The sequence below is a fragment of the Pan troglodytes genome, chromosome 7 (genome assembly GCF_028858775.2).
Source record: "Pan troglodytes isolate AG18354 chromosome 7, NHGRI_mPanTro3-v2.0_pri, whole genome shotgun sequence".
Classification (NCBI taxonomy): Eukaryota; Metazoa; Chordata; class Mammalia; order Primates; family Hominidae; genus Pan; species Pan troglodytes.
The window spans coordinates 154,366,412-154,489,687 of NC_072405.2; the positions used below are offsets into that span (position 1 = coordinate 154,366,412).

The 123,276-nt window shown below is 55.9% G+C and overlaps 10 protein-coding genes and 1 long non-coding RNA gene across 55 annotated transcripts; 9 read left to right on the forward strand and 2 right to left on the reverse strand.

Moving 5' to 3' along the window:
• The first annotated feature begins 5,123 nt into the window (after nucleotides 1–5,123).
• On the forward strand, nucleotides 5,124–40,163 carry SPATC1 (spermatogenesis and centriole associated 1). 4 transcript variants are annotated; one of them, XR_010159129.1, is made up of 7 exons: nucleotides 5,124–6,400; nucleotides 33,034–33,588; nucleotides 33,693–34,220; nucleotides 34,345–34,484; nucleotides 34,951–35,055; nucleotides 38,239–38,427; nucleotides 39,761–40,163. XR_010159129.1 is itself a non-coding variant. In XM_016958962.4 (6 exons), exons 1-6 carry the CDS (start codon nucleotides 6,190–6,192, stop codon nucleotides 40,088–40,090), a joined length of 1,869 nt encoding a protein of 622 aa, XP_016814451.2. In that variant the 5' UTR covers nucleotides 5,124–6,189; the 3' UTR covers nucleotides 40,091–40,163.
• A 1,635-nt stretch (nucleotides 40,164–41,798) lies between these two features.
• Nucleotides 41,799–44,779, forward strand: SMPD5 (sphingomyelin phosphodiesterase 5). Its single transcript, XM_054656483.2, has 4 exons — nucleotides 41,799–41,934; nucleotides 42,081–42,142; nucleotides 42,237–43,034; nucleotides 43,121–44,779. Exons 1-4 carry the CDS (start codon nucleotides 41,799–41,801, stop codon nucleotides 43,463–43,465), a joined length of 1,341 nt encoding a protein of 446 aa, XP_054512458.1. The 3' UTR covers nucleotides 43,466–44,779.
• LOC129135800 (sphingomyelin phosphodiesterase 5-like) lies at nucleotides 43,690–44,339 on the forward strand. Its single transcript, XM_054657603.2, has 3 exons — nucleotides 43,690–43,761; nucleotides 43,928–43,991; nucleotides 44,075–44,339. The coding sequence occupies exons 2-3, from the start codon at nucleotides 43,981–43,983 to the stop codon at nucleotides 44,337–44,339; spliced, it is 276 nt and encodes a 91-aa protein (XP_054513578.1). The 5' UTR covers nucleotides 43,690–43,761; nucleotides 43,928–43,980.
• OPLAH (5-oxoprolinase, ATP-hydrolysing) lies at nucleotides 44,399–57,260 on the reverse strand. 8 transcript variants are annotated; one of them, XM_016960067.3, is made up of 27 exons: nucleotides 56,918–57,260; nucleotides 53,058–53,281; nucleotides 52,795–52,986; nucleotides 52,171–52,270; nucleotides 51,964–52,087; nucleotides 51,687–51,882; nucleotides 51,430–51,595; nucleotides 51,201–51,339; nucleotides 51,047–51,114; nucleotides 50,639–50,904; nucleotides 50,399–50,511; nucleotides 50,139–50,309; nucleotides 49,809–49,946; nucleotides 49,576–49,714; nucleotides 49,338–49,450; nucleotides 48,978–49,129; nucleotides 48,161–48,321; nucleotides 47,942–48,043; nucleotides 47,691–47,865; nucleotides 46,342–46,526; nucleotides 46,116–46,262; nucleotides 45,899–46,033; nucleotides 45,582–45,731; nucleotides 45,302–45,459; nucleotides 45,049–45,209; nucleotides 44,862–44,959; nucleotides 44,399–44,605 (listed from the first exon to the last, which is right to left on the reverse strand). In XM_016960067.3, exons 1-27 carry the CDS (start codon nucleotides 57,150–57,152, stop codon nucleotides 44,459–44,461), a joined length of 4,155 nt encoding a protein of 1,384 aa, XP_016815556.2. In that variant the 5' UTR covers nucleotides 57,153–57,260; the 3' UTR covers nucleotides 44,399–44,458. The 8 variants fall into 8 exon arrangements, with proteins under 8 accessions (XP_016815556.2, XP_016815557.2, XP_016815561.2 ...); XM_016960068.4 differs by having other exon boundaries at nucleotides 53,058–53,272; nucleotides 56,918–57,249; XM_016960072.3 differs by having other exon boundaries at nucleotides 52,171–52,326; nucleotides 56,918–57,217.
• Nucleotides 57,261–71,808: 14,548 nt separating this feature from the next.
• On the forward strand, nucleotides 71,809–74,219 carry EXOSC4 (exosome component 4). Its single transcript, XM_001154573.8, has 3 exons — nucleotides 71,809–72,320; nucleotides 73,361–73,567; nucleotides 73,660–74,219. Exons 1-3 carry the CDS (start codon nucleotides 72,150–72,152, stop codon nucleotides 74,017–74,019), a joined length of 738 nt encoding a protein of 245 aa, XP_001154573.1. The 5' UTR covers nucleotides 71,809–72,149; the 3' UTR covers nucleotides 74,020–74,219.
• Nucleotides 74,220–75,971: 1,752 nt separating this feature from the next.
• Nucleotides 75,972–79,642, forward strand: GPAA1 (glycosylphosphatidylinositol anchor attachment 1). Of its 2 annotated transcripts, none has more exons than XM_009456088.3 (12): nucleotides 75,972–76,232; nucleotides 76,552–76,731; nucleotides 76,817–76,928; nucleotides 77,139–77,286; nucleotides 77,364–77,465; nucleotides 77,559–77,755; nucleotides 77,838–78,034; nucleotides 78,147–78,300; nucleotides 78,468–78,563; nucleotides 78,714–78,904; nucleotides 78,983–79,168; nucleotides 79,307–79,642. In XM_009456088.3, the coding sequence occupies exons 1-12, from the start codon at nucleotides 76,159–76,161 to the stop codon at nucleotides 79,548–79,550; spliced, it is 1,881 nt and encodes a 626-aa protein (XP_009454363.1). In that variant the 5' UTR covers nucleotides 75,972–76,158; the 3' UTR covers nucleotides 79,551–79,642.
• A 354-nt stretch (nucleotides 79,643–79,996) lies between these two features.
• On the forward strand, nucleotides 79,997–86,506 carry LOC134810695 (uncharacterized). Its single transcript, XR_010159343.1, has 3 exons — nucleotides 79,997–80,133; nucleotides 85,066–85,162; nucleotides 86,267–86,506. It is a non-coding gene; the product is annotated as an uncharacterized LOC134810695 (long non-coding RNA).
• Nucleotides 86,507–88,366: 1,860 nt separating this feature from the next.
• Nucleotides 88,367–90,881, forward strand: CYC1 (cytochrome c1). 2 transcript variants are annotated; one of them, XM_528263.8, is made up of 7 exons: nucleotides 88,367–88,584; nucleotides 89,189–89,385; nucleotides 89,480–89,606; nucleotides 89,693–89,850; nucleotides 89,940–90,100; nucleotides 90,390–90,490; nucleotides 90,588–90,881. In XM_528263.8, exons 1-7 carry the CDS (start codon nucleotides 88,456–88,458, stop codon nucleotides 90,690–90,692), a joined length of 978 nt encoding a protein of 325 aa, XP_528263.3. In that variant the 5' UTR covers nucleotides 88,367–88,455; the 3' UTR covers nucleotides 90,693–90,881. The 2 variants fall into 2 exon arrangements, with proteins under 2 accessions (XP_528263.3, XP_054513576.1); XM_054657601.2 differs by lacking the exon at nucleotides 88,367–88,584 and adding an exon at nucleotides 88,686–89,029 and having other exon boundaries at nucleotides 89,167–89,385.
• Nucleotides 90,882–91,990: 1,109 nt separating this feature from the next.
• SHARPIN (SHANK associated RH domain interactor) lies at nucleotides 91,991–97,690 on the reverse strand. 3 transcript variants are annotated; one of them, NM_001280415.1, is given in 9 exon segments: nucleotides 91,991–92,142; nucleotides 92,220–92,348; nucleotides 92,435–92,559; nucleotides 92,645–92,798; nucleotides 92,878–92,986; nucleotides 93,071–93,212; nucleotides 93,297–93,437; nucleotides 96,405–96,579; nucleotides 96,907–97,690. In NM_001280415.1, coding segments are annotated over 8 exon segments (1,164 nt in total). In that variant the 5' UTR covers nucleotides 97,108–97,690; the 3' UTR covers nucleotides 91,991–92,142; nucleotides 92,220–92,231.
• Nucleotides 96,954–100,956, forward strand: MAF1 (MAF1 homolog, negative regulator of RNA polymerase III). 2 transcript variants are annotated; one of them, XM_001155989.8, is made up of 8 exons: nucleotides 96,954–98,200; nucleotides 98,985–99,111; nucleotides 99,213–99,341; nucleotides 99,420–99,585; nucleotides 99,687–99,808; nucleotides 99,900–100,019; nucleotides 100,180–100,308; nucleotides 100,433–100,956. In XM_001155989.8, the coding sequence occupies exons 2-8, from the start codon at nucleotides 99,029–99,031 to the stop codon at nucleotides 100,452–100,454; spliced, it is 771 nt and encodes a 256-aa protein (XP_001155989.2). In that variant the 5' UTR covers nucleotides 96,954–98,200; nucleotides 98,985–99,028; the 3' UTR covers nucleotides 100,455–100,956. The 2 variants fall into 2 exon arrangements, with proteins under 2 accessions (XP_001155989.2, XP_054513577.1); XM_054657602.2 differs by having other exon boundaries at nucleotides 97,784–98,491.
• A 54-nt stretch (nucleotides 100,957–101,010) lies between these two features.
• On the forward strand, nucleotides 101,011–109,735 carry WDR97 (WD repeat domain 97). Of its 30 annotated transcripts, XM_063816671.1 has the most exons (25): nucleotides 101,011–101,207; nucleotides 101,404–101,540; nucleotides 101,660–102,288; nucleotides 102,393–102,514; nucleotides 102,679–103,378; nucleotides 103,458–103,600; nucleotides 103,685–103,921; nucleotides 103,993–104,083; nucleotides 104,208–104,340; nucleotides 104,445–104,566; nucleotides 104,770–104,830; nucleotides 104,976–105,125; nucleotides 105,231–105,302; nucleotides 105,393–105,488; nucleotides 105,568–105,693; nucleotides 105,791–105,874; nucleotides 106,785–106,913; nucleotides 107,002–107,226; nucleotides 107,322–107,507; nucleotides 107,623–107,820; nucleotides 107,899–108,020; nucleotides 108,094–108,256; nucleotides 108,686–109,203; nucleotides 109,288–109,358; nucleotides 109,437–109,735. In XM_063816671.1, the coding sequence occupies exons 1-25, from the start codon at nucleotides 101,096–101,098 to the stop codon at nucleotides 109,637–109,639; spliced, it is 4,830 nt and encodes a 1,609-aa protein (XP_063672741.1). In that variant the 5' UTR covers nucleotides 101,011–101,095; the 3' UTR covers nucleotides 109,640–109,735. The 30 variants fall into 30 exon arrangements, 29 of the variants coding, with proteins under 29 accessions (XP_063672741.1, XP_063672737.1, XP_063672743.1 ...); XM_063816667.1 differs by having other exon boundaries at nucleotides 105,231–105,488; XM_063816673.1 differs by having other exon boundaries at nucleotides 105,231–105,488; nucleotides 107,719–107,820.
• The last annotated feature ends 13,541 nt before the right edge of the window (nucleotides 109,736–123,276 follow it).

Here is a 123,276-nt window from a genome sequence, read left to right on the forward strand (position 1 = left end):
CATCACCGCATCTCACACTCACAACGACAGCAGGAGGAGGGAAGTTATCCCCACTCGACGGATGAAGAAACAGAGGCACAGAGAGGTTGGGGGCCTGCCCCAGGCCCATAGCGAGAAAGCTGGGAAGTGGTGCTTCTAGTTCCCCTGTGCTACAGCTGAAGGGTGGGCACTGGTCTGATGAGGACTGATGAAGACTTTGGGGGCCCTGAGGGGCAACACGCAAGTGGAGTCTGAAGGAAGAGTAGGAATTAACCAAAGTTTGGGGTCAGGGAGTAACATGGGTCTGAAGTTGGGGCTCTGGAGTCTGCTATGGACTAAATGTTTGTGTCCCCCCTCAAAATGCATGTGTTAAAATCCTAATCCCCAATATGATGGCACTAGGAGGTGATGAGGTCATGAGGGTGGAGCCTTATAGAAAGATCACTGAGAGCTTGCTTCCTCTCTCTCCACTCCACCATGTGAGGACACGAGAATGCAGACATCTGCGCACCAGGAAAGGGTCCTCACCAGACACCAGGTCTGCAGGCACCTTGACCTTAGACTTCCCAGCCTCTAGAACCATGAAAAATCAACGTTTATTGTTTAAGCTGCCAAGTCCATGGTCATTTCTGGAGTCTGAGGGGCTGGAAGCCCAACCACACACCTCCAGCAAGCCTTGGTGTCCACCTGCTCTCCATTCCACCCTTCCTGGTCTTTGACTCCCAGCCTGAATGCCCCCCCCCATGCTCTGCCCCACCAAACATTGTTTGCTGCCCTCCAAACGATGCTGTGTAAACAGCAGAAAGGAACCAACAACACAGAGAAGTTAGCAAGGCTCCAAAGCCCGACAAAGCCCTCCTGGTCTCTGTCCCTGGCTTTTAGTCCCTAAGCCTTTCATGAGGGGTACCTGGATGACCCCTGGGGTTGATGACCAAGTTCATATTACCAAAAGTCTCTACTTCTAGCCAAGACCTCAGGAGACTTTCCTCTGAGGCCACTCTTCCCAGCTCCTGGCTGGCAGGGCCCTGGGTAGACAAGCAGATATCCCTCCTCTTGTGGGGACTGTCTGCTTCCCCAGGGCCCTCCAGACTAATCAAAGGGATATTGGTTTCCTCAGAAACCAGGGGCATGTCCTCAGACACTCAGAAGCCAGTTATTATCTTGTCTGTTTCAACTGCTGGTATACAGCAGCTTCTCCAGCTTCATGGTGCAATTCCTTTAGAAAAAGGAAAAAGGTTGAATAAAAATGCATTCCTATATTTATTGAGCACTTACCATGTGCCGGGGCCTGTGCTGAGCTCTGGGATGCAGAGCAGAGTTTGTTGTGGCCCTTGTCCTCTCCTGAGATATCACTCTAAGTCCTTCCTCTGGGCAGAGCCTAGCTCCAATGGGGTGTCAGAAAGACACCCCCCCACTCTTGGCAGCTGTGCAGAGAGAGGCTGAAGCAAAAGAGGTGAGGCTAGAGGCGAGAAGAGCAAGTGCAAGACTAGACTGCCTGCACCAAGCCCTGACCTTGACAGCTGGGAAAATGTTGAAAGACCCAGGGCCCATGGGAGAGCCCAGGTACTTGACATGGTCATGACTCAGTGGCCCCGCCTGCTGGATGGGGTACTACCTGCCTCGGGGGCTTGTTAGGACTGTCACAACAGTGCCTGGTATACAATAAGCGCTCAATAATGTCAGCTATGGCCTTTTCATCGTCTGAAGTGTAGGAGAGCAATGGAGAGGAGTCACTGCTGACGTCCCGGAGGGCCCTGGAAGTCAAATGCCAACTGAATCTGTGGGAGCACAGACTAGACAACTACCTCCCGGCAGCTCCTCGTCAGCAACAGGCAGACCCGGAGGTTCAACATGGCCACAGCAGGCAGGATTGAAATGTTCGCATGGCCAGTACTGCTAGGACATGTAGCGGATAGCTGCTTCCCAGGAGGTGCCTCTCAGCGCACCCAGCATGGAGGCAGCACGTTGGGGCCTGTCAGGTGGATGGAACAGAGGGCTCCCGGCTGCAGGCCCCCATTCTTCGGCAACTTTATGCCTTGAAAAGACGGCTTCAGAAGGAAACTTGTTAAACACGCAGAGAATCCCAAGCCAAGAAAGGGGCAGAGATCCCTGAAGGCCTTGCCAAGCTGAAATGCTGAGCGGAATCAAATGAGGCAAATTTGAATGGGGACAAACTGTGCAAAAGCCAGTGACCCAAGACGGGAAGGAGGAGATCTGACTCAGCAAAAGCAAGTGGGACAACACTGGAGGTTTGTTCACAGTGAGCCCCTAACGGGCCGGGAGGAGCGCAAACCCCGAGTGCACCCCAGGAGGTTCCTGTCACTCCTGCGGGCCCAGCCTCCCTGCAGCCAGGAACCGGGACTGTTCCCAAGTGACACTGTCCAAGAGCTCAGAAGGGCAGGACTGAGAGCAGCATAGAGAGGCCCAGTGTCTCTCACTCCCCAGACTCTAGCCCCCAGACATGTCATCCAAATGGATGTGGATACATTTTTGCATGAATCTCACTCCCAAACTTGTGGTACTCTTTATACCAAGCTCAAACCCAACAGACTTGGATACCAAAGGACACTTTGTATATAAAACATAACAAAAAGAAAAAGAAAATGTGAATGAAGAGGAAATAAAAGTAGGGGGAGGAGAGGAAGCCTGGCGGAGGCTAATTCAAAGAAAGGAGCAGGAGGCTGCAGCTTAACATTCTGGGGGACCCTGGGGGTCTTTTGAGGGCCTCTACTGTGCACTGTGAGTCTAAGGAGGGGCTGGAAGCAGCAGAGGCGTGGTGGGCCACAGTCTTCCCTGGCACCAGGCTACAAGAGGAGGAAGAGAACAGTGAAAGAGGAACCCGCCTGCAGCTCTGCCGGCACTTCTCTGTACAACCAAACCTCTGGGAAGGGCTGTGTGTGCCCCATCTCTACCTTACCCTCCCACTCACTGCTCAGACTTGTGAATCTGGACTTGGCCAAACCACTTCACCCAAACAGCCCTTGATACATCACCAATGACTTCCAAGTCCCTAAAGCTGACGCACACTTTTTCGGTCTTCATCTCATCTGACCTGTCAGCCTCACTAGATACCACTGCTGCTTCACATAACCCTGAAATATGCTCTGCCTGTGGCCTCCCAGCTCAGCCTTCTCCGGTTTTCCTGTCGCCGTGGGCACTTCTGCTGTATGTCCTCTGCAGCTTTGTCGTGGCTCTACTAGGCACAGTGGGCTGAAGGCTTATTCTCTCTCATTCGTTCCCCATTCCTGGGCAACCTCATCCACTCATACGGATCCAGTTGCCATCCAGGAGCTGATACCTCTAACGTGTATCTTTCCAGCCCACACAGTAGGTTCTCCTCTAGGACCTGGAGCAGTACCCCCTGCCTCCTGGCTCATCTCCTTAACATCCTGATCTCAGCAGCACATCCAAACCTGACTCCAAATATTCACTCTAAACTTGGTTTTCCTTCCAATTGGGTTGGTATAACCAGAGGCTCCACCACCCATGCCAGAAACCGCAAGGCCATCCTGCCCTCGTTCTCGCCTTCATCCTCACATCCAAGCCAACTCCAAGACCAGCCCACCCAGCACCACTAAACATTTCTCAGCTCTGCCCACTCTCTCCACCTCCATGGCACCACCTGTGAACCAGCCACCCTCATTGCTTGCTTGGAGGACTGCAGTGTCCTCCTTACTGTGTGCCACTCAGTAGTTTCTTCCCTCCAATCTGTTCCCACATGCCCTTCCCTAAAGATCAATCAAGATCACAGCCACAGGCCCTGTCCCAACCTGGGCCCTCCATCCCTCTCCAGCACATACATCCACCCTGCTCATTCTGTGCTCTACCACACTTTTGGTTTCTTTGGTGAGGCACACTCCCCAGCTGGATCTGGCCCACCTGCTGTACCCTCTCCCAGCACCAGTGCCTCTCCCAGGCAGCATTTATCGCAGGGTAAGCTCAGCATTTATATATGATCATTCAATTCATAGCCACTCCCCACTAGCTGGTAAAGTCGATAAGGTGGGGACAATGCCTGCTATGACTAGCACTGAACCCCCAATTCCTAACACAATGCCTGCCACAGTTGGTGGCCAACATATGTTTTTGGATGAAAGAACACTGGCATATGCAAAGAGAAACAGAGATGGTGCATCAGCCGGAGTTCTTTTATATTAGGAGATTTATTTTAAGGGCTTGGTCACATAATTGTGGAGGCTGGCAAGTCCAAAATCTGTAAGGCAGGCTGGCAACTCAGGTAGGATTTCTATGCTACAATCTTCAGGCAGAATTCCTTATTTTCCAGAAAACTTCAGGTTTTTTTCACTCTTAAGTTCTTCTGCCAGGCACAGTAGCTCACACCTGTAATCCCAGCACTTTGGGAGGCTGAGGCAGGAGGATTGCTTGAGCCCAAGAGTTTGAGGCCTGCCTGGGCAATGTGGTAAGACCCCATGTCTACAAAAAAATGTTTTTAATAAAAATTAGCCGAGTGTGGTGGCACACACCTGTAGTCTCAGCTACTTGGGAGGGTGAGGCAGCAGGATCGCTTGAGCATGAGAGGTCGAGGCAGCAGTGAACTATGATGGTGACACTGCATTGCAGCCTGGGCAACAGACTGAGACCTTGCCTCAAAAAAATAAATAAATAAATAAACAAATTTAAAAATTAAAAAAATAAATTTTTAAAAAGTTGTTCAACTGAATGGATGAGGCCCACCCAAATAACTGAAGGTAATCTCCTTTAAAGTCAACATCTTGTAGCTATTCTATTAGACGTCTAATAGACGTGATTAATAGCTACAAGTATATAATAGCTTCACAGCACTATCTAGGCTAGATTTTGACCAAACACCTGGACACTATAGCCTCACAAAATTGACACATAAAGTGTAACCATCACTGACTGCATCAACCCAAGAGGCTAACAGTGAAATAAGACCATGACAAGCTAATTTTCACATGTTGAAGGAAAGCCCAACAGACACTCTATAAAGTTAGAGGGGTGACTGAAGAGACCTCAACTCTGGTTCTTGGGGACTCTGGTCCCTGGGGCCAGAGTGACTGAGCCAGGATTACAGTCTGAAGCATTAGAGGAGGGGTGGGGGTAGGCCCCCCATTGTGAGGTCCAGGCAGAATGCTCAACGCACACCGATCCCAGCCCTGGCTGACCTTCTTCCCCTTCCTCATTCCCACATTCTACCAGGAGTCTGTCCTCTGGCCTGTACCTGGACTTCGCTATCCTCTCCCTGCCCCAAAAAGAGGTTTGAGGGAGAACAGCCACGAGGACACGGCCTCACTCAGTACTCAAGGTCAGTACCATAGAGTTATCTGTAGATAGCTCTAAGAGAAGAGGAGCATCATGAGGACTGAGTCCTGAGTTCTTAGAACCAGGTGAGGGATGCAGTCTTGGGCTCCTGAAGGACTAAAGTCAGGAAAATTCAAGGAGCTGGGGAATAGAGATCCAAGTGCGGAGCAGGCAATGACGGGAGATTTGGAATAGGGAACGCTGAGTCACCAGAAATGGAAACTCCAAGTTATAGAGAGCTCCTGGACCAGCAGTAAGATAGACTCTGAGCACCTGGGTCAGAAGAAATCATGGGTGAGTGTCCAGGCCTTCAAGACACAGCAACCAGGAGAAGGCTGAGAGGCCAAACCCAGGCATGTTCAAGATCACCAAGAAAGGGCATCCTGGCCAGGAAGGTGGAGTGGTGGGTTTTCATTCAACAAATATTCACTGTTTACCTACAAACGTTGTGCCAAGCCCTTTGCTGGACACTGGGGTTTCCAGGAACGTGTTACAATCCCTGACCTCACTATAAAGCCAGTGGACAGTGTTAAGGAGCTAGCACGGAACTGGAACCAGGGGAAGTGCTATGACACAGGACACATCTGCTGGGGAAACCCAGCGGGCAGCAATTAACTTGCGGTGGGGAAGAGGAAGTTTCACGGAAGAGGCACCATGAGGGTGAAGTTGGCCAGACAGAGAAAAGGTCAGGACCTTCCAGGCCGAGGCGAGGCCTGTGTACAGGCCTGGTGGCATGGAGAGCTGAGTGTGTTAGAGCAGAGAGGGCAAGGAAGAGGGCACAGCCTCTGACCTCACAATACCCAGGGCCCACTGGGCCAGCCTGGCAGACTCTGCACCCTCCTTCAGCCCGGGCAAGGCCCGGGGCCCTGGGCAGCCTCCAGGTGCAGTGCCCTCCCGTGGGCCGCACCCTTCCCACTGCCCCAGGGCATGTCTCTACTCACCAATTATGAAGGGCTTCGGCATCAGATAGAGAGGCTGGTGCGGGAAAATGAGGAACTGAAGAAGTTGGTGCGGCTCATTCGGGAGAATCACGAGCTCAAGTCAGCGATCAAGACTCAGGCAGGCGGGCTCGGCATCAGCGGGTTCACGAGTGGGCTTGGTGAGGCAACAGCAGGCGTTCCCTCACGCCAGAACAATGGTAAGAGGCCCCGCTCCCAAGAGAGTGAGGAGGGAAGTGGGGACTGCACCAGAGAGGAGAGACTCAGTGTGCTGAGGTCTCAGGAGGTCATGGAGGGAGTGCCCTTCTCCTTGCCCTCTCTGCTCTAACACACTCAGCTCACCAGACAATGTGCTTCCTGTCCTGGAGGAGGCTGCATTCCCTCCTGTCCAGGGTGGACCTCTCCACAGGTGCTCAGAGCCCACCCACCCCTGCAGTGACCTGCCTCCATCACAGGCCCTGTACCTTGCCCTCCTTACCTGGCCCTCTCCTCTGTCCACCATCAGGTATGAAATCTTCCTCCTTCCCTGAAAGGACACCTCTGCTCTTTCTGGTCTCTGCTTATTTAAGCCTCTACAGCTTGGCAACGAACCCTGACACCACTGCTCTAGAACGGTCACAAGTGCCTTCCTAGGTGCTGCATCCTTCTCCACCTCTGCATGGCATCTGAGATCGATAGCCCTTCTCCATGACCCTCTTTCTGAGTTCCCAAGCCATCTTGTCCATCCCTCTGGCTCATCTTAATTGAGGCTGCTCCCAGGCTCTGGGTCCAGGCCCTGTCCCTCCACCCTCAGCCAGCCTACCCACAGCGCAGCTTCAACTCTCCACTAGAACTCAAGATCCCCTCCAGATCCTGCAGGCTCAATGAGTCACTGGAACTTAGCTCACTCCAAACTAGACATGTTTCTGACTGATAACTTGGGTCTTTCCAGCAGCTAAAGCCCTTCAGGCTTGTGCTCACTCCCCTCCTGTCTTAATTCCCTGCTCCCTACCCACTGGGTTCCCTGCCATACAACCTGAAATGTGGCATAGGGCTGGTCTTCAGTTCTCCCTTACTGATCACGAGCACATAGACACCTCTAGCTTTAAGTGTTATACCTCTAATGACACAGAGACAACAGAGAGGGTAAAAAAAATAATACACATGGGGCCAGGTGCGGTGGCTCACACCTATAATCCCAGCACTTTGGGAAGCTGAGGCAAGCAGATGACCTGAGGTCAGGAGTTTGAGATCAACCTGGCCAACATGGCGAAACCCCATCTCTACTAAAAACACAAAAATCTTCTGGACATGGTGGTTCACGCCTATAATCCCAGCTACTCGGGAGGCTGAGGCAGGAGAATCACTTGAACCTGAGAGGTGGAGTTTGCAGTGAGCCAAGATCACACCACTGCACTCCAGCCTGGTCAACAGAGCGAGACTCCATCTCAAAAACTAATAATAGGCTGAGTGCAGTGGCTCAGCGCATAATCCCAGCACTTTGGGAGGCCAAGGTGGGTGGATCACCTGAGGTCAGGAGTTTGAGACCAGCCTGGCCAACATAGTGAAACCCCATCTCTACTAAAAATACAAAAAGTTAGCCAGGCGTGGTGGCACATGCCTGTGGTCCCAGCCACTTGGGAGGCTGAGACAGGAGAATCCCTTGAACTGGGAGGCAGAGGTTGCAGTGAGCCGAGGTTGCGCCATTGCACTGCAGCCTGGGCAAAAAGAGCGAAATTTTGAAAGAGAAAGAAGGAAAGAAAGAAAGAGAGAGAGAGGAAGGAAGGAAGGATGGAAGGGAGGGAAAGAAAAAGAAAGAAAGAGAAAGAAAGAAAGAAAGAAAGGAAGGGAAAGGAAGGATGGAAAAGAGAGGAGGAGGAGAAGGAGAAGGAGAAGGAGGAGGAGGAGGAGAAGAACAAGAAGAAGAAGGAGGAGGAGGAGGAGGAGAGGAATAAAGAAGGAAAAAGAAGAAGAAGAAGAAAAGAAAAGAAAAGAAGAAGGAAGGAAGGAAGGAAATCTTCCTGTTTAAGAAGCTAGACTCTGGCTTCGTACTCCCAGGCTAACCAAGCAAGCCCTCTCCTCCCAGCTTTCATTCTTAAGGGAATCTTTGGACCACTTCAGATCTTCCAACTCCCAAAAGGTCCAGCTTTGAGGGTTAGGAAAGACTTCCTGGAGGAGGTGAGCCCAGCCAACTGGTTGTGAAGGGGAAAGGAGCGTGCCACAAGTAGAAGTGACTCATACAAGTGTCTGGCCCCAGGGATTGCAGGAATGAGAAACAGATGTGCAATTAAAGCCCTGACCCGTGTGTGTCTCACGTGGGTGAAGGTGTGTGAATGCGCTATGAGAGTATGTGGCACACACTATGCGCCACACGTACTCTGCAGTGTGAGTATGGAGTGTGTGGTGTGGGTGTGTGAATGAGTGTGTATGAATGTGTGTAGGGAAATGTGCATGATGCTGACTCTGGGCATACTGCCTAGGAGTTAGCGTTTCTCACAAGGAGCGGTGCTGTCAAAAGAAAATTAAATGTAATTTTTAAATATTTAAAATTTTTTTTTTTTTGAGAGACAGAGTCTTGCTCTGTCACCCAGGCTGGAGTGCAGTGGCACAATATCAGCTCACTGCAACCTCTGCTTCCTGGGTTAAAGTGATTCTCCTGCCTCAGCCTCCTGAGTAGCTGGGATTACAGGTGCATGCCAGTACTCCTGGCTAATTTTTTTTTGGTGTATTTTTAGTAGAGATGGAGTTTCACCATGCTGGCCACACTGCTCTCAAACTTCTGACCTCGGGTAATCTGTCCGCCTCAGCCTCACAAAGTGCTGAGATTACAGAAGTGAGCCACCACGCCCAGCATAGGGAGCAGTACTGTAAAAAGAAAATTAAATGTAATTTTTAAATATTTAAAATTTTTTAAAAATAAAACATATATATATTTTTTTTAAAAAAGGAAAGAAAATGTGGGCCAGGTGCAGTGGCTCACGCCTATAATCCCAGCACTTTGGGAGGCTAAGGTGGGCGGATCACCTGAGGTCAGGAGTTCAAGATCAGCCTGGCCAACATGGTGAAACCCCATCTCTACTAAAAATACAAAAATCAGCCGGGTGTGGTGGCAGGCGCCTGTAATCCCAGCTACTCGGGAGGCTGAGGCAGGAGAATGGCTTGCGCCCGCAAGGCAGAGGTTGCAGTGAGCCAAGATCATGCCCTTCACTCCAGCCTGGGCGACTGAGTGAGACTCTGTCTCAAAAAAAAAAAAAGAAAAGAAAAAAGAAAAAATAGGTTGGGCATGGTGGCTCACGCCTGTAATCCCAGCACTTTGGGAGGCCGAGGTGGGGGATCATAAGGTCAGGAGACTGAGACCATCCTAGCTAACACAGTGAAACTCCATCTCTACTAAAAATACAAAAACAAAATTAGCCGGGCGTGGTGGGGGCGCCTGTAGTCCCAGCTACTTGGGAGGCTGAGGCGGGAGAATGGCGTGAACCCGGGAGGCAAAGCTTGCAGTGAGCAGAGATGGCGCCAGTGCACTCCAGCCTGGGCTGGAGACTTTTGAGACTCTGTCTCAAAAAAAAAAAAAGAAAAAAGAAAGAAAGAAAGAAAAGAAATTAGCTGGGCGTGGTGGCAGGTGCCTGTAATCCCAGCTACTTGGGAGGCTGAGGCAGGAGAATCGCTTGAACTTGGGAGGCAGAGGTTGCAGTGAGCCTAGACAATGCCATTGCACTCCAGCCTGCGCAACAAGAGTAAGACTTCATCTCAAAAAAACACTGCATGTGTGTGTGAGAGGATATGGTGTATCTGCTTTGACAGTGTGTGATTTGTGAGTGAATGTGTGCATATGGCTCTGTGTGTGTGTGAGTTGCTGTGTGTGTGTGTGAATGTATGTGAGAGTGTATGTGGTATGTATGTGTTATGTGGGTGTTTAAGTGTATTTTGGCATATGTCTGATTGTGTGAGTGTATATGGTGTGTGTGTGGTGTGTTCATGTGTGACAGGGGCCAGGGAGAGGTGAAAAATGCAGCTAGAGGCGTCAGATCACCAAGGACTGCGGATGACATGCTGAGGGGCTTGGACTTGCTCCTGAAGGTGCTAAGAAGACACTGATGGGTTTTTTTGTTTGTTTGTTTGTGTGTTTTTTTGTTTGTTTGTTTTTGAGACAGAGTGTCAAAGTTTCACTCTTGTTGCCCAGGCTGGAGTGCAATGGCGCGATCTCGGCTCACCACAACCTCCACCTCCCGAGTTCAAGTGATTCTCCTGCCTGAGCCTCCTGAGTAGCTGGGACTATGGGCATGCACCAGCACGCCCGGCTAATTTTGTATTTTGTTAGTAGAGACGAGGTTTCTCCATGTTGGTCTCAAGTCGGCCTCAAACTCCCGACTTCAGGTGATCCGCCCACCTTGGCCTCCCAAAGTGCTGGGAATACAGGCATGAGCCACCACGCCCGCCTGACACTGGTGGTTTGTAACAGAGAATAATCATGTTTGTGCTTCAGAAACGTTACCCCAGATGCTATGGGGGAAATGGATTGGAGGGAGAGTAGATTGAGACAGGGAGATGGATTAGACTGAGGCTGTTGCAGTCATCCCGGTGGGAGATGACAGCATAAGCCACAGGTAGAGAGAAATCCATTCACGTTATTTAATAAGAAAACAGAAACCCTAACTGCTTGGATGTGAGGGATGACAAAGAGAGCATCCAGAATGTATCTGTCGTCCCAGCCAAGGCAGATCTCTATAGTTGCCTCAGAGAATCTTTCTCTGGCCACTTCCTCAACCTGCCTGTTCTCTTGGCCATTCCTTGTGACTGGCCTCCTTCATAGAGTCGGGTTCTTATTCTTGATTTGCCCTCATGAACTCGGGCCTTCGATTCCTCTTTCTGGGCCTACCCTTCTCCCTTATGCTCTGTGCACAGCCCTACCTCTGAAATCCCTCTGGTCCAGAGACCTGGCCCAACCCCATTTAGGAGGAACACAGGAGGAAACAGCTTGGGAGGTATGAGCAGGGCTTGGTCCGGTGGGCTGTGGATGTTTATAAGCATGTGTACCAGGCTCCTCTCAGTGCAGGACAGAGCTCAGATGGGAAGAGAAAAGGTGCAGAAGGGCAGGGCCAGGGGACCAGCTCTCTCCAATCTACCACATCCTGGCACAGAACTAGTACAAGAATTTCAAATTTAAATCTGACCTTCCAGGTTGTTACAAAGGTTTATTTGTCAGGGTAAGAAAATAGAAAGTAGTTTAACAGTTAGCCTGAGTGGTAACTTTTAACTACTCTGACACTTGGTAAATGGGCTTTCACTTATACTCTTGCCCACAGCCCTGCAAATGTTAGAGGTGAGCCTGGGAGAAGGAAAGGCAGTTTTGGAGCAAGAAAATGAGTTGTATTTTGGACAAAATTATTTTAAGATGTCCACACAACATCCATGTGGAGTGTCCAGAAGCAGTAGCACTATGAGCCTGAAGCTCGAAGTCAGGTCTAGAGAGAAAAGATTCAAGAGTTACTGATAATTCAAGCTGAGGTAGGGGGCGAGGCCATCTGGGAAGAGAGTGCACAGTAAGAGGCTGAAGGACAGATCCTGACTGAGGACAGGTAGAGGAGTTGACAAAGGAGCATGCAGAGAGGCAAGGGAAACTTCAAAAGCAGAATGTCACAAAAGCCAAGAGACAGCTTCAAAGGGGACAGTGTCAGCAAGGTAAAGGCTACCAAGAGGTCAAGCAAGAAAAGTACTAAAAATATCCATAGCATTTAGTGGACAATTCATGACATTGGCATTCGTGACCTTGGTTAGAGTGATTTCAACCATCACAGGTGGAATGGCCGACCAGGGTGAGGTGAAAAGTCAGTGAGAAAATGGAGAGAAAAGATGATGGAGATACTTAATTCAAGAAGTTTGGCCTTGGGGTGAGGGGAGTGGACAGGGAGAGGGCAGTAGCTGGGAGGGCATGGGGTCCAGAGCTTCTTTTCAATGTGGCAGAGACCTGAGTTTGTTTATATGTGGAAAGAAGAGGCCAGGAGAGACTGCTGGAAAATACGCAAGATAAAAGAGGTACATTATGGGGTGGGGAGTGCCCTTGACTGAAGGAAGAGAGTCTCTTCCACTGTCCTGGAAGGGAAGGAGGAAGGAGAGCATGAGTGTGAATGCCAGGTGGTGGGAAGCTAAAGGAACTCCAGACCCGTGGCTTCAATTTTCTCTGTTCAAATGTTCTTCTCTGAGAGCAAGGATGGAGCGGGGAAGTTCTGAAATAGAGTAAAAATGGGGGGCCGGGCACGGTGGCTCACATCTGTAGTCCCAACATTTTGGAAGGCCGAGCCGGGCAGATGACCTGAGGTCAGGAGTTCGAGACCATCCTGGCCAACACGGTGAAACCCCGTCTCTACTAAAAATAAAAAATAAATAAATAAATAAAAATAGCCAGGCATGGTGGCAGGCACCTGTGGTCCCAGCTACTCAGGAGGCTGAGGCAGGAGAATGGCATGAACCCGGGAGGCAGAGCTTGCAGTGAGCCGAGATCACGCCACTGTACTCCAGCCTGGGTGACAGAGCGAGACTCCGTCTCAAAAAAAAAAAAAAAAAAAAAGGGAGGGGGAAGGAACTGAGAGGAGAACTTGGAGGGTCTGTCTGGATGTATAGTGGGCTGAATGGTGCAACCATCTTTGGGATTTGCAAAGGCAGCAGCCATCAATCTCCTGCCTTCTCCAGCAGCATTTGGCAGCCTGAGGGCAGGCATGGGGGAGGCAAGCAGGCAGTGCCGAGGATGGCTCAGCAAGAGTTCAGGCACATCAAAGCTGCTCTGGCTGAGAGGGCAGCCAAAACCAGGAGTGCTGTCAGATGGAGAGAAAATAAAGAGGCCAGTGGACTGAGATCTGGAGAGGCTCAGAGACCAGGTGGCCAGAGTGATCTCTGCCCAAGACAGAAGGTACAACTGTGTGGTCAGAGTGGGTAATCTGAAGAGGCAGGAAATCAGAAAATGTTGGCCGTTGGCCGAATTAACTTCACCGGGACAGAACAGGCGCCAAGAGCTTCAGACTTGGCCCCGTGCACAGGGCAGGTGGGAGGTGCGGCATTCAGACTGCGGGGCGTCCTGCTCCTGAGGGCTCAGGGGCTTGCAGAGAGATAGGGCTGTTGGAGTAGCTGGGGAGACAAGAAATGAGGGCCAAGATGGGGGCTCAAGACACTAAAACAGTAACTGCACTGAAAACTGGCTCCTGCCCCCACTGGGCAGACCTGGCTCCTCCACACAGAGGTCAGGTGACAGGTGGGACAGCCGTCAGCACGGAACAGGCAGTCAAGAAAGGAGGACTGAGGGCCTGCTCTAGCCACCAGCATCCTCCTCATCCCAGCCCTCACCACCCCTCCCTCACCCGAGCCCATACACCTACCTGAGGTCCTCTCCCCTCAGGGCCACCTCGTCCTGCTCTCCCACTGCCTCCCCCAGGGGCTGCAGCAGGTCTCCTCCGGCAGGGGGCAGTCTTCCCTCAGTTCCGGAGGGCCTTCCCGCACGAACGCCCGCCCCCATGTCACAGTTTCCCTCACACGAGAACCTGCCTTGAATTCAGGACCTGCAAACCCCACAGATGCATCCGGCCCCTCAGGACCCGTCAATACCCCACAAGACTCTACCCCACAAGAAACACGTTCCCGCTCAAGATCTGTCCCTCCCTACTCAGGACACATCCCTCCCCTCTAAGGACCCTCCCCGCTCAGGACCCACTTCCCTCAGGACCATCTCCCCTCAGGAGGCTGTTCTCTCAGGACACTCTTCCCTGAGGACCCTCTCCGCTGAAGAACCTCTCGCCTCAGGACCCTCTTCCCTTGGAAACTTCTCCCCTCAGGACCTTCCCTCTCAGTACTCTCTCCCCTCAGAACCCTTTCCCCCGAGGACTACCTTCCCTCAGGACCCTCTTCCCTGATAACCCTCTCCCCTCAGTGCCCTCTCCCCTCAGAACGCTCTTCTCTCAGGACCACCTTCCCGCAGGACACTCTTCCCTCAGGACTCTCTTCTCTGAGGAACCCCTCACATCAGGACCCTCTCCCCTCAGGACTCCCTTCCCTCAGGACCCCTCTTCCCTCAGGACCCTCTCCCCTCAGGACCCTCTCCCCTCAGGACCCCTCTTCCCTCAGGACCCTCTCCCCTCAGGACCCTCTCCCCTCAGGACACCCTTCCCTCAGGACCCTCTTCCCTCAGGACCCTCTTCCTTCAGTATCCTCTCCCCTCAGGACCTTCCCCCCGGGACCCTCTCCCCTCGCATCCCTCTTCCCTCAGGACCCCCTTCCCTCAGGAGCCTCTTCCCCCAGGACCCGATGCCCTTAGGACCCTCTTCCCTCAGGGCCCTCTTCCCTCAGGACCCTCTCCCATCAAAACTCTCTTCCCTCAGAACCCTTTCCCTAAGGACCCTCTTCCCTCAGAACCCTTTCCCTTCAGGAACCTCTCCCCTTAAGTACCTCTACCCTCAGTACCTTCCCCCTCAAGACCCTCTCCCCTCAGGACACTCTTCCCTGAAAACCTTCCCCCCTCAGGACTCTCTTCCCTCAGGATCTTCTCCCCTGAGGACCTGCTGCCCCCAGGACCCTCTCCCCTCAGGACCCTCTCCCCTCAGAACCCTCTCCCCTCAGAACCCTCTTCCTTCAGGACCCTCTTCCCTGAGTATACTCTCCCTTCAGGACCCTCTCCCCTTGCACCCCTCTTCCCTCAGGATCCTCTTCCCTCAGGAGCCTCTTCCCTCAGGAGCCTCTTCCCTCAGCAGCCTCTTCCCTCAGGACCTGATGCCCTTAGGACCCTCTTCTCTTAGGGCCCTCTCCCATCAAAACCCTCTCCCCTCAGAACTCTCTTCTCTCAGGACCCTCTTCCCTAAAGACCCTCTCCCCTCAAAACTCTCTTCCCTCAGACCCCTCTTCCCTCAGGACCCTCTCCCCTCAGGACCCTCTCCCCTCAGGACCGTCTCCCCTCAGGACACCCTTCCCTCAGGACCCTCTCCCCTCAGGACCCTCTCCCCTCAGGACCCTCTCCCCTCAGGACCCCCTTCCCTCAGGACCCTCTCCCCTCAGGACACCCTTCCCTCAGGACCCTCTCCCCTCAGGACACCCTTCCCTCAGGACCCTCTCCCCTCAGGACCCCCTCACCTTAAGTACCTCTACCCTCAGTACTTTCCCCCTCAAGACCCTCTCCCCTCAGGAACCTCTTCCCTGACAACCCCCTTCCCTGAAAACCTTCCCCCATCAGGACTCTCTTCCCTCAAGATCTTCTCCCCTGAGGACCTGCTGCCCCCAGGACCCCCTCTCCTCAGGACCCTCTTCCCTCAGGAGCCTCTCCCCTCAGGACCCTCTCCCCTCAGGACCCTCTCCCCTCAGAACCCTTTCCCCTCAGAACCCTCTCCCCTCAGGACCCTCTCCACCCAGGACCCCCTCCCCTCAGAGCCCTCTCCCCTCAGGACCCTCTCCCTTCAGGACCCTCTTCCCTGAGTATACTCTCCCTTCAGGACCCTCCCACCTCAGGTCTCTCTCCCCTTAAGGACCTTCTCTCCTCAGGACCTATCATCTACCATCAGAACCCTGTCCTCTCAGGACCCTCTTCCCTCGGGACCCTCTTTCTGAGGAACCTCTTCCATGAGGACCATTTCCCCTCAGGACCCTCCCACCTCAGGTCCCTCTCCCCTAAGGACCCTCTCCCCTCAGGACCTACCCTCTCCTCTCAGGACCCTCTCCCTTCAGGACCTTCCCCCTTAGGACCCTCTCCTCTCAGAACGCTCTTCCCTCAGGATCACCTTCCCTCAGGACATTCTTCCCTTAGGACTCTCTCCCCTCAGGACCCTCTTCCTTCAGGAATCCCTTCCCTCAGGACCCTCTTCCTTCGGTATCCTCTCCCCTCAGGACCTTCCCTTTCAGGACCTTCTCCCCTCACAGCCCTCTTCCCACACGACCATCTTCCCTCAGGACCCTCTTTTCTGAGGACCCTCTTCCCTCATAACCCTCTTCCCTCAAGACTGCCTTCTCTCAGACCTCTCTTCCCTCAAGACCCTCTCCCCTCAGGACACCCTTCCCTCAGGACCATCTCCCCTCAAAACTCTCTTCCCTCAGACCCCTCTTCCCTCAGGACTCTCTCCCCTCAGGACATCCTTCCCTCAGGACCCTCTTCCTTCAGGACCTTCTTCCCTCATAACCCTCTTCCCTCAGGACTGCCTTTTCTCAGACCCCTCTTCCCCCAGGACCCTCTCTTCTCAAAACTCTCTTCCCTCAGAACACTCTTCCTAAGGACCCCCTTCCCTCAGGACCCTCTCCCCTCAGAATCCTCTCCCCTCCCCTCAGGACCACCTTCTCTCAGGACCCCCTTCTCTGAGGACCCTGTACCCTCAGGACTCTCTCCCCTCCGAACCGTCTCTTCATAGGACCATATCTCCTCAGGACCCTCTCCCCTTAGGACCCTCTTCCCTCAGGACTCTCTCCCCTCAGGACCCTTTCCCCTCTGGACCCTCTCCCCTCATAACCCACTTTCTCCCCTGAGGATTCTCTCCCTCAGGACCCTCTTCCTTCAGTATCCTCTCCCCTCAGGACCTTTCCCATCAGGACCCTCTCCCCTTAGAACCCCCTCCCCTCAAGACCGCCTTCCCTCAGGACCCTCTCCCCTCAGGACTCTCTTCCTTCAGGACCCTCTTCCTTCAGGTCCCTCTCCTCTCAGGACCCTCTTCCCTCAGGGCCCTCTGCCCTCAAAACTCTCTTCCCTAAGAACTTTTTTTCTAGGACCCTCTTACCTCAGAACCCTTTCCCCTCAGGACCCTCTGCCCCAAAGAACCTCACCCCCCAGTACCTTCCCCCTCAAGACCCTCTCCCCTCAGGAAGCTCTTCTCTCAGGACCCTCTTCCCTGAAAACTCTCCCCCTTCAGAAACCTCTTCCCTCAGGATCTTCTTCCCTGAGGACCCTCTTCCCTCAGGACCCTCTTTCCTGAGGAACCTCTTCCCTGAGGAGCCTCTCCCCTCAAGACCCTCCCACTTTAGGTTTCTCTCCCCTAAGGACCCTCTCCTCTCACGACTCTCTCTCCTCAGGACCGTCTTCCCTCAGGACTATCTTCCCTGAGGAACCTCTCCCCTCAGGATCCTCTCCCCTCAGGACCCTCTTCCCTCAGAACCCTTTCCCTAAGGACCCTCTTCCCTGAGGACCCTCTTCTCTGAAAACCCTCCCTCGTCAGGACCCTCTTTTCTAAGGACCTTCTTCCCTGAGGACCCTCTCTCCTCAGGACCATATCGCCTCAGTACCCTCCTCTCTCGTGACTGTCTCCCCTCGTGGCCCTCTTCTCTAAGGACACTCTCTATGCAGGACCCTTTCCCCTCATGACCTACCCTATTCCCTCAGGACACACTTCCCTGAAAACCCTCTTCCCTGAAAACCCTCTTCCCTCAGGACCCTCTTCCCAGAGGAATTTCGTCCCTGAGGACCCTCCCACCTCAGGCCCCTCTTCCCTAAGGACCCTCTCTCCACAGGACCCTCTCCCCTCAGGACCCTCTCCCCTCAGGACCTACCCTCTTCCCTCAGGACCTCTTCCGTGAGGAACTTCTCCCTTCAGGACCCTCTTCCCTTAGGACTCTCTTCCCTCTGGACCTTCTCCCCTCATGACCCACTCTCTCCCCTGTCGAACCTCTCCCCTCAGGACCTTCGCCCTCAGGACCCTCTCTCTTCAAGACCCTCTCCCCTCAGAAAGCTCTTCTCTCAGAACACTCTTCCCTGAGGACCCTGTTCCCTAAAAACCTTCCCCCCTCAGGACCCTCTTCCCTCAGGACCTTCTACCTTAAGGACCCTCTCCCCTCAGGACCCTCTACCCTAAGGACCCTCTCCCCTCAGAACCCTCTCCTCTCCCCTCAGGACCACCTTCCCTCAGGACCCTCTTCTCTGAGGACCCTGTACCCTTAGGAGCCTCTCCCCTCCGGACCCTCTCTTCACAGGACCATCCTACTAGACCATCTCTCCCCAGGACCCTCTCCCCTTAGGACCCTCTCCCCTCAGGACTCTCTTCCCTCAGGACCCTCTACCCTCAGGATGCTCTCCCCTCCAGGCCCTCTCCCTCATGACCTACTCACTCCCCTGAGGACCCTCTCCCTCAAGACCCTCTTCCCTCATAACCTTCCTCCCCCAGGACCGCCTTCTTTCAGACCCCTCTTCTTTCAGGACCCTCTCCCCAAAGGACCCCCTTCCCTCAGGACCCCCTTCCCTCAGGACCCTCTTCCTTCAGGACCCTATTCCCTTAGGATCCTCTTCCCTCTGGATCCTCTTCCCTTAGGACCCTCTCCCCTTGAAACTCCCCTCAGGACCCCCCTTGGGATCCTCTCCCCTCAAGACCCCCTTCCCTCAGGACCCTCTCCCCTCAAAACTCTCTTCCCTCAGAACCCTTTCCCTAAGGTCCCTCTTCCCTCAGAACCCTCTCTCCTGAAGAACCTGTCCCCTCAGGACCTTCCCCTTCATGACCCTCTCCTCTCAAGACCCTCTCTCCTCAGGAAACTTTTCTCTCAGGACCCTTTTCCCTGAAGACCCTCTTCCCTGACGACCCTCTTCCCTGAAAACCCTCCTTCCCTCAGGACCCTCTCCCCTCAAGACCTACCCTCTCCCCTCAGCACCCTCTTCCCTGAGGACCCTCTTCCCTCAGGACCCTCTTTCCTGAGGAATCTCTTCCCTGAGGAACCTTTCCTTTCAGGACCCTCCCACCTCAGGTCCCTCTCCCTAAGGACCCTCTCCCCTCAGCACCCTCTTCCTTCAAGATCCTCTTCCCTCAGGACCCTCCACCCTCAGCAGCCTCCCCCCTCAGGACTCTTTTTCTTGAGGACCCTCTCCTCTCAGGACCATCTCCCCTCAGGACCTACCTTCTCCCCTAAGGAATCTCTTCCCTCAGGACCCTCTTCTTTGAGGATTCTTTTCCCTGAGGACCCTCTCCTCTCAGGACCCTTTCCCCTCAGGGCCCTCTCCCCTTAGCACCCTCTCCCTTCAGGACTGTCTTCCCACAGGGCCTTCTTCCCTCATACTTTCTCCCCTCACAATCCTCCCCTTGGTTTAAGTGATCCTCCCATCTTAGCCTCTCAATGTGCTGGGATTCCAGTCGTGAGGCCAGGTGTCTAGCTTTTACTTTTCTTTTTAACTTCAATTGTTTGATGTAACAAACCTTGCCGAGAGACCTAAATAATTAAATAATCATATAAACGCAGTGACTCTGAAGTCCTCTTCAATGTTCTCTTCAAGTTCTTTTCAAGGTACTTGTACTGGAGCCTAAGATTTTCAACTCACAAATCTAAATAAATTAAACACAAATTATCAAAAGGTTAAGAAATCACTTGTACATATTGCCTTGGAATATCATGCGATGGGACTGAAATCTCTTAAACACAAGCTAACAGTGGGTGTCTGTTAGCCGAGGACTCTCCCTCCACCCGTGGCATCTTGCAGTCATGAACCCAAAGGCACCCTGTTTCCTGACCAGGGACCTCGGTAAGGCAGCAGCTGAGATCTCATCAGTGATTCTGATGGGTCGTAGATTGAGGCCATCCCAGTGTGAGCAGGGCATATACTCCTCATGGTCTGTGCCTGCAGAGCCTGTAATGCCTCCCAGGTGTGCACTAGCTTGGCCCCTGAACCATAAATGTGCCTTTTCTGCCACAATAAATGCCTGTGACCCCAGTGAATCTTTTTTAAATGACAGCTTCACTGAGACGTAATTCATATAACCATACAATTCACCCATTTAAAGTGCATAATTCAGTGGTTTTTAGTATAGTCACAGGTATGTACAAACATTACCACAATCAATTTTAGAACACTTTCATCACCCCAAAAAGAAACCTCATCCCCTTTAGCTATCACACCCCTACCCTCTCACCACCCCCTCCCCAGCTCTAAGCAACCACTAATCTACTTTGTGTTTGTATGAATTTGCCCATTCCCAACATTCCATAAGCACGGAATCACGTCTTTTGTGACTAACTTCTTTCACTAAGCATAATGTTTTCAAGGTTCTTCCATGCGGTAGCTCCTGGCTACAGTTAGGGTTTTTTTGTTTTGTTTCGCTTTTATGGCTGAATACTATTCCAGTGTATGGCTATACTACATTTTGTTTATTCATTCATTGGTTGGTGGCCATTTGGGTTATTTCCTCCTTTGGGCTATTATGAATAATGCCGCTATGAACATTCATGTTCAGATTTTGTGCAGACATGTTTCTATCTCTCTTGGAGATATCTAGGAGTAGAATTACTGGGTCATATGGTAACTCTATGTTCAACTGTTTAAGGAACTGCCAGATTGTTTTTCAAAGCCGCCGCACCATTTCACATTCCCACCAGAAACGTATGAGGGTTCCAATTTCTCCAAATCCTTGCCAATATGTGTTATCATCTGATGTTTTAAAATCATAAACATCCTAGTGGGTGTGAAGTGATATTCCAATGCAGTTTTGATTTGTATTTCCCTGATGACTAATGATGCTGAGCTTCTTTAGGTGTGCTTATTGGCCATTTGTATATCTTTTGAGAAATATCTATTTAGATCCAATGCCCATTTTTATTTTTTTAATTTCTTTTTTTTTTTTTTTTTTGAGACGCAGTCTCGCTCTGTTGCCCAGGCTAGAGAGTGCAGTGGCGCGATCTGGGCTCACTGCAAGCTCCACCTCCCAGGTTCATGCCATTCTCCTACCTCAGCCTCCCGAATAGCTGAGACTACAGACGCCCACCACCACGCCCGGCTAATTTCTTTTTTTCTTTTTTTTTTTTTTTTGTATTTTTAGTAGAGACGGGGTTTCACTATGTTAGCCAGGATGGTCTCGATCTCCTGGCCCCATGATCCACCTGCCTCGGCCTCCCAAACTGCTGGGATTACAGGCGTGAGCCACCACACCCAGCCTATTTTTTAATTTCTATATAAAAATAGAGACAAGGTCTCACTATGTTGCCCAGGTTTGTCTTAAACTCCCGGACTCAAATGATTCTGCCACCTCGGCCTCCCAAAGTGGTGGGATTTTAGGCATGAGCCATCCTCCCTAGCCCATTGCTCATTTTTAAATTGGGCTGTCTTCTTATTGTTGACTTGTAAGATTCTTTATATACACTGGATATAGTCCCTCCTCAAATATATCACTTGCAAATATTTTCTCCAATTGTTTGGGTTGTCTTTTCACTTTCTTAATAATGTCTTTTGAAACATAGAAGCTTTTGATTTTGATGAAGTCCAGTTTATCTATTGTTTCGCTTGTTGTTTGTGCCTTAGGTGTTATAGCTCAGAATCCACTGCCAAATCCAAGGTCATGCAGATTCACCCCAAGTTTTATTCTAAGAGTTCTATGGTTTTAGCTCTTCATTTAGGCCTTTACTCCATTCTGATTTAACTTTTGTATATGGTGTGAAGTAGGGGTCTAACATCATTCTTTTGTAACATGGATATCCAGTTATACCAGCACCATTTGTTAAAAAGATTATTTTCTCAGGCTGGGCACAGTAGCTCATGCCTGTAATCCCAGAAATTTGGGAGGCCAAGACAGGTGGATCACTTGAGGTCAGGAGTTTGAGACCAGCCTGGCCAACATGGTGAAATCCCATCTCTACTAAAAATACAAAAATTAACCGGGCGTGGTGGTGCACACCTATAATCCCAGCTACTCGGGAGGCTGAGGCAGGAGAATCACTTGAACCTGGGAGGCAGAGTTTGCAGTGAGCCAAGATGGTGGCACGGCACTCCAGCCTGGGTGACAGAGCGAGACTCTATCAAAAAAAAAAAAAGATTATTTTATCAATTGAAACTGGACCCCTTAAACCTTACACAAAAATTAACTCAAGATGGATTAAATACTTAAATGTAAAACCCCAAACAATAAAAACTCTAGAAGAAAATCTAGGCAATACCATTCGAGACATAGGCACAGGCAAAAGATTTCATGACAGAAACTTCAAAAGCAATTGCAACAAAAGCAAAAATTGACACATGAGAGCTAACTAAACTAAAGAGCTTCTGCACAGCAAAAGAAACTATCATCAGAGCAAACAGACAACCTATAGAATGGGAGAAAATGTTTGCAACCTATCCATCTGACAAAGGTCTAATATCCAGAGTCTACAAGGAACTCAAACAAATTTACAAGAAAAAAAAACCCATTAAAAAGTGAGCAAAGGACATGAACAGGCGCTTCTCAAAAGAAGACATTTAAGCAGCCAACGAACATATGAAAAAAAGCTCATCATCACTGGTTGTTAGAGAAATGCAAATCAAAACCACAATGAGATACCATCTCACACCAGTCACAATGGCAATTATTAAAAAGTCAAGAAACAACAGATGCTGACGAGGCTGTGGAGAAATAAGAATATTTTTACACTGTTGGTGGGAATGTAAACTAGTTCAACTATTGTGGAAGGGAGTGTGGCAATTCATCAAAGACCTAGAACCAGAAATACCATTTGACCCAGCAATCCCATTACTGGGTATATACCCAAAGGAATATAAATCATTCTATTATGAAGAATTCATGCACGTGTATATTCATTGCAGCACTATTCACAATAGCAGAGACATGCAATCAACCAAAATGCCCACCAATGATAGACTGGATAAAGAAAATGTGGTACATATATACCATGGAATATTATGCCATAAAAAGGGATAAGATCATGTCCTTTGCAGGGACATGGATGGAGCTAGAAGCCATTATCCTCAGCAAACTAACCCAGGAACAGGAAAGCCAAACACTGCATGTTCTCACTCACAAATGGGAGCTCAACAATGAGAACACATGGACACAGGGAGGAGAGCAACACACACTGTGGCCTGTCGGAGGGGTTGGGGGAGGGAGAGCATCAGGAAAAATAGCTAATGTATGCTGGGCTTAATACTTAGGTGATGTGTTGATAGGTACAGCAAACCACTGTGGCACACATTTACCTATGTAACAAACCTGCACATCCTACACATGTACCCCAGAACTAAAAAAAAAAAAAAAAAAAAAAAGATTTTCTCCCATTGAATTGTCTTTCCACACTTGCCAAAAATCAGTTGGTACAGGGCCAGGCGCGGTAGCTCACGCCTGTAATCCCAGCACTTTGGGAGGCTGAGTTGGGCAGATCATGTGAGGTCAGGAGTTCTGAGACCAGCCTGGGCAACATGTTGAAACCCCATCTCTACTAAAAATACAAAAATCTGACAAGTGTGGTGTGTGCCTGTAATCCCAGCTACTCGGGAGGCTGAGGCAGGAGAATCACTTGAACCTGGGAGGTGTAGGTTGCAGTGAGGCGAGAGCGCACCACTGCACTCCAGCCTGGGTGACAAGAGCAAAACTCTGTCTCAAAAACAATACAAATAAAAATAAAGAGTGTGTTGTTTCATTTCCACAGTTGTGAATTTTACAGATTTCCATCTGTTATTGATTTCTAGTCTCATTCTTATGGTCAGAGAAGATACTTTATATGATTTCAATATTTTAAAACTTAGAGAACTTTTTTTGTGATCCATCCTGGAGAATGTTTCATGTTCCCTTGAGAATAATGTATATTCTACTGTTGTTGGAGGGAAGTGTTTTGTATATGTCCATTAGAGCTAGTTGGTTTATAGAAAGGTTTGAGTTCTCTATATCCTTACTGATCTTCTGTCCGGTTCTGTCCACTACCGAAAGTGGGGTCTCCAACTATTATTGTAGAACGGTCTATTTCTGACTTTGATTCTGTCCATTTCTGCTTTATATATTTTCCGGATCTGTTATTAAGTGCATGAATGTTAATCATTGTTACATTTTATTGTACTGAAACTTTTATTAATATATAATGTTCTTCTTTGCCTTTTGTAACAATTTTTGATTTAAAGTCTATTTTGTCTGATATCAGTACAGCCACCCAGCTCTCTTTTGATTACTATTTGCATGGAATATCTTTTTTTACCCCTTCACTTTCAACCTATGTGTGTCTTTCGATCTAAAGTGAGTCTCTTTCAGGCAGCATATAATAGGAACATGGGAGTGTTTTTTGGTTGACTGTTTTATCCATTCTGCCAATCTCTTACCTTTTGACTGCCTATTTTACTCTATTTAAAGGAATTCCTGATAAGAAAGCACTATTTCTGCCACATTGCTGTGTATGTATGTATGTATGTATGTATGTATGTATCTATTGAGACAGGGTCTCACTCTTTCACCCAGGCTGGAGTGCAGTGGCACGTCTCAGCTCACTGCAGCCTCCGCCTCCTGGGTTCAAGCAATTCTCCTGCTTCAGCCTCCTGAGTAGTTGGGATTACAGGCATCAGCCACCACGCCCGGCTAATATTTCTATTTTTGGTAGAGACTGGATTTCACCATGTTGGCCAGGCTGGTCTTGAACTCCTGACACCAGGTGATCCACCTGCCTCAGCCTCCCAAAGTGCTGTGATTACAGGCATGAGCCACCATGCCTGGCCTGCTGTTTATTTTCTGTATGTCTTATGTCTTTTTTCCCCTCAGTGTATCTTTTGTTGTCTTCTGTGTTTAATTAATTTTTTCTAGTATACCATTTTGATTCCTTCTCCTACTTTTTTTTTCCTGTACATTTTAAAGTTATTTTCTTAGTGGTTACCCTGGGGGTCACAATAAACATCTTAAATTTATAACAGTCTAGTTCAAATTAATGGCAACTTAGCTTTAATAGTATGCAAAATATACATACAGTATATAAATAATATATAACTCTGTCCTCCCCCTTTATGTTATTATTGTCACAAGTTACCTCTTTATACAGTATGTGTACATTAGCATATATTTATAATCATTGTTTTATACATTTGTCTTTTAAGTCATATAGGAAAAATGGGAGATACAAACCAAAAATACAATAATACTGACTTTGACATCAGCATATGTAGTTACCTCCATTGGTGTTATTTTTTCATATGGCTTCTAGTTACTGTCTAGTTTCCTTTCATTTCAGCCTAAAGGACTCCCTTTAGCATTTCTTGTGGGCAGGTCTACTGGCAATAAATCCCCTCAGCTTTTGTTTATCTGGGAATGTCTTAATTCCTCATTCATCTTTGAAGGATAGTTTTATGGAATATAGAATTCTTCTTTGATCTTTTTACTTTCAGCAGCTTAAATATGTCAAACCACTACCTTCTGGCCTTCATAGTTTCTGATGAAAATTTTGCTGTTAATCTTATAGAGGATCCCTTGTACATGATGAGTCACTTCTCTCTTGCTGCTATTAAGATTTTTTTTCTTTTTCTTTTTTTTTTTTTTTTAGAGAGATAGGGTCTCACTACGTTGCCCTGGCTGGTCTTGAACTCCTGGCCTCAAGCGATCCTCTGGCTCAAAGATTCTGTCTTTCAACTGTCTGATTGTAATGTATCTCAGTGAAAATCTCTATGAGTTTATTCTACTTGGAGTTCACTGAGTTTCTTTGATATGTGGATCCATATCTTTCACTAAATTTAGAAAATTTTCAGACATTATTTCTTCAACTATTTTTTCTTTTTCTTTTTTTTTCTTTTTTTCTTTTTTTTCTGAAGACAGGGTCTCACTCTGTCACCCATCATGTAGCAGCATGATCTTGGCTCACTGCAGCCTCCACCTCCCAGGCTCAAGCAATTCTCCCACCTCAGCTTCCTGAGTAGCTAGGACCACAGGCATGTGCCATCACGTCCGGCTAATTTTTTGTATTTTTTGGTAGAGACAGGTTTTGGCCATGTTGCCCAGACTGGTCTTGAACTCCTGGGCTCAAGTGATCTGCCCACCTTGGCCTTCCAAAGTGCTGGGATTACAGGTGTAAGCCACCATGCCTGGTCGATTTCTACAAATATTTTTTTTTTCTGCTCCTTTCTCTTTATCCTCTCTCTTTCTCCTTCCAGGACTTCTATTAGAGTATGTTGCTATGCTTGATGGTGTCCCAGAGGTCTCTTAGGCTTTATTCATTTTTCTTTCTATTCCTGAAACTGGATAATCTCCATGGATTTAGTTTCAAGTTTGTTGATTCATTCTTCTGCCTGCCCAGATTGGTTGAATCCCTCTCGTGAATTTTTCAATTTAGTTATGGTATTTTTTATTATTTTATTTTATTTTTTGAGATGGAGTCTCGCTCTGTCACCCAGGCTGGAGTGCAGTGGCACGATCTTGGCTCACTGCAATCTCCGCCTTTCGGGTTCACGCCATTCTCCTGCCTCAGCCTCCCGAGTTGCTGGGACTAAAGGTGCCCGCCACCATGCCCAGCTAATTTTTGTATTCTTAGTAGAGACAGGGTTTCACCATGTTAGCCAGGATGGTCTCGATCTCTTGACCTCATGATCCGCCCACCTCAGCCTCCCAAAGTGCTGGGATTACAGACCTGAGCCACCCCACCTGGCATTTTGAATGCTTTTTAGCTTTTTGAAAACTGGACATTTTAAATATTATAATGTGGTGACTCTGGAAATAAGATTATTCCTCCCTCCCCAGGGTTTATTGCTGCTTGTTATGGGTCATACTTGTTTGTTTAGTGACTTTTCTAAACTGTTTTCTGCAAAATATTGTGATTTTTGTCCATATTGCTCCCCCTCATGCCAGCAAGCCATACCAGGAAGGCAGACCACCAACATTATGGCCATCACTGATGCACAGAGTGGGAGATATTAGGTGTCTGTGAGGATAGTGACTTCTGTGTGTCATATGCACAGATAGGGATTTCCACGAGCACACACAACAAAGAATACGGTCTTTATAAAAGTAGTTTAGAAAAGTCACTAAGCAACGACCAACTACAACCCACAACAAGCAGCAAGAGCAAAGCCTGGGGAGGAGGTGAATCTCATTTCCAGGGTTACCAAACTATAATATTTCAAATGTCCAGTTTTCAACAAACAGCAAAAAAAAAAAAAAAAAAAATTACACGGCATGAAACAAAAGTTAGGCTGGGCACAGTGGCTCATGCCTGTTATCCTAGCACTTTGAGAGACCATGGCAGGTGGATCACCTGAGGTCAAGAGTTCGAGACCAGCCTGGCCAACATGGTGAAACTCTGTCTCTACTAAAAATACAAAAAAGTTAGCTGGGCATGGTGGCACACAACTGTAATCCCAGCTATTTGGGAGGCTGAGACTGGAGAATCGTTTGAACCCGGGAGGAGAAGGTTGCAGTGAGCTGAGATAGTGCTATTGCACTCTAGCCTGGGGCAACAAGAGCGAGACTCCGTCTCAAAAAAAAAACAAGAAAGAAAGAAAAGTTAAAATCCCTATGTTTTCCTCCCAAAATTTAGTAGCTTCTTCATTAAGCATTCCCCTGGTTATTGTAAGATTTTTATCAGATTCTGGAGACCCAAAAACAGTTTACTCTGATCATTTTTGCCAGCTTAATCGTAGCTTTGGTGGAGGGCTGAAATTGTGGAGCTCTCTAATCCTCCATTTTCAGTTGCTACCTGTCTGGCTAGTTTGAGTCCAAAGGGAAAGACAAATGCAGCACACACATCCTTACCCATGGGCAGTGAAAGCAGATGTGACTGGCCCTGCAGACTGGTGTGGGTGGCATGCACTGGCCTCAGTGACTTTGTGTCTCCAGAGCCTCATGTGGGGTTTGGTTTTATGCTAACATTGGCTTTTCTCAGTCCATGCTGAAATATGTTGGGAATCACCACCAGCAGAGGCACAGAGACTTGGGAAAGGGGACCACATCACTATTCAGCACTGGCAGGCAAATCCCACCTGAAAAGGAAGGAGAGGGCAAGGAATCCTGATGGGGAGATAGTCCTTGGGCTCCCTGCTCTACCTGAAAGAGCTGAGGTTGCATTTGTGCTGGCGGGATGCAGCCAGGCCACTTGGGTTTGAAAATCTCTTATTTTTCAGGGCCTAACCTTTACTTCTATCAATCTGAGTTCTTCCCCTCCCTCTTCTGCAGTTGGCCTGTTTACAGGGCCCTGCCCAGTTGACCACAAAGGCCCAGCATTGGCCAGGGAAGGCAGGAGGGCTCCTGGGGAGGCGCATGTTGTAGAGGGAGTGCTGGAGGACAGGGAAGCCAAAGGTGCCACCAAGAGGACTGGGCATGCACGGGCCTCCATAGCACAGGCTGGGAAGGAAGCACAGATCCCTCTCCACATGAGGCTGGGCCACCCCTGGACCAGCCTTGCCCGTAAGGGCCTGGCTTTGTTTGCTAAGTGTGAGCAGGGCTGTGGCCCCTCCTGGTCTCAAGACAAAACCAGGCAGAAATGCTTTTTTTTTTTTTTTTAGAAAACACTTTTCTTCATAAAGTTTGTTTTTTAAAATACATACTCATATTGTGAAAATTTTAGAAAGTACATGAAAATATAAAGAAGAAAAAAAATTAACTTGACATTTACATACACCCCTTAAAGGTCACCACCAGACACATGGGGAGTATTTACCCACCTCTTTTTCAGAGTGGAGAATGCAACTCTCAGCTTTTATTTATTTATTTATTTATTTATTTATTTATATTTTTAGATGGAGCCTCACTCTGTCACCAGGCTGGAGTGGAATGCCACACTCTCGGCTCACTGCAACCTCCGAGTCCAGGGTTCAAGCGATTCTCCTGCCCCAGCTTCCCGAGTACCTGGGACTACAGGCACACACCACCACACCCGGCTAATTTTTTGTATTTTTAGTAGAGACAGGGTTTCACCATGTTGGCCAAGCTGGTCTCGATCTCCTGACCTCGTGATCCGCCTGCCTCGACCTCCCAAAGTGCTGGGATTACAGGCGTGAAACACCGCGCCTGGCAACTCTCAGCTTTTGATCCACATTCCTACACTTGATGTAACAATTTTAATATTTACTATAAGCATTTCATTGTGTTCTCATATTTTCTTTACAAATAGTACTGTAAACGATTTCACATCAAGCTATTATACATTTGAACATTTCATGATTTGCTGAACAATTTTTCCGTGGTTTGTTGTGCCAGGTTTTATCATTAACAGACAAACAGGATGGGTCTTTCTGAGGCCTGGCATCTGCCCCCTGTTCTCACAGACCCTCCTCCCCAGGCCCGCCTGCCCTCCCCCATCAACTCTGTCCACATGCTTCTGTCTCTGATCTGTACTTGGCCTTCCCTGGAGCCCTCGTTCCTGGCAGGATGAGGGCAGCATGGGAAGAAAGTGGGTAGCACTTACTGTATTGGGTGAGGGGTAGAGGGTACCAATAGCACCCAGCTCACGGCAGCCACACCACCCTCTCAGTGTGCAGCAGCACATCAGACAGTAGACTGGCTTTGTAATCCCACCATCTGTGTCAGCACCATTGCTCCTTCTGTCCTGGACCTTGACAAAGCTACCACTCCAGCGCCTCCTGAGAGTCCCCATGGCTTCTGCTTTATACATTTTGGTGTTAGACTTTCTGTGAATTGCTCCCTCAGTTACCTTCTGTGTGCTACGTGATGGTTCTGCCTGGAATCCAACTTGGTCGAAAAACAGACTGGGCCATTTCCCTCTGGGGACGAGGCCACGGCCTGTCCAGTGCTGTGCTCCCTCTCAGCCCCGACCGGCTGGCCTCTCCACAGTGGTCATCTTCCCAGAGTAGGCGGCAAGAGGAAACATTTGTCCTGTCTTCTCGCCTGACCTGGCTGCTTCAAACATCAGGACCACCGGCGCTCCTTAGGCTGCCCTGGCTGTGCGGGGACAGTGGCCCCTGACTGCCTCTCCCCAGTCATTCTGGAGATGTTGCCCCCAAGTGGTCCTTTCCCACATCACCCAGACCCTGGGCTCTCCTAAGGAAATGGAGGCCAAGCAGGACAGACAGCCGCACTCTGAGCTCCATCCTCCACCTCAGCACATGCAGCCCATCCCTCTGTCTGCCCCACTCTGTGCTCCCTCTCCTTCACGTCTGTCCTCTCCATGGACTGCTTGCCTTTGGCCCACAAGCTTTATTGTCTCCTGGGTCCTAAAACAAAACTTTCTAAAAAGTCAGAACAAGAAATCATAAAAGACCAGGCTGGGAGTGGTGGCTCACAACTATAATCCCATCATTTTAGGAAGCTGAGGCAGGAGGATTGCTTGAGGAGTTTGAGACCAGCTTGGGCGACAGAGTTAGATTCCCATCTCTAAAACTAAAAATAAATACATAAGTAAAAGAGCAGTTGACTGGATTGTGCAATTTTGATTTACTTGTTTGGAAAGCGGAACTTAGAAGGTTTTGGGTTTTTATGAGACAGGATCTCATGCCGTCACTCAGACTGGAGTGCAGTAGCATTATCATGGCTCACCACAGCCCCAACCTCCTGGGATCAGGTGATCCTCCCACCTCAGCCTCCCAAGTAGCTGGGACTACAGGTGCACACCACCATACCCGGCTAATTTTTGGATTTTTTGTAGAGACGGAGTTTCACCATGTTGCCCAGGCTGGTCTCGAACTCCTGAGCTCAAGCAATCTGCCCATCTCAGCCTCCCAAAGTGCTGGGATTACAGGCATGAACCACCACACCCGGCCCAGAACTTAGAATTCAAAAGGCAAATAAAGTGGCAGAACATCTCACCACACATCACAGAGGATTAGCTCTGAAGAGATAGAAGTAGTGCACCCAGAGACTTCCTGGGGAACATCAGAACACTTCCAAGGGAGCCTGTAAAATGTCTATTTCCAGGAAAAAAATCAATCATCAAGACTTACGTACTAGGGTGTTTGTCATCGGGGAACACGGGAATCGATTGAAATGCGCATCCACTGAGATAGGCTCATTAAAAAAATAGCACGTCCGTAAGATGAGGCCTCCGCAGCTACAATAGCACCATTTGCAAAGAATCATGATGCCGGAGCTGCTATGGTGTGTGTCCCGTGAGAAGAGGCAAGGTACAAAAGGACATGTGATCTATGCCACCACCACCTTTGTACACAGCCTGTTAAGAATGAATTTTGGCCGGGCGCGGTGGCCACGCCTGTAATCCCAGCACTTTGGGAGGCCAAGGCGGGCAGATCATGAGGTCAGGAGATCGAGACCATCCTGGCTAACACGGTGAAACCCTGTCTCTCCTAAAAATACAAAAAATTAGCCGGGCGAGGTGGCGGGCGCCTGTAATCCCAGCTACACGAGGCTGAGGCAGGAGAATGGCGTGAACCCCGGGGGGCGGAGCCTGCAGTGAGCCGAGATCGCACCACTGCACTCCAGGCTGGGCGACAGTGAGACTCTGTCTCAAAAAAAAAAAAAAAATTTGATTTTTACGGCCAGGTGCGGTGGCTCATGCCTGTAATCCCAGTACTTTGGGAGGCCAAGGCAAGCAGATCATGAGGTCAAGAGATCAAAACCATCCTGGTCAACATGGTGAAACCCCGTCTCTACTAAAAATACAAAAATTAGCTGGGCCTGGTGGCACACACCTGTAGTCCCAGCTACTCAGGAGGCTGGGGCAGGAGAATCGCTTGAACCCGGGAGGCAGAGGTTGCAGTGAGCCGAGATTGTGCCACTGCACTCCAGCCTGGGCAACAGAGCGAGACTCTGTCTCAAAAAAAAAAAAAAAAAAACACATGAATTTTACTTCTTTAAAATTATTATTTTGAGATGGGGTCTCACTCTGTCGCCCAGGCTGGAGTGCAGTGGCACGATCACAGTGCAATCATAGCTCACTGCAGCCTCAACCTCCCGGGCTCAAATGATCCTCCCACCTCAGCCTCCCGAGTAGCTGGGGCTACAGGTTCATGCCACCATGCCTGGCTAATTTTTGTGTTTTTCGTAGGGACACGGTCTCTCCATATTGAGCAGGCCGGTCTGGAACTCCTGGGCTCAGGCGGTTGAATTTTACATTTTTAAATGGTTAAAAGAAGACTACTATTACATGACCCATGAAATCCAAAATGTCGTATTCATCCATAAAGGTTTGTTGCCATACACCCTCCCTCATTCACCTCCGGGTTGCCCGTGGCTGCCTTCTGAAGGCAACGGCAGGCTTGAGCGGTTGCAACAGAGACCATATAGCTGGCAAAGGTGGAAGTATTTACCTCCAGACCTTCACAGAAAATGCTTGCCAACTCCTGAGCTATATACGCACGGTAGAAAAGGTCTCCAAGGCAACACGCAGCTCCTCAATAGAGACTAACTGTGGGATGATGGAACTATCTGTGGCTTTTCATCTTTTTTTTCTGTATTTCCATTCTTTCTCTATAATAAGCATGTACTGCATTTATAACAACAAAAGTGGAAGTTTTCAATGAAATTGCATACTCACAAAAACCTTCTCTGCACTCCCACCACTTCTGCCAGCAGCTGCATCCCCGGGGATCAGGGGGCTTCTCCCCCAAACAGTGGCCAGAAAAAGGAGCACTCCTCCAGGACCAAGGAAAGCAGGCTCTCAGGGGCAGGGAGAGAGCATAAAGCAGTGTCTGGGACCAGGGTGTGTGACCGGCTCTGACCTGCATCCCTGTTTAGGCCACGGCAAGCCCCAGAGGGCAGGGACCATGCAAGGGTGCCGGGCCACGTGAGGCTCTGCCCATTGCAGCACGGACCCCCTGAGGAGCCCCCACCACAAAGACAGTGATCAGGAGGCCTGGGCCCTCTTCTCTCCACCGAAGAACAGAGGGGCCAACTTGGTGACCTGAGAATCCAGCTGCTTGGAGACCCTCTGCTGGGCAAGGGGTGGGCACGGTTGAGGAAAGGGCAGCGGGACGTCCCCATGGCTGGGGGCAGTGGGCAAGTGGTCAGAGAAGTGAGCCTGGGAGAACTGACCCAAAAATCAGGGCTGGAGATGAGGCCTTGGGGAGCCACTCCCAGGCTCCTCTGAGCAGACACAGACTCCCCACAGAGGCAGAGACACCACCACCCTGGCCTGCCTAAGAAGTGAGGCTCAGAGACCAGGTCCGACCAGTCAGCTCATCGGGGACAGATGGGCACTATGGCCAGGCCCTACCACAGTGACAGAGCCTGTGACCACCCTCGCCGTGGTCTGGAGGGGCTCCCCTGGGGTCTCAGTGCTTTCTCTGTGTTCCCAGGTGTCTTCCTGCCCCCGTCCCCAGCAGTGGCAAACGAACGAGTCCTGGAAGAAGTGGGGATCATGGCCTTGGCACCCCTGGCCGAGATGCTAACCAGCTTGCAGCCCAGCGCCACACCGGGCTCACTCATGAGCCCCCTGACAGGCACTCTCAGCACACTGATGTCTGGCCCAGCACCCACGTCACAGAGCAGCCCCCTCACCAGCTTCCTGACCAGTCCCATTGCGGGACCCCTAACAGGCACACTGGCCAGTTCCCTGGGCCTGCCCTCCACTGGCACCCTGACTCCCAACAGCCCCCTGGCAGGCCCTGTGGCCATGTCCCAGAGCAGCCCCCTGATAGCCCCTGTGACGGGCACGGTGGCTGTCTCTCTGAGCAGCCCCCTCCTCAGCTCCACTGCCACCCCACTAGGGGTCTCTCAGAACCTGCTGGCCAACCCCATGAGCAACCTGGTCCTGCCAGAGGCCCCAAGGCTGCGGCTGGCTGAGCCACTCCGCGGAGGCCCCTCTGGGCCCCAGTCCCCAGCTTGCGTGGTACCCACTGCCACCACCAAAGGTAACAGGTGTGGTGGGTGGTGGGTGGCAGAGTGGGGGGGGGCAGAGCCCTCCCACCTCACTCTAATCCCCCTTTTTTCATTTCTGTTCCCTCCACATCACTAGTCCCATTCTCCACTGAGCCCCCCCAGTCGACCCAGGACCCAGAGCCTCTCAGCATGGCGTTTGCAGGCGCACCCCTCCAGTCCTCCACCCCTATCAGAACCATGGGCACACCTGCTCCCGAGACGGCCTTCTCCTTCAACACTTCGGACACACAGGCCCAGCCCAGTGCCGCCCAGGAACAAGTGGTCCCTGCATCTGTCCCCACCTCCCCTACGGTCACCATCCTTGCCTCTGCCCCCGCCCTTGCCCCCCAGGTTGCCACCAGCTACACACCCTCAAGCACCACCCACATCGCCCAGGGTGCCCCCCATCCCCCTTCCCGAATGCATAATTCCCCAACCCGGAACCTGCCTGTCCCCCGCTGTCCTCCACACAACGCCCACTCCCCACCTCGTACCTCATCCTCCCCGGCTTCAGTCAATGACTCTCGAGGTCCACGCACCACAGAACCGTCGACGAAGAGCATGATGGAGGTGGAACGGAAGCTGGCCCACCGCAAGACCAGCAAGTTCCCCGAGAACCCCCGAGGTCAGTGACACTGCGGGCTCCACGCGGGTCGGGCCCCCAGGCCCTCTCCCTGCCGCCTGCCTGGGCTGCTGAGCCCAGCTCCTCTCACCCTCTCACCTGGGCTGACGAGACCCTGTGTCCCCAGAGTCGAAGCAGCTGGCCTGGGAGAGGCTGGTGGGTGAGATTGCCTTCCAGCTGGACCGCAGGATCCTGTCCAGCATCTTCCCAGAGCGCGTACGGCTCTACGGCTTCACTGTCTCCAACATCCCAGAGAAGATCATCCAGGTGTGCGGCCAGGGGTCCTGCAGGGACAGGGGGCAGGTTGGCCCATGAGGGGCCGTGGGGACCCTGCACTCTGGCCAGGCCAAACTTGCCAGGACCTGAGGAGTCCCTGGGATAGAGGAAGCTGACTGCTCAGTGCCAACGGCCAGCAGGTGTTGGGGCATCTGGCAGTGGGAGCCCACGGTCTCCTCAGAGGAAGGTGAGGTGGGGGTTTTCAGCATGGCCGGGCGGCTCTCCCCCTTTGCCACCAGGATGGCCTCCTCTGTGGACGCACGTGGAGGATGATGCTTTGCCAACATGCCGGAGTGTGCGTCTGTGCCATGCGTGTGGCAGGCTGTAGAAGGCACGGGGAAGCTGGGTTGGGGGTGTGCGGCTGCTGGGCAGGGAGGGCGGCTGCATCCCTACTTACCACTTGGGCTTCTCTTGAGAAAACAGCCCAGCTGCATTCCCGGCTGCTTTTTCTCTCCAGCTGTGTTTATCTGTGGATTGCAGGCCTATGTGTAGCCTAAGCGGGAGCTACTGTGAGCTGCATGGGTCCAGGTTGGAGCTTTGCCTCTGGTTAAAGCATCCTTGGGTTAGTTTTGTGTGTGGGGGATTTTGTTTGTTTGTTTTCAGATGGACTCTCGCTCTGTCACCTGCCCAGGGTGAGCTGAGATTGAGCCATTACACTCCAGCCTGGGCAACAAACCAAGACTCCACCTGAAAAAAAAAAAAAGAGTACACAACAGTGTATGTACCCAGCTCACTGCAACCTCTGCCTCTCAATTCAAATGATTCTGCTGCCCCAGCCTCTTTTTTTGACACAGCCCAGGCTGGAGTACAGTGGCGTGATCCTAGCTCACTGCAACCATGAAACTCCTGGGGGTTCAAGCCTGTCAAGTAGCTGGGACCACAGGTTTACGCCACCACGCCCAGCTAATATATATATATATATATATATATATATATTTTTTTTTTTTTTTTTTTTGAGATGGTGTTTTGCTCTTGTCGCCCAGGCTGGAGTGCAATGGTGCGATCTCGGATCACCACAACCTCTGCCTCCTGGGTTCAAGAAATTCTCCTGCCTCAGCCTCCCAAGTAGCTGGGATTACAGGCATGAACCACCATGCCCGGCTAACTTTTTGGTATTTTTAGTAGAGACGGGGTTTCTCCATGTTGGCCAGGCTGGTCTCAAACTCCCAACCTCAGGTGATCCGTCCGCCTCAGCCTCCGAAAGTGCGGGGATGACAGGCGTGAGCCACCGCGCCCGGCCCCGAAAGGGAAGCTTTTAAAGACACAGGCGTCCATGTAGGCTGTCTTGAAACCAAGTTTAGAGGTCACAGAAGCTCACTGCAGTGGCCTTGTTCATTGGTGAAGGCCACTGCTAGGCGAGTGGCCCTGAGCAAGCAGTGTCTTGGAATCCTGCACTCTTGAGGACGTTTTTGTGATAAATCCTGTTACAGGCCTGTGTGCGAGAGGACTTCTTCACGGCCTTTCCCTATTGCAATTTTTTTTAAGATGGGGTCACACTCTGTCGCCCAGGCTGGAGTGTAGTGGCATAATCATGGTTCACTCCAGTGGCCCTCCCATCTCAGCCTCCCTGCTAACTGGGACTACAGGCATGCACCAACACACCTGGCTAATTTTTTTTTTTTGAGACAGAGTCTTGCTCTTGTCACCCAGGCTGGAGTGCAGTGGTACAATCTCAGCTCACTGCAGCCTCCGCCTCCTGGGTTCAAGCAATTCTACTGCCTCAGCCTCTCGAGTAGCTGGGATTACAGGCACCCGCCACCACACCCGGCTAATTTTTGTATTTTTTTGGTAGAGATGGGGTTTTGCCATGTTGGCCAGGCTGGTCTCAAACTCTCTGCCTCAAGTGATCTGCCTGCCTCTGCCTCCAAAAGTGCTGGGATTACAGGCGTGAGCCACGGTGCCCAGCCTTAAATTTTTTTTTTTTTTTTTTTTTTTTGCTCTGTCACCCAGGCTAGAGTGCAGAGGCCAGATCTTGGCTCACTGCAACCTCCGTCTCCCAAGTTCAAGCGATTCTCCTGCCTCAGCCTCCCAAGTAGTTGGAATTACAGGCACACACCACCAGGCCCGGCTAATTTTTGTATTTTTAGGAGAGATGGGGTTTCATCATGTTGGTCAGGCTGGTGTCGAACTCCTGACCTTGTGATCCGCCTGCCTTGGCCTCGCCCAGCTTTAAATTTTTTATAGAGATGAATTCTCACTGTGTTGCCCAGACTAACCTTGAACTCCTGGGCTCAAGTGATCCACCTGCCTCGGTCTCCCAAAGTGCTGGGATTCCAGGTACGAGCCACAGCACTGGCCTACGGACTACATTTTTTTTTTTTTTTTTTTACATAAGTGACTATTTTGATACCAGCAACTTTCACAGGGGTTTTTGGCTGTCTTGGGATTGATTTGTAATGCGCCCACCCTGTGTTCAGACAGAGATTCTCTGACACCTGCTGCCACTCCCTTGCCGTGGAGCCCGTCCGTGGCAGTGTCCCGGGTGCTGCATAGGAAAGGCCTGGGTGCTGAGCACGGGCACACGCCTCGGAGGACGGTGTGGACACGGTCATGTGTGCACTCCTCCACATCCCATTGACACTGGGTCCTACAGACTCTCCTGCTGCTCACTTCTCTCATCCTTCACACCTTCCGCTGGTCCACACTGCTGTCACCTGCTCCCTGGTCCACAGCCGCCTTCCCCCTGCACTCACTCACTCCTGACTAGTATCGAGCCAGGTGTACACCAGGCAGTCCTGAGTCAATCCACTCTCCTGGGGAGGCATTCAGTAAATGCGTAAAGTAATACATCGATAATAGAGGTGATGCATGCTCTGGGAACAGGGGAGCAGAGAGAAGGTGGTACTGCCTTGCAATCTCCCCACCCAGACCTTGGCCTCATAGTTGAGCATCTTGGATGCCCTGCCTTCCCTATCCCTTGAAGGAATTTTTTTTTTTTTTTTTTTTTTTTTGAGATGGAGTCTCGCTCTGTCACCCGGGCTGGAGTGCATTGGCGCGATCTTGGCTCACTGCAAGCTCCACGCCACGGGTTCATGGCATTCTCCTGCCTCAGCCTCCCAAGTAGCTGGGACTACAGGCGCCCGCCACCACGCCCAGCTAATTTTTTTTTTTGTATTTTTAGTAAAGACAGGGTTTCACAGTGTTCGCCAGGATGGTCTCGATCTCCTGACCTCATGATCCGCCTGCCTCAGCCTCCCAAAGTGCTGGAATTACAGGCGTGAGCCACCAAGCCCGGCCCTTGAAGGAATATTTTTAAGACAGGGTGATATTTGTAAGACACAACTGACACACCTCAGCCGGGCATGGTGGCTCACGCCTGTCATCCCAGCACTGTGGGAGGCCGAGGCGGGCAGATCACCTGAGGTCAGGAGTTTGAGACCAGCCTGGCCAACGTGATGAAACCCCGTCTCTACTAAAAATACAAAAACATTAGCCGGGCGTGGAGGCATACGCCTGTAATCCCAGCTACTTGGGAGGCTGAGGCAGAAGAATTGCTTGAACCCGGGAGGCGGAGGTTGCAGTGAGCTGAGATCGAACCACTGCACTCCACCCTGGGCAACATAGCGAGACTCCATCTCAAAACAACAACAAAAAGACACAACTCGCTGCATTGAGATGTGAGTGCACTGCCATCCCCCAAGGTGGGGGCCCCTGCGTGCCCTGGTGCTCAGTGCTCACTGGGGCCGCTGCCTGTAACCCCCAGTACACTCCTGCAGGAGGCACTGTGATTTCCTTCCCATCCCAGCAGGGAAACTGAGGCTCAGTCCCAGTGTGATGCAGAAGCAGCCGTTGAGCACGGCTGTCCATGGGCCCTCACTCCTGCGCTGAACCTCGATGGTGTCTTCCTGCCCCCAACAACTGTGCATATTACTCGTTTGCCTAGAAGGCTCAGGGGCCAAGAACCTCCAGCTGGGGAGAGACAGGCGCATCCCAGGCACGTCCCAGGCAACAGGGGTGCTGAGCGCAGGCTCTGGGAGCACTTAGCAGAGGTTGGCGTCACATTAACCGGGCCCGGTCCTGAGTCCAGCCCCAAGCCTGGTACCCTGCGCACATGACCGGCCTATAGCCTTCCCCGAGGGGTGGTGCCTGAACAGCTTGTCTGGGCAAGGAGTAGGGAAGAGTATTCCCTGCAGGTTGGGGACCACCACGTCAGCCATCTGGGACACAGTAGGACATAGCTGGAAGAGGGGTGCAGGGACAGATGGGGGGACACTGGAGGGTGGCCCTCCCCCAAGTGTTGGAGCAGCGGAAACTGCAGGAGGAGCTCGGGCAGGGGATAGCCCACCCAACTCCACTTCAGACCCGTGGCTCTGTGGGCCTGTGCAGAGAGCGGGCAGGGCCAAGCCTGGAGGCAGGGGCAGCTGCACCTGAGACAGGCTGCAAGATTGGCAGGACCCAGTGCAAAATGAAAATAATTCAAAACTTAGAACTTCAGGATGGTGCCAACAGCGCATTCAGCTGGGCACTGGGCTTCCCACAACTGCCCAGGTCACACATCCAGGGGGCAGCGGCAGGCTGAGTGGGAGGGGCTGCCTTCATGATTACATGCCTTAGGGTGGGAGCCAGTCACTGCCTGGCTGGTGGGAGGACACAGGGCATGAGGAAGTGAGTGGAAACTGACCCGGATGTGCTGGTTCCCAGGCCCTGGCCCTGGCCCCAGGCCCAGGAGGACGCAGATGGAGACAGACCCCTCAGCGCTGGGGCCAACACTTGCCTGGGGTTGTCAGTTCAGTGATGGGGGAGGAAAGGGAGTCCCCTAGGGGGTGTACAGGCTAGAGGGTGCTGAGGATGGAGGCCAGGGTAAGGAAGGGGGTGGCCTTCAGACGCTGAAAGGAAGCAGAGCAGGGAGCCAGGAGGAGGCCTGGGAAAGACCCCAGACTCCTGGGTCAGGGGACCCTGTGCACCTCCAGATGCCTAGCCACGCCCCCTGTCCTCAGTCCCTGGAGGCCTCAGCCCAGTTGCACTCCCTGGTGGTGGGTGGAGCAGACGACAGGGTTGGGGCATCCTCTTCCACCCTGTGGCTGAGGCCCTACTGGGGAGCTTTGAGAGCCACCTGCCCTGCCCGGATCAGGCCTTGGAGACCTGTCAGGCTCTGCCCACTGGGTTCCCCTGTCCTAGACCCTTGAGGTCTCTCGCAGAACCTCCCCACCGCACACCCCTCAGATCCTGGCCATCTCACAGCCTCACCTGCCCCTCGGTCTTCCCCTTACCTGCCTGTGTGTGGAGGTGTGGCAAGGGAGGGTCCCTGATGGCCGCTGTCCCCACAGGCTTCCCTGAACCCCAGTGACCACAAGCTGGATGAGAAGCTGTGCCAGAGGCTCACACAGCGCTATGTGAGCATCATGAACAGGCTGCAGAGTCTGGGCTACAACGGGCGGGTGCACCCTGCGCTGACCGAGCAGCTGGTGAACGCCTATGGCATCCTGCGAGAGCGCCCGGAGCTGGCGGCGTCCGAGGGCGGCCCCTACACCGTGGACTTCCTGCAGCGTGTGCTGGTGGAGACCGTGCACCCCGGCATGCTCGCCGACGCGCTGCTGCTGCTCTCCTGCCTCAGCCAGCTGGCGCACGATGACGGCAAGCCCATGTTCATCTGGTGACGCTGGAGCTGGGAGGTCCAGGCTCGCTCGGCCCCACAGCCCTGTGCACGGCCATTAAAGCTTCCCACAGACACTGGTCGCTGGGCCTGTGCCAGCGCTCCTGGGTGGTGCTGCCTCCTCTGGGGTGGCTCACCGGGCCCCAGCACCATGCCCCTTCAGCCCTGCCTGCCCTGGAGGTCAATGCCCATACCGGACCCTCTTCAAGAGCCCGAGAGGCCAAGGCTCAGCAGTGGTCTGCGAGGGGTTGGTCTGAAGGCCCCCAGGCTCCCCTCCCACGGCACTGAGAGCAGTGGGAGCTCCTGGGACTGGGATGGGGAAGGGTAGGAACCAGGAAGGGGTGGAGCAGGGAGGAAAGGGCCGTGGCTCTGTGCCTGCCGCAGTGGTGAGGGGCACGGAGTTGGCAGAGGTGGGAGGAGACAAGGATGTAGGTGTGGGATCCCTGCCCCCATACTAGGCCGGGGCTGGGTGAGGGGTGGGGAGGGGGGACGGTCTTCCAGGCCTTGAGGACAAGAGGACATTCAAGGGAGAAGAGCCGGGAGAAAGCAGTCTCACCCCAACCTGGGCATGGGGCAGCCCAGCGCAGTGCTGGCCCCTTCCCAAGACACCCAAGGCCATCCCACACGTCCTGGAGACTTTGAGAGGGATTGAGAGCTGGCAAGGGCAGACCCCACCTGCTGCAAGAGCTGAGGAGCACAAGCAGGATTTGGGGGCAGGCCAGGGGCCTCCCACAGTGCACTGAGGGCAGATGGGGTGCTGGGAAGGGCTTGTGGAGAGTGCAGGAAGCTGAGGGGGCCGGCCAGGATAGGAAGTCCCTGGGGAGGAAGACATGGGAAGGGAGAAGTGCAGTGTGGGAAAGCCCAGAGGGGCGGCGGCCACAGGGTGAGACAGGAGCAAGCCTGCATGCAGGAAGGCAACGAGGCCGGCTGTGATGGGAGGGGATTAGAACCCCAACTGAGGAGGCTCCTGGAGCACCAGTGCTTGCCAGCCAAAGAGGATGGCAGGAGGCAACAGTGGACCCACAGGGTCTGAGTTCCAATAGGAATCTTTCAGCAACCAGCAAGGAGTCCGGGGCTGGAGAGGGTATGCAAGGTGTGCCCGGCCCTCCGGGGATGCCTGGGCTGCTGAGCTTCCTGCCTCTGCCCTCCCCACTCCCAGACCTCCAGGGAATCCAGCCAGACACCAGCCTCTTAGTCCCTGGGAAGGGCAGGGAAGAGCTCCTGCCAGAAGCCCCTCCACCTCCCTGCCAGCCAGCAGGAAGGGCAGCCCTGACCCAAACTCCCAGAGCTATTTAAGAGACGCTTGCACCCAGCTGACGGCGGGAGTGTGTGGTAGTTCACAGGCCCAGTTAGAAAGATGGGAGGCCAGCAGAGCCTGGGAGCTACCGGCCGCCCTGTCCTGGGAGCTCCTGAGGGGATGCCAGAGGGCTCCACGAATGGGGAAACGCTTCTGTCGCGTGCCCCGGCAGAGCTGCGCGCAGGGCAGAACCAAAGGTCCCTCCCCCTAGATTGGAAGCTCCATGGGGTAGGGCCACAGGGCCGTCACCACTGCGGGCTGGCCTTTTGGGGGACTTTGCGGGAGTCCATCCCTCCTCAGTGTCAGGTCTTTGAACTCAGGCGCCCGACACCGCGGGGCCGCAGAGCCACAGAGAGACGCCTAGGGGGTGGGGTGGATTCTGCCGCCCGGGCAGCTGGAGTGCGCGGCCTATTCCATGCTGACCTGCGTGGGGGCGGGTACAGGGGAGCCGGAGGCAGCGCACACTGTTCGCCCCTCACCAGCGCTGCGCCGCCCGCACTCAAGGAAGGTCGTCCTCCACGTGCCGCTGGCTGCATCCCGATCCCGCTTGCGTCGGGCGGGGCTCAGAGGTTCCCGGTGCGACCTTCGCGGGTGGATGGGGCGGGACAAGGAGGATCCAGGGTGGGGATTTGAGATCAGGTCCCTTTCGGGTTTTCTTTTTGAGGCGCCCCTCTGCCTCCGCCCGCGCCTCCGCCAGGCTCGCTGCGTCAGCACCTCACCGGCTTTGCACACAGGCTGTGCCACGCGGCCTTCACCCCTGTGACTCCCCGCAGCTCGCGCGGATGCACCGACGAGTCAGCTTGTCCTCTGGAAGCCAATGAGTCTCCCCGGCGCCCCGTGGCCGAAGAGCTAGGTGTACCATGCAATCCCCGCCCGGCTGGCCCCCGGCGACCGACGCCCCGCGGCCCTCGCCCTTCCCGCCCCCGGCGCTGCCCGCCCTCCACGGCTTGGCCCGCGCGCTGCTGTTCCCGGCCTACTGGGCCCTGGACCAGCTGCAGGGTGGCTGAGGAGGGCGGCGGGCGGCGGCGCGGCGCTGCTGCTGCTGCTGGTGGTCGGCCCGCCCCTGGCGCTGCCCGGCCTGCCGCTCTGGCTGGTGCCGCAGGTTTGGCGCCGCCCCTTCTGCTACCGCTCCCCTCCGCTGTGCTGGGCGCCGCCCGCGCTCTGGCGCCCGCCTGCCGAACCCAGGCGCTGCTTCGTCTTCCTCACCGCCAATCTGTGCCTGCTCCCCGACGGGCAAGCGCGCTTCGGCAACCTACCGCACAGCCAGCGACCGGCCGAGGCCATTGGCGCCGCGCTGCTGGGCGGCGCGCGGCCCGCGCTCTACAGGGCTACGGACTGCAGCCAGCCGTGGCCCAGGGCGCTGCGCGGGACGCTGGTGGCCTCGCTGCCCGTGGGTCTGGACTTTGTGTGCCTGCAGGAGGTATTCGATCTGCGCAGGGCTCGTCGCTTGGTGAATCGCCTGGCGCCCAACCTGGGCCCGTTGCTGTACGACGTGGGCACGCTCGGCCTACAGCCCGGGCGGCACCTCAAGCTGCTGGACAGCGGGCTGCTGCTGGCCTCGCGCTACCCGCTGCTGCGCGCCACCTTCCGTTGCTTCCCCCACGCACGTGGCGAGGACGCGCTGGCCTCCAAGGGACTACCGTCCGCACAGGTACTGGCCTATCCGGTGCAGCCCGCAAGGGGGCGGGGGTTCGGCCGAGAAGGCGGAGAAAGCTGGAGCCGTCCGTGGTGTTGCAGGCGAGGCTGGGCAGCCTGGACGGGCGCCGCATCGTGGGATTCCTGCACTGCACGCATTTGCAAGTACTGGCTGGTGAGCCCTGCGGATGGGTCCTCGGAACAGGTCCCGCCTCTCCAGAGCGGCTGCTGATCCCTACATTCGCCTGCACCCCGCCCCCCACCTCCCACCCTTTGTTCACTGCCCCCGGCACCGGAATTCCTGAGAAGTGCCTGTCGGGGCTCACAGATCAGGAACTGCGGAGACGGGAGCTGACTGTCCAGGATGCGGTTCCGAATCTGGAGCCAAGCCCACCCCACCCCCCCTCCCCCACGCAGAGGACGGGCCCTTGCGCAGCAAACAGCTGACGCTGCTGCTGGACTGGGCCGAGAAGTTTGGGGCCGAGAAGTTTGAGGCCGACAGAGAACAAAGTGGAGAGGTCGTGGCTTTCAGCGTGCTCCTGGGCGACCTAAACTTCGATAACTGCTCGAAAGGTCCAGCAGGAGAGGAGGGCGAGGAGGGGCGGAGCCAGGAGGCCCGGCCCCGCCCACCGCGCGCCCGCCTCTCTCTGCAGACCACCGGCTGGAGCAGGAGCACGAGCTTTTCCGCTGTTTCCAGGATCCCTGCCGGCTGGGCACGCGCCAAAAGCAGCCCTGGGCCCTGGGTATCGCGCTTGGGGGGAGGGTACCCCCGCCGGCTGGGCACCCGCCAAGAGCAGCCCTGGGCCCTGGGTATCGTGCTTAGGGGGAGGGTACCGGAGCGGGAAGTGGACCTGGGGAGCGCCGTCGGCCGAGGCTCTGGCTGATGCCGCCCTCCCCCGGATCCCCCAGGGACCGCGCTGAGCACCTCCGTGCTCCACCAGTCCGTGGCCTCCTCCCCCAAGATGCCGAGGAGGTGAGTGGCGACCTGGATGTAGGCACTGCCCGCCCGAAGCGCGCAGAGGGGCCCTGGCCTTGATGACACCGTCCCCCTACCAGGACCCTGGAGCAGGAGAAAGGGCGCCACCTCTACCTGGCCGGCCTTCCCGGCAGAAGCCGCCGAGCTAAGCCCTGGAGAGGTCGGCGCCTGGACTACATCACGTACCGCGGAGTTCCCGGGTGGCTGGGCCTGCGGCACTGGGACGACCCTCAACCTGACTCCCGCCCCCAGGAGGTGGAGCAGGTGACGTTCAGTACCGCCCTGGAGGGGCTCACGGACCACCTGGCAGTGGGCCTGCAGCTCCGAGTTTCAGTGTCCTCCTAAGGCAAGCACAGATGAGGGGCGCGCGGCTGGCGCGCACAGACACGACTCGGAGCACGAACTAGGCGCGGTAGCCGCGTCCCCAGAACCGGGAGACTTAAGGCATCTTTATTGCGGGATCCTCACACGGCCTCCTGGGCCCGGCGATACTCATAGACGCTGCCGTGCTCGGGAAAGGCCAGTGCTTGCGGGGGCGACCCCGGCGATGGGGCGGGGTCCTCCGGGTCCCCATAGCCACCGCCGCCGGGTGTGTGGAGACAGAACACATCCTGTTGGCGCGGGGGGGGGGGGGGAGGCGGGCTCAGTGCAGGCGTGGCCCCTCCCTGTCACCTGCGCAGTCCCCTCCCCACCGGGCAGCGTCCATCACCCGCCCCCATGGACCACGGAGGCCCGGTACGCGCCCCCTTTCCTTCCGGGGCCAAATTAAACTCGGCCTCTGGTCAGGTCTGCAACTGTTCCCCCTCTGTGGGATGGGGCCGGGAGGGGAGGGGAGGGGAGGGGGACAGGACGGGCCGCGGCCCTTACCCCGGGGTACACGGTCACCGACGTCTTGCCGCCCAGATTCACCGTCCGGCCGTTTTTGCGGATCAGCAGGTTTAGGCCGCGGGCGCCAGGCTCGCCCCCTGCGGAGGGAGGCGAGGAGTCCAGAGAGACCAGGGGCGGGGGTGGGGGTGGGGGCGGGGAGGGCCGCGAGGGCTGGGGAACCGCGCACCGTGGAGCCCGTATGGCCGGAAGGCGCGGCGCTCGGTCAGCACTGACAGCAGCGCCTCCTCACGAAAGAGCAGCTCGCGGGTGACGCCGTCGCCGCCTCGGAAGCGGCCTCTGCCCCCCGAGCCCCGCCGCAGCTCGAAGCGGCGCAGGATGACCGGGTACCTGCGAGGGCGAGGACGAGGGCAAAGACTCAGCGTGGCCCGAGCCCCGGCTCCCACCCGGCCGTGCCCCCAGCCTCCGCGCACGCCGCTCACCTGCTCTCCAGGATCTCAGGGTCGGTGATGCGTGTGTTGGTCATGTGGCTGTGCACACCGCTGCGCCCGTGCCAGCTGGGACCCGCGCCCGCGCCGCCCGCCACCGTCTCGTAGTAGCCCATGTGGGCGTTGCCCAGGGTCACGTTGTTCATGCAGCCCTGGTGAGGGCACCTGGTCGCTGCGCTGGGCTGGGGCAGGGCGTCCCCACCTCGCCCTCCCGCTCCTACTCCAGCCTGCCCACCCAGTCCGCCCCCGAGCTGCGCCCACCCCGCCCCCGCACCTGGGAGGCGGCGCAGGCCCCAAAGGCCCCCAGGATGACATCCACCACGCGCTGCGACGTGAGCACGTTGCCGCCCACCACCGCCGCTTCGGGCGACGGGTCCAGGATGGAGCCTCGGGGAATTACCACGCGCACTGGCGCCAGGCAGCCCTGTGCGGGGCGGGCGGCTCTCAGGAGCTCTTGGGGTGGGCTCCAGGAGAAACAGCACCCTACCCCCCGCCCCAGCACCCGTGGGGTCAGACCGTGGCTGGGCCCAGGAGGCGCACTCAGGGTGACCTCGGGCTGGGGCCCCCCCTCGCGCACACACCCCTGCGAACCTGGTTGAGTGGGATGTCGCGGCCCACCAGACAGCGCAGGCAGTAGATGAGGGCGGACAGGGTTATGGCCCGCGGTGCGTTGAGATTACCAAACACCTCCGGCCCAGTGCCGCTGAAGTCAAACACAGCGCTGCCCTGCGCGCCCCGAGGGAAGGGAGAGGCTGTCAGCGGCCGCACCGTGCCCCTGCCGCCTAGAGGCGCTCTCCCCACGGCCCACCTGACTCAGGCTGATCTGCACACGGAGGCGGATGGGGGAACCGTCGTCCATGTGGTCTTCCGAGGACACCTCCAGGGGCAGGCCCCGGGCCTGCCGGGAGGTTCCAAAGGCACGCAACATGTCTCGCACGGCCAGCTCAGCGTTTGCCTGGCAGGGAGCAGGATCAGTGGCGGCCAGGTCACCTGCAGGATGGCCCTGCCGCCCACACTCCTGTGCCCAGGCCCACCTGAATATGGCCCATGTAGGCCTGCACCACGTCCAGGCCGTACTGCCCAATGAGCTCCCCCACCAGCTGGATGCCCTTCTGGTTGGCTGCCACCTGGGCACGGAGGTCCGACAGGTTGTCATGCAGGTTTCTGGTTCCGCTGCAGTTGGGGAACTTGCCTGGCGCCCGCAGGGCCTCCGTCACCGCTGGATGGACAGTGTCATCACTGAGCCCCTGGCCAACCCTGTCTGTACCCCCAACCCAGGTTTCCCAGATCCAGACAAAGTCTCTGGCCCCTAGAAAGCACCGAGGCCTGGCCTGGGACTGCTCAGCACCTCAGGAAAGCCCCTCTCCTTGAGCCTGGCTCAGGGTCCCCTCTGAGGCAGCCACAAGGCCCTCTGCAGTGTGCCTGTGCATGTCCCTCTGTGGTCCACAACCCCTGCCCCAGCTCACATTGACCAAGGGAGCAGCCAGCAATGGGCCACCCTATCTGTGTCCTCAACACCCAGAACAGCCTGTGGTTCCATTACACCCACCCTCTGCCACCACCCTCCACCCTGGCCACGCCACTTCCCCTGGGCTCCCAGACCTGCAGCCTCAGACCAGGGCTGTTTTTCCCTGTCTCTCCTACCCCCACCCCCACCACAGGCCCCTGCAGCCTCCATCCCACCTTCCCTGCAGCTGCTCAGTGCCAGGGCCTCCACCTCCAGCTGCCCAAACTTGACCCCTGGCCCCCTCTCCCAAATCCCTCCAAATACCCACCTCCACCTCTAAAACTGTCCCCCACCCCCCGCCCTCACTCTCCACTCAGCCCAAGACATCAGCATCATCCAGGGCAACTGCAGCTTCCCCCCACCTTGCCCCCCAGCCTCCAGGCCACTCTCAGACCCCGAATCCTCTCTGCACGTGGACACAGCGGGAGCTCAGCGCAGGCCCAGCTGAAAGCCCTTCACGGCCACCCACCACCCAGTGACTCAGACCTAGGCCCAGAAAACTCTACAGGGGCCTTTGGGCCCTGCCCCTGCCCTGCTGTTTCTCTGCGGACCCCACCCAGTATGACTGCACACGCCACAAGCAGCCACCCACCTTGAAACAGGCTTCTCTCTCCAGCACCCTGACCCTCCACGTCTTGGCTAACTCTCCACCCGCAAAACCACCCCTCGGGAGGCCTTCCTGGGCCCAGGCTGAATTCATCTCAGCTCCTGGGATCCGATCTGCAGCTGCCCTTTGGGGTAACCACCTATCTCCTCCCAGCCTCAAGGCAGGCCTGGGCCTATGGGCTGCATCCCATGGTCCAGCCAGGCCTGCTTGCCAGCAGTGGCCATGTGTCCCAGCCTACAGAAGGCCTGCCCCACCCCACTCCCACTCACCCTCCTCCTGGAAGACGCCACCCCGGACGAGTTTGAAGGACAGAAAGACGGCACCCTCCTGTTGCAGCACGGTGGAGTGGGGGGGCATGGAGCCCGGTGTGATGCCCCCGATGTCTGCGTGGTGCCCTCGGCTGGCCACATAGAACACAGGCCGCGTCTGACCCGGCCAAAACACCTAGCGGGTGGAGAGCCACGGTCAGCTGCATCGGCCACCCCTGCCCCAGCAGAGGCAGGCGGGCAGCACCCCTCACCGGTGTGATAACAGTCAGGTCTGGCAGGTGGCTGCCCCCGGCACTGGGATGGTTGCTCAGTAGCACGTCGCCAGGGTGGAGATCGGCCCCCAGGTGCTGAATCTGAAACCAGGAGATGGGTGCAGAGTGGGCACAGGGGAGCAGGGGCCAGAGCGGGGTTGGGGGTGGGGGTGGAGGGTGAGGGAGGGGGATGGAAGGGTGAGGCGGGGGAAGGGCCACCTGGAACTGCACCGTCTCCTGCATGGCACCCAGGTGCACAGGGATGTGGGGGGCATTGGACACCAGCCCCCCATCGGGCCCAAAGAGGGCACAGGAGAAGTCCAGACGCTCCTTGATGTTGGTGGAGATGGCTGTGCGCTGCAGGATGCGGCCCATCTGCTCTAGGAGCACAAAGTGACCAGGCCCGCTGGCCCCACCCACCCACAGCCTGGCCCCAGGAAAGGGAGGAACAGGACCCACCCACCCACAGCCTGGCCCCAGGAAAGGGAGGAACAGGACCCACCAGGGCTCAAACCCAGGACCCAGGAAAAACCCAGCAGCTTTTTCCTGGGGAAGACCAAGGTGACGGTGTGTCCACTTGGCCACGTCTTAGCCTATGTAAAGGACACCACCTTCCCCAGCCCCGCCTGGAGCCCCCAGCAAGAACCCGGTGCCACCCCTCGACCCTCCCACCCTGCCTGGCACAGCAAGAACCTGGTTCCTAGGCTCTTGACCTCTGGGCTCCCAGCAAGCCGCTGGCCTGACCCTGCACAGATGGGTTCCCTGTGCTGTCCTCAGTATCCCTTCCTTAGCTAGGAGGGCACTCCCCGGATCACATGGCTGCAGGTAAGGGGGGAAGGTGTCCTCCCTGCCCAAGGTTTGTTCTCATGGCCAACTGCACCACACCAGTGCTGCGGCCACACCGCCCGCCCCGTCACCAGGGGGTCCTGCTTCTGCCTCTCCCTTTGGGCACAGCCCTGCCAGCCACCCCATGACACAGCTGGCGCCTTATCCCACAGGGAGCCAGGCAGCGGGGAGCCTGGCGGCGGCCACTCACCAGCAATGCTCATGAAGCGGTGTGAGAAGATGGACAGCTGGATAGGGTCCAGCTGGGGGCCCACTGTGCCGGGGACTTCGGCCCCCACGGAGATGCGGATGTCCCCTGTCTTGGTCACCTCTGCCTGGCAACCTGGCTCCACCAGGATGGTGCTGGGGAGCAGAGGGCACAGAGGGGCTGCATGGGGCCAGGCGACACCCCTCCAACCAGAGATGCCAGGCCCCAGGCCAGGGGCCACCCCAACGATGGTGGGATACAGAGTCCTGCAGGCCCCTGCAGCCTTGGGCCAGAGAACCCTGCACCAGGGGCCCCCGCAGTGGACCCGTCCACATCCTCCACCCTGGCCGGACCTCAGCCCACCTGTTACTGTCGATGATGAGGCATGGCCCATGGAGCTTGTGCCCATAGCTCAGCTCTGCCAGCAGGTACACAGGGGTCTCCTGGTAGCCCCCCTCAAAGTAGCACTGGGTCATCTGCAGAGGGTGCGGGTGAGTACAGCGCCCGGGCCCAGCACCCTCCCCGATGCCTCTCACAGGGCTTGGTCCCCATCCCAGTGCCCCATGGGTGCTGTCAGGCTGGCACAGGCAGGACCACCAACCTTGTCCACCCGGGGAGGCCTGGTCTGGGCTTTGGGGGCATCCTCGAGGCGAAGACCACTGCGGCCGGTGCCCCGCACTCGCACATCGTCCACGACCACCGGCCGCTCAGGGATGACAAAGCCAAACTCCCTCATGTACCTGCACTCCCCACGGGGACCCAAGGAGTGGTCAGAGTGAGGCGGCCAGACAGGAGGGCCCCTTGCCAGGGATCCGGAGTCAGGAAGCCACGTACCGCTCCACGAAGGCTGCCCCGAAGTCCCCCGCACGGGGCGAGCGGGCTGTGGCTGGGTGCTGGTGGGCAGACACCATCAGAGCACAATCCGTGCCCCGGTAGCGCAGGTGCAGGAAGCTCTCAGTGCTGATCTGGGACCTGCAGCCGGTGGTTGGGGGCACTCACACCAAACCCCCTGCCCTGACCCCACCCCACCCAGCGCCCGGCAAGGACACCTGTTCTGCTTCTCGCGCACCCCGGGACCACCTGGGAAGTCATCAGGCGGAACACCCACCAAGGGCGTGGTGAGGACAACGTAAGCCCTCTGTCCAGGGCATCCTGGGAGCCCACCTGGGGAAGCCCTGGGCCTGCAGAGCATCCACACACTGCTCCTCCAGGCGGCTCAGCCTCTGGTCCAGCTGCACAAAGGTCTCAGGCGCGTAGAGCAGGGAGCAGGGTTCCTGTGCCTCATGCACCACGTCAGCCAGGGCCAGCCCCAGGGCCGACAGCAGCCCACTGTGCCTTCAGGGATGGGCAGCATGGCAATGGGAGGTCACCTCCCAAGCCCGGCGCAGATCACACCACCTCCGTGCACCCACACCCAGGCCCACCTGTGGATGTGCACCGTGTCCATGCCCAGGGCCCGGGCGATGGCACATGCATGCTGCCCACCAGCTCCCCCAAAGCAGGCCAGCACATGGGCTGAGGGGTCATGGCCTCTTGCCTAGGGAGACAGAAGGGGTCAGTGGGCTCTCCTACTCTACCCCATCCAGCCCCCGGCCTGAGCAGGAGGCGTGGGGCAGGGAGCAGGGCTGGGGGCAGGACAGGCGGGAGAGCAGAGGTGGACGTACCTGCGTGAGTGCACGGATGGGCCGGCACATGGCCTCGTTGGCCACGCGCACGAACCCCATGGCCACCTCCTCCAGGCTCAGCGGGGAGGCCGGGCAGGGCCCGTTGGTCAGGAAGCTGTTGACCTCAGTGGCCACAGCCTCCAGGGCTTTGTGGGAGGCCTCAGGGGAAAGTGGTTGGTCCTCTCCCGGCCCAAAAATGCAGGGGAAGGAGGCAGGCAGCAGGCGACCCAGGACCAGATTAGCATCCGTCACTGTCACAGGGCCCCCTGGGAGGTGGACAGGGTGTGGGGCTTGGGGGCTGGAGGCAGGGGAGCAGGAGTAGGCAGCAGGGATAGGGCTGACAGGAGGGGCTGGGCCTGGGGCGGCAAGCGGAGGGCAGGGCCAGGCCGGACAGATCTTGACTCTTACCTTTGCGGTAGCAGGCGGGTCCTGGGTGGGCTCCTGCTGACTCGGGCCCAACCACAAAGAGGCCAGACCTAGGGGAAGGAAGGGCTGGGGTTGGAGTTGGACACGAGGAGGGAGACAGGGCTGGGGTCCCAGCCTGGGAAGCAGGAGAGCTGACCTGAAGAAGAGGCGGGAACCCCCTCCCGCTGCCACGGTGTTGATGTCCAGCTGCGGGGCCTGGAGGGTGACGCCAGCTGTGCTGGCCTCGAAGACGTGCTCGAATTCCCCAGCATAGCGGCTCACATCCGTGGACGTGCCTGGCAGGGGTGGGGTGCTGGTGGGTCACTTGAAGACCCAGGGGCCCAGCAGCTGAGCCTCCCCGAGACCCCAGCCCTCGGCCCTCATACCTCCCATGTCAAAGCCGATGACAGGCTGGCCACCCTCCTGCTGGTAGGTGGTGGCTGAGTAGCCCACCACGCCGCCGGCCGGGCCCGAGAGCACAGCACGGGAGCCGCTGAAGGCGTCCATGGGCGCCAGGCCGCCATCGGAGCGCATGAACAACACCTGCACATCCTGCGAGCGGGCAGCAGGCGGGCCATGAGGGGCAGGCCAAGGCCCAGGCCCAGGCCCAGGAGTGGGCAGTGGAGGGGCCTCACAGCCTCACCTTGAGTTGGCCCTGGAAGCCACGGCAGAAGCCCTGCACGTAGCGTTGGATGGCGGGCGTGAGGTAGGCGTCGGCACAGGCCGTGTGCCCCCGAGGGACGATGCGCACCATGGGCATGGCCTCCGAGGACAGTGACACGTGCGTGAAGCCCAGCTCCCGGGCCAGCACACCCACCTGCTGCTCATGCTGGGCCCACCTATGACAAAAACCCAGCGGCGCCTCGTCTCCCACCAGGCCCGGCACCTGCTCCCGCGGCCCACAGCCCCACCTCACTCACGTGTACGAGTGCATGAGCACCACGGCCAGGCTGCGGATGCCTCGAGATAGCAGCCCCTCCAGCTTCCCACGCAGGGCCCCCAGGTCCACAGGCTGCTGCACTTCCAGCAGGTCCCCCGTGCGGCCTTCCAGAAAAGCCCAGGAGGCCCCGTTAAAGGCCAGCAGGACCCTCCGGCCCCAGATCCCACAGCAGCGGCGGCACACACACCTTTCACAGGCGTCCCGGTGCCCGCCTCTCCACGGTGCAGCACCACGCGTTCGTCCACCTCCAGCACCTCTTCATACAGCACCTCAGGCATGGGCACGGCCTGGGGGCGGGCAGAGACTCAGAAGAGGCCCAGGCCTGAGGGTCCATGCCGGGGTCCTGTGTGAGTCGGTGGTACAGGTGAGTGGCTGTGTCCCAACAGGCCGGTCGGCAGGCCCAGGAGAGTCATACCTGGCAGCCCCAGCAAGGCTCACCAAGGGGGCAGCTCTCCACCCCCTAGGCAGCTGAGTGCAGCCAACTGCTCCACCCCCACGAAGGCAGCTTCTTCCGGAAACGCAGCAGTAGGTGCGGGGTTCCACCCCTCCTCTGCCTGAACAGGGCTAGCTTGGGTGGCCCCACACCAGCGTCCAGGGTGGGCATGGCGGCAGGCAGGAACAGGGCATCCTGTGCCCACTCCGAGGGCTAGGAGAACTTGGGGTCCCACTGGGAATTCGGGAGCTTCCTCTTTCTTTGTCGGCTGGTGCCCATGAGCCATCTCTAATCCAACAAGTGCTCTCCCCACAGGGTCAAGGCATCCCTGGGGGGCGTACACCACACAGCCTGGTCCCCAGCCAACATGGAGCTCACCAGGTCAAAGAGGTCCCCACGGGCTTGGGTGCCAATGTGCAGCAGGTCTCGGAAGCCACGTGTCACCAGCAGCGCCACCCGCTCCCCCTTCCGCTCCAGCAGTGCGTTGGTGGCCACTGTGGTGCCCATGCGGATGCTGGCGATATGACTGGAGTCCAGCGGCTGGTCCCGGGGCAGGAGCATGCCGGCCTCCTGGGGACCACGTGGTCAGTGTGGGGCTTCTGGCCGTGGGGTCCCTGTCCACCCGCTCTGCCCTGGCCCACCTGCTCCAGGATGCGGCGGATCCCTTCGGTTGGCGCGTCTGCATAGTTGGCAGGGTCCTCTGAGAGCAGCTTTAAGACCCGCGCGTGCCCCCCTGGGCACTGGGCAAAGACGTCTGTGAAGGTACCCCCACGGTCGATGGCAAAGTGGAAGCGGCCCTCGGGGCTGCCCATGGTGGTGGGGCTGGGGTCCCACAGGAGCTCTTCAGCTGGTAGCCCTGGAAAAACTGGGCAGAGGCGGGGTCAGCCCGGGCTCACCTGCAAGTGGGACTAGAGGCTCCCCAGCCCTGCGCATGCGGGGGGTTCCTGAGGGAGAGACCCACGGGCACGACTCTGGGCAGAGCCAGAGCCGCAGGCCCAGCTCCGAGGGCAGCCTGGGCCCGAGCGAGAGCCTGGCCGGCGGTCAGCGGCCTGATGCCCCCATGCCCCGCATCGCGCTTCTCCGGGCCCTGGACTGGGCCGAAACCCAGGCAGTGGAGCAGGCACGGGAGGTGGGGACGCCGCTGGACCCTGCAGCCCTCGGGCGGGGTCCCTCAGCACGAAAGAGGCACGGGAGTGCGGGGAGGGGGTTTGGGGCGAGCTGGCCGGGGGACCCCACTTCCCGCTTTGCTCGACCTTCGACCCAAACCTGGCGGGCCCCGGGACAGGACGGAGCCTGAGAACCGACGGGGCGACCCGAGGCGGGGACGCGTGAGGAGCGGCCCGGGAGGCAGCGGGGAAGGGGCCGCGGAGGGGAGGCCCGGGAGGCAGCGGGGAAGGGGCCGCGGAGGGGAGGCCCGGGAGGCAGCGGGGAAGGGGCCGCGGAGGGGAGGCCGCCCGGCGCAGGCCCCACCTGGCGCTCGGCTCCGGCTCGGTGGCTCGCGGTCGGCTCTGCCCGCACCAGCCTCGCCTCGGGGAGGAGCCTACAGGGCCCGCCCCCCGCGCCACTGGTCCCGGCACTCGCGGTTACATCAGGCCGGGCCCGCCCCCCGCGCCTCCGTCCTCGCCCTGCGCTTCCCCGGGCCGCGGGCGCAGGATCAAGGGCACCTTGGCTCTGCGGCCCTCGGGTCTCCAGCGCCGGGCCTGCGCTCGCCTAGCGTGGGCGCCCCGGGATCCCACCTCCAGGTGTCCTGGGCAAGGGGAGCTGGCAGCCCAGGCCACAACAGGGCTTCCCACTGGCGGACGCCCTTCCCCGTGGAGGGGGCGTTGAAGGACAGAGAGGAGAGGGGAGGCCCTGCGGCCTTCTCTACCAGCCCCAGCTCCCGGCCCCGTGGGCCTCTCCTGTGCGGTATCTCTGGCCTTCTTCACCGGGTCTCCCTCATCTCCAGCCCTCCTTGTGTCAGAGGCGTGTGAACCAGAGCAACTCCATCTTGAATAGCAGCTGGCTAAAAAGAGGCCGAAACCTACTGGGCTGCACTCCCGGACGATTAATGCATTCTAAGTCACAGGATGAGATAGGAGGTCAGCACAAGACACAGGTCATAAAAACCTGCATCTCCCAGCCTGGCCAACATGGTTGAAACCCCCTCTCTACTAAAAATACAAAAATTAGTCAGGCATGTGGCACGCGCCTGTAATCTCAGCTACTGGGAGGCTGAGGCAGGAGAATCGCTGGAACCCGGGAGGCGGAGGCTGCAGTGAGCAGAGATCGTGTCACTGCACTCCAGCCCAGGCCACAGAGCGAGACTCCGTCTCAAAAAAAAAAAAAAACAAAAAAAACCCCTGTATCTGATAAAACAGGTTGCAGTAAAGAAGCTGGCCAAACCTACCAAAACCATCGTCCTACACTCCCCGCAGCGCCATGGCGGTTTACCAGGGCCACAGCAACGGCAGGAAGTTACCCTATATGGTCTAGAAACGGGAGGCATTAATAATCCACCCCTCGTTTAGCATATCGTCAGAAATAACCATAAAAATGGGCAACCGGCCTGGCACGGTGGCTCACGCCTGTAATCCCAGCACTTTGGGAGACCGAGGCGTGTGGATCATGAGGTCAAGAGATCAAGACCATCCTGGCCAACATGGTGAAACCTGTCTCTACTAAAAATACAAAAATTAGCTGGGTGTGGTGGCACACACTTGTAGTCCCAGCTACTTGGGAGGCTGAGGCAGGAGAATCGCTTGAACCCAGGAGGCGGAGCTTGCAGTGAGATGAGATCGCACCACTGCACTCCAGCTTGGCGACAGAGTGAGACTCTGTCTCAAAAAAAAAAAAAAAAAAAAAAGGGCAACCAGCAGCCCTCGGGGTGTTCTGTCTATGGGGTAACCATTCTTTATTCCTCTACTTTCTTAATAAACGTGCTTTCACTTTAGGCACTCGCCCTGAATTCTTTCTTTCAAGAAATCCAAGAACCCTCTCTTGGGGTCTGGATTGGGACCCCTTTCCTGTAACATTTGTGCCAAGGGCAGTGGACTCCAGCTCCCCATAGACAGGGATGGGGCCCAGGATCAGGCACTTAGGAACCCCTCCCCATGGATGGGCTGCTGCTCATGTCCAGATGACTGCCCTCTAAGTGGCACGTGCCCGCTGTGATGCCACCCCCAGACTCCATGCCCATGGACCTCCTAGTGCCTTCCCATCCTGAGGCCCAGCTGAGGCCCCAGATGATCATGCCACGCCCACATGCAGGAGCCCCACCTGCCTGCTCTGAGCAGTCTGTGGGAAGCAGCTCTGGTCAGCAACCCCACATCAGCCCAGGACCTTCCCCACCAGCCATACAGCCTCTGCCCGGCCAGCCCACATTCCTGCGGGACTGCCCTGCCTTCTGGTTTCCACCCATTCCCAGCACAGCCTCTTGGTCCTGCCTGTCAGCCCAGGATCTATCAGGAGAGATTCCCACACCCCACCCACCCACACCCCCACCATCTGCTGCCCTGTATGCACTCAGGCTGCCCGCCAGGCCTGTGCTGTAGACCCCAAACTCTCTCACTGCCCTCCACCATCCCCAGCCACCCCCTCGCCTCTCTGTTCACTCCAGGGGCCTGTGCTATCCACTCACAGACGAAACCTCTAAGGGCCTGTCCCCACGCTCCCTAGCGGCACCCCACTGCCGTGCACCTCCAGGTGTCCACCTCCCACCTCCGCCTGCCTCCTGGGCTCTCCTGACCCCACTCCACTGCGCGTCTCGGGGGCAGACCAACAAAAGCCAACTCCCACCCACCCAGGCTCAGGCCTCCCCTGGCTGCCCCACCTGCCTCCTACCCCACTGGGCCTTTATCTCTGTCCCTCCATGTTGCTGGGTGCCAGCTTCCCCTTGGCAATGCCACGCAGCCCCTCCACAGCAACCAGAGGCAGCTCCAGGCCTGCGGGATGGCCCGGCCCCTACTCTCTAGTGGCGCCTCTGACTGCATGGCCAGACACGTCCCAAAACCAAGCCCCAGGCCACCTACCAGTGGCCCACTCCAGCAGCAGCTCCCCCACCCAGCGAGCTGCCCCAGCCCCATTCTCATCCCCACACCCAATCTGCCAGAAGTCCTGTTACTTTCACCTTCAGAACACAGAGCTGCTACTTCTCACACCTCCACCCCGGCCAGGCTTCCATCACGTTCCCCCAGGGATGTGGCTGTCCCCACCGCCAGAGAGCGCAGGGCTGGGAGGACAGAGTCTGCCGTTGCAGTGACTCTGACAGCTTCAGGCACAGACAACTTGCACCCACCTCAGGGCCTGGCACAGGCTGTTCCCTGGGCCTGGAAAGCCGCGCCCCAGCCTGGCAGCTCCCTCGCCCGCTCAGGCTCTGCTCAGAGGTCACTTTCCCAGACCTGGCACCTTCTCCCCGCCGCACGACCTGGAAGAGCCCCAGGGCCCTGGCTTTGCTCCAGAGGCACCGCAGCACCCAGCGGGTTTGCCCATCTCCACAGAGTCTTGGGGCCCCGGTACGGCTCACCTCTCTCAGCATTCTTGAATTTCATCGTTCTCCGCCTGGGCAGCCGGGGACTGGCAGCCACCTCAGCCAGGAACCCGGAGCTGCAGAAGCCCAGGCTGCTGCCGCGGTTCCTGAGCACCAGCTTCAGCTCCTGGTTCTCCTGGATGAGCTGCACCAGCCGCCGCAGCTCTTCGTTCTCCTGTGCCAGCCGCTGGATCTCCTGCCGCAGGCCCTCATAGCTGCTGAGGAGGGACATGCCTGGCAGCCAGCGGCGGCAGCTGGCGGGGGCCAGCGGGCCGGCCAGGGACAGCAGACCCTGCTATTGTGAGGTCAGCAGCTGCCCCTGCCCCCGCGCCTCAGCCGCATTCCGGGCCTTCAGGGTCAGGACCCAGCTGTTCCAACCACCCCCGTGGCAGAGGTGGCCTGACCTCTGACCTCCAGCCCCCTGAGGGCCAAATGACCAGTGGGTGCCCAGAACTGTCCCAGGTCTCTGGCTCACTCCAGGAATCCTCCTCCTAGAAGATGGAAGCTTCTTTGACCCGGCCAAGCCCAGGTGTGTTGTGGGGGAAGGGATATGGGATGCAGGCCTCCGCACCCACCCATCTGACAGCCCACTGGCCACCAGCCACAGCCTCCAGGACTGGCCATGCCAGGACATAGTTTTAGGCAACCAGGTGTGGTATGTCGGCAGTCACGGTTGGCACAGCTTCTGAAGGGATCAGGAAGGGTGGGTGCGTGGCTGCCCTGCAAGATGGGGCCCAGCAACAGCAGGAGCTGGACAGCAGCAACCAGGGCAGGCCAGGGCTACAGGGGCAGAGCCAGCCGAGAGCACGCTAGGAGAGCACGGGAGGGGGCTGCAGGCCAAGGGATGCACCAGGCAGTGCTAGAGCCACCACAAGGGAGGCTGGGCCTGTTTCTGGGGGCACAGGGCCTTGGCATTGTCACATGGAGGTTGCAGCGAGCAGGCAGGTGCCCTGGAAGAGGCACCACATCTGGGCCATAACCTCAAGGAAGGGGATGGGCCAGGCGGCCCACCAGAGGCTGAGGACCAGGACCTAAAGACACACCTCCCCAGGCACAGGAGAGCCACCCTCACCCTCAATGGTGACAGTGGTTTGCATTTTAGATCACATAAAGGACTTTCTTCTTCTATCCAATCTGTCTTTTTTTTTTTTTTTTTTTTTTTTTTTTGAGACGGAGTCTCCCTCTGTCGCCCAGGCTGGAGTGCAGTGGCGCCATCTGGGCTCACTGCAAGCTCCGCCTCCCAGGTTCACGCCATTCTCCTGCCTCAGCCTGCCAAGTAGCTGGGACTACAAGTGCCCGCAACCACGCCTGGCTAATTTTTTTGTATTTTTTTTAGTAGAGTCGGGGTTTCACTGTGTTAGCCAGGATGGTCTCGATTTCCTGACCTCGTTCGTGATCCGCCCACCTCGGCCTCCCAAAGTGCTGGGATTACAGGCGTGAGCCACCGCGCCCAGCCTCCAATCTGTCTTTAAAGGGACACTTCTGCACAGTTACTTTGGTTTTCTGGCTTTTTCTTACATTATGATTATTATGTATTTTACATCATTTTTCTCTTTTGCTTGTTTGATGGTCTAGTTTCCACCTGCTGATTTGTAGACTGTCCTGGGATTCTCAAACTCCTTTCCCTGGCTACTCGAGTGGAGCCATCGCAGGGCCCCTCACCTGTGCGAGTGGGGGCAGTGCTCCTGAGACTAGTGCTCCAGGAGACTGGGGGCAACTGTACTGAATCCCAACAGAAATTGTGACAATTTAAGTAATTCTCGGCCGGGTGCGGGGGCTCACGCCTGTAATCCCAGCACTTTGGGAGGTTGAGGCGGGCAGATCACCTGAGGTCAGGAGTTCGAGACCAACCTGGCCAACATGGTGAAACCCCGTCTCTACTAAAAAAAAAATACAAAAATTAGCTGGCCGCGATGGCAGGTACCTGTAATCTCAGCTACTCAGGAGGCTGAGGCTGGAGAATCACTTGAACCTGGGAGGCAGAGGTTGCAGTGAGCTGAGATCGTGCCACTGCACTCCAGCCTGGGCAACAGAATAAGACTCTGTCTCAACTACAATAAAATAATTCCTATAATTAGGAAAAAAATGGAGTAGAGTATTTTTATTTTATTTTATTTTATTTACTTTTTTTTTTGAGATGGGGTCTCACTCTGTCACCCAGGCTGGAGTGCAGTGGTGCAATCATAGCTCATCGAAGCCTTGACCTCCCAGGCTCAAGGGATCCTCCTACTTCAGCCTCCCAAGTAGCTGGGACCACAGATGCATGCACCACCATGCCTGGCTAGTTTTTTTTGTTTGTTTGTTTGTTTGTTTGTTTGTTTTTTGGTAGAAACAGGGTCTCGCTATGTTTTGTTTTGTTTTTTGAGATGGAATCTTGCTGTCACCCAGGCTGGAGTGCAGTGGCGTGATCTCAGCTCACTGCAAGCTCTGCCTCCCGGATTCACGCCATTCTCCTGCCTCAGCCTCCCGAGTAGCTGGGACTACAGGTGCCCGCCACCACACCTGGCTGATTTTTTTTTGTATTTTTAGTAGAGACAGGGTTTCACCGTGTTAGCCAGGATGGTCTCTATCTCCTGACCTCGTGATCCCTCCGCCTTGGCCTCCCAAAATGCTGGGATTACAGGCATGAACCACTGCACCTGGCCCGGGGTCTCACTATGTTGCCCAGGCTGGCCTTAAACTCCTGGCCTCCTGCCTTGTTCTCCCAAAGTGCTGGGATTACAGGTGTGAGCCACCACACCTGGCCGAAGTAGAGTTTTTCTCTTTTTTTTTTTTTTTTTTTTTTGAGACAGAGTCTCACTCTGTCACCCAGGCTGGAGTGCAATGGCACCATCTCAGCTCACTGCAACCTCTGACTCCTGGGTTCAAGCAATTCTCCTGCCTCAGCCTCCCAAGTAGCTGGGACTACAGGTGTGTGCCACCATGCCTGGCTAATTTTTTTGTATTTTTAGTAGAGACAGGATTTCACCCTGTTGGCCAGGCTGTTTTCAAACTCCTGACCTCAGGTGATCCACCCACCTTGGCCTCCCAAAGTGCTGGGATTAGGGATTACAAGTGTGAGCCACCAAGCCTGGCCTGGAGTAGAGTATTTCTGATAGTTGGAGAGATTTTACCCCAAAAGAATGAGAGACTCGGCCAGGCGAGGTGGCTCATGCCTGTAATCCCAGCACTTTGGGAAGCCGAGGTGGGCGGATCACCTGAGGTCGGGAGTTTGAGGCCAGCCGGACCAACATGGAGAAACCCCGTCTCTATTAAAAATACAAAATTAGCCAGGCGTGGTGGTGCATGCCTGTAATCCCAGCTACTCGGGAGGCTGAGGCAGAAGAATCGCTTGAACCTGGGAGGCAGAGGTTGTGGAGAGCCGAGATCACACCATTGCACACCAGCCTGGGCAACAAGAGTGAGACTCTGTCTCAAAAAAAAAAAAACAAAAAAAAGAATGAGAGGCTCAGTCAGTCAACTTTCAACTCACACACTCCGAAAGCCAGAGGGTAGAGCGTGATAGGCAGAATTCTCAGAAGGCTTCCAGGATTTCCTGCTGTACGTGCCGTGCATAATCCCCAGGACTGTGAATAAGATGGACTTTACTCCCACGATTAGGTTATGTTTTTTGACACTGCTGGGGGATAAAGGAGATGGTCTTGGGTGAGCCTAACCTAATCACGTGATCCTTCCAAAGGATGGGTCTCTTTCCAGTGGAAAGAACTCAAAGCATGAAAGAGATTCCACACAGGGGAGAGTCTCCACTGCTGGAGGAGTCTCAGAGCAAGGAATGTGGGCAACTTCCAGGAGTTGACATATCACGGTAAAAATACTGGAAAGCAAAGACAAAGAGAAAGCTTTGAAAGTTAACAAGATAAAAAAAGATTCATCACATATAAGAGAACCCCAAATAAGATGAACACCTGACTCCTCAGAAGAAGCAGTGGAGACCAGAAGACTCAAAGTCAGAAAAACACTGTCAAGCAAGAATCCGATATTTAGGAAAACCACTTTTGAAAATGAAGGTGAAATAAAGACAGTTCAAGATGAACAAAGATAGAAAATGTGTTGGCCGGGCACAGTGGCACACGCCTGTCATCCCGGCACTTTGGGAGGCTGAGGCGGATGGATCACCTGAGGTCAGGAGTTCGAGACCAGCCTGACTAACATGGTGAAACCGCATCTCTACTAAATACATAAATTAGCCAGGCATGGTGGCAGATGCCTGTAATCCCAGCTACTTGGGAGGCTGAGGCCGGAGAATCGCTTGAACCCAAGAGGCGGAGGTTCAACCTGCCGAAACAACCTGCCGGCCTGCATTCCTTCCTGATAGAGACCACTGGCCACGGAGTGGCTCTACGGCTATGGAGGAAGCACAGGGAGGGGTTTTGTGTCCTCTGCTGCACCATTTGACGCTGGAAGCCTGAAAACCCCACCCTCAGATCACGATAATGCCACCATTTTTTGAACATGAGTCCCATGGGGAGGCATGAAGCTAAATTGTGCGTTTTTGTGCTCCCCTTTCATAAATATTCATGACTCCTCTTATAGCTCATTGAATATGTATATTTGGCCACTCCCTTCAGCATAAATTCCTGTTCCCCTTGCCCCTCCCATGAAGTGTCTGTTTTTGACTTCTGACTGGAGGCTACGCTTCCCTGCCTGTCAGAATGGCCGCCCTGCAGACTGCAACCCTTTATGAGAAATAAAGCTCTCCTTTCCAAATGTATAAACCTCGCCATTCTTCAGTTGACACCACCACCATGGCTGCCACTTTAGACGAACACGCTGCCCTGGCCCTTGGGAGGCAAGTCCAGTTCTCATGCTGTGGAATCTGACTGGCCTGTGCGGGAAGAGTGTGGGGAAGTGATGCTCTGTGTTCTCCGGGCCTCCACCTGAGACCCCACACAGGGCAGGACGCCCAGTGGGCTGTGCGGCCCTCTCACTTTGGAAATTGACCAAGGGGCATACAGCAAAGCAAGAAGCATTTATTCAAGAAGATCTACTAAGTCTTGGTCAGAACAGGGGGAATCTGTGGTGCTTGAGCTCAGCCTGCTCCCCCCGGTCCCTGGCTCCATCATAAAAGCTCTACTCCAGGAGGTGTAGCTGAGGACACGGATTCCTTCCTCCCAGCTCCTGGCTGCAAGGCAGAGGCACCACACAGGGAGGGACACGCCGAGAAGACGAGGCCTCCCGTCCCCCAACACCTGCCGCAGCACAGGGGTCTCACTCCGGGAGAAGCAGGCCACCATGCCCACCCCCAGGTCCACAGATGCTGCCCCAGTGAGACGCGGTGGCAGGGCTGGCTGCTGCATGGGGCTGCCTTCCTTAGGAAGCACAGTGTGGGAAAGTCACGCCTAAGGTGCGTGGCAGGCTGTGGGAAGCTCAGTGGAGAGCAATTAGGAAAAAGTGGACAGCTGTGTGAAACTGATAGCAGCAAATGAAATGGCAGGCCAGCCTGGAGTGTAGCTGAAAACCAGGGACACAGACGACAAAGAAAGGACCCTGCAGATACTGCATCCACCCCTGGGAGTCCAGAAGCCTCTGCACCGGTGCCAGGCTGCACCCAGGCTGAGTGGTTGGGTGTGCTGGCTGTCTATTGCTGCCCTCACAAATCACCACAGACTTGCAGGTTTAAAACAACAGAAACTTACTATCTTACAGTCCCGGAGACCAAAAGTCCAAGATGAGTCTTATGCGGCTAAAATCAAGGCTTTTACAGGGATGGTTCCTTCTGGAGGTTCCAGAGGAAAGCAGGTGCCCTGCCTCTTCCAGCTCCTGGTGTGTGCCAGGACTGCTTGGCTTGCAGCCGCATCACTCTGATCTCTACCCAGGTGGTCCCACAGCCTTCTCTTCTCCTGTAGTCAAATCTCCCTCCATTTCCCTCCTAAAGGACGCTTGGAATGACATTCAGGGCCCACCGGGTCACCCGGGATCGCCTCCCCGCCTCAGCCTCCTTAACTGCATCTCATCTGCAAAGTCTTTTTTGCCAAATGAGGTACATTCATAGGCTTCAGTGATTCGGGCCCGAGTATCTTTGGGGTTGTTATTTAGCCACCACACTTGCTGAATGTGGAGCCGATTGGAAAGCTTTCCAACCACACACACATCCATCAGCAAAGGATGGAGCTGCTTTATCCCACCAAACCCCAGGCTGGAATCACCCCAAAAACAGAAGCATGGGGGTTCCCCCAAGGGAGTGCCCCAAACTGTCACAAGATTGAGCCTATTGGGATTCCAAAGAAAGAAGCACTAAACGCCAGGGTGACTAGTCCAGAGCATTAATTAGGGGAGCTCGGGGACAGACAGCTGCAGCAGTCCTTGAAACAAGGAGAAAAAAGGGCTGTTCTGCCCGGGTGTGCCCAAAGCAAGGTGGCCGGGGAACGGAGTTTATGTGTGGGTTTAAGGCATTTGGCTCAGGGCCGGGCCAGTTTCTTTCTAGTAAACCCAGATACCTTTATTAGTGCCTGGGAAAGTTCAAGGTCCCGGTGTGGGTTCAAACCTGCTGGAAAAAAACTGCGGCTGGTGAGTCACAGAATGGTCAAGGCCCTCTGATTTTTGGTTAGGACACAGAAGGAAACTGGGAGAAGCTTGGGGGGTGTGGCTCACGCCTGTAATCTCAGCACTTTGAGAGGCTGAGGTGGGTGGATCACGAGGTCAGGAGTTCAAGACCAGCCTGGTCAACATGGAGAAACCCCGTCTCTACTAAAAATACAAAATTGAGCTGGGTGTGGTGGCGGGTGCCTGTAATCCCAGCTACTTGGGAGGCTGAGGCAGGAGAACCGCTTGAACCCAGGAGGTGGAGGTTGCAGTGAGCCGAGATCACACCACTGCACTCCAGCCTGGGCAACAGAGCAAGACTCCATCTCAAAAAAAAAAAAAAAAAAAAAATTGGGGCTGGGCGTGGTGGCTCATGCCTGTAATCCCAGCACTTTGGGAGGCCGAGGCAGGCGGATCACCTGAGGTCAGGAGTTCAAGACCAGCCTGACCAAAATGATGAAACCCCTTCTCTATTAAAAATACAAAACATTAGCCGGGCATGGTGGTGCACGCCTGCAATCCCAGCTATTCAGGAGGCTGAGGCAGGAGAATCCCTTGAACCCGGGAGGCAGAAGTTGCAGTGAGCCAAGTTCGCACCATCCCACTCCAGCCTGGGCAACAACAGCAAAACTCCGTCTTGAAAAAAAAAAAAATTTTTTTTTCAGAGAAATTGAGGGACCTACGGGAGCCTCGTTGGCTTGGGGAGGTTAAATACAACCTTTGACCAATTGGTGGTGAGTGCTAAACTAGGCTGACCCAGGCGTGATTTCTAGGAAGCCAGAAGTTCTTAAAAATAAGGAGGAGGGAGGAGCAGAGCAGAGACATTAGAAGCTACACACTGTGGGGCAAACAGACACATGGAATTGGCCCAGGCAAACCACTAAACAACATGAAAAAACAGCAGCAAAATCACAAGGGCCATCGGCCAATCCTAACCCAAAGTTGATGTGATATATGCTCTAAAGTGTCCAGTTTTCTTTCTCCCTCCCTCTCCCCTCCCCCTCCCCTCCCCCTCCCCTCCCCCTCCCCTCCCCTCCCCCTCCCCCTCCCCTCCCCTCCCCCTCCCCTCCCCCCTCCCCCTCCCCTCCCCTCACCTCTCCCCTCCCCCTCCCCCCTCCCCCTCCCCTCCCCCTCCCCTCCCCCTCCCCCTCCCCCCTCCCCTCCCCCTCCCCTCCCCCCTCCCCCTCCCCTCTCCCCTCTCCACTCCCCTCCCCCTCCCCTCTCCCCTCCCCCTCCCCTCCCCCTGCCCTCCCCGTCCCCTCCCCTCCCCTCTCCCCTCCCCTCCGCTCCCCTCTCCTCCCCTCTCCTCTCCTCTCCTTTCCTTTCCGATGGAGTCTCACTCTGTCTCCCAGGCTGGAGTGCAGTGGCGCACTTCTCCTGCCTCAGCCTCCCAACTAGCTGGGATTATAGGCATGCGCCTGGGATTACAGGTGCGTGCCACCACACGTGGCTAATTTTTTGTATTTTTAGTACAGACAGCGTTTCACCATGTTGACCAGGCTGATCTCGAACTCCTGACCTCCCGCCTTGGCCTCCTAAAGTGCTGGGATTACAGGCATGAGCCACTTCACCCAGCCTCAAGTGTCCAGTTTTCTACAAAAATGATGAGACATGCAAAGAAAGAGGATAGTGTGACTCTTTATATTTTGTATTGATACATACAAACTGTACATATTGGTCGGGTGCGGTGGCTTATGTCTGTGATCCCAGCACTTTAGGAGGTCAAGGCGGGAGGATCACTTGAGCCTAGGAGTTCAGGGCCAGCCTGGGCAACATAGTGAGATCACATCTCTGCAAAAAAAACACAAAAAAATTATCTGGGGGTGGTGGCATGCACCTGTAGTCTCAGCTACCGGGGAGGCTGAGGTGGGAGGATTGCTTGAGCCCCGGAGGTCGAGGCTGCAGAGAGCCAAGATCGTGCCACTGCACTCCAGCCTGGGTGACAGAGTGAGATGTTGTCTCAAAAAAATTAAAAAATAAAATAAATGTGTACATATTTATGGGGTATATGTGATACTTTGTTACACGCACAGAAAGTGTAAAGATCATGTCTGGGTATTTAGGGTATTTAGGACATCCGTCACCTGGGTTCCGTGTGTTGGGAACATTTCAAGTCCTCACCTCAAGCTATTTTTACATGTACAATGCCTTGTTTTGTTTCGTTTTGTTTTGAGACGGAGTCTCGCTCTGTCGCCCAGGCTGGAGTGCCACTGCACAATCTCAGCTCACTGCAAGCTCCACCTCCCGGGTTCCAGTGATTCTTCTGCCTCAGCCTCCCAAGTAACTGGGATTACAGGCACATACCACCACACCGGGCTAATTTTTATATTTTTAGTAGAGATGGGATTTCACCATGGTGGCCAGGCTGGTCTTGAATGCCTGACCTCAAATGATCTGCCCGTCTCAGCCTCCCAAAGTGCTTGGATTACAGGTGTGAGCCACCGCGCCCGACCTACAATTTATACCTTCTATCTACCTGTATGTTTACCTACCCATTAACCAAACTCTCTTTACCACCACCCCGCAACATACACACGCACCATCCCCAGTCTCTGGGGACCATGATTCTATTGTCTACCTCTGCAAGATCAACCTTTTTAGCTCCCACATGTGAGCGAGAGCATTCCATGTGTGTCTTTCTGTACCTGGCTTATTTCACTTAACATAATAACCTCCAGGGTGATGCAAATGACAGGATTTCATTCTTTTTGTGGCTGAAAGGTATTCTATTGTGTATACACACATTTTCTTTACCCATTCATCCACCGATGGACACGTGGGATGAATCCATATCTTGCCTACTGTGAACGGTGCTGCAATAAACAAGGGGGTGCAGGTGTCCCTTTGATATGTTGACTTCAGGATGGTGTGACTGTCACACAGGATGAAGAGCAGGCAACAGTAAGTGCCTTTGAAGGGGCCCAGACTCTGGGCTTTGCAGGCAAAGATGTCAAAGCTTAGCTTATGCAAAGGCCCATGAACAGAGTGGCCATGGTGGCAGGGACAGTGGCTCTGTATGGTCCTACTGACTGCTGAATGTCCAGCCCATAGTAGCAGAGACCAAAGACCTCAAGTGTGGCCAGCGTGGTGGCTCACGCCTGTCATCCCAGCACTTTGGGAGGCCAAGGCGGGCGGATCACCTGAGGTCAGGAGACCAGCTTGGCCTACATGGTGAAACCCCATCTCTACTAAAAATACAAATACAAAAATTAGCCAGGCGTGGTGGCGGGCGCCTGTAATCCTAGCTACTTGGGAAGCTGAGGCAGGAGACTCGCTTGAACCCAGGAGGCGAAGATTGCAGTGAGTCAAGATCGCGCCACTGCACTCCAGCCTGGGCGACAGAATGAGACTCCTTCTCAAAAAACAACAACAACAAAGACCTCAGGCCCCTCCCACCTGGAGGAGCAGCGATTCGTTCTTCCCAGAACCGACACCTACTCTGAACGCAACTTTGCTCTTCCTGCCAACAGCTCCTCCACCAGCACCTCTATCCCAAGCTTTCGGAATGTCTTACCTCCCACTGGACCATGCTAAATACTAACGACCAGCCGGGTGTGGTGGCTCACGCCTGTAATCCCACCACTTTGGGAGGCCAAAGCAGGCAGATCACTAGGTCAGGAGTTCGAGGCCAGCCTGGCCAACATGGTGAAACCCCATCTCTACTAAAAATATAGAAATTAGCCAGACATGGTGGCACACGCCTGTAATCCCAGCTACTTAGGAGGCTGAGACATGAGAATCGCCTGAACACGGGAGGCAGAGGTTGCAGTGAGCCAAGATCATGCCATTGCACTCTAGCCTGGGTGACAGAGCAAGACTCTGTCTCAAAAAAAAAAAAAAAATTCCTAACAACCCACCTTAGAGCCTACTGTGTGGCAATGAGCTCATGTTCCTGGGACTCACTATCTCCCAAACCCTTGTCAGCCCAACGGAATAGTGGCACAGTCTGCTGAAGGCCCTGCCCCGCTGCCAGCTGGATGTCAGCCCCTTCCAGGGAGGGGCACTTCTGCTGGGATACGGCCTGTGCTGCCGTAAGGAGTTGGCGCTCGAGAAACAGGCTCACCAGGAATCTCGGGGATCAGTTCCAGGATCCTCAGTCCCACAGCCCCTTCCCGGCTTGGGCCCCAACAAAGTATTTACAGAGTCATATATTTCGTAAAATTTGCAAAAGTGAAATATTTTCAACACAACCAGCTAAAACTGTCTCTTCCCCCTGCAACCTGCCATCAGTTACCCCCATCAGTTACCCCCTCCCCTGCTGCATAGAGTTGGAGGGGGTGTTGTGGGGTCCAGCTCCCGGGAGGTTGAGTTGAAGCTACGTTTTGCTTGGGCTTAGCGGGAACAGTCACTTCCCGATACGGTTATGCTATCGCTAGTCATTCTGGTGTAGAAATGGCTTCCAGAAACACCCACCTCCCTCGGCTGCATGTCATGACACAACAAGCTGATGAAATTGGCCAAGTGCCAACTCAGAGAGGATCTAAGATTAGTCACAAACAAGAAAACCCAAACTCAAATTCATTTTTTTGGGGCGGGGGGTGGTTCTGGGTTTTTTGGTTTGTTTTTTTGAGACAGCCTGGCTCTGTGGTACAGGCAGGAGTACAGTGGCACGATCATAGCTCACAGCATCCTCCAACTCCCTCGGCTCAGGCCACCCTCCCGTCTCAGTCTCTCAAGTAGCTGGAACTACAGGCGTGTGCCACCATACCCAGTTAATTTTTAATTTTTTTTTGTAGAGATAGTGTATCACTATGTTGCCCAGGCTGGTCTCGGACACCTGGCCTCAAGCGATCCTCCTGCCTCAGCTTCCCAAAGTGTTGGATTACAGGCACGAGCTACCTCACCCAGCCAAGCCCTGAACTGTTATAGCTCATATGTGGAAGAAATTTGATAAGCGGTTTCCTCCAATTTAATGACAATTCTAAAAATGTACATATTATCCAAAGGAGCTTTTACCTGAAAGCAACTTAATTATAAGTAATAAAATTAAATTTTGATCAAACATGTGAGAGGAGAAACTAAATCATTTTCTTGGTTTTTGTTTATTTGTTTTTTGTTTTGACAAGGTCTCATTCTGTTGCCCAGGCTGGAGTGCAGTGGTGTGACCACAGCTTACTGCAGCCTTGACCTCCCGGGCTCAAGTGAGCCTCCCACCTCCGCCTCCCAAGTAGCTGGGACCACAGGTATGCACCACCATGTCCAGCTAATTTTTTTTTTTTTTTTTTGAGACGGAGTCTCGCTCTGTCGCCCAGGCTGGAGTGCAGTGGCACGATTTCGGCTCACTGCAACCTCCGCCTCCTGGGTTCACGCCATTCTCCTGCCTCAGCCTCCCGAGTAGCTGGGACTACAGGCGCCCACCACCACACCCAGCTAATTTTTGATATTTTTAGTAGAGTCAGGGTTTCACCGTGTTAGCCAGGATGGTCTCGATCTCCTGACCTCGTGATCTGCCCGCCTCGGCCTCCCAAAGTGCTGGGATTACAGGCGTGAAACACCGCGCCCGGCCCATGTCCAGCTGATTTTTTGCATTTTTTGTAGAGATGGGGTTTTGCCATGTTGTCCAAGCTGATCTTGAACTCCTAGGCTCAAGTGATCCGCCTGCCTCGGCCTCCCAAAGTGCTGGGATTACAAGCGCGAGCACCGCGTCTGCCATATTCTTTCTACATATAGAAGGTTACGTTATAAAAAGGTGTTGTCATCTTAGGAGAGCATCAGAGAATGCATCAAAGAAATGTAGGGGAAACCTGTTGGAGTCAAATATGTCACGCAGGTTTTCTGCATTTTGTGATGTTTGTAGTATTTGACAACTTTTAAAATGTTTGTTATGTGTTGGGACTTCTTTTCTCACTATTCACTTAGTTTTGGATACACAATTTTGTCTTATGTTTCAAAAGAAGACTGCGTAGAAGAGTTAACAGAAGGCCTGAGAAGCTCTTCTTCACAGGCAAGTTTGAAGAGTGGGTGTCTGGGAACTTGGGTTTTTCATGGTTCCCCCACTCTCTGGTAAGCGTGTCTCACTGTGCCTAGACTGTTTGTACAAATATGGCTCATGCTGAACACCTGTGTTGCTTCTAGGGGTCTGGAATTTGGGCACATGCTTGGCACAGACTGTGTATGTGACCAGCCCTCCATAAAACCCAGGGCACTGAGTTGTCTAAGAAGCTTCCCTGGCAGACAGCATTTCACACACACGGCTCCAGCTTCTTCCCGTGGAGTCCACCAGGAGAGGACGTGGCCAGCTCACGCCTGATTTCCTGTGGAATTCATCCCATGCACCTTTTCTCTTTGCTGATTCAGACTTATATCCTCTCTGTGTAATAATCTTAGGCGTGAAGACAAGTCTATAGTGAGTCGTTCTAGCAAATCGGTTACTCTGGAGGGGTCTTGGGGATACCTCTCACGGCCCCTGAATTTGTATAAGCTTTAGGCCTCCAAAATTTGAATCGACCCATGTGTGTACCCTAAAGCTGGAGTACGAGGGTCAGAGAACCAAAGGTGTGAGGTAGGAGTGGCCCCATAATCCTAAACCTGGAATGCTGCCAGGTTGGAGGCCTAGTTCCTGAAGATGAATACTTCCACCAGGGAACACAGCAAAGGTTCCACTGATCTTGAAGTAGCAGCTCTCACTGGCCCACTTTGGACACCTTAGGCTGAAGACCAACATCGTCCTCATTGTCCTAAGTTGCTACGGTCAATGCTACACAACTGGGGTGGGCAGTCCACAGAGCTCCCTGGGCGTCTAGTCTTCCCGCATGCGGCAAGGACTGTCAGTGGACAACCCAGTAATGGCCAGGCGTGGTGGCGGGAGGCCGAGGCAGGTGGATCACCTGAGGTCAGGAGTTCAAGATCAGCCTGGTCAACATGGTGAAACCCCATCTCTACTAAAACTACAAAAAAAAAGTTAGCAGGGCATGGTGGCGCGTGCCTGTAATCCCAGCTACCTGGGAGGCTGAGGTAGGAGAATCGTTTGAACCCAGGAGGTGGAGGTTGCAGTGAGCTGAGATTGTGCCACTGCACTCCAGCCTGGGTGACAGTGAGACTCCGTCTCCAAAAAAAAAAAAACCTTAGCCAGGCATAGTGGCAGGTGCCTGTAATTCCACCTTCCCAGCTACTTGGGAGGCTGAGATAGAAGAATCACTTGAACCCAGGAGGTGGAGGGTGCAATGCGCTGACATTGTGCCACGGCACTCTAGCCTGGGTGCAGAGTAAGACTCCATCTCAAAAAACAAAACAAAACAAAGAAACAAACGAAAAAAACGATGACTCAGTAAGAAAAGGGACAGTAAGAGCTCAGACTGAAAGGGGAAAAGGGCTCCACAATAAGCAGAGTGGCTGTAGAGCAGAGGGTGGGGAATCCGGGGTGGCAAGTGGCAGAGGGTGGTGACCCATCATGGCCTCAGACCAGCTGCAGCAGCAGGGCTGTGGCTTGCTCACTCACTCTCATGCCTCTCAGTCTTTCAGGAGAGCATAACCACCTTGGAGGGGATGCTGTGACAACTGAACTTGGGCCCCTGCAGCAGACCACATTTCCCTAGCCCGCCTGCTCTTCCTACAGTCTAATATTGACACTCCTCCCACTGAAGGGTGGGGTCCCTGTCCCCATCCCTTAAGCCTGGGCAGATCTGTCTGACTGCCTTGACCCACAGAGTGTGGCAGGAGGGACACTATGTGACTTCTGAGGTTAGGTCCTAAAAATACCATGCACATGTTGTCCACCTTGTTGTCCTGGAAGGCTACCCTTGGAACCCAGTTGCCATACTGCAAGGAAGCCCTGGTTGCATGGAGAAGCCACATGTAGGTGTGCTGCCTGACAGGCACAGATGAGGTCCTGGCCCGCCACCAGCATCAGCCACCAAAGATGTGAGGGAGAAAGCTTTAGGATGGCTGCAGCCCCAGCCAACATCTGGCAGCAACTGTAGGAGAGATCCTAAGTGCAAACTACCTAGCTGAGCCTAGATAACCCCAGATTGCAGCACATAATAATAGAATGATTTTTATTATTTGAAGCCGCTGAGGTTAAGTGGCAAGAGATAAACAGACATACAACCCCTCTCTGGAAAGGATGAGGAAATCTGCATCCTCAAAGGGAAAAGGGAGGCCCACCTGACTGCAGTGTGGAAGCTCGGTGTAAAGGGAGGGCATGAGAGGACTGGAGAGGTGCCAGGTGTGGACCATCCTGGGACACCAGCCTGGTCACTTTCCTAGGACCGCTCAATGCCTTCTCCTGTCAGTGTCGCAACCCACTGGGTTCATCCTTCCACTTTCACATTTGGGGCGCGGGGAAGGGCTGAATGCAGGCACCACTGGTCACGAGGGCGTGACTGGGCAATTCCTCCTTCGGCGGGCGCCCACCTCCTGGCACCCGTGGCACAGCTCCAGGAACGGCTGCGGGCCCAGCCGCTGCTTCCCCGATAGCGCCGCCGCAGTTCCCCGGAGACAGAAGTAGAGCCGGACCGCCGGAAACCGTAGATCCGGGGAGGTCGGGGCCGCGGTGAACTCCAGTTCACCAGGACAGGAAGTGACAGCGGAACGCCGGAAACCGTAGATCCCCGGAGGTCAGGGCCGCGGAGAGCTGTAGGTCCCCGGAACCGGAAGTGATGGCGGACCTCCGGAAACCGTAGATTCCGGGCTGTCGGAGCCGCCGGGAGCTGTAGTTCTCCCGCGGCTCAGAGAAGTAGGCAGAGAGCGGAGCTGGCGGCCGGGCACCATGGCGGGGCTGGAGCTCTTGTCGGACCAGGGCTACCGGGTGGACGGGCGGCGCGCCGGGGAGCTGCGCAAGATCCAGGCGCGGATGGGCGTGTTCGCGCAGGCTGACGGCTCGGCCTACATTGAGCAGGGCAACACCAAGGCGCTGGCGGTGGTCTACGGCCCGCACGAGGCGAGTGGGCGTGCGGGATGGGGAATCGTGTGGCCGTGGGAGCTGCGGGGCAGCCGGGCTGAGCACTGGCTCGGGGACTTGGGCAACGGCCGGCGCGCCTCAGTCTACACAGCCGATGCTCAGCACCGCATCTCACTCGGAGTAAACGCAAGTCCTTAGTGTGCTGCGCGGTGGTCCTGCCTTTCTCATCGGCCTCTGTCCCTGCGCCCTCCTTCCTCTTTGCGGCTCTTCAACGTGCTAGGCACTCCCCCACTCGCTCCCTCTCCTTTCAGCTCTACTCCGACGTCACTCCTTCCCAGACGACCTTATTATCCACGCGGTACTTCTCGCCCTACAATAAACCCTTGTCTTTTGTGCACCTACAATCTCAAATGCCTATTTTGCTTAAGCATTTTCCCCTTTGTTTCCTCGCTGGAACATAAGCTTCCTGAAGAAAGGAACTTTACATAAAACTATCTGGTTTCATTACTGTGTTTCCAGCGCTGTAACTGCCTGGCCAGCGAAGGTATTGAAAGAGTGTTTGCTTAGCGCATGAGTGTGTGAGCTCTGCTTTCCAGGCGGAGGGAACCAGGAGGTCGAAGACCACGGTGGTGAAAACAAGCAAGGCACTTATGCAGAGCAGAAAGACTGCTGGTGGGGAAAGAGGGGATAACTCCAAATCAGGTTGAGGGTTCCCGGGGAGGTGAGGACTTAGGGTTTTGTAGACCAGGGAAATGATTTGGGATCTTATTTCATATGTAATGTGAAACCTTTGTAAGGTAGTTAGGATTTGAGTGTGTAGGTGAGACAGAAGCAGCCTTGATGTTTGTAAACTTGGGTTGGCAGGGAATGGGGCAAGGATGGACACAAGGAAGCCAATTAAAAGGTGCCAGAGGGCGACACATGCAAGACAGAGAGTGCAAAACAGGGGGCTTTGTTTTGGAGGTAACGCAGTTGCCCCTTGCTGAGGCATTGAAAGTGGAGGGAGAGGCAGACCCACAGAGGACAGTGGAGTGTGAGCTGGAAGGAGTGGGCCTGGCTCATGTGTCTGTCTCTTCCAGATCCGGGGCTCCCGGGCTCGAGCCCTGCCGGACAGGGCCCTAGTGAACTGTCAATATAGTTCAGCGACCTTCAGCACAGGTGAGCGCAAGCGACGGCCACATGGGGACCGTAAGTCCTGTGAGATGGGCCTGCAGCTCCGCCAGACTTTCGAAGCAGCCATCCTCACACAGCTGCACCCACGCTCCCAGATTGATATCTATGTGCAGGTGAGCCAGCTGCAGCCGTCAATCCAGGGAGGGAAGGGTGTGATGGGGTTGGGGAGGGAGTCTGATAGACTGACACCCTGGGTTCCCTGCAGGTGCTACAGGCAGATGGTGGGACCTATGCAGCTTGTGTGAATGCAGCCACGCTGGCAGTGCTGGATGCCGGGATACCCATGAGAGACTTTGTGTGTGCGTGCTCAGCCGGCTTCGTGGATGGCACAGCCCTGGCGGACCTCAGCCATGTGGAGGAAGCAGCTGGTGGCCCCCAGCTGGCCCTGGCCCTGCTGCCAGCCTCAGGACAGATTGCGCTGCTTGAGATGGATGCCCGGCTGCACGAGGACCACCTGGAGCGGGTGTTGGAGGCTGCTGCCCAGGCTGCTCGAGATGTGCACACCCTCTTGGATCGAGTGGTCCGGCAGCATGTGCGTGAGGCCTCTATCTTGCTGGGGGACTGACCACCCAGCCACCCGTGTCCAGAATAAAACCCTCCTCTGCCCACACACCCCTCACTGTACATTGTCACCTAACAGCACTTCAGAGCCATGTGAAGGCTGGCAGAGCCTGGTCTGGTGCTGGCTCCTGGGGATGATTAGGGACCCTCGCCCACACACGAACGGCCTATCTCTGTGTAGCCTGATTAAAACCCTGAAGAGAACAGTGGATTAGGGGGTTTCTGTGGGGGAGGCCCTGGATGGAAAAAGCAGCATGTCCCAGTAAGGACTCAAGGCAGCTGAGCAGGAGGCAGGGCCTGGCAAGATGAGCCAGGCCATTAGACTGAGGAATCTGTTACCCTTATTCCAGCATATCGGGGGCCCTGAGCAAAGGGCTGAGGAAGAACTCAGCTGGCTCTGCGTACCCACCCTAGGGATGTGGGGGCCATGTCCCACAACCTCTGGACTATGGTTTGGAGCCCCTTGGGCTTTTCCTGCTGCTTACCTTGGGCTCTGAAAGTACAACAGCCAGGCATGGTGGCTCACGCCTGTAATCCCAGAGCTTTGGGAGGCTGAGGCTGGTGGATTGCTTCAGGTCAGGAGTTTGAGACCAGCCTGGCCAACATGGTGAAACCCCGTCTCTACTAAAAATACAAAATTAGCTGGGAGTGGTGGCACATGCCTGTAATCCAAGCTACTCAGGCTGAGACAGGAGAATCTCTTGAACCTGGGAGGCGGAGGTTGCAGTGAGCCGAGATCGTGCCACTGCACTCCAGCCTGGGCAACAGAGCAAGACTCCATCTAAAAAAAAATAAAAGTACAAAAATTACCTGTTCTCATGGATCACTTGAGGTCAGGAGTTCGAGACCAGCCTGGCCAATGTGGTAAAACCCCATCTCTATTAAAGACACAAAAATTAGTGTGGTGGCAGGCACCTGTAATCCCAGCTACTAGGGAGGCTGGGGCAGGAGAATCACTTGAACCAGGAGTTGAAGGTTGCAGTGAGCCAAGATTACACCACTGCACTCCAGCCTGGGTGACAGAGCAAGACTCTGTCTCAAAAAAAAAAAAAAAAACTTGTTCTCACATGGAGTCTTCAGCTTTGACCCTTCTCTCTGCCCACCACTATTTTGTTTGTTGAGACATGGTCTTGCTCTGTGCTCAGGCTGGAGTGCAGTGGTGTGATCACGGCTCACTGCAGTCTGGATCTCCCAGGCTCAAGTGATCCTCCCACTTTAGCCTCCTGAGCTGAGACTACAGGCATGCCCCACTCACCTGGCTAATTTAAAAAGATTTTTTTTGTGTGTACAGACTGGGTCTCATTTCGTTGTCCAGGCTGATCTCAAAGGATCCGCCCACCTCACCTTCCCAAAGTGCACCCTCTTGAGCAAACCCCCTTCATTCACCTCTGGCCCACCGAGCCCCGACTACCAGTCCCTGCAGTCTGGACCCTGGGACTGCTTCTCCCCTAATATTCCACGGATCTCTTGGCCCGGACAGTGACAGTATGCTCCCCCACTTTATAATGCACACACCCCAGCTCCAGTGAAGCCCGTTTTGGCCAGTAGTGCCGTCAGCATCTTCTCTGCAGTCATCTGACTCTGAAAACCTCGGTGCTGGGCTCACGCTGTGACTCCACTGGGACGTCCTGAGTCATTGGCAGTCTCGCTTGGCATCCATTCTCTGACCGCCGCCGGCTTTCCACCCACCTGCCCGGCTCATCACCTCTGACTCCTGCGGGCCTTCCAGCCGGCGCTATCTCGCCGCCCCCGACCAGCTCGGCCTGCTGTCGGGCATCTCTGCTGTCCTCCGGCTGTAGGGCTACCTGCCTCCCTCCCGGGCGGTGCACTGCGAGTCCGACTCTACTGGGGGCAGCGCCTAGCGGACTCCCAAACCCGCTCACGTCCTGCCGGCCTCACCGGCACCGCCCACCCTCCAGCCGGCCGCGGCTCTGCGCTTGCGCGCCGGCAGTACACAGTGTTAGGGGCGCGCCCTCTGCTCTGGACATGCGCGCCGTCGCGAGCGCCTCTGGGACCGGAAGTGCGGGCGAGCGCGGGTCCCCGGGTCTGACAGGAGCAGCCTGTGGGCACCGCGGCGGTAGTTGGAGGCGGGAGAGGGTCCGGAGGTGGGAGAGGGTCCGTAGCCGCGCCGCCCTGCCCCGCCATGGGCCTCCTGTCGGACCCGGTTCGCCGGCGCGCGCTCGCCCGCCTAGTGCTGCGCCTCAACGCGCCGTTGTGGTGAGGACGGGGCCCGGGGAGGCGGGGACTCGAGGGCCCTGGGCTCTCGCCGGCGGCCCCGTGCGCGGTCCCCATCGAGGGCCGGGGCCGCTCCAGCTGCTCGCGCCCCTCCGGCTGCTCGCGCCCTTCCGCTCCTGCCCTCTGGAAGCACTGAGGGTATCAGGCCCAGGCTTAGCGCTCGGGTCCGGCGTCCCGATGCAGGACTCCGGGTTTAGGTCTCTCAGAGCCGCGCGATCGACCCCGGGTGCGGAGGTTGTGGCCTCGGGTCGGCGTCTGAGGACCCGCTGACGCTCCGGTGCCCCTCCGTCCTCTCTCACAGCGTGCTGAGCTACGTGGCGGGCATCGCCTGGTTCTTGGCGCTGGTTTTCCCGCCGCTGACCCAGCGCACTTACATGTCGGAGAACGCCATGGGCTCCACCATGGTGGAGGAGCAGTTTGCGGGCGGAGACCGTGCCCGGGCTTTTGCCCGGGACTTCGCCGCCCACCGCAAGAAGTCGGGGTGAGCGGCAGAGCAGGGCGTATGGGGCGAGCGGTGGTGGCTACGGCCGGGGAGCTCTGCTCAGAGGCTCCCTTCGTGTCTGCAGGGCTCTGCCAGTGGCCTGGCTTGAACGGGCGATGCGGTCAGTAGGGCTGGAGGTCTACACGCAGAGTTTCTCCCGGAAACTGCCCTTCCCAGATGAGACCCACGAGCGCTATGTACTGGGGGAGTGGGGTGTGCCTGGGCCCAGAAAGCACCTTGGAGGGAGGGGTCTGGGCTGGGTATCAGCTTGCGGGGGTGTCATGGGGCCAGGAAGCTCAGTGGGAGGGAAATCCCTGGTGGGCATTGGAGGGCTAGGAAAGTTGGGGGGGGCCTTCAGCCCCCTACCACAGTTACACTGAGGCTCCCCCCACCGCTGCTGCATACAGATGGTGTCGGGCACCAACGTGTACGGCATCCTGCGGGCCCCGCGTGCTGCCAGCACCGAGTCGCTTGTGCTCACCGTGCCCTGTGGCTCTGACTCTACCAACAGCCAGGCTGTGGGGCTGCTGCTGGCACTGGCTGCCCACTTCCGGGGTGAGTCTCAGGGCTGCTGGCCGTGGAGGGGTTTGGTCAGTGCCCCAGACCCTGCTGATCCTGCTTCTGGCCTCCAGGGCAGATTTATTGGGCCAAAGATATCATCTTCCTGGTAACAGAACATGACCTTCTGGGCACTGAGGCTTGGCTTGAAGCCTACCACGATGTCAATGTCACTGGTAGGTTCTCTTGTCCTGCCTGCCTTGGTCCCCCTCTCAGGGTCACTGTCCTCACCACGTCCTCCATTAGCACTCATTCACTTGCTCCTACAGGCATGCAGTCGTCTCCCCTGCAGGGCCGAGCTGGGGCCATTCAGGCGGCCGTGGCCCTGGAGCTGAGCAGTGATGTGGTCACCAGCCTCGATGTGGCCGTGGAGGGGCTTAACGGGCAGCTGCCCAACCTTGACCTGCTCAATCTCTTCCAGACCTTCTGCCAGAAAGGGGGCCTGTTGTGCACGCTTCAGGGCAAGGTGGGGCTGCCTGCCTGCCTGAGGGCTGAAGGGCACAGGGTCTGTGGGAGGGGCTGTCTCATCCTGTCCTGCACCTCTGAAGCTGCAGCCCCAGGACTGGACATCATTGGATGGACCGCTGCAGGGCCTGCAGACACTGCTGCTCATGGTTCTGCGGCAGGCCTCCGGCCGCCCCCACGGCTCCCATGGCCTCTTCCTGCGCTACCGTGTGGAGGCCCTAACCCTGCGTGGCATCAATAGCTTCCGCCAGTACAAGTATGACCTGGTGGCAGTGGGCAAGTAAGTAGTCTCTGGTCCCCCCTTTCCATGCCCAGGATGGGGTCTAACTGGAGCGGAGTGGGGGATGGCCTGGTGGCTCTGGCCAGCCGTGAACCTGCCCCACACCTGACAGGGCTTTGGAGGGCATGTTCCGCAAGCTCAACCACCTCCTGGAGCGCCTGCACCAGTCCTTCTTCCTCTACTTGCTCCCCGGCCTCTCCCGCTTCGTCTCCATCGGCCTCTACATGCCCGCTGTCGGCTTCTTGCTCCTGGTCCTTGGTCTCAAGATATCCTCTGCCCCTTGCCATCTACCTGTGACCAGCCTCCAGTCTCCTCAACTCTAGGCTGGGGAGAGTCTTCCATCCTGATGGGGGGTGGGGTACGGGGGTGAGCCCTGGGTCCCCCTCTGGGCAGATCCCGTTACACCTCTTGTTGGGGTCCTTGATTGGGCTACGCTCTGGAACTGTGGATGCAGCTGCATGAGGCCGGAATGGGCCTTGAGGAGCCCGGGGGTGCCCCTGGCCCCAGTGTACCCCTTCCCCCATCACAGGTGATGGCACCCCCTTCTGTTGTTGGAATGGGCTTCTGGGGTCTGACTGGTGTTTAGTGTTGCAACTTAGCCTCAGCTGGTGGGATGGTGGTGGTCTTTGGGGATCCCCTGGCCCCAGGGTCCATCTCCAAGAGTCTGTGTGCCCTGCAGGGTGTGGGGCTGGCCTCGCTCGTGGCACCTCTGCTGATCTCGCAGGCCATGGGACTGGCCCTCTATGTCCTGCCAGTGCTGGGCCAACACGTTGCCACCCAGCACTTCCCAGTGGCAGAGGCTGAGGCTGTGGTGCTGACACTGCTGGCGATTTATGCAGCTGGCCTGGCCCTGCCCCACAATACCCACCGGTGAGAGGCTGGGCTGGTTGTGGGGGGCAGGGGTAGAGGTCCCCTGGACATGCAGACAGCTTGTGGGTTGCCTCTGAGTCCTTTGTCTTGCAGGGTGATAAGCACACAGGCCCCAGACAGGGGCTGGATGGCACTGAAGCTGGTAGCCCTGATCTACCTAGCACTGCAGCTGGGCTGCATCGCCCTCACCAACTTCTCACTGGGCTTCCTGCTGGCCACCACCATGGTGCCCACTGCTGCGCTTGCCAAGCCTCATGGGCCCCAGTATGTATGGATCAGCCCCACTTCCCCCAATGCCTGTGCCCTCATCACAGACCGCACCCTCATTCAATAGCCCTTTCCCCCAACCTGGTGCCCATGCCCCCACCATGGAGCCTACCTTGATGTTGCTTCTCCACCCAGGACCCTCTATGCTGCCCTGCTGGTGCTGACCAGCCCGGCAGCCACGCTCCTTGGCAGCCTGTTCCTGTGGCGGGAGCTGCAGGAGGCGCCACTGTCACTGGCCGAGGGCTGGCAGCTCTTCCTGGCAGCGCTGGCCCAGGGTGTGCTGGAGCACCACACCTACGGTGCCCTGCTCTTCCCACTGCTGTCCCTGGGCCTCTACCCCTGCTGGCTGCTTTTCTGGAATGTGCTCTTCTGGAAGTGAGATCTGCCTGTCCGGGCTGGGACAGAGACTCCCCAAGGACCCCATTCTGCCTCCTTCTGGGGAAATAAATGAGTGTCTTGTTTCAGCAGCTATTTGAGCTCCTGGCCCACTGTCCATGTAGGGCCCCAGGGCATGGGGGTGAGAAGCCTCTGTCTGCAGGGCTTGGCATTCCTCACACCTCCTCCCTGGCAAGGGCTGCTGTAGTCCACTTACTGGGTAGCATTCCTGCCAACCAGGGCTCTGCTGCTGCATCAGCCCTGGGAGGTGAGCCTCAGGTGCACTCTCAGCCCTGGCGGGTGCCATGCAGGCTCAGAGGGCTGTGTGCATTGCTGTGTGGTACTGTGCCAGGAGCGGTGCTGGGAAGGAGAATACACCATAGCCATGGTTTGAGGGCCTGCCAGGAGCTGAGGCACCCAGAAACCACCTAACACCATCTTTACTGCTAGGACTGAGGCTGGAGCCCTGCAGAGGAGGCCCAGGGTGCATGGCATGGGGCCCAGGCAAGGCCATCGCCTTGGTGTGGGATTGGGATGGAGCAGGGAGGAGCACCCGGCCTGGCTTCCTCGGAGTTGAGTCAGCCCAGGTGAGATGCCAACGAGGGGCTGGGCAGGCAACACAGTGGAGCCAGGACCCAGGGGCAGGCAGGGCACAGGGACAAGAGCCCCACGGGAGAGGGCACTGACAGGCCAGCAAGGAGAGAAGCAGGCTGTTATACTAGGACTCTGAAAGGAACTGGGAAGACCACCGTCTGTTCCAAAAGAAAGGAAAAACCTGTGGCCTTTAGGTGATGCCAGGGCCATGTCAGGGACCTTGGTGCTGCGGCTAGAGAGCCCTCTGGTCACAGGAAGGCAAAGGTGCCGCAGCCACACAAAACCATGCACAGGCCTCAGGAATCAGAGCCGTGCTGCCTGGAGAAGCCACAGCATCTTAGAATCAACTGAGGGCCAGGGTCTTTTCAGTACAGTGTCCCTAAATGGCCTGTTGTCTGGGAGGTTCCAAGGAGGGTGCCCTCCCTGTGCCCTACTCTGTAGGCCACTGCCTCTTCACTGGGTTATGTCTTCCTGCGGGAGGCTCCCCTTGACATGAGACCCCTGGTGTTGGGGGTTAGTCTATTGATGGGGCTCCACAGTTGGGGGATGGGCGGAGGGCTCCCAGGGTGAGCCTAGGCGACTTCCAGAGTTTCTGCAGAGGAAACACATGTCTGCTGGGTGGGCTTACGTTCTCTGTGTCCAGCATTATTCGAGGCTTAGTGGGGATGAGGGGGTATCAGGAACCCCACTGTGACTGGTAGCCTCATAATTAACTTGCCTGTCTTCAGCCCCCTTGTCCCAGAGGTTGGAGTCTCTAGTCACTTTCTCCAGTGAATACTTCCTCTGAGGTTGGGTGGATGCCTGCAGTCCCCACCCTAGCCTGGCTGGTTTCCCCTGCCTCTCAGTACCCCTAGGAACACCTCCTAGGTGGGCATCACGGGCCTCCCATGCTAAATCAGCAAGGGAGACTCATCTGTCAGTCTCCTATTTTCCAAGAAGAAATCTCTGTTGTGGTCTCCTGTTCTCTTTGTAAGATGACATCTGATACAAAATCATCCTCCAGGCATTTTAGCTGGGCTTTGACCTCAACTGTTTTGTTTTTGAGATGGAGTCTTGCACTGTAGCCCAGGCTGGAGTGCAGTGATGCAATCTTGGCTCACTGCAACCTCCACCTCCCTGGTTCAAGCAGTTCTCCTGCCTCAGCCTCCCAAGTAGTGGGATTATAGGTGCGGACCACCATGCCTGGCTAATTGTGTATTTTTAGTAGAGACGGGGTTTTACTATGTTGTCCAGGCTGGTCTCAAACTCCTGACCTCAGATGATCTACCCACCTACGTCTCCCAAAGTACTGGGATTACAGGCATGAGAGCCACCACACCTGGCAGCCTCAATTGTTTTTTAATAGGACTTTGGCAGTCACTTAAAGCACAAATCATGAAAATACATACGTGGGGGGAAAAGCTAAAGGATACCTTGCTTGTGTTCTGAGTAGTTTGTGCAGAATTCTCCCTGCCTATACAAGTGTTGAAAGGGAACCATGGGAATGGCAAGGTTGCTTTGTTAGGGAGGTAGGATTTCTGTTCTGATTTTCAGTAATGACATGGGCTGAGGCTCCACGTTTCCCCCTCCCTGAATTTTTTTTTTTTTTTTTGGACAGAGTCTCACTGTCGCCCAGGCTGGGTGCTATGGCGAGATCTTGGCTCACTGCAGCCTCCATCTCCCGAGTTCAAGTGATTCTCTGGGCTCAGCCTCTGTTATATGTAAAATGTTTATTTAGAAGCAGAATGTTCCCTGGTACCATAAGGAAAGATCAGCATTCAGACAAAAAGTTCTCGGCAAGTCAGTTTTACTTTCTGCAGAAAGGGTGCTCCTTGCAGATGGAATGATGGCGAGAGCATACCTGAATAAAGGAGGGAAGCAATTTTTCTCTCTTAATGCAGCTTGTCCCTGCTACTGTGTCCTGTCTGCATTGGCTGGAACCAGACCTGAACCGGATGGGCTAACAGCTTAAAACCTTTTTTAAATAGGTAAAAGCAATGGAGAACAGAAGAAAAGAGCAAGTTGCTTACTAAAGGACTTAGAAAAGTAATAATATTCCCAAATAAGGAAGGGGCATAGGCTGCAAGCTGGGACATGCCTGTAAGCACGTCCAGCACAAATACCTTGGTTAAAGTACAAGGACATAGAATGTACTACGTGCCTGTGAGCATGATTAACACAAGTATTTTGGTTAAAGTACAAGGACATAGAATGTCCTTATTCCTTTATATCTAACAGCTCCATAGGATAGGGCTTAACAAAGAGTTATTAGCACGAAGCAAGGAGGCTTGAAGGAAGTCTTTAAAAGAAACACTTATAATTTATTTTTTAACAAGAAGGGAAACTTTGAAGAGGAAACTTTACTTTCTACAACCTCCCGAGTAGCTGGGATACAGGCATGCGTCACCACGCCCCACTAATTATTTTATATTTTTACAAATATTTTGGCTTCTTCCAATGTCCACGTTCTTACCAACACTTGCTAGTGTCCTCTTTTTTTTTTTTTTGAGTTGGAGTTTCACTCTTGTCACCCAGGGTGGACTGCAATGGCACGATCTCGGCTCACTGCAACCTCCGCCTCGCAGGTTCAAGCGATTCTCCTGCCTCAGTCTCTCAAGTAGCTGGGAGTCCAGGCATACACCACCACTCCTGGCTAATTTTGTATTTTTAGTAGAGATGGGGTTTCTCCATGTTGGTCAGGCTGGTCTCAAACTCCCGACCTCAGGTGATCCACCTGCCTCAGCCTCCCAAAGTGCTGGGATTACAGGTGTGAGCCACCACACCCAGACCTGCTAGTATCCATCTTGTAGATTACAGCCATCCTAGTGGGTGTGAAGTGGCATCGCATTTTCATTTTGATTTGCATTTACCTAATGATTAATGAAACTAAAGCATCTTTTCATGTTATTATTGGCAGTTGGTATATATATATATATATGTTTCTTTTTTTTTTTGAGACAGAGTTTTACTCTTGTTACCCAGGCTGGAGTGCAGTGGCACGATCTCGGCTCACTGCAACCTCCACCTGCTGGGTTCAAGTGATTCTCCTGCTTCAGCCTCCTGAGTAGCTGGGATTACAGGTGCGTGACACCACGCCCAGCTAATTTTTGTATTTTTAGTAGAGATGGGGTTTCACATGTTGGCCAGGCTAGTCTTTAACTCCTGACCTAGTGAGCCACCCACCTCAGCCTCCCAAAGTGCTGGGATTACAGGCGTGAGCCACCGCGCCTGGCCTGCCTGTTTTATTCTGAGAATTTTCTGGCTTTAGGTCTTAAACTTAGATCTTTGATTATTTTTCAGTTCTCGTAAATGGTGTATAAATGATGTGAGGTAAAGGAGCCAACTTCATTCATTCATTGACATTTGTTTTGCAAATCGTTGGCTTTTTGTTTTTGTTTTTTGGTTCTTTTTTTTTTTTTTTTTTTTTGAGATGGAGTTTTGCTCTTGTTGCCCAGGCTGTAGTGCAATGGCTCAATCATGGCTCACTGCAACCTCCGCCTCCCAGGTTCAAGCGATTCTCCTGCCTCAGCCTCCCAAATAGCTGGGATTACAGGCATGCACCACCACGCCCAGCTAATATTGTATTTTTAGTAGAGATGGGGTTTCTCCATGTTGGTCAGCCTGGTCTCGAACTCCCGACCTCAGGTGATCCCCCCCCACCTCGACCTCCCAAAGTGCTGGGATTACAGGCATGAGCCACCGTGCCTGGCTGTTTTGTTTGTTTTGAGATAGGGTCTCAACTCTGTTGCCTAGGCTGGATCGCAGTGGCATGATCACAGCTCATTGCAGCTTTGACCTCCCCAGGCTCAGGTGATGCTCCCACCTCACCCGCCTGAGTAGCTGGGACCACAGACGTGCATCACTCTTGGCTTTTTTAAGACAGGGTTTTGCCATATTGCCCAGGCTGGTCTCCTGGGCACAAGCAATCTACCTGCCTTGGCCTCCCAAAGTGCTGGGATCACAGGCATCAGCCAGCATGCCCAGCCATGTTTGCATTTGAATATCCAATTGTCCCAGAACCATTTGCTGGAGAGAGTCTTCTTTCTCCATTGGTCTCAGTACCCTTGTAAAAAAAAATCAAATGACCATAGATGTATAGTCATAGACTTTATTTGTGGACTCTCAATTCTATTCCATTGATCTATATGCCTATCCTTTTGTCAGTACTAAAACCTACTATAAACCTACAGTAATCAAGTTTTGAAATTGGGTGATATAAGTCTTCCAACTGTTTCACCATGTTAGCCAGACTGTTCTCGAACTCCTGACCTCAGGTGATCCGCCTGCCCTGGCATCCTGATGTGCTGGGATTACTGGCGTTAGCCACTTCACCCAGCAAGCCTCCATGGTTTGAGAGGAGAAATCTTTTGTTAATTTTGTTGAGAATTCTTTTTTCTTTCTTTCTTTTTGCATTTATTATTACTTTTTTTTTTTTTTTTTCTGAGAAGGAGTTTTGCTCTTGTTGTCCAGGCTGGAGTGCAATGGTCCAATCTTGGCTTACTGCAACCTCCACCTCCCGGGTTCAAGCGAGTCTCCTCCCTCAGCCTCTGGAGTAGCTGGGATTACAGGTGCATGCCACCAGGCCCAGCTAATTTTTTTTGTATTTTTAGTAGAGACATGGTTTTGCCATATTGGCCAGTCTGGTCTCGAACTCCTGACCTCAGGTGATCTGCCTGGCTCGGGCTCCTGAAGTGCTAAGATTACAGGAGTGAGCCACCGTGCCCGGCCAAGAATTATTTTTATGTGATGAGTCACTTCTCTCTTGCTGCTTTCAAGATTCTTTGTCTTTCAACAATTTGTTATGTGTCTCCTTTAGTTTATTCTACTTAGTGTTTGTTTAACAAAAAAACTAGATGTGCAGATTCATGTTTTTCATGAAATATGGCATGTTTTTGGCCTTTTTTTTTTTTTTTTTTTTGAGACAGAGTTTCACTCTTGTTTCCCAGGCTGGAGTGCAATGGTGCAATCTTGGCTCGCTGCAACCTCCACCTCCAGGTTCAAGCAATTCTCCTGCCTCAGCCTCCCAAGTATCTGGGATTACAGGTATGCACCACCATGCCTGGCTAATTTTGTATTTTTAGTAGAGACAGGGTTTCTCCATGTTGGTCAGGCTGGTTTCGAACTCTCGACCTCATGTGATCTGCCCACTTCGGCCTCCCAGAGTGCTGGGATTACAGGCATGTGCCACGACACCTGGCTAATTTTGTATTTTTAGTAGAGTCGAGGTTTCTTCATGTTGGTCAGACTGGTTTTGAACTCTCGACCTCAGGTGATCTGCCTGCCTCGGCCTCCCAAAGTGCTAGGATTACAGGTGTGAGCTACTGTGCCCAGCCTTGGCCATTTTTTTTTTTTTTAAGTATTCTTACTCCTTTCTCTGTCTAGTCTACTCCTGGGACTGAAATTATGCATATGTTGGTATGCTTAATAGTGTCCCACAGGTCTCTGAGGCCCAGTTCATATTTCTTTCTTTTTTTAAATTTCTCTTCCTCAGACTTCCCTTTGTATAGAGCCTCAAGGTCAGCCAGAGGTGAGAGTTTAGGGCTTTTTCAGGTCTCTCCTGAGTATATATCCATAGTCCTCCGTGTGTATATGACCTGTATTCCCAAAAATGTTTTGGGCTTTTCAAAGCGCCTGTGGACATCTCATTCCCTTGCTCTTCCTTTTTAGCTTTTTGTTTAGTCTATTGTTTGTGGCAACTGTTATCCATCACCTCAGGCAGCTGGCACTGGGCAAGCCCTGAGCCAATGTGGTAGGAGTCTTCTAGGCAGCCATCAGACACGTTCAATAACGGAGGTTCTGTGTGAATGAGGGCATCTTGCTCCCACAGTAACTAGGAATGTAGGTTCTTATTTCCAAGATTACCACTGAGCTGGAGAGCAGGGTTGAACCAGGGAAAGCTACAACCCACAAAGGCCACTGTTCTTACTGATAGTCACCTGTTTAATTGAATAACACCCCCTGGGATGACGACAGCCTTTGATTAATTTCCATAGCTCTGTAAAAGTTGATTCTGATCATTTTTGCTATGTTTTTCTTGCTCTTATTGGGTGAGGGGTGGGCACATTTTTTAGGGGTCTTTCTCCATTTTCACTGACAACTAATTTTGGATTTTTATTTTATTTTTTATTTTATTTTTTCTTGAGATAGAGTTTCGTTCTTGTTGCCAGGCTGGAGTGCAGTGGCGTGATCTCTGCTCACCGCAAACTCTGCCTCCTGGGTTCAAGCGCTTCTCCTGCCTCAGCCTCTGGAGTAGCTGGGATTACAAGCATGCACCACCACACCTGGCTAATTTTGTATTTTTAGTAGAGATGGTGTGTAGAAAGTAAAAAGTTTCCTCTTCAAAGTTTCCCTTCTTGTTAAAGAATAAATCGTAAGTGTTAGAAATAATAGTTTCTTTTACAGACTAACTTCCTTCAAGCCTCCTTGTTTTGTGCTAATAATTCTTTTCTTTTCTTTTTTTATTATACTTTAAGTTCTAGGGTACATGTGCACAATGTGCAGGTTTGTTACAGATGTATACATGTGCCATGGTGTGCTGCACCCATTAACTCGTCATTTACATTAGGTATATCTCCTAATGCTATCCCTCCCCTCTCCCCCACCCCACAACAGGCCCCGGTGTGTGATGTTCCCCTTCCCATGTCCAAGTGTTCTCATTGTTCAATTCCCACCTATGAGTGAGAACATGTGGTGTTTGGTTTTGCTAATAATTCTTTAGGCTCTATCCTATGTAGCTGTTAAACATGCTCACAGGCAGGTAGTACATTCTATGTCCTTGTACCTTAACCAAAATATTTGTGCTGGACGTGCTCACAGGCACATTCCAGCTCACAGCCTGTGCCCCTTCCCTATTTGGCATAAGCAACTTACTCTTTTCCTCTGTTCTCCCTTGCCTTTATCTATTTAGAAAAGTTTTAAATTATTAGCCAGTCGAGTTTTAGTTTAGATTGTGCCATCTGGCTCTAGCCAATGGAGACAGGACACAGTAGCAGGGACAAGCTGTGTAAGGGATAAAAATAGCTTCTCTCCTTTATTCAGGTGTGCTCTCACCATTTTTCCATCCGTGAGGTGCACCCTTTCTGCAGAAAGTAAAATTGCCTTGCTGAGAGAACTTTTTGTCTGAATGCTGATCTTTCCTTATGGTACCAGGGAACAAGCATTCTGTTTCTAAATAAACATTTTACATATAACACAGGGTTTCTCCATGTTGGTCAGGCTGGTCTCAAACTCACGACCTCAAGTGACCTGCGGCCTCCCAAAGTGCTGGGATTACAGGCGTGAGCCACCACACCCAGCCTAGTTTTTAAATTTTATTTGCTTTTTTTTTTTCTTGAGAGGGAGTCTTCCGTCTGTCATCCAGGCTGGAGTGCAGTGGCACGATCTCTACTCACTGCAACCTCCGCCTCCCGGGTTCAAGCGATTCTCCTGCCTCAGCCTCCCAGAGTAGCTGGGACTACAGGCGCGCGCCACCACGCCTGGCTAATTTTTGTATTTTCAGTAGAGACAAGGTTTCACCATGTTGACCAGGATGGTCTCCATCTTTTGACCTCGTGATCTGCCCGCCCCACCCTCCCAAAGTGCTGGGATTACAGCGTGAGCCACAGCGCCCGGCCTTTGCTTACTTTTTAAATATTTTACAATAAAAATATTCTCACATAACAAGATCATATTTACTTACTTTTTTGAGACGAGGTCTCGCTCGATATCGCCCAGGCTGGAGTGCAGTGGCGATCTCGGCTCACTGCAGTCTCCACCTCCGGGGCTCAAGCGATCCTCCCGCCTCAGCTTCCCAAAGCGCTAGGACCCAAGGCGCGCATCACGCGTCGGGCCATGAGTCAAGGGAATGAAGGAGAACAGGGTGCTCAGCCTGGGGGCCCAGCCTCCCGCTGTCACGCGCTGCCTGCGGCCGAGACCCCTGCCCGCGCCCTCTGCCGGGCTGCCCTCCAAGCCGCCCTTTCTCTGGAGGTCCTCAACCTGCAGGGGCACCCTCCACCCGGCCATCGCGCAGCCTGGGAAGGTGGAGAAAAGGAGCGTCGGGGTCTCGGAGGCGGCGTGGGAAACGCCGGGCGGAGCGTGGCGCTGTCACGGCAACAGAGAGACGCGACGGGGCCCCGCCCCACCGCCAGTTTCCACGACAACCCAAAGAGTGTGGGGAGGCAGGCGGTGCCCCGGCCCCTGACTGACGCGACCCGGGCCAGCGCGCTTCGTCCCCGCCCACCCGACAGGCCCCGCCCCCAAGCCCGGCCCCGCCCCGCGCTCCCCGGCTTTCGCGAGGTTTTGACTCTCGTGGCGCCCCAGGGGCCGACGGGAGTGGCGGCCGCGCGGAGGAGGCCAAGATGGCGGCAGCTGCGGCTTCGCTTCGCGGGGTAGTGTTGGGCCCGCGGGGTGCGGGGCTCCCGGGCGCGCGTGCCCGGGGTCTGCTGTGCAGCGCGCGGCCCGGGCAGCTCCCGCTACGGACACCTCAGGTGAGCGCTGGGCCGGGCCCCGGCCTCCGCGCGGCCCCGCATCTCCGTGAAGGTCACGGCGGGGAGGCTGCGGGCGCGGGCCTGGGCAGCGCGGAAGCGGTACCGGCCACCCAGCGTCCCCGGTCCCAGCTGCCTGCCGACCTTGAGCGTGTGGGATCAGGGCTGGGCGCCCACCTCTCCGAACGGCAGAGAGCCCGTCCCCAGCGTGGGGGTTGGCGGGACGGGCTAGCTGCCGTGGCGGGGCTGGGGCTTTCCCGAATGGCGCGCCCAGGACGGCTCTTGCGGCTGGCTGTCCAAACTGGGCCCGCGTCCTGAAGTGACCCCAGCCTGATCTCGGCCAGCTGCTTGTGACCTTGGCCTGTCCCAGCACCCTTGGTCACTTCGGTCTGATCCCCGGCTCAGGATCCAGGAACACCCTCTCCTGAGAGCGAATCACGGTCTAGGGGTCAGCGGCGGAGAGGGATGGGGTGGGTAGTGGGACAGGGTGTGCGTCTGGTGCCCTGCAGAAGGAGGCCATTGCTGGGTGGAGAGGTGGGCGCTGAGAGTCAGATCCCCAGGTAGGGCTGGGTGGTGTCCTGGCAGGCGCTGAGCGGAGATCTTGCAGGCAGTGGCCTTGTCGTCGAAGTCTGGCCTTTCCCGAGGCCGGAAAGTGATGCTGTCAGCGCTGGGCATGCTGGCGGCAGGGGGTGCGGGGCTGGCCGTGGCTCTGCATTCGGCTGTGAGTGCCAGTGACCTGGAGCTGCACCCCCCCAGCTATCCGTGGTCTCACCGTGGCCTCCTCTCTTCCTTGGACCACACCAGGTGTGCAGCTGGCTGGCTGGCTGGCAGCGGGAGGTTCTGGGTGGAGCTGGTAAGGTGGAATCTTCAGCTTTCCTAACCCTTTCCCTCTCTCCAGCATCCGGAGGGGTTTCCAGGTATATAAGCAGGTGTGCGCCTCCTGCCACAGCATGGACTTCGTGGCCTACCGCCACCTGGTGGGCGTGTGCTACACGGAGGATGAAGCTAAGGAGCTGGCTGCGGAGGTGTGGGGTCTGGGGATGCCTGGGACCCAGGGCTCAGGGCTCCCACTGTTGAGATGGCAGGGTTGTGATGAGGCTCTCGGTGGCAGGTGGAGGTTCAAGACGGCCCCAATGAAGATGGGGAGATGTTCATGCGGCCAGGGAAGCTATTCGACTATTTCCCAAAACCATACCCCAACAGTGAGGCTGCTCGAGCGGCCAACAACGGAGCATTGCCCCCTGACCTCAGCTACATCGTGCGAGCTAGGTACACGGGCTGCCCATGGGGTGGTGCTGGAGAGATGGGGGAAGGGCTGACTTGTGCTTGGAACTAAGGAGCCATGGATCTGGTCCTAGGCATGGTGGTGAGGACTACGTCTTCTCCCTGCTCACGGGCTACTGCGAGCCACCCACCGGGGTGTCACTGCGGGAAGGTCTCTACTTCAACCCCTACTTTCCTGGCCAGGCCATTGCCATGGCCCCTCCTATCTACACAGATGTCTTAGAGTTTGACGATGGTAAGAGGCCTCCAGCCTGGCAGTGGGCATGTGGAATACTTCTCCACTGCCCCCAGGGATGCTTTCTCTGTGTTCCTGGGTCCAAGAGGTCCTGCCCACTTCTTGTCTGGGGCATCTTCTGTGCATGTCTCAGGAGGCTTTTGGGCTCCTTCAGTCTTGCGTATGTCCGGTGGAGGGTACTGCCCCTTTGATGCCTTGGGTAGGGGCAGTGTCTGCTTCACAGAGGGGGGGCATGATCCCAGGTTGGACATGAGCCTGAGAATAGCCCTCACTGCTTGTCGTTGGCCAGGCACCCCAGCTACCATGTCCCAGATAGCCAAGGATGTGTGCACCTTCCTGCGCTGGGCATCTGAGCCAGAGCACGACCATCGAAAACGCATGGGGCTCAAGGTAAAAGGGTTGGGAGGCCATGGTGGGTATCAGAGAAGGGCTGGGAGCTGGGCAGGGCTCCTCCCCACTCCCTTCTCTGAGCCTTCCTTGTCTGCAGATGTTGATGATGATGGCTCTGCTGGTGCCCCTGGTCTACACCATAAAGAGGCACAAGTGGTCAGTCCTGAAGAGTCGGAAGCTGGCATATCGGCCGCCCAAGTGACCCTGTCCAGTGTCTGCTTGCCATCCTGCCAGAACAGGCCCTCAAGCCCAAGAGCCATCCCAGGCCTGTTCAGGCCTCAGCTAAGCCTCTCTTCATCTGGAAGAAGAGGCAAGGGGGCAGGAGACCAGGCTCTAGCTCTGGGCCCTCCTTCAGCCCCCATCATGGGAATAAATTAATTTTCTCAATGTACATATTTGAGTTATTATATGGAAGGAGTGCAGGTTTGCAAGGAATTCTGATACCAAGACCCTTGCCTTCACAAGGCTCCCAGGATGTCCCATGCAGTGTGGCCAGCAATGCCCTGCACTGACTGGTAGCTGGGAGTCCAGACAGTGGGTGTGGGACAGAAAGCGGAGAACTGCATGTTAGAGGAAGTCAGCATTTGGTGGGGTGGGGTGTGTCTGAGCACAGAGCTGAAAAGGGCCTAGCCAGGCAGGATGTGGCCCAGGGACCTGTTGGAATGAACAGCCAAGTGTTAAGGTGTTGAACCACTTGGCCCCCATTCTGATGGCAGCAGGGAACCTCGGCTGCATTTTAACAGGGGAAAGGCCTGGTCTAGGGCAGGGGCTATTGCTGGGCTGGGCTGAGAGGAAGGGGATGGCTCCCAGCCAGGTGAAGGAGTCAAGTAGACAGACAGGATGTGTGTCATGGAGTGGCCCCTCCCAGCAGTCCACAGGGTAGCTAGGTGGTGGGTCCTGGCCAGAAGCTGGCAGCAGCTGGGTTCCCACAGGAGCATGCTGCTGAGGGAGGGAGACAGTGGATGCTATCTAGGAGGGTCACAGAGATATGACCCAGCACCGGCCCAGTGACCTGGTGCAGGACTCAGCTCCTGAGCTTCCCTCGTCCCTAGGAAGGGAAGGAAAACACCCATTTTCATTGCTGGTGTCCTAGCTGCAAGAGCTGAGGGGAGTGGTGGCCATAGTCCAAGGAAGGCAAGAGCTGAATGGGAGAAAGGTGGTACCAATAGGCCTGCAGGCAAGAGAGGTGCAGGCCTGGGGGACCAGGGTGGACAGTAGGAGACAAGGTCAGTGGTGGGGGCTGCAGCTCAGTATGTGGCACACCCCAGCAGCCTCAGCCCAGTGGTGAGCAGCTGGGTGGGGGGCTCTGTAGGCCTCTGGGGTCTGGGAAGAGATCCCCATGCCATGCTTTCCTGACCACTGAGGCTCAGGGTCCGGGTCCACTCTTCAGTAACGCCGGCGTCTGGCTGGGGAGCCCTGCCTGCTGATGAGGGCCTGCCTCCCTGTATCACTGGCTAGGATGGGGCAGGTCTGCAGAGACACCATGAAAGGGACGCTTGCTGGCTCTTAAGTGTCTTTAATGGTTTCATTTTGTGGCCCTTCCCCCAAACCCTGCTGACTGTCCCAGCAAGCAGTCAGTAGAGGTCCCCGGAGTTCAGTGGGGGCCTGGAGATGTTGGACCTGTGAGGGAAGGGCCACTCTCCCCTTGTAACCTGTGGGGGAGGAGCTGGGTCATTCCTGTGGATTCTGCCCTGCCCCCCACCTCCCCTGCCTGTGCCACCTCTGGTACCTCTGGTGGCTGCTAGGTGGAAGCTGCAGCAAGGGGGTCCCAAGTGCAGGGCCTCTGGGTGCTACACATCTCACAGCCAGGGCGGTCTGGGGCATTGATGAAGGTGCAGGAAGGACAGGACCAGCTGGGCTGGGGGAAGAGAGACAGTTGTTGCTTCCCTGCTCTTTCCAATGCCCATGGCTGTCCTGGCCCTCCCTGCCCAGTCCCGTGCCCACCTGGAGCGGACTGGGCAGGCTGGAGGCAGCTGGCTGGGGGCCTGGGGGTAGCCCCAATGATGGGGGAAACAAGCGTCCAAGTTCCCCGTCCATCTTCTGGGGGTGCTGAGGGCTAGGTCCTGTGGCTGAGGGGGTGGAGCTCAGGACTGTGGGGCTGCACCCCACCTCCCACACCCCACCTCCCACACCCCACCCCCATCGAGGACTGACCTGGGGCTTCTCGAGGAGCTGACAGCAAGTAGAGGAAAGCAGGGTCCCCATCCTGCTGAACCCCGTAAGAGGCAAGGCTGCGCTCAGGCACACACAGGCACCGTCCGATGACCCAGCGTTGCACGGCTGGCGGGAAACCGAGCTCTGAGAACACCTGTGGTCAGAGCATCAGGGCAGGTGATGTCACCTAGGCTCCTCTGCCCCTGGCAGGGCTCCCCAGACCCTGTGCCCACCTGCTCCTGGAGAGCTGCAACGGTGCGGTGGGGGTGGACCTGCAGGGCAACGTGTGCAGAGGACGCGGCGGATGCGGCAGAGGCAGCGTCTTCAAGTGTGACCTGCAGCCTGTGCCAGAATGTGGGTTCAGGGATGGATGGGGGACCTGGGATGGTCACGAGGACAAGGTGAAGAAGCAGCCCCAGGCCTCACCTGATGGGGCCAGGTGGGAAGCAGGCCTCCTGAAGCTGAACACTCAGGGCCACACGATGCTGGGCCAGGACGGCTGCCACTTGGGCTGCCCCCTTCTCGTCTCCACCTGCAATAGCCCGGGCCAGGCTCCCTGCCAGCTCTTCTGCAGGGTAAGGAAAGGACAGCTGTCACCACTGGGGACCATCTGCTATCCCCGAACCCCCCGACCCCCTCCCCCCACCTGTACCTCTCTCCGTCAAGTTGCCAGGGCTCCTAGGAAGATCTGCCTCAGGTTGAGGGCCCTTGAGTGTGGGGGCTTCCGGGGGACTGGGCAGGGAGACAGGGCATGCTTCTGGGCCCAAGGCTGGTGGTGAGTTGCTGTTGCTGCCTAGAGGTAAGATATGGGTGTGCTGTGCTGTGGCCTCTGTCCAGGCCTCTAGGCCCTTGGTTTTCCAGGACCTTTGCCTTCTCCCTCACCTCAGCCCATGCCAGGGCCCTGCCTCAGGCCACACTTCTAGCCACACCTTGTCCCAGCCTTGGCTCTGGCAAGCCCCTCAGAGGCCCTTGCCAGACTTCTGTTAGTGCTGGAGCTGCACTTAGTTCATCTTTGGGAATTAGAGCCTTTTCAAACCCTTTTGTGCCTGGCTAGGCCACCTCTCTTGGCCCTTTCTGCCAGCCACGGATGCCTCACAGCAGAACCAAAGCAGGCCCTCAGTGGCCCTGCAGTCAGGGTGGCCTCTTGGAGCCCTTGGGGACCTCCCCTCTCCGGGCTCCCTGACCCACACCTGGGCTGCCAGCACTCTAGACAAGCCACTGCCCTGGGCGTCTTCAGAGCTGAGCACCCTGCTGACTCACCTTCTTACCCGCCCTGTGAGGCCCAGCCCACTGCAATTGGGGGGTCCCCACCCAGTGCTGACACAGCTCCCGTGGTCTCAGGCCCACTATATTCTACCATCTCCCTACTAGGATAAGCCGGGCCTTCCACGCACCCAGCGCTGTTCCTGGCCCCGGCCCCGGCCCCCACTGAACCTCAAGGATCACTTACACATGCTCACCTCAGGGTTTGTTTGCTGCTTCCTTGGTCACATGGTTCATGCCATGACCTTCAAATTTCACTCCAGTGTCGCCTCAATGAGGCCTTCCCTGCCACCATTTTTTTTTTTTGAGACGGAGTTTCACTCGTTGCCCAGGCTGGAGTGCAGTGGTGTGATCTCGGCTCACCGCAACCTCCGCCTCCTGGGTTCAGGCGATTCTCCTGCCTCAGCCTCCTGAGTAGCTGGGATTACAGGCATGCACCACCACGCCCGGCTAATTTTGTATTTTTAGTAGAGACGGGATTTCTCCATGTTGGTCTGACTGGTCTTGAACTCCCGACCTCAGGTGATCTGCCTGCCTCGGCTTCCCAAAGTGCTGGGATTACAGGCGTGAGCCACTGCGCCTGGCCCCTGCCACCGTTTTAAACAGCAATCCTCCCAGCTCCACCATTCTCATTCCCACACCATCTAACAGACTTTCTTTTTTAAAAAACTCTACAGTAATTTTATTATTTTTGTTTTTGTTTTTTGGAGACAGGATCTCGCTCTGTCACCCAGGCTGGAGTGCAGTGGCACGATCACAGCTCACTGCAGCCTAGAACCCCTGGGCTCAAGTGATCCTCCCATCTCAACCTCCCGAATAGCTGGGATTACAGGCAGACACCACTACACTCAGCTAATTTTTTTTTTTTTTTTTTGTGATACGGAGTCTCGCTCTGTCGCCCAGGCTGGAGTGCAGTGGTGCGATCTCGGCTCACTGCAAGCTCCACCTCCTGGGTTCACACCATTCTCCTGCCTCAGCCTCCCGAGTAGCTGGGACTATAGGTCCACACCACCACACCCAGCTAATTTTTTTTTTAGTAGAGTCAGGGTTTCACCGTGTTAGCCAGGATTGTCTCGATCTCTTAACCTCATGATCCGCCCACATCAGCCTCCCAAAGTGCTGTGATTACAGGTGTGAGCCACTGTGCCCGGCCCACTCAGCTAATTTTTAAATTTTTTGTATGTTGCCCAGCCCTGTACTTATTTTATATGTCTGCCTCCTCTCCTCTAAAAATGCAAGCTCCAATAGGATGGGGATGGGAGGTTTTGTTCATGCCAAAGGAGTACCTGGGACAGGGCAGCTGCTGAATACATACGCTTGGTGAATGACTGAAGAGAGCTTAGCTCCTTTTATAAACACTGAGTTGCCTGAGTCTCTCTTACATCACTGTCTGGCTGTCTTCCTACCCCTCTGGCAGCTCTGCTTATCTCGTTTGTGCGCTGCCCTCTATCTGGGAGCCCCATACTACCTAGTCCTTCATGTTTCTCAGTCTCAACTGCTAACTCTTCCATTTAAGCAGCCACGTGAGCCAGGGGCAGTGGCTCATGCCAATAACAGCTACTTAGGCTGAAGCAGGAGGATCACCGTAGACCAGGAGTTCAAGGCTCCAGTGAGTTAGGGTCACGCTACTGCACTCCAGTCTGGGTGAGAGAGGGAGTCTTTGTCTGCAAAAAACCTCCCAAGCAGCCATGAAACTCAGCTAATTCCATCTTCTTTTTTTTTTTTTTTTTTTTTTTTTGAGATGGAGTCTTGCTCTGTCACCCAGGCTGGAGTGCAGTGGCAAGATCTCAGCTCACTGCAACCTCTGCCTCCGGGTTCAAGTGATTCTCCTGCCTCAGCCTCCCCAAGTAGCTGGGACTACAGGCACACGCCACCACGCCTGGCTAATTTTTGTATTTTTAGTAGAGACAGGGTTTCACCTTGCTGACCAGGCTGGTCTCGAACTCCTGACATCAGGTGATCACCCACCTCGGCCTCCCAAAGTGCTGGGATTACAGGCGTGAGCCACCCCACCCGGCCACTAATTCTATCTTCTAAGCATCTCTGGAAACACCCTTCTCCCCAACCCTATCTGCACCAACCCTTGCCACTGCAGAACTCTGTCTTAAGCAGGAGGTATCTGAGTCTGTCACTCTCCCACTCCTGTCACTCTCCTGCTGCTCTTGGGATGATGTCTTCTCACACAGGTCCTGACCCTGCCTGCTCTGCCTCTTCATGCTTGCCTCTCATCCTTCCTGAGGGTTAAGGAAGTGCAGGCTGAGGTTCCAGGGCTTCCTGGTGGAGGCTGCAACTTCTGCTGGCTGGGGCCTCAGATGGTGTAGGAGACTGACTCCAGGAGCCACTCCAAGTACTCCAAGCTACTCCAGGCTCCACCTACTCCCTCCTGGAAGCCTTCCCAGACATCCAGCAGTGGGGAAGGTGGATTCAACTTCCCCAACCAGGACTGGGGGGCCAAGGCTATTCCAAATTGTAATTGTATCCATTACAGGGCACTGACCATTCTGTCCTTCCACGGTGGCACCTCGGACTAGGACTGCCCACCGCTGAGCTTCCTGAGGGTTGAGGAAGTGCAGGCTGAGGGTTCCAGGCCCTCCTGGTGGAGGCTGTAGCTCGTGCTGGGTGGGGCCTCGGATGGTGTAGGAGACTGACTCCAGGGGCCACTCCAAATTAACCTGGGAAGAGGGAGAGTCCAGGCTCAGGGCGTCCCCCCGCCCTACATCGCACGAGGAGCAAAGAAATACAAGGTAACATTTATAGACCATTTACACGGTCCTAAGCCCTGTCCGCCTATCATCAAATCCTCACAATAGTCCTGTAAAGTAGGTCCAGGTAGGTCCCAGTAGGTCCGAGCATCACCCCCATTTCACGGACGAGAAAACAGAAGCAAAGAAACATAACTGCTTAAGGGCACCCAGGTGGCAAGCGGAGGGGCCTAACTTTGGGCTCCGTGCCCTACCCGGGCCAAGAGGACTGACCGCGCGCCCTCCGCCCCCACTCACCGCCCCGGGTCCCGCGCCCAGCAGCTCCAGCCGGAAGCGCCCAGGCCGCTCAGGGTCCGCGCTCAGCTGCAGCCTCCGCAGCTGTGCCTCGGCGTCTGGCCCGGCGCCCAGCGGCCTCACCGCGGCGTGCACAGCCAAGAGCACTGCAGCGGAGCCCAAGTCCGAGGCCGCCGCCGCCGCCCCGCCCGCTGGCGGCGCCATCTCCGGTCCGGCCGGGTCCCAGCCCTCCGAGCGCGCTTCCGTGGGATCGGGCCGCTGAGACCCCCTCCGCCGGTCGGAAACACGGGCCGCGAACCTGGGGTTCCGGGCGCGCCCAGAGCGTCGGGCCTGGGACGGCGCCGAGTGGTGCACTCTGGCCAAGCCTGCCCCGCTGGCTTTGCCCACAAATGGACACGGCCCGAGGGTCTCCGGACACCGGCTGGGCGAGGCTGGCGGCGTGTACGAGGCTGGGGCAGGGCGGCCGAGGCGCTCACGTTAGAGCTGGTCTTTGGGGGCGAAGGGTCAGGGGGCGAAGCACCGGCCACAACTGAAGGCGGACGCGGCCTCTTCGCCCCAGGGGCTCGGCGGACGTAGATGCATCCAGCGTGCGACTATCCCAGCGCCTAACGGCAGCTGGACTTCGCTCCCGGGACCTCCAATGGGCTGCCACCTTCGCCCGCAGACCCCAGCCCCCGCCACGCCCACACGTCGCACTAGGTTGGCCCGCGCCTCACTGGTTACGGGGTCGACCCCCTAGGGGGCGGAGCTAGAGAGGCCACGGCCAATGAACGCCGGGGGTAAGCGGGTTAGTACGACGAGAAGAGTGACAGACAGGCTCCAAAACCAGTAGACGTAGAAGGCAGAACTGAGTGGCGGGTACGGCACCCGATGGCTATTCGAGCTCTCGATCTCGGAGACCGGAGCGGGCCATTCAGAGGCGCGGGGCCGGGCCCGGCGGACGCTTGTTGTTGTCCGGCCGGGGGAGGCGGAGGTCGCTCGGCTCGCTGACTCGCGGGAGCGCTCTGTGGCGGTCGGCGGCAGGTCGGTCGCGAGAGCGGGCTCTGTGGAAGGGGGCGAGGCTATGTCGCGGTGGCAGCCCGGATGGGCCGGCAGGGCCGGGAGTAACGGGACGTCGCCGCGGAGCTTCTTCCCCCGGATACAGTGCGGCCCGAGCGGAGGCCGCGGCGCCGCCCTCCGATCTTGAAGAGCCCGCGCTGCGCGGAGCCCGCCCCCGCCTGCGCACCGGCACCGACGCGGAGCGACCCAGCCCAGCCAGACCCGGCCCGGCGCGGCCTGATCTAACCCAGCCAGGCAGGTGGGTGTCCGCCCTGCGTCCCGCGCCGTCTGCGGCCCCGGAACCACAGCCCCCAGCAGGCCTCGCGCGGCGCGCTGCCTCCTGGGATTTGTAGTTCCACCGCGGCTTGGCTGGTGCCCGACGTGGCCCAGGCGGGCGCTGCCTGGTGACTGCAGCGCCCCAGCGGGGCCGAGGGACCGCCCTCCTAGGCGTCTGGAGAAACTAGGCAATTTTTCCGGGTAGAGTGGAGGAACCTGTAGTTTTCCTCTCCCCGGGCCAGAAAGTAGCCAAAACGAAAGAGCGCCCGCCCAGGTGACCGCAGGGCCCGGAGTCCCAGGTGTCCTGGTTCCTAACCGGGATGCAGCCTCTTACCTTGGCTGAGGATCCCAGCCAGCCTGAGGGAGACTGCAGGAGTCACGTCCCGTTGCGGACTCAAGAGTTACCCCCATGGTGGCTGGAGCTCTTCTTTTGGAGTGGGCGTGGAGATGGGGAATGGGAATGTTGAGCAACAATCTCAGCCAGCAGCCCCAGGGTGAGCAGGGTCCCCGGTGGTCTAGTCTAGTCCCAGAACTCGCGTGTTCTGCAGGGGGTGTGGCTGACCTGGAGCCTGGACTTGCCACCCTCAGGTAAAACAGGATCTCTGTCACCTCTCCTGGCCGGGCAGAGAGGGGAGCTCCTGATGTGCAGCTTGGACAGAGGCCAGACTCAGCTTGTTCCTAGCGGCTCCACTTAGTGGGTAGGAGGGCTGAAGGCAGGGCCCCAAGGGGCCAGATAGATACCCATGGTCTGGTCTCTCACTCCCCAGGCAACACTAGCCCCTCTGGAGCACGGAGCTCCTTTCCCAAGGACATGAAGCTATTGGAGAACTCGAGCTTTGAAGCCATCAACTCACAGCTGACTGTGGAGACCGGAGATGCCCACATCATTGGCAGGTGAGGCAGGCCGGGGGGCTGGCATCTCGGAGGTCACGCTGCCCCGCCCTTCAGTGGAACCTGGGGGAAGCATGCTTCACGGTTCTCTCTGCATCCTATAGGATTGAGAGCTACTCATGTAAGATGGCAGGAGACGACAAACACATGTTCAAGCAGTTCTGCCAGGAGGGCCAGCCCCACGTGCTGGAGGCACTTTCTCCACCCCAGACTTCAGGACTGAGCCCCAGCAGGTGAGCCATGGTGGGGCCTACCTGGGGCTGGGGGTTGAGGGGAGGTGATGGGCCCAGCTGATGGTTCTGTCTGTGCAGACTCAGCAAAAGCCAAGGCGGTGAGGAGGAGGGCCCCCTCAGTGACAAGTGCAGCCGCAAGACCCTCTTCTACCTGATCGCCACGCTCAATGAGTCCTTCAGGCCTGACTATGACTTCAGCACAGCCCGCAGCCATGAGTTCAGCCGGGAGCCCAGCCTCAGCTGGGTGAGGGTCAGGTGGAGGGAAGGGACCCACAGCCACCCCACTGTCCTTCCCCACTTTGGGTAGCCCTGGGCTCCTGTCACCCTGACTGTGACCTGCCCTAGGTGGTGAATGCAGTCAACTGCAGTCTGTTCTCAGCTGTGCGGGAGGACTTCAAGGACCTGAAACCACAGCTGTGGAACGCGGTGGACGAGGAGATCTGCCTGGCTGAATGTGACATCTACAGGTGGGCCGGCATCCCTGCAGATGGGCCTCCAGGCCTCCAGGTTTGTGGGGCACGTGGCGCCTCACACCACCTGTCACCCTATACTCCCCAGCTATAACCCAGACTTGGACTCAGATCCCTTCGGGGAGGATGGTAGCCTCTGGTCCTTCAACTACTTCTTCTACAACAAGCGGCTCAAGCGAATCGTCTTCTTTAGCTGCCGTTCCATCAGGTGGGCACGCCCCGCCTCCTCCCCCACCTCCCTGTTGGGCCGATACAACTTCCCCAGCTGTGCCATCTCCACCCAGCTTTGCCCTCCCTGAACATCCTCCCTGGGGCCAGCAGCAGGCCTGGGTAGGGGTCCTGAAACTGGTTTCCCTGCCTCCCCTCAGTGGCTCCACCTACACACCCTCAGAGGCAGGCAACGAGCTGGACATGGAGCTGGGGGAGGAGGAGGTGGAGGAAGAAAGCAGAAGCGGAGGCAGTGGGGCCGAGGAGACCAGCACCATGGAGGAGGACAGGTGTGTGATGGGGGCCATGACCCGGGTCCCTGAAGCCTGGAGTGGGTACAACAGGGTGGGGGCCTCCTCTACTTGGTCTAAGTGGTAGCTCCTGAAGGCCCACTGTGTGCCAACCTCCGCCCAGGGTCCCAGTGATCTGTATTTGATGAGGAGGAGCCGAGGCCCCAGCTTCATCCAGCTTCAACTAATGCCTGGACCTGTCCACCTGAGAGGCCCCTGGGGCCTCCCCAGCTGCTGGCCAGACCCTGGCGCTGCCACAGTCCTGGCACTGCCCAAGGCCATACCTGCCTAGCCCTTTGGCTCCATCCTGTGGATGCCCACTCACCCCTCAGACTCCTGCTGCCCATGCTGTGGCCGGACTTGGCAGCAGGGGGCCTGGTGGGAGGAGCGACTGCCCTGCCCAAATGAACTGCCACAGCAGGGACAGCTGGACCGCAGAGTTTATTTTTGTATTTCTACTGGGCCTGCACACTCCAGCCCAAAGGGTCTGTGGCCAGAGGCCCCGCGAGCAGGCCCCAGCGGTCACCGGCTCTGGTCTTGGGCCGGCCCCGGTGCCCACCTGTACCCCCACCTCGCCCATTTGGCCGCGTGCACTGAGTGTCACTTTGCTGCAGCTCGTTTCTTTCCAATAAAAGTTTCTGTGACTTAGTGTGGACCTGATGCGGTGTGGGGGTGGGGCCTGCGGTGTGGGAGTGGCCGGCGGCATCTGGTATCCTAGCAACTGCCGCTGCCGGCCGTGACCGCTAAGTCCTGGGAGCTGTTGGGCTCTGGGACCGCAGTTGCTGAAATGGAGGCAGAGGTGTGGGAGGCAGAAGGCTACAACCTAGTTCTGGACTCGGACCTGTATGATGCGGATGGCTATGATGTCCCAGACCCTGGGCTGCTCACCGAAAAGAATGGTGAGGGGGCCTGGCCTCGCCCCCCAGGCATCCCGCTAGGAAGTGGGTCTCACTCTGGCTTGGGTTCCGTCCCCTGGAACAAAACTCCCCTGGGCAGTCCCTGGTAGGGCAGGGCCCCTGGAGGAGGGCTCCCCATAACCGTCAGGGTCGAGGACCTGAGGCTGTAAGTGGCAGAACTTCCAGTTCCTGCCCGCAGAGTTGACTTTCACGGAGCCGTCGCAGGTCCTGCCCTTTTTGACCAGCAGCCAACAGTGGCAAAGCCTGACCCCGCGCGCCCGCGCCCGCCGGCTGTGGCTGCTTCTGCGCACCAGCCTCCACGAAGTCGTGGAAAAGGTGCGGTGTGCCTGTCCTGCGCCTCCTGGCCTCTTTCCGGATCTGGGCCTTCCCTTAGGGGTCCCCTAGGCCGGAGCAGCCCCAACCTTTGATTGCGGGCCCGCCCACCCGGCCCACAGGAGAAGAGAGCCGAGCTGCGCGTGGCGCGCCTGACGCATGGGCTGGAACCACTGCGCCGCCTGGAGGTGGCAGCTGGGCTGCGCTCGGTGGCGCAGGACCCGGTGGGTGGACGCTTCGTGGTGCTGGACGGCGCGGGCCGCCTGCACCTGCACAAGGAAGACGGCTGGGCACAGGAGACGCTGCTGGCGCCTGTCGGGCTTACGGGGCTGGTGACCGTGCTGGGCCCGCTGGGTGCCGTGGGCCGTTTTGTAGGCTGGGGCCCCGCGGGGCTGGCAATTCTGAGGCCCAACCTCAGCCTGCTGTGGCTGAGCGAGCAGGGGGTGGGCAGGGCCCCGGGTTGGGCGCCCACCTGCTGCCTGCCGGTTCCCGACCTCAGGCTGCTGCTCGTTGCGGAGATGAACAGCAGCCTGGCGCTGTGGCAGTTCCGCTCAGGTGGTCGCCGCCTGGTGCTGCGAGGGTCACCACTGCACCCGCCCCCGAGCCCAACAGGCAGGCTCATGCGTCTGGCTGTGGCGCCGGTTCCTCCCCACCACGTCCTGCGCTGCTTCGCGGCCTATGGCTCGGCCGTGCTCACTTTCGATCTGCATGCCTGGACTCTCGTAGATGTGCGCCGGGATTTGCACAAAACGTGAGGGGGATCCCCCTAGGGAGGGCCAGGCATGTAGGGGCACACGGCCCTCACACACAAGGCGATGTTAAGTCCATTGGGCTTCTCCCATTCCCCACCTGTAGCACCATCTCGGACCTGGCTTACTGCGAGGAAGTAGAGGCAATGGTGACAGCTTCCCGGGACAGCACCGTGAAGGTGTGGGAGGCTGACTGGCAGATCCGGATGGTGTTCGTGGGCCACACAGGTGCTCTGAGTTCTCTGCACCCCGAGCCTCGGCCCTTTGCCTCCAGTCGCTCTAGGCTGTCCAGCATCTCCGCAGCTCCGGCCAGGCCTTGCTGCGCTGACTGCAACACAGGCTGAAGGCTCCCCTGCCTTCAGTCAGCCGAGTGACCTGCACCCCTCCCACAGGCCCGGTGACGGCTATGACTGTGCTCCCGAACACGACCCTGGTGTTGTCAGCCTCGCAGGACGGGACACTACGCACCTGGGACCTGCAGGCGGCGGCGCAGGTGGGCGAGGTAGCACTGGGCTTCTGGGGCCAGGACAAGCTGTCCCGGCGCGTGGGCCGTCTGCTGGCGCCGGTGCGCCCGGGCTGGCCGGTGCTGTCCCTGTGCGCGAGCAGCATGCAGCTGTGGCGCGTACGCGAGCTCTACTCGCCGTTGGCGCAACTGCCCGCCAAGGTGCTCCACGTGCAGGTGGCGCCTGCGTTGCCCGCGCCTGCGCAGCAGTCGCTGCCTACGCGCCTCGTGTGCGCGTGCGCCGACGGCTCGGTCTACCTCCTGTCGGCTGCCACCGGGCGCATAGTGAGCTCACTGCTGCTGGAGCCGGAGGACTGCGCGGCAGCCGTGGCCTACTGCCTGCCGCGCGAGGCGCTGTGGCTGCTGACCAGGGCTGGGCACCTGGTCCGCGCCAACGCGGCGCGCTGCCCCATGAGCGTGCTGCACCGCGTGTGCCCGCCGCCGCCCCCTGCGCTGCAGCCTTGCTGTCTGCACCTGTACAGCCACCTCACGGATCTCGGAGGCGCCTTCTCCTCCTGGGAGATCGTGCGCCAGCACTGGGGCGAGTTGCGCTGCAGCTCTGTGGCCTGCGCCTGGAAGAACAAGAACCGGTGGGTGCGGGAGCCGGCGAGGGTCTGGCGGGCGGAAGGAGCGGCAGGGTCCGCGCCAACAGGCTCTTCCCACTCGCAGGTACCTGCCAGTGGTGGGGCACACGGACGGCACGCTGTCGGTGCTGGAGTGGCTCTCGTCGAAGACTGTCTTCCAAACGGAGGCGCACAGCCCGGGCCCGGTTGTCGCCATCGCATCCACCTGGAACAGCATTGTGTCTTCGGGTCAGTAGCTCCCCTGCCAAAGGCCAGGCCGCCACAGAGCCCCCTCCCCTCCGACAAGGCCCAGCCAGATTCCGCTGCCCACAGGTGGGGACCTGACGGTGAAGATGTGGCGCGTCTTCCCCTATGCCGAGGAGAGCCTGAGCCTGCTGCGCACCTTCTCCTGCTGCTACCCGGCCGTGGCGCTCTGTGTGCTAGGCAGACGCGTCACCGCGGGCTTTGAGGACCCAGACAGCGCTACCTACGGCCTGGTGCAGTTTGGCCTGGGCGACAGTCCGCGATTAGACCACCGGCCCCAGGACGACCCCACGGACCACATCACTGGTGAGGGGGCAGCACGGGTGAAGCCCAGCCACCGCCCAGCTCCGGTTCCTGACCCTGAACCCTGCCGCCAGGCCTGTGCTGCTGCCCCACGCTCAAACTGTATGCCTGCTCCAGCCTGGACTGCACCGTTCGCATCTGGACTGCTGAGAACCGCCTCCTGCGGTAGGCTGGGAGGTGGGGAGGGCTGGGGTCTCCTACCTCTGCTCCTCACCAGAGCCCACTGGCTGGACTGAGTGGAGAAGGCCTTGTCCCTGCTGAGCCTCGGCTGCCCTGGGTGCCTCTCCAGGCTCCTGCAGCTGAATGGTGCCCCTCAGGCCCTGGCTTTCTGCAGCAACAGTGGAGACCTGGTGCTGGCGCTGGGATCCCGCCTCTGCCTGGTGTCCCACAGGGTCTACCTGCCTACATCCTACCTAGTTAAGGTGTGTGGTGAGGACAGAGTGAGCAAGGTGGGCCCCCCTTGCTCACCTTGGGGGGCAGACCCAGGTTCCCCCAGCCAGGGATACAGGCTCCTTCCCCTATTCAGAAGATGTGCCAGAAGGCCCCAGACGTGGTGGACGACCCTCCGCTGCCACTGATGAGCCAGGAGTCACTGACTTCCGCCCAACTGCAGAGGCTCACCAACCTCCATGGGGCAGCCAGCCTCAGGTCCCATGCAGGCCTGCTCAGCCCTCCTGGAGGCCCTCCTTTCCCACTCTGGGTGGGGGCCTGGCGGTGTGGGGCCCTCTGGAGTTGATACAAGCCTGCCTGAGCCCTGGCACACCCGTTTGGGGTTGGTCCTTGTCCCAGCCTCTGCCCCAGCCCACTGGCATGCCACCCAGCATCCCACCTGTGCCTGTCCCTGTTTGCAGCGAGGCCTTGTCTCTCATCCATCGTCGGAGGGCAACATCTCAGCACCTGGTGCCGAAGGAGGTGGGGTGGGTCCTCCTTAGCCCGCCCTGCCCCGGCTCAGGCCCCAGCCCTCAGCCCCGGGGCAGGCCTGGGATCCCCGTGGTTGCCCGGGCAGCACACAGCAAGGCTCAAGGAAGAGCAGGCTGATCCCTGAACCCTGACTCAGGACTTGGACGCCCTAGTGGCCCGGGACCGAGACCTTCAGCAGTTGAGGCTGGGGCTAGTGGTCCCAGCAGCCCAGCCCCCACCCTCCCGGCAGCAGCGCCAGGAAGGCTTTGACAATTACCTCCGTCTGATCTACCGCTCTGGCCTGCTGGTAGGTGTAGGGCCTCCCCCAGCCCAGCCCTGACCCTGGCCCCTCTTCTCCACCCACCCCTCCCACCTGGTCTCTGATGGTCTGTCTGCTCCTGCTACCTCCCAGGGCATGCAGTCTGGAAGGGAGTCCCAGCAGTGGAGTGCCGGGACCCTCACAGTGGAGAGAGAGACCCGGGATGTGTGTGCTCTACCCCAAGCTGCCCACTGTCTTGCCCGGGCTGAGGTCAGCACCGCAGCCCAAACAGTGCCAACAGCCCTGTCCCCACAGGACCTGGGAGCCCTGGGCCAGCACTTCTCCCAGTCTCCCCGAGTCACAGTGCCGATCCCACCCACCCACCGTAGGGTGCACAGCAAGGCATCCCAGGTGAGGCTTCCCACCCTCCCACATGCCTGCTGGGCCCCCATGACCCCTCTGCCACCCTGTGACTCCTCCTATGCCCCAGCTTCTGGCCCGCTCCTCACTGAGCCACTACCTGGGCATCAGTCTGGATCTGCAGCTGCAGTTGGAGCAGCTCCAAGGGAGGATGACCATGGCCCTGGACCTGCCATCCTCCCACTTGCAGTGCAGGGTGAGGGACCCAGGCAGGTGGGGTACCACCTACTGAGGGGCAGAGCTGCTGGGGTGCTAGGGGCTGTGTTGTTCTGAGCCCCCATTCCATCCCCCAGATCCCACTGCTGCCAAAGAGATGGGACAAGGAACCTCTCTCTAGCCTCAGGGGCTTCTTTCCTGCCACCGTGCAGCCCCACAAGGTGAGACCCCCTCCCAGCTCCTGGAGAGCCACTCCTCTCCAGGCATCACTCTTGTGCCTGCCATCTCCCCTTTGCTACAAATCTTTGTGTCCAAATCTGACCCAAGGGCCATGCCCACCTACAACCAGAGGGCCAGGCTGCAGCCTCCCACGCACCCCTCACCCCTCACCCTTCACCCTCTGTCTAGCCCTGTTCCAGTACAGCTGTGTTTGTGGCCACAGGCTCCTTGCTGCTCTGGGAGCTGACATCAGGCAAAGCCAGTACCCCCAGCCGGTTATGCCACACACCCCTTTCCCCCGTGGAGGCGCTGGGAGGGCAGGTCCCCTAGGGACTTTTCCTGGAAGATCAGAATCCCTGCCCTTTAGAGGAGCAAAGTCAAGGGAACCTGGCCCTTTAGAATCCACTGTCTTCCCACCCTCACGTACACCAGGTGCCCAGGCAGGCCTCAGCCCCTCCCCCAGCATATGCCTGGCACTGTCACCTGCCCAGGTGGGTAATTGACTCTTTGGGCCTGGGTGCCACCATCATGCTCTTCATTGCCCTTTCTCCAAGCTCCTTCCTTCCTCCCTGGCCCCTGTGCTTCTTTTAGACTTTCTTGTCCCAGGGCTGGGGCCAAGTCCTGTGAGGAGCTTGCAGGGTGTCAGGGCCCCTAGAAGCCAGCACTTCTCCAGGTTTCCCTTCTTGTTTGTCAGAGCTGATGCTCACTGAGGGCCTCGCCCCTGGTATCTCAGGGTTCTCCTGCCATCTGTGTTGAGAGTAGGGGTTGCTAGCTCAGCCAGCTCTCGGAGGCCTGGCAGGCAGAGCTGGACTGGCGGCTGAGGAGCTCTGAGAGGTTATACAGGTGACCGAGGGTGGTGTCCAGGCTGGGGGAATCCAGGTCCTCAGCATTCCCTGCTGTGCCCACCTCCAGCACTGCCTGAGGCCCATCTGCTTCCCCGGCTATGTACCCAACTCCGCGGTGCTACAGCAGATGTGGCTAAATGCGGAGGTCAGCAGCCTCGGATCCCCGACTCAGCTCGCCTCCCAGAGAAAGTTCGAGGCAAGGGGCAGGGCTGGGGGTTTTGCCGGCAGGGGAGGGCTCTGCTGTCCTTGCAACCCATCAGGCACCATCTCTTGCCCCTCTGCAGCCAGGGGCAAGCCAGGATGCCCTGTGGTTGTGGCGCCCCAGGCCATCCCAAGCCCAGTGGCAGAGGAAGCTGCTCCAGTGGATGGGGGAGAAGCCTGGGGAGGAGGGGGAGGAAGACGAGAAGGAAGAGGAGGAGGAGAAGGAAGACGAGGAGCTGGACCAGGCCTTGGCTTCCCTGAGCCCGCACTCCAACCAGCAGCTGGATTCCTGGGAACTGGAGGATCAGGTAGAGGCTCAGGCAGAGGCCCCAGGCCACCACGGGAGGTGGGCTTACACTGAGACCCAGACAGGTGGGACCTGCAGCCACTGCTGCTCCCCTAGAGTGCTGTGGACTGGACCCAGGAGCCCCGGCGGCGCAGCTGCAAGGCTGCCAGGACCCACCCTCATCCCTGGCACCGTCATGGGAGTTTGCTCTTGGATGAGCATTACGGGCATCTTCCCAAGTTTCTGCATTTCTTCATCTACCAGACCTGGTTCAAAAAGTTGTTCCCCATCTTCAGCCTGCAGGTTGGAGGGAACTGGGGATGCATGAGAAGCATGGGTTAGGGTGAGGGACAGGGGAGAAGGTAGGGGCTGGCTTGGGTGTGATATGGGAGCAGGGCCTCAGCATGCTACCCTGCAGGCATACCCGGAGGCAGGCACGGTCGAGGGCCTGGCCTCGCTGTTGGTGGCCCTGCTGGAGAAGACCACGTGGGTCGACCGTGTGCACATCCTGCAGGTGCTACTGAGACTGCTGCCCAACATGAGCAGTGATCTCCAAGGCCAGCTGCAGGGCCTGCTCATACACTTGCTCAACCTGGACCAGCCCCCCAGCCTCCAGGTGTGCCCCTTGTCCTGCCCCCAGTTTTCCTCCCCGCCCACCGGCCCTCAGCAACCACATCCCCACCGCCTGCCTCAGGACCAGACGCAGAAGAAGTTCGTGATACTGGCGCTGCAGCTGCTCCTGGCCTGCTCCCTGGAGTCCCGGGATGTGGTGCTGGAGCTCATGTCCTACTTCCTCTACTCTCCCGTGCACTGCCGGTGAGTTGCGCTCCTGCCCAGCCCTCCCTGCCACTGGGAAGGCCTCTGGACAAGCCACATGCACCTGTCCCAGGCCAGAGCTCAAGAAGCTGCTGCACGGGCTGGGCCTTCGGGACCCAGAGGGCTTCCTATTCAAGGAGATGATGACCTGGGTCCAGGGCCCAGACCTGGACTCCAAGGCCGGCCTGCGCACTTGCTGCCACCAGAAACTGGAGGACATGATCCAGCAGCTTCAGGTTGGGCCGGCGGGGGCCGGGGGGGCCTTGGGAACCCTGTTGCCTTCTCTGGCTTTCTGCAAGTCCTGGGGTCAAAGCCAGCTGAGGCCACAGGCTCCCTCCTTGCCTTGCCCAGTCCTGGGCCTCCAGCCTCCCTGCCCTGAGCATCTCTAGGGATTTCCCTGTGCAGCTGGAAGTCAGCAGGGGGTGTCTGGCCCGAACCGGGGACAGCCCTGGGACCTCCTTGTCAGGGGAGTGGCAGCCCCTGCCTTGGGCTGAGCGTCGGGCAGAAGGGAGTTTCAGTGGCCATGTGGATGCTCGAGGAGCCAGGGTGCTTGGCCATGGGTCACCTCCTGACAGATGGAAAGCTCGCAGCCACTGTCTGCAGCCAAGTTGCTGGTGGTGCTGCCCAAGGTCTCCAAGACCTTAGCACTTTCCTCTCCTCCCAAGGAGACCCCATCGCAGACGTCAGTGGTCTCTGGGGCACCCACACGCGCCTCCGTGATACCCTCGGGCACCTCCTGGTCGCCCTCCAGCATCTTCGGGAGGCTCTCACAGGTCTCAGAGGTGCCTTTGATGGTGGTCTCACCTGCGGAGCCGCACTCTTTAGCCCCGGAGCTCCAGGCCCAGCGGACGCTGGCACCCACGCGCAGCTGGGGGACCCCTCAGCTCCGTCTCGGAGTGCTCTCCGAGACGCTGAAGAGCTTTTGCCTGGAGCCCGAGGCCCGCCTGCACCCTGCCGGGCCTGCTCAGCTGCCCGGAGAGCCGCCGCCGCTGGAGGAGACCGACTGGTCGCACTCGCAGCTGCTGGACTTGGGCCCCATCGACGCGCTCAACTTCTTCTGTGAGCAGCTGCGGGCGCAGCAGCGGAGTTCGCTCCAGGAGAAGGCTGCGCACCCACACCCGCCAGTGCCCGACACGGTGGCGCCGGTGCCCGACATGGTGGTGCCACCTCCACAGGAGCACTGGTGCGCGGGGCCTGCGCCGGCGGGGCCTGCGTGGGGCAGCCAAGCGTGGGGCTGGGCCAGCTGAACCCTCCTCTTTGCCTCCAGGTGCCACCCCATCCTCCGGCTGCAGGAGGCCAAGCCGCAGAGGTCTGCGAGGTCCGCGATGAGACTGAGGGGTGAGTGGAGCCAGGGGTGGAGACTGGACCCCACCCCACCCCAGCCCCCGGGCCTCATAAGCCTCCGCCCGCCACCAGGCCCCATGCTGTCCCGGCTCTGTGCGGGCCGCACCCTGGACGGCCGCATCCGGACGCTGAAGCTGCCGCTGCCGCGTGTGGAGCCGCAGCCTTTCCCCCTGGACTGGCCCACGCCTCCGCGCCCGCTGCCCCCGCGGCTCCTGCAGCCGGCCCTGCAGCGCTACTTTCTGCCAGCGGACGCGGACCCTGACACCTACAGCTGACCGGGCTGGTGGCCTCAGCCCGCCTGGCTCTGGGGCCTGTCATTGGTATTTGGCCAAGGCCTGCATCGGGAATAAAGTCCAGAGAATTTCTTTCTGCAGGATGCCGCCTGCTTTGGAGGGCCCCGGGGTGCGCAGGGCGTGTGGGCGTGCGGCCTGAACCCACAGTGGCGGCGGAAGGCAGGAGCCGGAGGCCTGGCGGAGGTGGCCATCGTGGGCACCAGCGTTCCCGGAGGGGTGGCCGGCCTAGGGCAGAGGAGACCCATAGTGGGGCACCATCTGCTGGGCACTGAGCAAACGTTTTCTGCTCAAGTACTAGGTGTTGAGATGCGGGCTGACCTTAGAGAACGTGTCCTGGGCCAGCCCACAGCCTGGTGTGGAGGGGAGTCCGGGAGGGCCTGGGCGGTCCCAGGATGAGCCTTCCGGGTCGATGCAGGTGAGACCAGGAGTTTGCAGACCTTGCTTTCGTTACTTTTATTCTGGAAAAGAAGAATTGACAAAGGCGCCAGGAGCTTTTTTCTGAGCGGCAACGCAGAGCATCCTCTGACCCCTTTAGCCTGAAAGTCCCTCGGGGAGGGGCTTGGTCCGGAAGGGCTCAGCCTCTGGGCCGGGCTCCTCTGCCCTATGTGGCCTGGCAGGGCGCAAGACCTGTGCACAGAGCTCTTGGGGCAGCTCTGGGAGGAATCCCCGGCTTTTACACCTGTCTTTTGTGTTGTCTGAGCAGTGATTTCCCTCCTGTATCTCTAGCCTCTGACTTTACTAGTTTCTTCTTGATGGCTCTGGTTAGAATCGCTTCTCCACACCTTCCCTGTCACCCCAAACTGTGCGGTGGCTCTTGTTATGGGGCCACCAAATGGCTGCTCTTTCCCAGGCCGGTGCTTGACACAGTGGTGCCACCATCCCAAGAGCATGGGTGCGCAGGACCGTGCGGGACAGCCAAGTTGCTGGGCCCAGCTGAACCTGCCTCTTCACCTCCAGGCACTACCGCATCCTCCCACTGCAGAAGGCCAAGGTTCACAGGTGTGCGATGAGACTGAGGACTGAGTCTGTCACTAGAGGACTTGACACTTTTTATTTAAAAAATGAGTAAACCTAGATACCTCGATCAGTGTCTAGCGATGTCAAGGCCCCCAGTTTGGGTTCAAGCCTGCTGGGACAGTCCTGCAGCTGCTGGGTCAGAGTGGCCAAGGCCCTCTGATTTTTGGTCAGGACACAGAAAGATAGCAGGGGGCAGGGGGGGATCTGAGGGACCCCACATGACTTACAATCAGACAAGGTAGGTCAGAGGATTTCTTTATGGCTATCTGTTTTGTTTTGTTTTTTGAGATGGAGTTTCAGTCTTGTTGCCCAGGCTGGAGTGCAATGGCGTGATCTCGGCTCACTGCAACCTCCGCCTCCCGGATTCAAGCAATTCTCCTTCCTCAGCCTCCTGAGTAGCTGGGATTACAGGCATGTGCCACCACGCCCGGCTAATTTTGTATTTTTAGTAGAGATGGGGTTTCATCACGTTGACCAGGCTGGTCTCGAACTCCTGATCTCAGGTGATCCGCCTGCCTCAGCCTCTCAAAGTGCTGGGATTACAAGCGTGAGCCACCGTGCCCAGCCTTCTTTATGGCTATCTCCAAGACAGCAAAGGCAGGGGAAAGTCCTGCCTTGGGGAGAAAAAGGAGGGTGGGAAAAGGTCAAAGAGAGAGATGCTGTTGTCTGAGTCTTGCCTCTGAGGCCTAAGTTCCCCAACATTATAACAAGGGATATGGGAGTTATAAGCCAGGAACTGTGGCTGGAAACCAATGACAGATATCATAATATCACACCCACACATCAGGCAAGAGACTTGTTCCTTAAAAATTATCTAGTTTAGCCGAGCGTGGTGGCTCACACCTGTAATCCCAGCTACTTGGGAGGCTGAGGCAGGAGAATCACTTGAACCCAGGAGATGGAGGTTGCAGCAAGCAGAGATCACACCACTGCACTACAGCCTGGGCAATAGAGCGAGACTCTGTGTCAAAAAAAAAAAATTATCTAGTTTAGGCCGGGTGTGGTGGCTCACGCCTGTAATCCCAGCACTTTGGGAGGCTGAGGCAGGCAGATCACTTGAGGTCAAGAGTTTGAGACCAGCCTGGCCAACATGATAAAACCCTGTCTCTACTAAAAACACAAAAATTAGCTGGGTGTGGTGGCACATGCCTGTAGTCTCAGCTACTCGGGAGGCTGAGGCAGGAGAATCGCTTGAACCCGGGAGGCGGAGGTTGCAGTGAGCCGAGATCACACCATTGCCCTCCAGCCTAGGTGACAAGAGCAAGACCATGTCTCAAAAAAATAAAAAAAAAAAAGGGCCGGTCTTGGTGGCTCGTGCCTGTAATCCCAGCACTCTGGGAGGTGGAGGCGGGCAGATCACCTGAGGTCAAGAGTTCAAGACCAGCCAGACCAACATGGAGAAACCCCGTCTCTACTAAAAATACAAAATTAGCCAGGTGTGGTGGCGCATGCCTGTGATCCCAGCTACTCGGGAGGCTGAGACAGGAGAATCGTTTGAACCTGGAAGGCGGAGGTTGTAGTGAACCTACATCGTGCCATTGCCCTCCAGCCTGGGCAACAAGAATGAAACTCTGTCTCAAACCCCGCCCCCCCCCACCACCACACACACACACACACCAAAACAAAAAACAAAAAAACAGCCTGGCCAACATGGTGAAACCCTATCTCTACTAAAAATACAAAAATTAGCCAGGCATGGTGGTACACGCCTGTAGTCCCAGCTACTCAGGAGGGTGAGGTGGGAGAATCGCTGGAACCCGGGAGGCTGAGGTTGCAATGAGCCAAGATCGCGCCACTGCACTCCAGCCTGGGTGACAAAGTGAGACTCTGTCTCAAAAAAAAGAAAAAAGAGAAAAACTTCCTGTGGTGTGATTACCTCTCCTTTATGGAAACTCATTTAGATATCATGGAAGTCTAACCTGATGAAAAAGAGTGCTTGAATTTAATAAGACACAGGAAGAATGCGTGTCCAAGTTTATAAGGCTACGCTACATTATAGAGGAATGTAAACAAGAAAACTAGTACCTTGAGGAGAACACGTGGCTCTTAGCCACAGCTCTGGAACACTGCTCTGCGCCAACACCTGGCCCACCCAAGTGGTCCCCAAGCAGTAGGGGCTCTGCAGGGGGAGCTGACCATTGCAGTGACCAGATGGCACCAGAGGGAATGTGACGGGGAAATATCCAGGTGGAGCTAATGCCTGCCGTGATAAGTTGGCCTCTTCCTTTTGTTTCTCAGGCCTACCGGTGGCAGCTGCTCCCTCTAATTCTTCCCTTGCTGGTTCCTATTTCTGTTATTCATCTGTCACCTGTGTAATCAAGTTCTTGATTTAAATTCTGTCTGTCAAAAGGGTGGTCACTATATTTCCGACTAGGGGATCCTGGTGAATCCTGGGAAAGCTGTTGTTCTTTTGGATGCTAGACTTGTATGTGGTTACCTAGCTGAACCTACTTATTCATCCAAACAATATCTCAACTATCTTGTATTTCCTAAGCAGACAATCACAGCTTTGGCAAATAATGATGATTTCTTCTTTTGTAAAATATACATCTTATTTCCTTTTTGCTTTGGCAAGGACTACCAAAATAATATTAAAGACTATCAATTAAGGCCGAGGCTGGTGGATCATTTGAGGTCAGGAGTTTGAGACCAGCCTGACCAACATGGTGAAACTCCGTCTCTACTAAAAATACAAGAAAATTAGCCGGCCATGGTGGCACATGCCTGTAGTCTCAGCTACTCGGAAGGCTGAGGCAGGAGAATCGCTTGAACCCAGGAGGCGGAGGTTGCAGTGAGCCGAGATCTTGCCACTGCACTCCAGCCTGGGTGACAGAGCGATACCCCGTCTCGAAAAAAAGAAAAAAAAAGAATCAATTATAGCAGCTTTTTTTTTTTTTTTTTTAATGAGACAGGGTCTCACTCTGTTACTCAGGCTGGAGTGCAGTGGTATGATCATGTCTCACTGCAGCCTTGACTTACCTGGGCTCAGGTGATTCTCCCACCTCAGCCTCCCAAGTAGCTGGGACTACAGGCATGCACCATCGTGCCCAGCTAATTTTTGTATTTTTTGTAGAGACAGAGTTTCATCATGCTGTCCAGACTGGTCTGGAACTCCCAGGCTCAAGTAATCCTCCCACCTCGGCCTCCCAACATGCTGGGATTACAGGCATGAGCCACTGCCTAGCAACTACTCTTGTAACGGGACACAGAGTGAGTAGGGAATCTCTTATGAATAGTTATATTTACTATAAAGACATTGTAATCAAAATACTATTGATATAAAAATGGACAAACCCAGGCCAGGCATGGTGGCTCACGCCTGTAATCCCAGCACTTTGGGAGGCCAAGATGGGCAGATCATCTGAGGTCAGGAGTTCAAGACCAGCCTGGCCAACATGGTGAAACCCTGTCTCTACTAAAAATACAAAAACAATTAGCCAGACATGATGGCACGCAGCTGTAATCCCAGCTACTCAGGAGGCTGAGGCAGGAGAATCACTTGAACCCAGGAGGCGGAGGTTGCAGTGAGCCAAGATCTTGCCATTGCACTCCAGCCTGGGCAACGAGTGAAACTCCATCTCAAAAAAAAAAAAAAGAAAGAAAACAGCAGTGGTACAGAATAGACAATCCAGAAATACATCCATTTATATCTGGACACTTAATATACATACAATCCGGCACTACGATTCAGGGGGAAGATATGGTTGACTTAATAAGTGGTGCTGGCATAAGAGGCTGCCTGTGCGATGGGCAATGTGAATGGGTAAGTGAAGGCACCCTGAGGTTGACTCTTTGTGTTCAAATCCCAGCTCCTCTACCTTTTAGCTCTGTGAACTTCAGCAAGTTACCTAAGTTCTCTAAGCCTCAGGTCCCCCATTTTTTTTTTTTTTTCTCAGAGTCTCGCTCTGTTGCCCAGGCTGGAGTGCAGTGGCACGATCTTGGCTCACTGCAACCTCTGCCTCCCGGGTTCAAGTGATTCTCCTGCCTCAGCCCCCCAAGTAGCTGGGATTACAGACATGTGCCACCATGCCTGGCTAAGTTTTTTTTTGTCTTTTTAGTAGAGATAGGTTTTCACCATGTTGGCCAGGCTGGTCTTGAACTCCTGACTTCAGATGATCTGCCCGCCTTGGCCTCCCAAAGTGCTGGGATTACAGGCATGAGCCACCGCGCCCAGCCCCAGGTCCCCCATTTCTGAGAGGGGAATAAAAATGCAAAGATGCCTCACAAGGCTGTTGTGAGAAATAAATGAATTATTATATCTACACGATTTAAGGAAAATGCCTAGCACAGAATATACTGATTAAAAATACAAGGCTGGACTCCTACCTCATGTTATTTACAAAAGTAGTTTCCAAATGATTTGAAGATTAGAATGTAAAAAGTAAAACATAAATATATCAGAAGACAATATAGAAAATATGTTAATATATTCATAGCACCCAGAGAAAGAAAAGATACATGTATTTATGGATTTTATTTTATTTTTTATTTATTTTTTGAGACAGGGTCTCTATCTATCGCCCAAGCTAGAGTGCAGTGGTGAGATCTCGGTTCATTGCAACCTCCACCTCCCGGGTTCAAGCGACTCTCGTGCCTCAGCCTTCTGAGTAGCTGGGATTTCACGCACCTGCCACCATGCCTGGCTAATTTTTGTATTTTTAGTAGAGACAAGGTTTCACCATGTTGGTCAGGCTGGTCTCCAACTCCTGACCTCGTGATCCGCCCACCTCAGCCTCCCAAAGTGCTGGAATTACAGTCATGAGCCACTGCGCTCGACCTGGATTTTTAAAAATATGGCAAAAGACGCTGTAAAATCAAAGACAAAACTCAAAATGATCATGTATTTAAATGTAAAATGTAAAACTATAAGCATTTTGGAAGAAAATACAAAAAAATCGTTTGGACCATCACTCCTGTAGTCCCAGCACTTTGGGAGGCCGAGGCAGGTCGATCACCTGAAGTCAGGAGTTCGAGACTAGCCTGGCCAACACGATGAAACCTCATCTCTACGAAAACAAAAATTAGCTTGAGCCTGGGAGGTTGAGGCTGCAGTGAGCCGTGTTCTTGCCACTGCACTCCAACCTCGGTGACAAAGTTAGACTCTGTCTCTAAAAATTATAAGAAAAAAGTAAAAATCTTCTGGACCTAGAGATTGAATGAGTTCTTAGACTCGACACCAAAAGCACCATTTATAAAAGAAAAAAATCAGTAAGTTGGATTTCATCAAATTTAAAAACTTTTGCTCTGTAAAAGACCTTGTTCAGAAGATGAAAAGATAAGCTACAGACTGGCAGGAAATGTTTGCGATCTATCCATCTGAAAAGGGATTAATATCCAGAATATACAAGAAACTCGAACATCTCAACAACCACAACAAAAATCTGATTAAAACATGTCATACAAATGAACCGAATGACATTTCTCAAAAGACATACAGATGGCCAATAAATATATGGAAAAATGCTCAACATCACTAATCATCAGGGAAATATAAATCAAAACCACAATGAAGTATTACCTCACCCCAGTTAGGATGGCTATTGTCAAAAAGAAAAAAATAACAAATACTGGTAAGGATATGGAGAAAACAATGTACTGTTGGAAGGAATGAAAACTGTTACAGCCACTGTGGATAACAGTATGGAGGTTCCTCAAAAAACTACAGATAGAATACCAGATGATCCAGCAATTTTACAACTGAGAAATTTATCCAAAGGAAAGCAAATCCGTCTGTGGAAGAGATATCTGCGCCCTGTGTTTATTGCAGCACCATTCACAGTAGCCAAGATATGCAGTCAACTCAAGTGTCCAACAACAGATTAATGCACAAAGAAAACATGGTACATATATACAATGGAATACTATTCAGCCGTGAAAAGAATAAAAAGCAACATGGATGGAACCAGAGGACATGATGTTCGTGAAATAAGCAAGGAACGGGAAGTTAAACGCGGCATGTTCTCATTCACATGTGAAAGCTAAAAAAAAGCTGATCTCATACAAGTAAAAAGTAGAACAGCGGATACTGAGGCTGGGAAGGGAGGTGGGAAGGAGATAGGGAGAGTTTTGTTGAAGGTTGCAAAATTACAGCTAGATAGAAAGAATAAGTTTTAGCATTCTGTACTACTGTAGGATGACTACAGCTAACAGTTATATAGTTGCAAATAGCTAGGAGGAGGATATTGGATGTTCCCAACACAAATCAATGATACGATGGATGTGCTAATTACCCTGATCTGATCACTATACATTATACATGTTAAAATATCACTATGTACCATACGAATATATATAATTATTATTTATAAATTAAAAACCATCCCATTAGAAAACGGGCAAGTATCCCAGCACTTTGGGAGGCTGAGGCGAGTGGATCACGAGGTCAATAGATCAAGACCATCCTGGCCAACATGGTGAAACCGCATCTCTACTAAAAATATAAAAAAAAATAGCTGGGTGTGGTGGCGCGCACCTGTAGTCCCAGCTACTTGGGAGGCTGAGGCAGGGAAATCGCTTGAACCCAGGAGGCAGAGGTTGCAGTGAGCAGAGATCATGCCACTGCACTCCAGCCTGGCGACAGAGCAAGATTCCCTCTTAAAAAAAAAAAAAAAAAAAGACCAGAAAGAAAGAAAATGAGCAAGTCGGGTCATGGAGGTGTGTGCCTGTTGTTCCAGCTACTCAGGACACTGAGGCGGTATGATCGCTTCAGCTCAGGACTTCAAGGTTGCAGTGAGTATATAATGGAGCCACTGCACTCCAGCCTGGGTGACAGCCTGGGGTGGGGAATATTCTACCGGACAGCCCACGGCGGGGGAATATTCTACCAGGTAGCCCGCGGTGGGGGAATATTCTACCGGACAGCCCGCGGTGGGGAATATTCTACCGGACAGCCCGCGGTGGAGGAATATTCTACCAGGTAGCCCGCGGCGGGGAATATTGTACCGGACAGCCCGCGGCGGGGGAATATTCTACCGGACAGCCCGCAGTGAAGGAATATTCTACCGGAAAGCCCGCGGTGGAGGAATATTCTACCGGACAGCCCGCGGTGGAGGAATATTGTACCGGACAGCCCGCGGTGGAGGAATATTGTACCGGACAGCCCGCGGTGGGGAATATTCTCCCGGACAGCCCGCGGTGGAGGAATATTCTACCGGAAAGCCCGCAGTGGAGGAATGTTGTACCGGACAGCCCGCAGTGGAGGAATATTCTACCGGACAGCCCGCGGTGGAGGAATATTCTACCGGACAGCCCGCGGTGGGGAATATTCTACCGGACAGCCCGCAGTGGGGAATATTCTACCGGACAGCCCACGGGGGGGAATATTCTACCGGACAGCCAGCAGTGGAGGAATATTCTACCGGACAGCCCACAGGGGAGGAATATTCTACCGGACAGCCCGCGGCGGGGAATATTCTACCGGACAGCCCGCAGTGGAGGAATATTCTACCGGACAGCCCACGGGGGGGAATATTCTACCGGACAGCCCGCGGTGGAGGAATATTCTACCGGACAGCCCGTGGCGGGGAATATTCTACCGGACAGCCCGCGGTGGAGGAATATTCTACCGGACAGCCCGTGGCGGGGAATATTCTACCGGACAGCCCGCAGTGGGGAATATTCTACCGGACAGTCCGCGGTGGAGGAATATTCTACCGGACAGCCCGCGGTGGGGGAATGTTCTACCGGACAGCCCGCGGTGGAGGAATATTCTACCGGACAGCCCACGGGGGGGAATATTCTACCGGACAGCCAGCAGTGGAGGAATATTCTACCGGACAGCCCACAGGGGAGGAATATTCTACCGGACAGCCCGCAGTGGAGCAATATTCTACCGGACAGCCCGCGGTGGAGGAATATTCTACCAGGTAGCCCGCGGCGGGGAATATTGTACCGGACAGCCCGCGGTGGAGGAATATTCTACCGGACAGCCCGCAGTGGAGGAATATTCTAACGGACAGCCTGCAGTGGGGAATATTCTACCGGACAGCCCGCGGTGGAGGAATATTCTACCGGACAGCCCTCAGTGGAGGAATATTCTACCGGACAGCCTGCAGTGGGGAATATTCTAACGGACAGCCCGCGGTGGAGGAATATTCTACCGGACAGCCCGCGGTGGAGGAATATTCTACCGGACAGCCCGCGGTGGAGGAATATTCTACCACACAGCCCTCAGTGGAGGAATATTCTACCGGACAGCCCGTGGCGGGGAATATTCTACCGGACAGCCCGCAGTGGGGAATATTCTACCGGACAGTCCGCGGTGAAGGAATATTCTACCAGACAGCCCGCAGTGGAGCAATATTCTACCGGACAGCCCGCGGTGGAGGAATATTCTACCAGGTAGCCCGCGGCGGGGAATATTGTACCGGACAGCCCGCGGTGGAGGAATATTCTACCGGACAGCCCGCAGTGGAGGAATATTCTACCGGACAGCCTGCAGTGGGGAATATTCTAACGGACAGCCTGCAGTGGGGAATATTCTACCGGACAGCCCTCAGTGGAGGAATATTCTACCGGACAGCCTGCAGTGGGGAATATTCTAACGGACAGCCCGCGGTGGAGGAATATTCTACCGGACAGCCCGCGGTGGAGGAATATTCTACCGGACAGCCCGCGGTGGAGGAATATTCTACCGGACAGCCCGCGGTGGAGGAATATTCTACCGGACAGCCCGCGGTGGAGGAATATTCTACCACACAGCCCTCAGTGGAGGAATATTCTACCGGACAGCCCGCGGCGGGGAATATTCTACCAGACAGCCCGCAGTGGAGGAATATTGTACCGGACAGCCCGCGGTGGAGGAATATTGTACCGGACAGCCCGCAGCGGGGAATATTCTACCGGACAGCCCACAGTGGAGGAATATTCTACCGGACAGCCCACGGGGGGGAATATTCTACCGGACAGCCAGCAGTGGAGGAATATTCTACCGGACAGCCCACAGGGGAGGAATATTCTACCGGACAGCCTGCAGTGGAGGAATATTCTACCGGACAGCCCGCGGCGGGGAATATTCTACCGGACAGCCCGCGGTGGAGGAATATTCTACCGGACAGCCCGCGGTGGAGGAATATTCTACCAGGTAGCCCGCGGCGGGGAATATTGTACCGGACAGCCCGCGGTGGAGGAATATTCTACCGGACAGCCCGCGGCGGGGAATATTCTACCGGACAGCCCTCAGTGGAGGAATATTCTACCGGACAGCCTGCAGTGGGGAATATTCTAACGGACAGCCCGCGGTGGAGGAATATTCTACCGGACAGCCCGCGGTGGAGGAATATTCTACCGGACAGCCCGCGGTGGAGGAATATTCTACCGGACAGCCCGCGGTGGAGGAATATTCTACCGGACAGCCCGCGGTGGAGGAATATTCTACCACACAGCCCTCAGTGGAGGAATATTCTACCGGACAGCCCGCGGCGGGGAATATTCTACCAGACAGCCCGCAGTGGAGGAATATTGTACCGGACAGCCCGCGGTGGAGGAATATTGTACCGGACAGCCCGCAGCGGGGAATATTCTACCGGACAGCCCACAGTGGAGGAATATTCTACCGGACAGCCCACGGGGGGGAATATTCTACCGGACAGCCAGCAGTGGAGGAATATTCTACCGGACAGCCCACAGGGGAGGAATATTCTACCGGACAGCCTGCAGTGGAGGAATATTCTACCGGACAGCCCGCGGCGGGGAATATTCTACCGGACAGCCCTCAGTGGAGGAATATTCTACCGGACAGCCTGCAGTGGGGAATATTCTAACGGACAGCCCGCGGTGGAGGAATATTCTACCGGACAGCCCGCGGTGGAGGAATATTCTACCGGACAGCCCGCGGTGGAGGAATATTCTACCGGACAGCCCGCGGTGGAGGAATATTCTACCGGACAGCCCGCGGTGGAGGAATATTCTACCACACAGCCCTCAGTGGAGGAATATTCTACCGGACAGCCCGCGGCGGGGAATATTCTACCAGACAGCCCGCAGTGGAGGAATATTGTACCGGACAGCCCGCGGTGGAGGAATATTGTACCGGACAGCCCGCGGTGGAGGAATATTCTACCGGACAGCCCGCAGTGGAGGAATATTGTACCGGACAGCCCGCAGCGGGGAATATTCTACCGGACAGCCCTCAGTGGAGGAATATTCTACCGGACAGCCCGCGGTGGAGGAATATTGTACCGGACAGCCCTCGGTGGAGGAATATTCTACCGGACAGCCCGCAGCGGGGAATATTCTACCGGACAGCCCACAGTGGAGGAATATTCTACCGGACAGCCCGCGGTGGAGGAATATTCTACCGGACAGCCCGCGGTGGAGGAATATTCTACCGGACAGCCCTCAGTGGAGGAATATTCTACCGGACAGCCCGCGGCGGGGAATATTCTACCGGACAGCCCTCAGTGGAGGAATATTCTACCGGACAGCCCGCAGTGGGGGAATATTCTACCACACAGCCCGCAGTGGAGCAATATTCTACCGGACAGCCCGCAGTGGAGGAATATTCTACCGGACAGCCCGCGGTGGAGGAATATTCTACCGGACAGCCCGCAGTGGGGGAATATTCTACCACACAGCCCGCAGTAGAGCAATATTGTACCGGACAGCCCTCAGTGGAGGAATATTCTACCAGACAGCCCGCGGCGGGGAATATTCTACCGGACAGCCCGCGGTGGAGGAATATTCTACCGGACAGCCCACAGTGGGGAATATTGTACTGGACAGCCCACGGCGGAGAATATTCTACCGGACAGCCCGCAGTGGAGGAATATTCTACCGGACAGCCCGCAGTGAAGGAATATTCTACCGGACAGCCCGCAGTGGGGAATATTGTACCGGACAGCCCTCGGTGGAGGAATATTCTACCAGACAGCCCGCAGTGGAGGAATATTGTACCGGACAGCCCGCAGTGGGGAATATTGTACCGGACAGCCCTCGGTGGAGGAATATTCTACCGGACAGCCCGCAGTGGATGAATATTGTACCGGACAGCCCGCAGTGGAGGAATATTCTACCGGACAGCCCGCAGTGGGGAATATTGTACCGGACAGCCCGCAGTGAAGGAATATTCTACCGGACAGCCCGCAGTGGAGGAATATTGTACCGGACAGCCCGCAGTGGAGGAATATTCTACCACACAGCCCTCAGTGGAGGAATATTCTACCGGACAGCCCGCAGTGGAGGAGTATTCTACCGGACAGCCCGCGGCGGGGAATATTGTACCGGACAGCCCGCAGTGGAGGAATATTCTACCGGACAGCCCGCAGTGGGGAATATTGTACCAGACAGCCCGCAGTGGAGGAATATTCTACCGGACAGCCCACAGTGGGGAATATTGTACCAGACAGCCCACGGCGGAGAATATTCTACCGGACAGCCCGCAGTGAAGGAATATTCTACCGGACAGCCCGCAGTGGGGAATATTGTACCGGACAGCCCTCGGTGGAGGAATATTCTACCGGACAGCCCGCAGTGGAGGAATATTGTACCGGACAGCCCGCAGTGGGGAATATTGTACCGGACAGCCCTCGGTGGAGGAATATTCTACCGGACAGCCCGCAGTGGAGGAATATTGTACCGGACAGCCCGCAGTGGAGGAATATTCTACCGGACAGCCCGCAGTGGGGAATATTCTACCGGACAGCCCGCAGTGAAGGAATATTCTACCGGACAGCCCGCAGTGGAGGAATATTGTACCGGACAGCCCGCAGTGGAGGAATATTCTACCACACAGCCCTCAGTGGAGGAATATTCTACCGGACAGCCCGCGGCGGGGAATATTCTACCAGACAGCCCGCAGTGGAGGAATATTGTACCGGACAGCCCGCGGTGAAGGAATATTCTACCGGACAGCCCGCAGTGGAGGAATATTCTACCGGACAGCCCGCAGTGGAGGAATATTGTACCGGACAGCCCGCAGTGGAGGAATATTCTACCGGACAGCCCGCGGTGAAGGAATATTCTACCAGACAGCCCGCAGTGGAGGAATATTCTACCGGACAGCCCGCGGTGAAGGAATATTCTACCAGACAGCCCGCAGTGGAGGAATATTCTACCGGACAGCCCGCGGTGGAGGAATATTGTACCGGACAGCCCTCAGTGGAGGAATATTCTACCGGACAGCCCGCGGCGGGGAATATTCTACCAGACAGCCTGCAGTGGGGGAATATTCTACCACACAGCCCGCAGTAGAGCAATGTTCTACCGGACAGCCCACAGTGGAGGAATATTCTACCGGACAGCCCGCGGCGGGGAATATTCTACCAGACAGCCCGCAGTGGAGGAATATTGTACCGGACAGCCCGCGGTGAAGGAATATTCTACCGGACAGCCCGCAGTGGAGGAATATTCTACCGGACAGCCCGCAGTGGAGGAATATTGTACCGGACAGCCCGCGGTGGAGGAATATTCTACCGGACAGCCCGCAGTGGAGGAATATTTTACCGGACAGCCCTCAGTGGAGGAATATTCTACCGGACAGCCCGCGGTGGAGGAATATTCTACCGGACAGCCCGCAGTGGAGGAATATTTTACCGGACAGCCCTCAGTGGAGGAATATTCTACCGGACAGCCCGCGGTGGAGGAATATTCTACCAGACAGCCTG

What these genes read in the sequence shown, in the direction of transcription:
- SPATC1 (XM_016958962.4), top strand. Translation starts at nt 6,190, where the DNA reads ATGTCTCTACTCACCAATTATGAAGGGCTTCGGCATCAGATAGAGAGG. An exon ending in GTTCCCCGAGAACCCCCGAG is followed by an intron (nt 34,221 to 34,344) that starts GTCAGTGACACT and finishes CTGTGTCCCCAG; the next exon opens with AGTCGAAGCAGCTGGCCTGG. An exon ending in TCCCAGAGAAGATCATCCAG is followed by an intron (nt 34,485 to 34,950) that starts GTGTGCGGCCAG and finishes TTTTCTCTCCAG; the next exon opens with CTGTGTTTATCTGTGGATTG.
- SMPD5 (XM_054656483.2), top strand. Translation starts at nt 41,799, where the DNA reads ATGCTGACCTGCGTGGGGGCGGGTACAGGGGAGCCGGAGGCAGCGCAC. An exon ending in GCCACGCGGCCTTCACCCCT is followed by an intron (nt 42,143 to 42,236) that starts GTGACTCCCCGC and finishes CCGAAGAGCTAG; the next exon opens with GTGTACCATGCAATCCCCGC. An exon ending in AGGGACTACCGTCCGCACAG is followed by an intron (nt 43,035 to 43,120) that starts GTACTGGCCTAT and finishes GTGGTGTTGCAG; the next exon opens with GCGAGGCTGGGCAGCCTGGA.
- OPLAH (XM_016960067.3), bottom strand. Translation starts at nt 57,152, where the DNA reads ATGTCCCTCCTCAGCAGCTATGAGGGCCTGCGGCAGGAGATCCAGCGG. An exon ending in GTGGGGACCTCTTTGACCTG is followed by an intron (nt 52,271 to 52,794) that starts GTGAGCTCCATG and finishes GCCCGCCCCCAG; the next exon opens with GCCGTGCCCATGCCTGAGGT. An exon ending in CCTGAGATCCTGGAGAGCAG is followed by an intron (nt 45,210 to 45,301) that starts GTGAGCGGCGTG and finishes TCGCCCTCGCAG; the next exon opens with GTACCCGGTCATCCTGCGCC.
- EXOSC4 (XM_001154573.8), top strand. Translation starts at nt 72,150, where the DNA reads ATGGCGGGGCTGGAGCTCTTGTCGGACCAGGGCTACCGGGTGGACGGG. An exon ending in TGGTCTACGGCCCGCACGAG is followed by an intron (nt 72,321 to 73,360) that starts GCGAGTGGGCGT and finishes TGTCTCTTCCAG; the next exon opens with ATCCGGGGCTCCCGGGCTCG. An exon ending in AGATTGATATCTATGTGCAG is followed by an intron (nt 73,568 to 73,659) that starts GTGAGCCAGCTG and finishes GGTTCCCTGCAG; the next exon opens with GTGCTACAGGCAGATGGTGG.
- GPAA1 (XM_009456088.3), top strand. Translation starts at nt 76,159, where the DNA reads ATGGGCCTCCTGTCGGACCCGGTTCGCCGGCGCGCGCTCGCCCGCCTA. An exon ending in GCCCACCGCAAGAAGTCGGG is followed by an intron (nt 76,732 to 76,816) that starts GTGAGCGGCAGA and finishes TCGTGTCTGCAG; the next exon opens with GGCTCTGCCAGTGGCCTGGC. An exon ending in CTGCCCCACAATACCCACCG is followed by an intron (nt 78,905 to 78,982) that starts GTGAGAGGCTGG and finishes GTTGCCTCTGAG; the next exon opens with TCCTTTGTCTTGCAGGGTGA.
- CYC1 (XM_528263.8), top strand. Translation starts at nt 88,456, where the DNA reads ATGGCGGCAGCTGCGGCTTCGCTTCGCGGGGTAGTGTTGGGCCCGCGG. An exon ending in CTAAGGAGCTGGCTGCGGAG is followed by an intron (nt 89,607 to 89,692) that starts GTGTGGGGTCTG and finishes TCTCGGTGGCAG; the next exon opens with GTGGAGGTTCAAGACGGCCC. An exon ending in GAAAACGCATGGGGCTCAAG is followed by an intron (nt 90,491 to 90,587) that starts GTAAAAGGGTTG and finishes CCTTGTCTGCAG; the next exon opens with ATGTTGATGATGATGGCTCT.
- SHARPIN (XM_016958995.3), bottom strand. Translation starts at nt 97,107, where the DNA reads ATGGCGCCGCCAGCGGGCGGGGCGGCGGCGGCGGCCTCGGACTTGGGC. An exon ending in CACCGTGGAAGGACAGAATG is followed by an intron (nt 93,438 to 96,404) that starts GTCAGTGCCCTG and finishes TCTTACCTCTAG; the next exon opens with GCAGCAACAGCAACTCACCA. An exon ending in AGCTCCTCGAGAAGCCCCAG is followed by an intron (nt 92,554 to 92,644) that starts GTCAGTCCTCGA and finishes CCTCAGCCACAG; the next exon opens with GACCTAGCCCTCAGCACCCC.
- MAF1 (XM_001155989.8), top strand. Translation starts at nt 99,029, where the DNA reads ATGAAGCTATTGGAGAACTCGAGCTTTGAAGCCATCAACTCACAGCTG. An exon ending in GATGCCCACATCATTGGCAG is followed by an intron (nt 99,112 to 99,212) that starts GTGAGGCAGGCC and finishes TGCATCCTATAG; the next exon opens with GATTGAGAGCTACTCATGTA. An exon ending in GCTGAATGTGACATCTACAG is followed by an intron (nt 99,809 to 99,899) that starts GTGGGCCGGCAT and finishes TATACTCCCCAG; the next exon opens with CTATAACCCAGACTTGGACT.
- WDR97 (XM_063816663.1), top strand. Translation starts at nt 101,096, where the DNA reads ATGGAGGCAGAGGTGTGGGAGGCAGAAGGCTACAACCTAGTTCTGGAC. An exon ending in AGCACCTGGTGCCGAAGGAG is followed by an intron (nt 104,831 to 104,975) that starts GTGGGGTGGGTC and finishes ACCCTGACTCAG; the next exon opens with GACTTGGACGCCCTAGTGGC. An exon ending in CCTCCCAGAGAAAGTTCGAG is followed by an intron (nt 106,914 to 107,001) that starts GCAAGGGGCAGG and finishes GCCCCTCTGCAG; the next exon opens with CCAGGGGCAAGCCAGGATGC.